At 43.4% G+C, this 141,169-nt stretch overlaps 10 protein-coding genes and 1 long non-coding RNA gene across 19 annotated transcripts in view; 4 read left to right on the top strand and 7 right to left on the bottom strand.

Moving 5' to 3' along the window:
• Window positions 1-5,069, bottom strand: part of rap1gap2a (RAP1 GTPase activating protein 2a) — an 87,065-nt gene extending 81,996 nt beyond the window's left edge. The window contains exon 1 of the mRNA XM_030337129.1: window positions 4,940-5,069. Within this exon, the coding sequence (XP_030192989.1) occupies window positions 4,940-4,980 (41 nt within the window). The 5' untranslated portion in view covers window positions 4,981-5,069. The remainder of the gene's footprint in view (window positions 1-4,939) is intronic.
• Window positions 5,070-12,796: 7,727 nt separating this feature from the next.
• On the bottom strand, window positions 12,797-25,789 carry LOC115561422 (von Willebrand factor A domain-containing protein 5A). 2 transcript variants are annotated; one of them, XM_030381461.1, is made up of 19 exons: window positions 25,538-25,789; window positions 22,918-22,978; window positions 22,317-22,519; window positions 21,946-22,168; window positions 21,510-21,691; window positions 21,287-21,401; window positions 21,014-21,189; window positions 20,819-20,907; window positions 20,585-20,729; window positions 19,923-20,002; window positions 19,366-19,480; window positions 19,081-19,239; window positions 18,889-18,992; window positions 17,669-17,892; window positions 15,998-16,099; window positions 14,369-14,422; window positions 13,785-14,002; window positions 13,464-13,587; window positions 12,797-13,353 (listed from the first exon to the last, which is right to left on the bottom strand). In XM_030381461.1, exons 1-19 carry the CDS (start codon window positions 25,583-25,585, stop codon window positions 13,274-13,276), a joined length of 2,502 nt encoding a protein of 833 aa, XP_030237321.1. In that variant the 5' UTR covers window positions 25,586-25,789; the 3' UTR covers window positions 12,797-13,273. The 2 variants fall into 2 exon arrangements, with proteins under 2 accessions (XP_030237321.1, XP_030237322.1); XM_030381462.1 differs by having other exon boundaries at window positions 22,918-22,965; window positions 25,538-25,788.
• Window positions 25,790-36,089: 10,300 nt separating this feature from the next.
• Window positions 36,090-45,593, top strand: vwa7 (von Willebrand factor A domain containing 7). Of its 3 annotated transcripts, none has more exons than XM_030381711.1 (17): window positions 36,095-36,540; window positions 37,281-37,532; window positions 37,778-38,011; window positions 38,577-38,673; window positions 39,067-39,201; window positions 39,396-39,591; window positions 39,851-40,023; window positions 40,176-40,288; window positions 40,495-40,611; window positions 41,036-41,245; window positions 41,942-42,074; window positions 42,416-42,568; window positions 42,880-42,972; window positions 43,426-43,727; window positions 43,883-44,019; window positions 44,445-44,604; window positions 45,039-45,593. In XM_030381711.1, exons 2-17 carry the CDS (start codon window positions 37,287-37,289, stop codon window positions 45,561-45,563), a joined length of 3,024 nt encoding a protein of 1,007 aa, XP_030237571.1. In that variant the 5' UTR covers window positions 36,095-36,540; window positions 37,281-37,286; the 3' UTR covers window positions 45,564-45,593. The 3 variants fall into 3 exon arrangements, with proteins under 3 accessions (XP_030237573.1, XP_030237571.1, XP_030237572.1); XM_030381712.1 differs by having other exon boundaries at window positions 37,281-37,526; XM_030381713.1 differs by lacking the exons at window positions 44,445-44,604; window positions 45,039-45,593 and adding an exon at window positions 44,101-44,409 and having other exon boundaries at window positions 36,090-36,540.
• A 1,569-nt stretch (window positions 45,594-47,162) lies between these two features.
• LOC115561568 (sodium- and chloride-dependent GABA transporter 2) lies at window positions 47,163-56,667 on the top strand. The gene is made up of 14 exons (XM_030381714.1): window positions 47,163-47,491; window positions 47,595-47,729; window positions 50,849-50,989; window positions 51,251-51,338; window positions 51,411-51,543; window positions 52,878-53,012; window positions 53,458-53,561; window positions 53,684-53,808; window positions 53,970-54,082; window positions 54,208-54,345; window positions 54,988-55,090; window positions 55,209-55,309; window positions 55,527-55,697; window positions 55,821-56,667. The coding sequence occupies exons 1-14, from the start codon at window positions 47,359-47,361 to the stop codon at window positions 56,106-56,108; spliced, it is 1,908 nt and encodes a 635-aa protein (XP_030237574.1). The 5' UTR covers window positions 47,163-47,358; the 3' UTR covers window positions 56,109-56,667.
• An 11,956-nt stretch (window positions 56,668-68,623) lies between these two features.
• On the bottom strand, window positions 68,624-73,241 carry LOC115561678 (uncharacterized protein DKFZp434B061). The gene is made up of 4 exons (XM_030381863.1): window positions 72,885-73,241; window positions 71,463-71,615; window positions 70,745-70,995; window positions 68,624-70,426 (listed from the first exon to the last, which is right to left on the bottom strand). Exons 2-4 carry the CDS (start codon window positions 71,605-71,607, stop codon window positions 69,626-69,628), a joined length of 1,197 nt encoding a protein of 398 aa, XP_030237723.1. The 5' UTR covers window positions 71,608-71,615; window positions 72,885-73,241; the 3' UTR covers window positions 68,624-69,625.
• Window positions 73,242-73,254: 13 nt separating this feature from the next.
• Window positions 73,255-74,102, top strand: LOC115561679 (uncharacterized). The gene is made up of 2 exons (XR_003979956.1): window positions 73,255-73,347; window positions 73,788-74,102. It is a non-coding gene; the product is annotated as an uncharacterized LOC115561679 (long non-coding RNA).
• Window positions 74,103-74,572: 470 nt separating this feature from the next.
• ccnp (cyclin P) lies at window positions 74,573-78,198 on the bottom strand. The gene is made up of 9 exons (XM_030380032.1): window positions 77,980-78,198; window positions 77,594-77,716; window positions 77,437-77,509; window positions 77,132-77,265; window positions 76,852-76,950; window positions 76,496-76,651; window positions 75,850-76,008; window positions 75,572-75,750; window positions 74,573-75,099 (listed from the first exon to the last, which is right to left on the bottom strand). The coding sequence occupies exons 1-9, from the start codon at window positions 78,118-78,120 to the stop codon at window positions 74,841-74,843; spliced, it is 1,323 nt and encodes a 440-aa protein (XP_030235892.1). The 5' UTR covers window positions 78,121-78,198; the 3' UTR covers window positions 74,573-74,840.
• Window positions 78,199-78,710: 512 nt separating this feature from the next.
• On the bottom strand, window positions 78,711-89,918 carry akt2 (v-akt murine thymoma viral oncogene homolog 2). 2 transcript variants are annotated; one of them, XM_030380419.1, is made up of 14 exons: window positions 89,517-89,918; window positions 87,542-87,704; window positions 87,127-87,258; window positions 86,916-87,027; window positions 86,040-86,193; window positions 85,674-85,805; window positions 85,492-85,557; window positions 85,313-85,381; window positions 85,041-85,163; window positions 84,706-84,834; window positions 83,317-83,531; window positions 82,320-82,407; window positions 82,118-82,220; window positions 78,711-81,823 (listed from the first exon to the last, which is right to left on the bottom strand). In XM_030380419.1, the coding sequence occupies exons 2-14, from the start codon at window positions 87,585-87,587 to the stop codon at window positions 81,744-81,746; spliced, it is 1,449 nt and encodes a 482-aa protein (XP_030236279.1). In that variant the 5' UTR covers window positions 87,588-87,704; window positions 89,517-89,918; the 3' UTR covers window positions 78,711-81,743. The 2 variants fall into 2 exon arrangements, with proteins under 2 accessions (XP_030236279.1, XP_030236280.1); XM_030380420.1 differs by lacking the exon at window positions 89,517-89,918 and adding an exon at window positions 87,831-87,849.
• A 122-nt stretch (window positions 89,919-90,040) lies between these two features.
• On the bottom strand, window positions 90,041-96,898 carry dhx40 (DEAH (Asp-Glu-Ala-His) box polypeptide 40). The gene is made up of 17 exons (XM_030380412.1): window positions 96,524-96,898; window positions 96,261-96,406; window positions 96,051-96,170; window positions 95,614-95,850; window positions 95,452-95,518; window positions 95,234-95,365; window positions 94,550-94,649; window positions 94,318-94,404; window positions 94,019-94,201; window positions 93,800-93,880; window positions 93,193-93,350; window positions 91,496-91,610; window positions 91,250-91,358; window positions 90,972-91,066; window positions 90,804-90,873; window positions 90,467-90,692; window positions 90,041-90,323 (listed from the first exon to the last, which is right to left on the bottom strand). Exons 1-17 carry the CDS (start codon window positions 96,720-96,722, stop codon window positions 90,208-90,210), a joined length of 2,241 nt encoding a protein of 746 aa, XP_030236272.1. The 5' UTR covers window positions 96,723-96,898; the 3' UTR covers window positions 90,041-90,207.
• A 3,021-nt stretch (window positions 96,899-99,919) lies between these two features.
• On the bottom strand, window positions 99,920-103,431 carry LOC115560828 (uncharacterized). 5 transcript variants are annotated; one of them, XM_030380415.1, is made up of 9 exons: window positions 103,284-103,431; window positions 102,510-102,836; window positions 102,244-102,333; window positions 101,887-101,934; window positions 101,443-101,643; window positions 101,245-101,286; window positions 101,074-101,133; window positions 100,958-100,987; window positions 99,920-100,353 (listed from the first exon to the last, which is right to left on the bottom strand). In XM_030380415.1, the coding sequence occupies exons 1-9, from the start codon at window positions 103,402-103,404 to the stop codon at window positions 100,301-100,303; spliced, it is 972 nt and encodes a 323-aa protein (XP_030236275.1). In that variant the 5' UTR covers window positions 103,405-103,431; the 3' UTR covers window positions 99,920-100,300. The 5 variants fall into 5 exon arrangements, with proteins under 5 accessions (XP_030236275.1, XP_030236276.1, XP_030236274.1 ...); XM_030380416.1 differs by having other exon boundaries at window positions 100,958-100,984; window positions 102,244-102,336; XM_030380414.1 differs by having other exon boundaries at window positions 102,244-102,336.
• Window positions 103,432-120,283: 16,852 nt separating this feature from the next.
• Window positions 120,284-130,148, top strand: itgae.2 (integrin, alpha E, tandem duplicate 2). The gene is made up of 31 exons (XM_030381618.1): window positions 120,284-120,433; window positions 120,515-120,626; window positions 120,716-120,801; window positions 120,899-120,975; window positions 122,376-122,484; window positions 122,591-122,683; window positions 122,817-122,938; window positions 123,448-123,602; window positions 123,721-123,877; window positions 123,998-124,145; window positions 125,211-125,281; window positions 125,446-125,569; window positions 125,842-125,993; window positions 126,107-126,247; window positions 126,385-126,603; window positions 126,691-126,824; window positions 127,008-127,141; window positions 127,227-127,375; window positions 127,465-127,584; window positions 127,666-127,733; window positions 127,908-128,043; window positions 128,132-128,242; window positions 128,349-128,428; window positions 128,528-128,608; window positions 128,686-128,755; window positions 128,853-128,954; window positions 129,041-129,064; window positions 129,197-129,277; window positions 129,405-129,491; window positions 129,573-129,683; window positions 129,789-130,148. The coding sequence occupies exons 1-31, from the start codon at window positions 120,403-120,405 to the stop codon at window positions 129,822-129,824; spliced, it is 3,321 nt and encodes a 1,106-aa protein (XP_030237478.1). The 5' UTR covers window positions 120,284-120,402; the 3' UTR covers window positions 129,825-130,148.
• The last annotated feature ends 11,021 nt before the right edge of the window (window positions 130,149-141,169 follow it).

Raw genomic sequence — 141,169 nt, forward strand, 5'->3', positions numbered from 1 at the left:
CGTAATAAATCGTAATGTTCTTCTAGAATACAGACTGGTAGACCAGTAGTTAGGGTCCCCCTGTGTCAGTCCACTGAGAGCAAACGATGATGAATTATTAGCCCCAAAGCTGCTCTAGCTGGTAGCTCAGAGAGGCGGGATGGTTCTGTAGTTATTGCTTACAATACATCATTGTCCTCCTGGCCTATCCCCCCGGGTTCCTCCAGTATGATGGCCTTCTAGCGCCACCCAGTGGTCTGGCTGTTCAGAAGCCCTGGAGGGTGTACAGTTCACTTCCACACGCACATCACTCGGCTTAATCATCTATGGATTAAGCTGAATGAGTCAGCCACTTAGCCTGCTCTATTTTTGTCCCAACATTAAGCCGACACTCACATAGAGCTTACTTACACAATGTACACAAACTAGAAACCACATTTATAAAGAACTAAAGGTTAACTTCAATTCTACCAAGTTTGCCCAGCTTGCATAACCAAATCTCACTACATAATTACGTAGTCTAGAAAACCCAGTCGGATTCTGCTAGCAACACGGTTGCCCAGATGGATTCTTCTTCAAATATTTCCTTGACGTTTTCCATCGAGGTCAAGGAAAAGTGGTTTCGGAAAGAGCACAGGATGTTTTTTTTATTCTTCAGCCATAAGCCCGATACTGCTCTATGCAAGTATCTCTATAATTAGGAGGCTGGCTTTACACAGATAGATAATACCCAGTCATTAGGGCTTCAACGCTAGACACAAGTAATTGTGACCCAAACAGATGGATGACACAAAGTGTTTCGTACTTAATCCTACTCGTTCTTGTCGGTGACAATGGACATGTAAAATGACACAGTCTCATGATAATTGAATTAATGTTAGAAGATGAATGGTTGCGCTGAAGGATATTAAGATACCCGTGTCAAGTGGATGTCAAGTCGTGGTGTGTACCTTTCCCACCCTCTTTTGTTGATTCTCCTAAATGCTGTTTATTTTTATTTCCTTACTTGATTCTCAAATTTCAATTATTTTTTCCCCCTGCTACTTCCATCTCATTCCTCATGCTGCGGATCCTCTCTCTCTCTATAATCAAAGTGTTTATTCATCTGACGGCTACCCTAGGGGGGTGAGGAACTTGCAGATGGAGGTGATGCATCTTACCAACGAGTCACCCTCCACACACACATCCACGGCACACACACCCTCTGCGCACACACACACACACACACACACACACACACGCACACACACACCTTCTTCACAAACACAGCCACAAATCCCTTCCAAAGCGCTAGTGAGAATTTGAGGAGAGGCGAGGATGTGGATATCTAGACAGAGCTGCATCATTAGCTCCTCTGTCTCCCTAACCGCCTCCTCATCTGTCTAACTTTTTACAACCCAAAAACTAAAATTGAAAAGAAAAGCACGAATCGCAAACTCTACTGCTACACTCCAGCTATTAACCTGTGAAATATTTGCAGGGTTATTTTGTTCGTTATATTTATATTTGCGTGCATTGGTATGTGTAGATGGGCACGTGTATGTGTACCAGTGTGGCAGTGTGTGTGTACGTGTGTGGATGCTTTGGTCTCGGCATGATGGTGGTTGCATGTCTAACGCTATGGCAGTGCGTGCGTGGGTGTGCGTATGCGTGTGTGTGTGTGCTTTCACATGCCTGCAGTGATTCCACAACGAGGATGTGTTTGTGATTTCTGTCCTTCCACATGGAGCTGAGCAGGGGGGCCGGGGGGAGGGGTGATCCCCTACAGTCTCATCTCCCCCTTCCCCCCTCCATGCTCACCAACTGTCTCACACTCACAAGCAGGGTAGCATCATCTTTACATCTTTGCTCACACACACACACAGGCCCACATTTGAAGTTGCGCACACACACACACACATCCCCATACTGTTATGCGTATAGACACACACACACACACACACACACACACAACACCAAAACACCAAAAGACACACAAACACGCACCAAAGGACACACAGGGCTCTTCATCCTCCCACACAATCTCCATAGTGCCTTGAGCCCCTCTTCTTTTCCCATGTTCACTCTTCCAGACAAGATTGAACAGAGGGGGTTGGGGGAAGAGAGAGAGAGAGAGAGAGAGAGAGAGAGAGAGAGAGAGAGAGAGAGAGAGAGAGAGAGAGAGAGAGAGAGAGAGAGAGAGAGAGAGAGAGAGAGAGAGAGAGAGAGAGAGAGAGACGGCATCCATTTAATTCACACATCCCCTGACTGCTAGTGCACCAGACTTTAGGGACAGGCACAAGCAAAGGAACCCCAACAAAATAATGATAAAACAACACTTCCTCAAGCTCTTTAGCACACACACACACAGCTAAAGAGTTATGATGCCAGTGACATAGCGGTGGCCAGAAACAAATCAAAAAGATAGATGGGCTGAGTATGAGATTGGTAAATATCAAGGCCAAATAATAAACCTGTGAAGGAAGGGGAAGGGAGTGGGAAATTAAAAGGAAAAGAGTGATGCAAGGATGTTAATGAAATGACTGGGATTGAGAGGTGATAGGAAAGGAGAGAAGAGGGAGGAGGGAGGAAAGCAGAGAGGAAAATACAGGAGAGAGGAGGAGAGAGGAAAGCGAAGGACAGGATAGATGCGATGTGAGAGAGGAAAGCAGAGGAGATGAGAGAAGAGAATGGAGGAAAAAAGAGGCGAGGACAGAGGATGGGAGATGACAGAGAAGATAAGAAGAGAGAAGAAGATATAGGAAATGAGAGGGGAGGAGAGGGAAGGTAGAATATTGCCTCTCTCCTGATGGATTATTGTGACTGAACCGAGACTGGTATCAACAAAGGAAATAGAGCAGATGGTGTAAGCGCCACAGAAAAAAACCTCAAATAAAATTAACACATCAAAAACAGCACAACCCCTGACTATGAATCACTACAGCATGTGAGTTTGATGTTTGCAAAAAAACAACAATGTGTCTCTTTGGAGAACACACCTTTCATAACAAGCTGCTCTGTGAGTCAGCTCAGACATCCTCCCCCCCCCACCCTCACTTTCACCCTTGTAGCGGCAGCATCTAGCTACTGGTCTGGGCCAATCAGGACCTGAGGCCGGATGACAGCGGCCATCCTCCTGTAGCTGGGATTCGTCAAGCCCCTTAGCCTCATGGGCTCTCACAGCCATCTAAACTGTTTGTGGCTTTAATAGCATTAAGGAAGTGTGGCCGCTGTATGTGTGTGTGTGTGTGTGTGTGTGTGTGTGTGTGTGTGTGTGTGTGTGTGTGTGTGTGTGTGTGTGTGTGTGTGTGTGTGTGTGTGTGTGTGTGTGTGTGTGTGTGTGTCGGTGTGTCGGTGTCGGTGTGTGTGTGTGGGTGTGTATTTATGGTGTGTGTACATAAATTCAGCCAGGTCTGCATTATGGATACATCAGCAGAAGATGGTTGACCATGGAGCATAGCTTGCAATTGGCTACGCTTCAGGCCTGACTCGACACCCACAGAAGAATAAGAGGAATACAAATAACACACAAAAACAAAGGAGATCACAGTGAGGGGCTGCTGAGAACATAACCAGCTAACACTCCAATGCTCCTATTGCGGTTCATGCGATGGGAAGTCTTGATGTACAAGCCCTATGATTCAATTCAATTCAATTTTATTTGGATAGCCCGTGATCACCATTAAGTCTCGGGCATAATAGGCCAAATATGTATGACTATAGGGGGCAATTTGAATTGTGTATGTTGCAAAGCATATCTCTAACAAACAGGGTCAGAAAGGTTAACTACTTGTATCGATGGCCATTGGTGGGGTTTCATTCAGGCATAAACACACACACACACACACACACCCACACACACAAACACACACAAACACAATCCGGCTTGTGTGTTGTGTGGGTCCATCTATATAGCAAACACAAACAAACACACACACAATCAAACTTGTCTATCTTGAGGAAATTTAAGTCGTAAGTATGGAAGCAAATCACTGCAATAAGGTTTTGAATTTTTAAAAGCCATATGATTATGTATATTGAAATGTAAACAACTTTGAATTCATTACATATTACTCTTTGAAAACATGGTCAACTGAATTAATTAGTTTTGAATTCACGTCTTTGGAATTCAATTAAAAGTTTAGCCATTTAAAAAAGATTAAAATATATTTTATTCAAGATTCACATATTCACGTACAAATTCAAGTTGCATGTATTTAAATTAAGACATTCACATGACTCATATTGTGGTCAAAATACGGATCTGAATTAGTGAACATTTGATTATAATAAATATACTTCAAATGCCATATTTGAATTTCAAAGAAGTGATTTTTAACTGATTTACCATAGACTTTAACCCAGGTTAAACAGATTTAAACCAGACTGTATAATACAGGTTAATCGTACCTTACATATACTGTATGTAAAACAGGTTAAACTAACGTAACATAGACTGAATAATACAGGTTAAAGTGACTTAACATAGACTGTATATAAAGCAGGTTGACTGTATGTAATACAGGTTTAAGTGACTGAACATAGACTGCATAATACAGGTTAAACCAACTTAACATAGGCTGTATATAAAGCAGGTTGAACTGACTTTACATAAGACTGTATATAATCCAGGTTAAACTGACCTAATCTAGACTGTATATAAAGCAGCTTAAACTAACATAACAGACATAACCGATATACAATTTGCATAATAGTACCAATGTACACACTGTACATTGGTGGAAACCATCGCGGAAACACTAAAGGCTACAAAACGGTGTATTCATTTAGAGCTTTTCGGTATTTCTTGCATCCTTAATATACACACGCACACAGACACACACACACAGACACACACACACATCTGTGTTTGAAATGAGTCACTCCTGAACACAACTACAACTGTTGATCATACACACACACACACACACACCACGCCACCTCTGTGGTCCTCCTCCTCCTCTCTCCTGTTAACACTTACCTCGGGTCCCCCGCGGCTCCTCTACCTGCTGGGGAGAACATCTCTAGGACACCCTGCACTCTGCAGCATCAGCCGGGGACACAGCGACGGAGTGAAGGACTGTGCGAGCCCGAGTACTGCGATGGAGCGAGAGAGAGAGAGAGAGAGAGAGAGAGAGAGAGAGAGAGAGAGAGAGAGAGAGAGAGAGAGAGAGAGAGAGAGAGAGAGAGAGAGTGTGGGAGAGAGAGAGAGAGAGAGAGAGAGAGAGAGAGAGAGAGAGAGAGAGAGAGAGAGAGAGAGAGAGAGAGAGAGAGAGCGAGAGAGAGAGAGAGAGAGAGAGAGAGAGGTCCTAAGTGGGGATAGAGACAGAGCAGGGAAATCGTGTGCCTGCGAGTGCAAGAATGCAGGGATCTGGTGTTGCCATGGAGAGGGATACGCCTAACGTCATTTAGGCGAGGAGAAAGCGACAAGATGAGGGAGGAGAGATCAAAAGGAAAGCCAATGAGAGGAGGAGGAAATGGAGGTGGGGGGAAAAAGGGAGAAAATAAGGAAACGCGTAGTCCTCAGTTCAAACGTCAAGAAAGCTTCTGTAAGAGAGAGAGAGAGAGAGAGAGAGAGAGAGAGAGAGAGAGAGAGAGAGAGAGAGAGAGAGAGAGAGAGAGAGAGAGAGAGAGAGAGAGAGAGAAAGAGGAAGCAAGAGAGAGAGAGCGATAGAGAGAGAGAGAGTCTTAAAGCTAGGGTATGCAACATTTTATTTGTTTTTATATATATTTGTTGAAATTCACTTTACATCCTGGAGGAAATTAATTCATTAAATGCTCTTAAAAATAAGATAGGCCGGTCATGAGCCCATCCAGTAAATTAATTTGACCCGAATGAAATGCTTGGATGGCTTACCTGTCTACCTTGGCTCACTAGACGGGCGCCCATTGCGCATGACCGGCGGCCAGATGGATTTTTTTTTCTCCACATTGCCTACCCTAGCTTTCATTTTCCCTAGCCTCTATAGGTCTCCATGTATTTTTGTGTCTTTGCGTGTGTGGAAGAACTCATGACCTCAATGGAAGTGGAGAGTGGATGAGGGTCCTAGCACGCTCACTGTTCACACTGCTTTCATCATCCTTATCATCAGCTGCCGCCCTCACTTTACCTTAAGTAGTCTCACCTTGACTCCATGGTAACACAAATACAGAAGAACGCTCATACAAACACATATGGACTCTACCTCTGCTCAAATAACATTCATTGATATACAACCAGCTATGGGGGGGGGGAGGAAGAGAGAGAGAGAGAGAGAGAGAGAGAGAGAGAGAGAGAGAGAGAGAGAGAGAGAGAGAGAGAGAGAGAGAGAGAGAGAGAGAGAGAGAGAGAGAGAGAGAGAGAGAGAGAGAGAGAGAGAGATTCATGCATTGTGTGTCCAAGGATGCTCTCTTCTTTTCCTCATCTCTAATCTCTGGGCAGTTTTAGTGTTTGGAAAGCCTTTGTCAGTTCTAATTGGTTCTTTCTGGTTGGGGTTGCCTTGGAAACCCCCTAAGAAAGTGTTTATATATAACAGGCTGTAGCCAACTCTATATTGTTGACCATACCTACCAAATATAGGCTCACCTTGGCTAAGCTGCGTCAAGTTCAAGTTATGTTAAGAACCATTGAACCAAAAACATTGGCTCAATTGTGGATCCCCCTCTCCAACTGTGAATGTCATTTGTATATCGTATTTCGAGAGGCTTGGACAAATCAAGAACTTAATAATACAATTTATTTATTTCTCTTCCAAACATAAGTCCCGTCAGGTGACATGAGTAGATGGAGGAGCAGAGGAGCACAGCTTGTCCAGCATTAGCAGCTTGGCTTGATGGACGATAATGGGAATTGCGTTGGTTTGCATTTCACTGCAATCACAACTAGTTCCACGCAGTCCTAAACTGTTCCTGGGGTATCGGGTGATACATTTCTGCCCACTGGCCTTGTCAGCATGCACAGCCATGCGCTTCCGCTGCACAGAAATCTTGTTTGATAAAAGTCAATATTAAATGTGTGTTAACAGAGCAACAACAACATACTGATTAATTGAACAATTATTGTTGCCGTCCATGTGATTTAAAGGGGAATACATACACACATACACACACACACACACACACACACAGTGTTGTGCCAGAACGCGTTCATTGAACGATAGTTCATGAACTCGTTCATATTTTGGGTCAACGTAAACTGAACGTACTGTATTACTGCCTGATGAACGTTACTGTTAACTCGTTCATTCTGGTGTCTGTGAACGGCACGCTCACTCGGTTTGACTTTGTTCAATAGTTGGATGAACAAAGATTATTTGTTCATCAACATACGGATGAGCGCGCAGTATGATCGCTGAAAGAACATTTGTTTGACCGGTTGCCATGGTTATCTCTGTGTGGTTAATTTGGAGTGGCGGTGTTGTCAGCTTACTTATGGACGTTTTTATATTTATAATTCGAAATTCGTCCAAGCCTTTATACCACAGATACTCTAGGGCAGTGGTTCTCAACCTTTTTTTTTTGCTGTGTTACGGTGTGACTGTGTTAATTTTGGCAGCTAGATTGTCTTGGGCTGCACAGGGTTCTGTTTATGAGAGCCCTAACACCCGGGACCCCCACCATCATTGCAAGTAAATAATAAAGGCACCTGACGAACTGCTCACCCATTTCCGGATCAGGGAGGGGTTGTCACGTTGGGATGACCCCTGCGTCGCCCGAGGGCTCTGAACTGTGATCCCGAGTGCCCTCTGGGGGCGAATCCTATCCACGTGCTATTTGTATGCTGTATTACGTGACAGTTTTACATTTTATTTGGTTGATTAAATGGAGTTAGCTCCGACTACGAAACGGTTAGCCTACCAGTCGTACGATGAACCGCGGGGAAAGTTTTACCGTGTCGAATTAAATTATCGTGAAACTGGTGCATCCCTCATCCACATCATGCAGTCAGCTGCAATGTCCGGGACGCAGGTGCGCAGGCGCAAGATCCATCGTGATTTTATTTAGCATTCAATGAAATACCTGAACTGCAGACAGAGCTGCCGAGAGACTTTCCTAGAAAGATAAGTTTCTCTACTTTTAGTCCAACATACAAAATTGTTAGCTACACGAAAGACAATTCAATGTAACACAAATATTAATTCCATCTGTCCAAATTGTATCACTTTGTGAATAAAAAGACGAACTTGAGGCAAAAACCTATCAAGAGCAAACTTCACTTTTTCTTTATGCAACCAAAGAATATGTCTTACCTTTGTTGTTTTAGGCATCTAATTGGTGTATGATCTTATAAAACACCATAAACAGATAATCCAGTGTATACGATTTTGCAACTAAACGTCTTCTCAGAGAGGGTTTCAGAGAAAATAGTGTCCTTCAATTAGAATAAAGGTTATTCCGCGCCATCTGGTGGCTCTATGGTGCAATTGCGATTGTCTGGCCTGTAGTCAAAATGTACGTTGCATACTCAAAATATCTAACGGTTGGTGTTTCATCGTGTTGATGTTGTCAATGGGCATTGGATTTATTGATTTATTTGAAGATTTGGCCTAAACCTACCTCTCCTAAAACCTCTCTGTCTTTGCTTTAGCCCTATGGCCCTATAGTATAATAGGGCTGGATAATGCTTTAGGTGGAATTAAATCAAAAACATGACATTTATTTCAGGCAGAAATTAAATCTTTCACTTATGCAGTGCTCTTTTTTCACTCTAACCAAGTAGTATCCACATTTATTATTTCACTTGCACAACAATCTCACAGGTGTTACAGCTTGCTTGTGGTACCAATTTTACCTTTAGCCTTTATAGTTGTGGAGATATATTTATTTACAAATATTATCAGAAAAAAAGGCCCTAATGAAGAGGTTAATACACGTTTCATGTTTACATGATAATTAAAAAATGTACAGCATTAATTAAATTTTATGAAGACAAGGGCCTAGTGCTGCTTTTTGTGGTTTTCAATATAAAACAGTGTAACACGCACTGATTTCATCGTGTGTTTCAGTAGCCTAACGTTTAAAAAAATTCAGCAGATTCTAACAATAAAGCAATGATACTGATAATTTGGTCTATAATCCTGATAAATTGGTAACGATCATCGTGATAGGTAGGCCTAATCTTCATACTGTTAGCTCCGCCGAAAACCCATAGTCTCCGTAATTCGACCCAGCTCCATTTCGTGAATATGAGAATCAATCGCGCAATCACTGATTTAATAAAGGTAAAAAAAAAAAACGTGGCCTACCTTACAGATGCAGACGTTTAGGAAAAACATCTGCACATAATCAACATTCTTGTACATGTAATGCATGATTTGCAGCCAAATCTGTTCCAGCAGTCAAATAATGTAAATTTGACTGTCAATGTAACAATAACCATTAAATTAACCGAGCAGGCACCTTCCTCTGTATATATAATATTTGTATGGGGGACTTGAAAGCCTATTGCCATTTCAACTCTGACAACATAGACTAGTACATTGTACCTGGTTGCATTCGTGCTTGCTTGTTTTTTTTAAATGTATCATGGATTGGCCTGCTTCTCAAATAACAAACACTTTGCCAGTGAAGGGGTCAGTTGTTTTGTATTCTATGGTGAGTATTCCAGAAATATACGTGGCTGCTTTATCCAAATATAGCCTGTTTAAAATAAAACTGTACAGCGATTCGGGAGGATTACCAATGATCCCAGCTGTTTCGTCATATTGTGGAGCCTCAGCTGTTGTTATATACTCGCTCTAAGGCTCTGGTAATGGTGCGAGAGATGGGAGACTGTAGGGCAGATCTGTTGTGAAACCCAGTTATTTCAATCTGTTTTCCGATTGGCCTAAACCACTGCGAATTTGCCTATATACACATCATGTAACACGCTTGTTTTGTGTGCAATATGTATGTACGTGATGATTAAAAAAATGAGCCCCATAAAAACCAAAACATTAACAACAAAAATGTAAAAAGCAGATCTTATGACCACACACAGGTCAGGTCTTAAAGGCCCACTATGCAACTTCGGGCATTCCTTGGCTGTTTTCTTGATTTTGGCACGCACATTTCTCTACACAGCGCCCCCTACAGCTTCGTAGTAGATATTTCACAACACTGTCGTAACAACTCGTTGACGACCCTTCCCCATGCACTTCTACGCGAGCCATGTGCATTTGTTTTCAAAGAAGCCGGCGAATGCGTGGAGCCATGTCCGAAGTAGATGTTCATAAAGTGTAGGCAAGGTTATACATTTTTAAAATGGTGTATTTGTATTGCAATAAACATAAATCCATCCTTTTTTATAGTTGACGGGGAGAATTTATATCCTAGATTATAATTGTTATATCTTAGGTTGAACAGAACAATCAGTGTAAGAGGTTTGGCCAACATAATCTAAATAAACAAGAACCTGGATTCGGGGATTCAGTCTGTATCTGGGGGACGAGACGGACGAACAGCAAAACACCCATGGAAACAAAGGTGTTTATATGGTTGCAACCAAGCAAGCTAGAAACATACAGGGCTCACAACAAAACGGTCGAGAAAACAATTTTTACAGGGCTCACAACAAAATGGTTGAGCAAACACATTTGTACAGAGACTATCAACATCAAGAATACCACGAAGACAAAGTTCACCCAAGGGTACTTTCAATTTCAAAAGCAACACGGCCGAGTCGGCGTCTGATTTGCAGTCTTCTTTTTCTTTCAGTTCACGCTATTCCTGAAAAGCTTGCCCAAGTTTACTCGTGTCTGGCCTCTCTGTCGGTCAGTCTCCCTTTTCTCTTCTTCTGTTCCTCCGACATTGGGTTTCTCTGTCTCTTTTTAGTCGGCTGATCTATGATGAATATAACAATCCCTTAGTTGTTTGTGTTTATATCGAGCCGGTTCCGTGTTTCGGGGTCTGTGCCGTAAAGCACCAACGCCCGGAGTTCAGAACTTTCAACGCGTGACGCTTAGCGACGATAGCCAATCAGCGTGGAGCTTGACCCGACGTCACTGACAGAGTAGCGACCCTTGCACAGAAGGATACGGCCGACATCTTTCTTTATTCTGGGTGGAAATAGTAACATAGTTACGCCATTAAATGCGTTTATGGAAACATTTTTAGCGAGAAATGTGCATTTTACTTTCATAATGTTCGCTCGGTAAATGTGAAGGATGTTTGGTTCGATAGTTATGACGAAGAGTGAACGCTCCGTTCACTTGCATGGACAGCGTCTCTGGTTGATAAGCAACCTCAACGTCTTGGCGGACTATTTCTCTGCTGATCAACACTACGAATGCTGGAAACACACCAGACACACCATGTGAAGTTATTTAACCCGATTATCGTTATTTATGAGTCTTTAGCCCAAGTGCAGGAGTTCAAGTACCTCGGGGTCTTGTTCGCGAGTGAGGGTACTATGGAGCGTGTGATTGGCCGGAGAATCGGAGCAGCGGGGGCGGTATTGCGTTCGCTTTACCGCACCGTTGTTACGAGACTCTGTCCATGCAAGTGAACGGAGCGTTCACTCTTCCTCCATTGGGAGGTGTTTCAGGCACGTCCAGTGGGGAGGAGACCTCGGGGAAGACCCTGGACTAGGTGGAGACCTCGGGGAAGACCCTGGACTAGGTGGATAGATTATATCTCAACACTGGCCTAGGAATGCCTCGGGATCCCCCCGTCAGAGCTGGTCAATGTGGCCCGGGAAAGGGAAGTCTGGAGCCCCCTGCTTGAGCTGCTCCCCCCGCGACCCGACCCCGGATAAACAGATGACGATGAGATGAGATCGTTATTTATATCCGAGATTATTTAATCTAACCCGATCTAAACTCTATCATGCACCCAAACACGGCGGCGTTTGGGTTTCCTACCTCGGACTCTAGCGCAGCCACATGCGCGTTGGGCGCGTTGAACCATTTTTGTGACACACAATGATCAAGCGTCAGGTTAGGCGCGTTAGCGTTATCCAACGCGAGTAACGCGGTTGGTGTGGCCGTACCATTAGTCGATTGATCCATGATGAATGCAACAATTGCCTCGCAACTGGCTGTTTATATCTAGCCGGTGCCATGTTTGGGTGTGTCTGTGCCGTAAAGCATTTTCGAAACTACAATCTGACTACATTTTCGAGGATACTTCCGTTGCGTCACATCCGGATTGTGTCGGTCCGAACAGAGCAAGTTGCATATGCGCTTTTTCACTGGAGAGGCGACATGGGTAAATGACACACCCACCAATCGACCCAGAAATGGATGCAGAACCATCAGCATAACTCTCAACCTGCATACTTAATGTAATTTTGGCTAAAAAAGTTGCATAGTGGGCCTTTAACAGAAAAACACTGAACGTGATATAACATAGCTGTCGAGTTGATTGGCGAGTAAGTTCCTCTGGTGACCTGGAGTAGAGCTCCCAATTTTGGTATGAAGTTAGTGTTGCAACTTGGTGTTTGGTCAGAGAGTGTTCTCTTCCTGTGTTTTTGAGGTGTTTAAACTTCAGTGACATGCATATAGTTCACTTTAAACTGTAAAGCTCTGTCTTCTTTGGCCTTATTGCTATGAATGCATCACCTTATATCGTCCCACAGTCGAATGGTACATTTGTGCCGATTTTGCAGCTTTTACCAGTTTCGGCACCAAATCTTTTTTGAGTGTGGGTGTTTGGTCTAGTTGTGTGGTCAAGTTGTGGTCAAGTTTTGTGGTTATAGTGGTAATGGCAGCCTGTTGAAGTGCTGAGTTCTACAAGTCTGCCATTTTTTTTTAAGAACTTTTGGAGCCAAAAAGTCAGGAAAGTACTAATACTAATGATTACAATAGGGTTCCTATGTTCACTACAATAGAAAAAACACTCATATTCTAAAATGATAGTCTTACTTTTATGGTAACACACACACTTTTATGGTAGAGTTTATTATATCACCATGACTATTTGTAATGAAAACAAATGAGGACGGAAGCCATTTGTCTTGTATTAAAGCAAAATATAAAATAAAAATAACAGTTGATACCAATTACAGCACATTTTGTTAGCATTTGTTTCAGGCACCAAATTACAGATAACTCGGGCAAAAAACACAGGTTTGGTAGCCTGCTTAACACAGGTAGGCTGCTACATGCCACACGCTGGAAAATGTAAGATAAAATGAATAATGTAATCAAATATTATTATCTTTAAAGCACGCATTGTGGATTGGGTTACATGGCTTATCCTGGAAGAATACCTCCAGTGCAGATAATCACAAAGGCAAAAATAATCAAAGGCCATTAGGACAAGCAACAGCTCTGGGAAGGACCTGAAAAGTGTACCATCCCCCAGCTGACGGTGAACCACAGAACAGGCGCACTGCCCTGCTGACACCCTGAACCACTCACATTCCCATGGAAGACTCCTGCACCTGGCATCCCAGCAGGACATTCCCTGCTTCTACGCACTCTGTCATGCAGGGCACTGAACAGGGAAACAGACAAACCATCAGCTAGAATTACTAATTATTAATTAGTGTTCCAATGAAATCCATGTGAGAAAAAAAGAATCTGAAAACTAGCATTTCCTTTGACCTTTTTCCCCATGCAGCCATGACACGGCCTTCATTGCCAGAAACTCCCACTCCTCCTGAGCATCATTGTTGAAGCCATGGAGCCAGATCACAGCCAGAACTGTAGCCCACACTTCTGGGCTCACCTAAAAAGAACACAACGATGCATGATGATGAGAGAAGACAGGAGAGGAGATAGATCTAAAATGATCTCCTAATTTACATGAATCACTCTTTACTGATTCTTCTTCTTTTATTCTTTCTCTTTTGATGAAAGAAAAACAAAAATCTAGTCAATCCAACAGATGTTTTATGTACCAAACCATATGAGAAAACAACACACCGACACAGGCGTTGCACCCTCCACATCCTTGAGGGTCCTTCCAAATACGGCAGCCAGAGCGGACTCCAGTAGCCAGGAGCCAGAGGCCCTCTGGAGGGAGATCAGCTGTAGCATGGGGTCCCTTGGAGCCGGGATAGCCAGATCTTGTGGATCCTCATAATCAGCGGAATCCATTTCTACCATTCCCGCACAAAGACTGTGCGCCATGATATTTGAACCTTAAGTAAAAAGAAAGTACAATTCATACATTTTCTGAATAATACCAATAATAATGCACTTTGCCTTTTGTGCGTTTTCCTAGTTGCCCAGATGTTGTTTTTGCTCATTTATTATTTTCTGTTGATTTATTTATGTGGATGGTTCTCGACGATTAGATTGTTGATCAAACTTCAAGTGAAATCTGTAGGATTTTGCATCCGTGGCAGTATCAGTAGAGCCAATGGTAATGTAACTGTTGTCTGTAAAGCGATGCATAGCTCAGCTTTTCTTGGTTGGCTGAGCACTAGTCATCAACAACAACAAAATCAATACAAAATGATAAGTGAAACGCTAACCTGCCAAGAACATATTCTAAGAAAATTTACCTGCGAGAACTTTTTTCTTCTTACAAAACAGACCTTTACTGGGCATCGGTACACCTATAAAAGAAATATAAAAAAATGGAATATACCGCTGATTTTTACTTGAGGAATGGTTATAGATAATAATATCTCTGATGTTTTCCGAAAAGTGCTTCTGTTGTCCCTTCCACCCAAACGCAGTTTAGGTCAGCTGGTTATCACTCATGGATGTATAATAAGAGGTTAGCATTAAGATGTTAACCTAGTAGCCAAGCGGATGCAATATGGGCACGGGCCCTAAGATGCTTAGTGATACTTAATATATACTTTAGTCAAAAAGTAAACAGTTTTCCTTTTCCACCCTTAACCAAGTTAAACCATGCCAACTGACAAGCGTTTTCAGTTTGAACACACAAGTTTTGCCGAGTCGCAGCAGAGATGGACCATCCTGGGAGCACAAACCGCCTCCAAGACGGGCAGCGGTGATGTCAGCCATACTTGCTGTTTGGAGCGAGAAGTTGTCTCACAAATTGTAGGAATATATGCCTATAAAAATACAATAACTGCGTTCTTGATGAGATGCACAGTAATGAGTACTCAACGGCTTGATTTGTTATTTTTAGTTTGTTCCTTTAACTATATAAGTCTAATTAAAAAGGGGAGTCAGGATAAATAGAAGATAACCGTGGGGCCTGACAATATTTGCTTGTTAAACAAATTGGCTTTCTGAGATAGGACAGATTTCTTTGAAAGAAATTGGTGGGGGACCTTCACCAAGATCCCCCCCCCCCCCCCCCCCCCCCAATGGGCAGCAGCTAATTTGTATTAAAGCTACATGCACCTGAAACAGCGCATTCTGAAGGGACTGAAACAGAGGGGAACAGCGGTAGGCGAGATTTTTTCTTTCCTAAAAGCTATTTCCATTAAACAGCTTTAATAACTTGTTTTCTGAAACTCATATACTATGTTTACTTGTTGGGAAAACACCATAATATGGCTCCTTTAAAACACAATTATTTTCCTTATAACAAGGACATCGTGTGGCACTCTGAAAAATATTTGTGAAACATTGTCCAATGTGTAAACAGGACTATTCTGAAATAAATCAGCCTTCAGTGAGCTATTGAGATTAGGAAGCAAAGAGGGGGAATGATGAATGTCAAACAGAATTCATCATCGGGTATATCATTGAGTGTGTTCTGTCTGTCTGATACGTACCAATCAGGTACGTATCGATGTTGCCTCATCGAACCAAGACAAGCGCATTGTCATTTAAAGTACACAATACAACATTTCTTTGAGGAATACAAAGCAAGACAAAATTAACTGATACAAACTAAAATTTCTTATATGGATTATTCTACAGAATTACTTAAAATGTGGGGGTTGGAACATAAAATGCAAGTTAAAATCTCCCTAAAAGACTTTCTTCAAGGTGTGCATTGGAGGGCTTTATAGATTACTTTATTTTTTACTGTTTACTACCAATGGCCGAGAACTAATAGGAAGCGAAACAAAGTGAAGTACCCCGTTCACCCAGATTTGAGCTTGCATGCCATCATACTTTAGATATCAATCTAAATGTATCCATACCTTCTAAATTAATATTAATTTTTACGTTTTATGTTATGGCAAGTTGGATTGTTTACTTACGGTTTGCAGAAAGAGCCATGTCTGGAGCCATGGCTGAGCTACATCCTATTATTGGCATTGCCATTTGCGCCATTCGCCCCGAAATCCTGCCCATCTTCATCCCTTGTGAGAGGAAAGAGGAATTGGGTTAGTCTGTTGTGGAAGGAGACTAAGTTATTCAGATGCCATTGTCGATCTACTTCGATGTGACCCAGAGCTGGATGAGCCAAATGCTCTCTACTCCTCTGGTCTCTGGTTATGAAAAACCACCCTCTCTCCCCTCTCTAAAACCTCTAAAATGTTATGTTTTAGATTGAATACCACCTAGCGCATTATCATTTGGTAGCTCTACAATACTGTAAGGCCATAGAACAACATTTTTTATTATTAGATATCACAAGTAGTATATCCCAATTGCATGCATACTATGTGCAAAAGTACTTTGCAAGTAAAAATAAAATAAAATATTTGGAATGCAGCTCATGTTTAGTTGTCATGGTGCCCAGAGACTATCCGTTCATGATGGTCTAATTCAATCAAACAAAACAAAAGGTAAGGCATAAAAAAAATAAGTTAAGATTGTTCTTGATTGTTTTTTGCCTATAGATTGGCGAGATTAGCTTTAAACTGTTCAGTGGAGTCTCAGCTTCCTTTTTGATATTTGTGATTTCTGTTTGTTTAGATCAAATATTGTTATAATAATGTTAATTCTGTAAATGTACACATTTATGAAATACATAACTACTTTTGTATCCGTCTTGTTCTTATTAACTAAAATGAAATCATAATAATTAAATTATAATTAGTGTAGCTATCATCTGTCATGATAGCCTAAAACTTGAGATTCTAATCCTTCTTGGAGTAAATCCGGGTTTACCAAGACTGCTTTCTCATGTGTTAAAATGCCCTTAAAACGTCTTTGCAATTGAGGGGAGGGGCATTACCCAGATACGGGCCATTTTGGGATGAGGAGGTTAAACGCTTTAAAGGGACACTGTGTAATATTTTAAGTCATTTATTGCCTCAAATCAACGTATTCATTCATAAATAAGTACTCATTGGTGTAAAATTATCTCTGCCAAAAATCTCACTTATCCTCCTGAGCGAAGAATAATTAATATGTAGTTACATAGGACGGGTAAGCTTCATGGAGGCTTCCATGTTCTTCCAGTCTATGAACGGCCGAGAGGGACAAAAAGCACTACGTGGTACAGGAAATGCAAACGCGTTTTCCCTCTGAGCCAGCGTGAATGATGACTGAAATATTTCACTATCTTGCTCGAGGAGTAATTACTCATACATCATTAGCTTACACTAATGATTCAATGCAGTTTGAAATTTGTTTGAAATAACGAACCTCATCATCACTCGAATGACTCGATGAGGTAGTATTGGATGTCATGACACAGCTTCTTGGCACATACTGCCCACCATAGTTTTTGAACAAGCGAGCACTTTTAGTTTGAATGCAATATACAATTGTACCACTAGATGGGAGTAATTTCTACACAGTGTCCCTTTAAAGACGGCCTGCATCTTGCTAGCTTCTAGGATCATACTCCTATTACACATCTATTATAATGCTTGCGTTATCTGTTCCTCTTGTGAATGCAGTACAGAGGTTAGAGTGCCACCATAGTGAAAGAAAGACAGAGCGAGCGGGGAGACAGGCAGATGTATGGATAGACGTACTCGGTGCCGGCACATTTCTGCGCAGAAGAGGCCCTTGTAAAGCCTCCCCGTTGCCCTTGTTCACGGCGATGAAGGCGGTAAGGGAGCTGCTCACTCCTGATTGGACACTGACTTCGACCACCTTTTCCTTTGCCTTGACTTGGTCGCTAAGGACACCGGGTTCGTTTGCCTCCACCTCCAGAGAGCGAATCAGGGTCCGAGCCCCCAGTCGGTGGGCAGTCAACCTGTAAAGTAGAGCTGTGTTGAAAAAAACGATTTTCCGATTTTTAATCGATTCGCATATTAATGACCGATTATCGATTTGTACGTCCAAAGATCGATTTTTTTTATTAAAAAAAAAAAAAAAAAAAATACAATTTCGAATTTTATAAGTTACAAATTTATATTTTATATATTCATGGGAAATATACATGGGATTCCCCTGAACACTTAGGGTGCTGCATATTCTTGAAAACAAATCTTGAGTGTGGTTTTAGAACAGATTTGAACATGCTCATATAGACGCCATTCAGTGCTTTTACAGTTTAAAATGTTCTGTTCTTATGTTCGCACTTTAAAGAGAAGTGCTCAACGTTTACATTTTATACTTCCAGTTTCAGTACTTCTCAGTTTATTAAGTGTGAGCAGTTTTAAAATAAAAATGCTTTTGGTAGCAACCGCTTTTGGGTGAATTCTTAATTATTTTCAAGCATAATAATAATGCACTGGTTAGTGTCCCAGTAGGAATCCACTGTTGCAGATATAGTCACCTCAATGATGTCCTCCATTTATTGTCCTGAATTATCTTTCTTGAAGGTAGATTGACCCTTAACCTTTTCATCAGTCTTCCAGCCATCAGTAACTACCAATACCAATACTATTTTTAATATGTCGCTTCTCTACACAGTCATGAAGTGAAGGAAACGGTTCAAATACATTTTTCATTTTTAATAACATTAACCCCCGGATCGAATCGAAATCGGATCGAATCGGAAATCAGATCAAAATCGGATCGAATCGGATGGAATCTGAGAAAATCGGAAAAAATCGTTTCTGAAACTTAAAAATCGGAATCGAATCGATTCTTGAAATTTGAATCGAAACCCAGCTCTACTGTAAAGAGCGAGAGAGAGAGAGAGAGAGAGAGAAGCCATGTTTGCCCCACGTATTGCTATAGTGATGATATAGTTAGAGACACTCCTTGGTCATTCTTTTGAGCCAATGAGGGACCGTTGGCTTACCCTGTGTCCTCTGTCGGCTTGAGGCTGAAATTCAGCTGATTCTGAGTAGGATGTTCTGCCAGGCTATATTTCACAGTCACACAGCCCTCTGCATCCCCAGAGCCCTGCGGGAGCACAACATATTTAATATATAGATATATTAACAAAACATATTAGTATGTAGGTGAATTTATTCTTTGACACACATTATACCTCTCCAGTGAGCTGGGCATAGATCAATGACCTCTGACCCTGGAAGAGGTTTGTGATGGGCGGAGTAAGTGTAGTGACTGACACACCGGCAGGTACATCCCATGTGACAGAGATGTCCACCACAGCCGGTTGCAGAGCAAAGCGCAGTGACTGCATCACCTTGTGGGCGGTGAGAAGGAGGAGATTGTAGTATCACAGTTAAGCCCAGCAGCTTCATACAGAGAAAAAAGTATTTATTTTGACTCCCTTCCGTTGTCTCTATCTGCACCCGGGTCCTTGTCTTACTTTGGACTGCATTCTGTCAGCACCGGCGATGAACTGGGCGTGGCCCCGTCCTTCTTTGGCCAACCCGTTGATGAGGGCCGTACTGGCTCCCCCGCCAATACCAAAAGAGAAACACCTGAGGGACAGTATATCAAGACACGTGTTAAAGGGAACTGAAGCTTTGCTACTAATACCTATTTAATCTATCAGCTAAACCCAATGCAGGACAGACAAGAGTAAATTTACTTTGAAGTCAACCTTCAACCTTCATTTGATCAAGCATTTTATTTAAATTTGCTTACACTATATGATATGTTTTTTTCACGAGTCCTTGATAATAAAGAATAACTGGATGATAAGGGATGACGGCGGTCAGGCGGACTATGGATGTATAGAGAGCTGTCATGCACGGATGTGTGCACATACTCAAACAAAGACTAAAACCACAAATATAATTATTTCAAGCAATGTGTAAATAATTTAGGTTTAGCAATGTTTTCATTATACAGATTATACTGACCAACACACACACAAACACAAATTCAACTAATGTGACCCTTGTGCACTGCACGCCCAACCTGTGAGAACCAGAATTCCTCTTCACCACATCTATCACTGCCTTGGTGTTAGACACCTCGCCGTCAGTAAAGACAAACAGCTACGGAGAAAAGACAACATGAGATTAGTCCTGCCCAACATAGTTCTACAGAAGGGCATGAATGGCTCATCCATCAAGCATAACTGTACTACATTCAGCTAGAGGTGCAGCAGGTTTAAAACCTAATACATTCAGCTAGAGGTGCAGCAGGTTTTAACCAGGGAGAGTGAGAACCCACAGGCCTAAAATGGCCATGAGTCAGAGTTCACACATAACCGCTGCTATATGTACTGGTGGCCCACTGTGCCTTGAGTTAGTTTTAAATCAATACAGAAACACCAGCTGGATTTGTATCCGCACACAGCTGGTGATGGTAATATGCAAAATAATAAACCACATTATTCAGAATTTTTTATTGTTGACAACTAGTTAAAAACATATACACACAGTGTATACACTAAGTAAGTAAGTAAGTAAGTAAGTAAGTAAGTAAGTAAGTAAGTATATAAGTGTGTGTGTGTGTGTGTGTGTGTGTGTGTGTGTGTGTGTGTGTGTGTGTGTGTGTGTGTGTGTGTGTGTGTGTGTGTGTGTGTGTGTGTGTGTGTGTGTGTGTGTGTGTGTGTGTGTGTGTGTCAGTCATACTTGTCTTGGCTGACTTGGGATGCAGGGCTGCTTGAAGATATGCTTAAGTGGTTCAAGAATTTCTGTTCCTCCCATGTCGGCCCGCAGGTCCTCAATCACCTTCAGAGCTTCATCCATTGTCTGCTGGCTGTAAACTACACTCTGCCTGCACACATAGACACAGACACACACACATAAGCAAAATGATCAAAACAATTGATGTAAATGACTGACTCGATGGCAAACATGGCTTACGGGAAGATGTGGGTATAACTGGAACCAAAGCTGTAGATGTTGAAATAGCAGCCAATCGGAAGGCTCTTCAACAGGAGAAGCAGTGTTTCCTAAAGTTTGGTAACGCATACCAATGAGTAGGTGCTGAAAAGCCATCATCTAACAAAATAGGTCAAAAGGGAATTCAACCCTGAATAGAGAACAGCTGCTACATGCCTTGGCACTATCAATGCGAATCTGACTGCTATCTGCATTACTCATGGGCGAACTCATGCTTCCAGAACGATCGATCACAAACAGGAACTCCCCAGACTTGGTCATTAATGACATCACCGCCGGCGGGAACTCGGGGTAGAGGCTGACCATGACCACCGGGTCGCCCATCAGAGAACCTGCGGGGCAGGACACCAGAACCCATGTCAGATCCTGCTTCGGGACAACTGTTGAATGGCAGTATTTGATGACATTGAAAGAGGTTTTATTGCACACCAGGCTTAGCAGACGCACAGCCCGCCTCCACCACAGCCGTAGGCAGGTGGGAGTCTTTGTAATACAACAGCAGCTCTACATCCCGGTCAAACTTATGACCCGCAGCCAGCTTTACCTGACAACAGCAGAGAGTACACAGTTACAACAGTTCTTCTAAATGCTCCACACACTGTGGACTACAGGTGTGTGGAGATACTGAGATACTAGGCACAAAGACACATACTGCGGCCTGGGTCTGCTGTTGGTTGAGGTACTGCACCGGGTCCAGGGAGCAGTTGGATTCTACTTTAGTGATGGGCCGTGGAGAACAGACACTGGCACAGAGAGACAGACTGTAGGGCACCAGACTGGCTGGTACAGAGGTGCCAGGGCCGAAGCTGATGGTCCCAGCACCGCCATCACTGCCTGTTGAACAATCATATGATATGTTGAATAACCATATTGAAAAATCATATGAGAAGTTGAATTACCAAGTTGAATGATCATATGGGATGTTGAAAGGCCATGTTGACTAATAATGTTGAACAATCACGTATGTTGAGAAAACATCTTCAATAATCATAAATGCTGAATAATCATGAGATGCTGAGTAATCATGTTGATTACTCATATGCTACTTGGAATAATCAGGTTGAACCATGGTTATGGCTCCTCCTCACCCAAAGGCTGATAGCGTGGGTTTAGCACGGCTGGCAGGCAGAATCTCAGGCCGTCGTCAGCCTGGACTGCGAGCTCAGTGACGTACTCCAGCCTGATGGAGGCGCTCTCCCCTGGAGGCAGACTGCCCACGCTCAGGGAGAACACGTCCGGGCTCTTCTCGCTCTCCTCCAATAGGAAGGCCTGCTGGCCCCTGGTGAGCGCGTCGTCATACTCCTCGCGAGCCTGCCGGAATGGGGATGGGTTAGGGTGGTTGGAAACGTGTTATTATTCACAGTCGAGGACAAAATAAGTCTTCAAATGAATGCTGACACAGAGAAACAAATGTGTCCTTTGGAAACCGTGAAACCTGTCTAGCGAGTTCCTCCCTAACCTTCTGCTTCTCCCGCACTTCGGCGACCACCTCCGACTGGCCGATCTTGGCGCTGAAATGGCAGACGGCGGCATCGCCGGGCAACGGGAAGACGAAGACGGCCTCGATGGGGCTCTGCTCTTTGTTCTCATACAGCAGGGTGGCGGCGACCGTCGCCACGTGATCTCGCACCGTGACCTCCACATCCACGCTCTTCAGAGGAACTGCTCAACACAGAGCCTAGAAAGTCTCAAAGCCCGTACCGTACAAAACACAATCTAGAAGAGCCACGCACTGACCCTATTTCTTGTTGATAATGTTATTCTATTTTTTTGGATTTAACCATCAAAAAATACCGCCTGACACATTATATTTTGGTGGATGGATGGAGCATCAGCACATTCACTTCTGCTCACGTGTGATACGCTCACATGGGCCAATGAGCTAAATTCCCCTTAATGAGCAGGGGAATGGGGGTTTCCCCCCCAAATAAATAGGACAGAAGAATCAGACTAAACCACTTTCTGTATGAATATGTTGCCTTTGCCTTTAATTTCACTGCAGGTTTGCAGGCACATTTACTGAGAAAACAATCCAACAATTGTGTTCAGTGGAACTTTACCTGGTTCCTTGGTGGCAGTAAGCAGACCACAGCAGTTCACCATGATGCCTGTGGAAATCACCTGAAGTTAAAGGTTGTATAGGTGATTTGCTTTTTTGGCCATTTTTGCAAAATTACTTGAAATCCTTATCATAACCCGCTTACAGCCACTGAGTTAGAAGTACTGACATGAAAATTAAACAAGTCAATCATCTGTGGAACGGCCAGGGCTCGAAAAACTCCAGCCAATCATTTCCATTGCCACCGAGTTGCATTGGACAGTAAGTACGTCAATCAAACGGTCGTACTGCACTCCCCCTCCCCCGCGCCCCGCGCGCGACCCCTTCGTGCAGTACTCGTGACCCAGAGCAAGCTCCTGTTTGTTGTTATCCTGCGGTAGCTACTGGAACTAGTTAATCCACATTTGGACCTAGCAGTAGAAGACAATTTCCATGGCAGACAAGACGCCACCATCCCCACCACCACCACCACCACCAGCAAAGAGAAGGAAAAATCTTTTTCAGAGAGTAATTGATAATAAAAACGCTGAAAGAGAAAAACTGAAATCAAGAATAATCCTAGGCGCTGCTTTCGAACGTTGGCGGCAACTGAAGGACGAGAAGGGTCTAAAAACCGATGCTTGTGTGGCGGTTGACCTAGTTTCAAAGTTTATACCGTTTATACTCGGTAATACCGGTGTGGAGACGAGTGTATTACTCGGTGTGAAAATGTCCACACCGCGGCAACCCTAGTGAAAACCAGGACTTCCAATACAATTATATGAAACAAACATACATTTTCTAAAAATAGTAATGATTTATGTGACCGTTTAATGTTTATAACATCTGGTCCAACCATTGCAGCGAGAACGTATTCTCAGCAGGGGGTGCTGGGAAAAAAAAAAACTCAGCCTGCACTAGACTCGCAACTCGTTACATTGATAAAAAAAGATGTATAGCAGCGCAGCTCAATTACACCAGTGCATGCGCGGACAGTTGAAAATCGATCGTTCACATCCAGCTGCTCACAGAACAAGTTTAGCGCACCACCGCTACCCTCACACTTTTTCATATAACCTTTTTTCAGCACTAGGTCATATGAGCATTAAATAAATGCTGCGTCTCAAAATGCCTTGGACAGCAGCGAGGATGACTCGCTTTGCCACGGGCCGAAACAGTTCGGAGCGACCACAGCCAGAGCGAACACAGCGGGGCAGAGGAGTGTCAGGAATAGTCTTTGGTGTACACATCAGTACGGCCTATTTGCACTACTGTTTAGTGGCAATGCAGTGTTTTATTCGATGCCTTTTTATTTTCGTATATTATTTCAATGAATACAATTTATTTATTCATAAAAAACGGATCTGGTCTTCAAATCTTTTTTCCAAATATAGGTTGTCTTACAATGGGGTTTGTGTTTATATTCGGACCAATACGGTACAGCGGGCGCTCACATGACGTTAAGCATTTCCTGGTGCATAATGTGACGCTTCAGAACCTAAAATCCCGTTTCTCCCCGTTGACACAACAACACATAACCGGCGTTTTCAGAAATCTCCACTTTGGCCGGAGTTTTTAGAAATGATCGTTTTCTGTGATAAGACAGGGCCTCGGACAGGGGGTGTTGCAGCACCCCCAGCACTCCTACTTCCGGCGGTACTGGGTGCAACTTACAGCTGAATGTAGTGCCATGTTGTTAAACGAAAACCTAAGCTAGCCTGGCTCGCTCTCGCGCATCTCTGTTCGCGCTCGTGCATGATTGCGCGTCCAGGTACTTGGAATGGGTGGAGTCAGAGTCAGCGTTGAAGGAGAGGGGGTAGGACCATTTGAGTTGTGTATTTTCAAAATCTGCTGGCGTTTCGCAAATCACCTACCCAACCTTTGTATTCAAGGGGTGCATACGAGTAGGCCTATGTGTCAGTTATAATGGAGAAGTAATAAAGTAATGAAAGGAACCAGTGATCCTAGCCTGATAAACTATAAAAGCCTGCTGTACTTTGTTTAAGGAACCCCTAGTTTGCTACAATCCTGGTGGCTATTAATCAAAACGTATTCAAAACGTTTTATCCAGGTATAACTTGTCTACTGATTGATTATTTACTGACACACACACACACACACACACACACACACACACACACACACACACACACACACACACACACACACACACACACACACACACACACACACACACACACACACACACACGGACACACACACACACACACACTTGATTTCTTTATTTGTTTAATGTTATTTTAATGATTACGTTAATTATCGTCAATATGTCATGACAGGCAGAGGAAGGTTTGAATAAAATTTAAAATAACACCAGCCAACACTTGCAAACTAAATTGAACACGCACACAAACGCCCACGCTGGGCTGTGACGTAACTGGACTGGAATAGTTTCGCTTCTCATCATGTTGTGACATACGCGAATAAAAGTAGCTAACAGCAGATGAAGAATAATACAAATATAGTCATTATATAGAAAGGTTGTAAACCAAGGAAGGTAGGCCACAGCTCTCCAAGTTCACTGTCCAAGATATTGCAATGAAATGACAACTAGAGAATATGTCGCTTTACCATTTTTGTTACTTTTAAAGTCCATTTATTGAGCCAATTAGTCTTCTTACCTTTTCGTAGATATTTATGTTGTGTGCCGTCTCAAGTCTAGGAACCATAGATAGTATATAAAAGCTAGGAACGCACTGGGTCCTTCTTCCTGCTTGCGCAGTGCTAATACCAGGGCACGCCCAATGAGTTTGTAGTTGGGAGGTTTTACCTCCCAGGGGGTGGTAAACCGCTGGTTCTGGTCCAGACCAGGCCGGAGCCTTTAACTAATAATCCCAATAGTCTGAACAGAACTATTTAGAGAGAGAGGTTGACGACAACGGAAGTTCAAAATAATCGGTCGTCACGTGGTTATTCATTGAGACAGATAGTTCTCAGAAGTGCTTGGCGGGCCACTGGATCTAATTAATCTGCTTCTAATCAGATCCAATAGCCCGCCAAGCACTTCCGAGAACTACCTGAAGACTGAACCAACCTGTGACGATACATTATTTTGAACTTCCGTTGTCATTCAATAAATGCATTGTAAATAAATGCATTTATTGACTCTTTAGGCTACCAGAAACCCCAGGTCTGTCTCTATATTACTATTAAGAGACAGAACTGCGGTCAATAAATGTGTTGATTTACAATAGGCTATGTAGCCTATATATCATACCGAAATCGATCCAGTAACGTTAATGTTTTTTATATATTGCGTGTTGCTCTTGCTCAAAAACAGTTTGCAGACTGACAGCGTCATGATAGTGTTTACTTTGAGAGAGTTTTTGGAAATCAAATGCAAATAAATGAATGAAATTCGTATGTGGTTACAATTCTTCAGCGCCCTGTTTGACAAGTTGAAAGATGCACTAATAGTATTTCAAAAGTATAGGTAACTCCTGATTAGTTATCATTTCATAATGCGAAGGCAAGACAAGGCAACTTTATTTATATGGCACTTTTCATACACAAGGCAGATTCAGTGTCTGCATACGAAGCAAATTTAGGCTATATCGTAAAAAGTAATACTACATGGAATAATTTCATGGTCTGCGTCGAGAATGTTAAAAAAGATTGAGTCATCATTCATAGTGATTGAATAAAAAACAATTCTGTAAAATAGTAATAATCGATCAAATGTCTAAAAATGTTTACAATTTTAAAAGTGGATTATATTAGCCCATATTGTTTAGCTTATTAATGTAATATTGCTAATATGTGATCGGCTGATGGATTAGAATTGATCTGAGATCGATCGCTTTTGTCTCTGCCCAGGTACCTGCTCCTCGGTAAATGGCGGTGTCTTCCTCATAAATTGAGGAAACACAGTATCATTCACGTGATCATCACTCCCCCTTTTCAGGTATGTTAACGATCTAGTCAGGAATGTCGATACTTGTTTGCATTTGTTTGTGAACTGGACTGTATTTATATGTGGATTTCTGAGACTCTCCTGACGTCGCTAGATTCACAAATGCATTTTTTTCAACAAGGAACTCTCTGTAGCCAATCAGATGCCTCCCTCGTTTTCAGCAGTCATGTGATTGGGTGCTATATCTAAATAATATAGATATCTATATCATATAATACATATTATCACGGCCAAACGCTGTGTGCGCTTTCAGACGATATTATGAATCACAAACGACTTTGTTCTGCGACCTCTCTGGCTGCCGGGCGATGGAGCCTCGCGGCAACCGGCCGCATGTCGCAGTTCATGTACTTCAGCGAGTCAAAGCCAAAGTTCCTTTCCCCCAATTCCTTCTCAACCATGTCTCAGATAACCCCCATTACAGTCTCGTTGGATAAATACAAGAGACGTCGAGGAACCGACAAGAAACACTTGCGTTACAGTGTGTGTATTCACACATACACGTGGCGCTCGCACGGTCGTGTCTCATTGGCGGGCCAACGTCTCTGGGCGGGCCAGGCAGAGTAAGGGGAGGAGCTTTTATGCGTTGTGACGACATACCTAAAGACATTCCAAATCAGCGCGCTTGAGCCTCCGTTTTTTTAAAGGCGAGCAGAACAGCTAGTGCTCGTTTTACACCAAACACAAGTTTTAGTCACTGGGGGACCATAAGCAGGCTAGGGGGACTCATATTTATGTTAGAAAACCTCATAAAGTGAGATTTTCATGTCATGGGACCCTTAAACTTTATTATCTCTGAATGGGAAATGCAATATTTTAGGACCGATTCACCATTAAACGTTTTTCTAATGACATTTCTGTAAAGTTATGTAATTATAAATAAACCACTTTGGATATTTCTAAGTAGGTGTCTTTATTTTACCAGCCTTCATGGTTCTCCGTTACACTTGTTCTGTCGTTCTCAAGTCTAGCTCCATCTGATCTAGTAATCAACACTGCCACCTAGTGGTCATAACATATAACATATATACAGAACATGCATATCATTACATCCTCCTTTCTCTGAGGTTAAAAGTCAAATAATAGTAGGCCCAAGGCTATATCAAGACTAGACCTGGAAGTTACACCTAAACCCATTAAACACAGTAAGGGCTACCACACCTAAAGCTTTTCTTACAGGTAAACAAGGTAAACAATTAATCCCTTCTTTCAGATAACAGGTTTTAGAAAGTAACCTTAATTGACTGTACTGTGTAAATTAATTGTACTATTTCTCTTTCAGGTAACAGTGGTAATGAACAGTAAAACCTCTTCTTTCAGGTAACACCAGTAAGTAACGGTAGGTAATAAAGTAAGTAACAGATATGCAACAGTAGCAATAAACAGGATATCCTCTTATTTCAGGAAACCAAGGTAATAAACAGTATATATATTTTTTTAATGCTACCATAACCTTTACTTTAAGACTATTCTCAGGTTAAGCAGCACTAACATATGTAAACCACAAATACTCTCACAAGTCCATCATCACTCTTGATCTTCTAGCTCTGCTAGACTTATGGCAGACAGGTGCCCCTGTCTCTGATGTTGGTGTCTGATGCTACGTGGGCTGCACATCCTGGTGTGCGTCAGGAGGGTTTGTCACTTCTGCGTGTGACTGCTTTCTAAATGTCTCTTGAGTCCTGAGCAGGCATCTGCGGTTCCTCCGGAATACATGTCCACTGCATTGACTGGCCGCACAGTCTCATCTGCATTGACTGGCTGTCCAGTCTCCTCTATTTCACTGCCCCCCTCAGTAACCATGTACACAAATTCTGGATCATTCTGCGAATCACCGTCATCTGTTTCATTCACTACATGGACTTTTCGTTCCTTCTCCCTTGAAAGACACATTCTAGCATAGTGATTTTGTCCATGACACCTGGAGCAGGTTTTTCCGAAATCCTGGGCACTGTCTGGCCTTGTGCTGCCTCCACATCGTTTGCAGGTAAATTCCATGTCTCTGAATTCTTTGTCACTGCTCCTCTCTGTTCCTTCTTTGCACCTAGTGTCTCCATCTCGGTCCTTCCCGCGCCACTTTCCTTTGAAAGAAATTGTGTCTACGTCACCATGCACAGAACGACGTAGCGCAGCTCAATAAATAGCAATAATAAAAAATAAAAAAATATTTAAAAATTGAGATAAGGACAAATTGCATGTTGTGCATTGCATTTCAGAGAGCACCACAGTAGATAGTGATTTAAAATTAAAAATTAAAAATTACAAAATATATATACATATTGAATTAAATTTAATTCAGCAGTGCAACCATACTGTATAACCACATGTAGCAGCGTTATTGCACGTAGGAAGTGGGGGTAGGGTGGTGAGTATATATTTAAATAAATAAATAAAATAAATAAATAAAATACAATATTGCATATTGTATTTTTTCAGATGTTCTCTGTTAATGCCATCAGTCGCACTGTTGCAGGGAAGAAGCTATTTAAGAATCTTGTTGTGTGTGTGATGACACTGTCCGCTCTACTGTGTCTGAGTCTGTATTTGCAATGTTTGTTATTGAGTAGAGGGTGAGCTGGGTGGACCCAGCTCACCCTCTACTCAATAACAAACATTGCAAATACAGACTCAGACACAGTAGAGCGGACAGTGTCATCACACAGGAGTCTCTAATGATTCTCACTGCCCTTTTCCGACAGCGCTGACTGTAAATAAAGTCCATGGAGGGAAGTGTGGTCCCAGTAATCCTTTCAGCAGTCTTTATGACCCTTTGGAGTGCCCTCCTCTCTGCCTGTGTGGTATTCCCGTACCAGACAGTGATACCTGAAGTGAGAATGCTCTCTACTAGTCCACTGTAGGCCAGGGTGAGAGGATGCTGGTTTAGTCCCGATTTCCTGAGCAGTCTGATGAAATACAGCCGCTGCTGGGCTTTTTTCACTGTGGCAGCAGTGTTTAGAGACCAGCTCAGGTCGGACATCACCTGCAGTCCCAGGAATCGGTGGTTGTCCGCCCTCTCCACCTCAGTCCCTTGGGCAATACGTAACTATCGTTTCAGCCATTTACTGTACAATTCAGAATTGAATGAGAGGAGGGCTGAGGAGGGCTGTCAATCAAATATCGCGCTTCAGAAACGGCCAATCATAGGAAAGCCCGCCCTGCCTTGGTTCCCTCCCCCATAGTGCCAGAGGTAATTTGCGCGCGCGAGAGGCTGTTTTGCGCGCGCGAGAGGCTGTTTTGCGCGTGCAGAGATCATTTGCGCGCTCGCAGTTAATATCTACGCGTGGGGAATAATATAATACGCCCGAATGCATCTTTTATCACATTAGTGAATTATGGCACTAATGTGTCGCCATAGTCTACCACCAACAGAAGTAAACAAACTAAATTCAACAGTGATAATTGCGTAACCCTAACCCTAACCACCAGGGGCGTTGCTAGACCTAGAGTTTTACTGGGGCACAGGCCCCCAACTGCCAACATTTTTTTTTTTACGTGTGCACAATATGAAATAGATGGATACAGAAGGTTATGTACGAGCTTCAAAATCATTGTCACTGTCATACTGTAGGCTATATTAAAGGCCCACTATGCAACTTCGGGCATTCCTTGGCTGTTTTCTTGATTTTGGCACGCACATTTCTCTACACAGCGCCCCCTACAGCTTCGTAGTAGATATTTCACAACACTGTCGTAACAACTCGTTGACGACCCTTCCCCATGCACTTCTACGCGAGCCATGTGCATTTGTTTTCAAAGAAGCCGGCGAATGCGTGGAGCCATGTCCGAAGTAGATGTTCATAAAGTGTAGGCAAGGTTATACATTTTTAAAATGGTGTATTTGTATTGCAATAAACATAAATCCATCCTTTTTTATAGTTGACGGGGAGAATTTATATCCTAGATTATAATTGTTATATCTTAGGTTGAACAGAACAATCAGTGTAAGAGGTTTGGCCAACATAATCTAAATAAACAAGAACCTGGATTCGGGGATTCAGTCTGTATCTGGGGGACGAGACGGACGAACAGCAAAACACCCATGGAAACAAAGGTGTTTATATGGTTGCAACCAAGCAAGCTAGAAACATACAGGGCTCACAACAAAACGGTCGAGAAAACAATTTTTACAGGGCTCACAACAAAATGGTTGAGCAAACACATTTGTACAGAGACTATCAACATCAAGAATACCACGAAGACAAAGTTCACCCAAGGGTACTTTCAATTTCAAAAGCAACACGGCCGAGTCGGCGTCTGATTTGCAGTCTTCTTTTTCTTTCAGTTCACGCTATTCCTGAAAAGCTTGCCCAAGTTTACTCGTGTCTGGCCTCTCTGTCGGTCAGTCTCCCTTTTCTCTTCTTCTGTTCCTCCGACATTGGGTTTCTCTGTCTCTTTTTAGTCGGCTGATCTATGATGAATATAACAATCCCTTAGTTGTTTGTGTTTATATCGAGCCGGTTCCGTGTTTCGGGGTCTGTGCCGTAAAGCACCAACGCCCGGAGTTCAGAACTTTCAACGCGTGACGCTTAGCGACGATAGCCAATCAGCGTGGAGCTTGACCCGACGTCACTGACAGAGTAGCGACCCTTGCACAGAAGGATACGGCCGACATCTTTCTTTATTCTGGGTGGAAATAGTAACATAGTTACGCCATTAAATGCGTTTATGGAAACATTTTTAGCGAGAAATGTGCATTTTACTTTCATAATGTTCGCTCGGTAAATGTGAAGGATGTTTGGTTCGATAGTTATGACGAAGAGTGAACGCTCCGTTCACTTGCATGGACAGCGTCTCTGGTTGATAAGCAACCTCAACGTCTTGGCGGACTATTTCTCTGCTGATCAACACTACGAATGCTGGAAACACACCAGACACACCATGTGAAGTTATTTAACCCGATTATCGTTATTTATGAGTCTTTAGCCCAAGTGCAGGAGTTCAAGTACCTCGGGGTCTTGTTCGCGAGTGAGGGTACTATGGAGCGTGTGATTGGCCGGAGAATCGGAGCAGCGGGGGCGGTATTGCGTTCGCTTTACCGCACCGTTGTTACGAGACTCTGTCCATGCAAGTGAACGGAGCGTTCACTCTTCCTCCATTGGGAGGTGTTTCAGGCACGTCCAGTGGGGAGGAGACCTCGGGGAAGACCCTGGACTAGGTGGAGACCTCGGGGAAGACCCTGGACTAGGTGGATAGATTATATCTCAACACTGGCCTAGGAATGCCTCGGGATCCCCCCGTCAGAGCTGGTCAATGTGGCCCGGGAAAGGGAAGTCTGGAGCCCCCTGCTTGAGCTGCTCCCCCCGCGACCCGACCCCGGATAAACAGATGACGATGAGATGAGATCGTTATTTATATCCGAGATTATTTAATCTAACCCGATCTAAACTCTATCATGCACCCAAACACGGCGGCGTTTGGGTTTCCTACCTCGGACTCTAGCGCAGCCACATGCGCGTTGGGCGCGTTGAACCATTTTTGTGACACACAATGATCAAGCGTCAGGTTAGGCGCGTTAGCGTTATCCAACGCGAGTAACGCGGTTGGTGTGGCCGTACCATTAGTCGATTGATCCATGATGAATGCAACAATTGCCTCGCAACTGGCTGTTTATATCTAGCCGGTGCCATGTTTGGGTGTGTCTGTGCCGTAAAGCATTTTCGAAACTACAATCTGACTACATTTTCGAGGATACTTCCGTTGCGTCACATCCGGATTGTGTCGGTCCGAACAGAGCAAGTTGCATATGCGCTTTTTCACTGGAGAGGCGACATGGGTAAATGACACACCCACCAATCGACCCAGAAATGGATGCAGAACCATCAGCATAACTCTCAACCTGCATACTTAATGTAATTTTGGCTAAAAAAGTTGCATAGTGGGCCTTTAAAGCACTGGTAAAGGTAAAGACGCAAAGATGGATTCATGAGTACCGTACAATTATATTTATTTAAACACATACACATCTCAAAGATTTACAAATAAGGTAACTGACAAATAAACAAAAAGTCTCTTTATGACCTTCACCTCTTTATCAGGAGAAGTCTACACATCTATATTTATTTAGAAGCTGTGTGGAAACAGCATAATTTTGCCAGAACGACATGTACTAAAAAGGCAAGAAACAAGGTTTAAAACTAATAGAATTTCTGACTTAAGGTGAGGTGGCTCATTGCCACCAATCAACCTGGAAAATGTTATAGAACCATCAAAGCTCTTAAATTAAACTAAATAAGGCCATACACTACTGCATAGAGCCTTTTTAAATGATAATTTTTTCACTATTAAGCTGTATCGCCGCGCCTTCATGGTGGCAAAGCGGTCAATAACGTGGCTTTGACTCACTTTGCATAGTTGCTCCTTTTCAATTGACAAAAGAGAAAGTTGGTGAAGCCTTCCTTGCCCCATGGTTGACCTAAGCCAGGTGTGGACACACTCGACACACTGAAAGATCGCTCACAACTACAACTGTTTACAGGAATTGTGAGTGCAATGATCTGAATTATCTGTGTCAGTGTTGGGAACATTGTTGGATCCAGTATGTTAAAAACACCCTGTATATCCATAATTTCCTTTTTTGTGTTAAGGAAGTTTTTGTTCACTAAAACTTCAAGTTTTGAATACCGACAATTTTTCATTCATTATTCATTTTCCGCGTGTGTGCGTGCACGCATGGTGTGTGTGTGTGTGTGTGTGTGTGTGTGTGTGTGTGTGTGTGTGTGTGTGTGTGTGTGTGTGTGTGTGTGTGTGTGTGTGTGTGTGTGTGTGTGTGTGTGTGCTATAAAACTACAGGCTACAGACGCTCAGTATTGAAAAACTGGTGCTAATTATATGGGCAACATTCTTTAGCAGCAATCAAGTTGTCATTGTTTGTGTCAAACAAGTTGTGAATTTGTTGTAACGTTAAAAAAGGAGATGACTTACTCTGGGCTGTTTCCAGCTCCCGTGGTTTCCAACGAAACATGATCAACAAAAAAACAAGGAATTGAAAGCTACTTACAATATGCCTAGGTTACATTAATTTCCCCTGATGGCAGCAATGTTCCACTTTCAGCTGGAATTCACAGTACATCAAAACCACACGTCTTCTTTAGATTTCAGTTCCCTTTATTTATTCACACAGTTCAGCAGCGGCATTTATTCAGAATCAGAGCCCAAATTAAAGCTGCATTTAGGGCGACTATCACTACCCAGCAGAAAAATAGATGCACTATAAATGGTTTTGTATAGCAGTCACGAACATGAGCATAGTTGTGGAAATGCTGGTGTTAGAAAACAAAGTTGACGGGAATTAAAGTGCTGCACATCGACTGTACAAATGTAGATTATTCATCACAAGAATTTTAATTCAAAAATCGAATAGGCTAATTAACTCTGAATTGTGAGATAAAATTCAGCATTCTGATAATAAAGTCAGAATACTTGGATAAAATCCGAATTCTGATAATTAAATCCAGCATTAAAAGTTCATTTAAGAAGGTTCTCCCCAGTCATTTGTCGCCTGGTCGCAGTGTCAAGTTTTTGTTTTTTAAGTAGTTCACTAGTCGTAGCGTGCAAATAAATTGCAGTGTCAGAATTCTGAGAATTTTGTCAGCATTCAGATTTCTCAGAATTCTCTTACGCTGCAAATTAAAGCGCTACTACTAGCAAACTAGTTTCAGCGTGACTGGAGAGAACTTCCTTAAATTAACCTTTAATGCTAGATTTGCATCAACGCTATTGTGTGAATTAGTATGGTTCTCTTTCATGGAAGCCGGAAGTGGGAGATTCCTTATTTTTTTTACCATTATTGTTTTATTAACAAATTTCTCCTACAGGGGATTGATAAAGTTCTATCTAGACTATTGAACAGAAAGAAACACTTGGTCATACTTTACACACTTTACCACTGAAACATTCAGAAGAGTCACGTGGACGAATCCGTAAATAACTGATTTTTTTCATTGGTTGTTGCGTTAAATCTTACCCAGATACAGTAGGGGTATTTTCTGATTGGCTTTTATGTAGCCCCTTTCGTTTTTTGATTGGCTGGTAAGAGGCAGGCTCGACTGAAGACTCCAGAGGCAGCAGGAGATGCACTTGATGAATCCTGCCGATTCCATAGCGAGAGCGGCGCTTCTGCAGATGAATTTAATAATGATCCATGGAATTTTACTGGGGCACTGGAGACTTTTACTGGGGCACGTGCCCCAGTAAAAAGGGGCTGACGACGCCTCTGCTAACCACTACTACCCTAACCCTAACCACTACTACCCTAACCCCAACCCGTATCACAGCAAAATGAAATACCCAATCAGAGGAGAGCCCTTCTAACCAATCAGAGGTGAAAAAGGCGGTGCTTTCCCCTACCATCCTGAAAAAGAAAATAAGGCCCGCCAAGCACTTCGAAGAACTATCTGAAGACTCCATGAACCACCACGTGATGATCTATTATTTAGAACTACCGTTGTCGTTCCATAAATGCCTTGTTAATCAATTCATTTATTGACACGTAGTTACAAGAAACCGCAGTTCTGTCTCTATGTTATAAAGAGACAGAACTGCGGTTGAGTCAATAAATGCATGATTTTGGTGGACTATCACTGTTTGGCACTACACCTGCAAGTAAGAGGGATTTACAGACGCAAGGACTATGGGCTTAACTGAGATAACTTGATTGATTTTGTGTCATCTGCGATGGAGTTGGGATGGAGGAGTACTTACCACCTGAACTGGAGTGTGTAGGCTGTCTGTTCAGAATTTCTGTGTGGTTGAATGTTTGTCTATCTCTCCGTCTGACTTTTTCCAAAGTAACGCAGGAATTAGAGGATTACGACATTCAACGAAATAAGAAAACAACCATGCAGAAGTCGATCCACAACATTTTATGGCAGCTGAAAATGTCAGGTTCCTATAAACTCAAAGTTCTGGGCCCCTTCCATCTCCAGGCACAATGCATACAAAAAGTGCAACGCCAACCTTAGCGTTGGTTAGCAACTTATGCCCCTCCTGCAATGTTGTCTGACGGAAGGTTAATAGGGGAAGGGTGTGTGTCTTTGTGTGTGTGTGTCTGTGTGTGTGTGTGTGTGTGTGTGTGTGTGTGTGTGTGTGTGTGTGTGTGTGTGTGTGTGTGTGTGTGTGTGTGTAGGTTTGAGTGTGGTGGTGGGGGGGGGGGGGGGGGGGGGGGCCTTCAAGTTTCTTTTTTTTGTTTGGTGAGAAAAGAGGGGAGAATGGAGGGCAGAGGGCTGGGGGTTGGGGGACCGAACACCAGGGCTAGTAATGTATGCAGGCCTATTGTGATGGCTCATTGCAGCGTGTGATAATCGGGGAGAGGAGAGGCACAGGCTTGGGGGAGAGGACTTGGGCCTGGGGTGGGATGTCTTTAGCCCAACGTTTGTCCTTTTCCACACACAAACGCACACGCACGCACAAACACGCAGGACTACGCCGCGTCTGTCTGTCCACCATGAAATGGTTGTTTCTTACTTTAATTTATAACTTTTGATCGTCAGAGATCTTCAGACTCAGCCATCATAACTAATGATTGCATCACTGCTACTATAAATACGACTTCTAAGAATACGGAGTGGAATGTTTCCGGCATGCATCTCTATGGACATTAGAATTGCATAAATTCCCTATGCAGACACCTTTCTGTAACATGTCTGGTTTTGGAGGAGAGGTCTGATGAGCTCTTAAGAAGAACGAGAGCATCGAACAGCCAAGGGAACTGAGGTGAGGAAGCATTTTGTAGTACCAAAGTATTGAAACACAACTTGTACTTTCTGTGTGAGTATTTCCACTGGGCAGAATACATGCTTCACATTGGGCAGTTACTTTTTGTTATACTGTACATTAAGAATGTCATGTACACTAGCCTTTGGGCGTGGCACAGCCTTAATGATGCTTACGCAAAAGCGATAATAATGTTAAAAGTTAAAAACAGCAAATAATAATGCCAAAAAATTACTCCTGTTTCACCGTTAAATGTTGTATGGACTATGATGGATTGCCTGGGAACTGAATGAAGAAGAGCGAGTCGATCAAGTGAAGGAGGTTTGCTCAATGCAGGATGACATAATAGAAGAAAATACATCATGGATGTTTTTTGTTAAAGACCTCATGCAGTCTTTGTTTCTTGTCAATGTCTTAATTTGGCGGAGGCCATGGGAACAGAAGCAGTGTATTGTCTGTGCATCTAGCTGTCTCAAAACAATAGGAGGTGCTGGACAGACAAGGCTGCACTGACATAGAAGTGAAGGAGAGTGTGTTCGTGTGTGTGGGAGGATAAACCTGTCAATTTCAATGTGTTTAGGGAGTGACTTTACTCTTAAACATTTATATCTCTGCCTCGCTCTTTTTACAGTTTTCCTCTTTCAATTTTTTGACCGTGACAATCTTTGGTAAGTGGCTCGTCTTTATCTGTCGTTTTATTCAACTCTACTCCGCTGTGATGCCAACCGTCCCCTTGTTAGGAGGTGATGGGCCGCCCGGTGGGGCTGGGATGGCACAGGAGGAGGTTACACTGGTTGGCTGCTGCTTACCTGCTCATCGCCTGGCCCTGCGCCGGCTTCCTCCCAGACTTCTGGTCCCGCGCCTTGACGCTGGCCTGGGACTCGCACACCCACCAGTACATCACGGAGAGGGCCATCCTCAACGTCACCATGGAGACGCTCGCAGGGATCAGCAGACACCAGCGCGGTCATGACACGCAGGAACAGGTAAAAGTCAGTATTTTTCATATGTATATATATAATATGTAGCTAGGTAGAAAGATAGATACAGGCGGAATTGTAATACGCAGAATAAAATACTGATATCTAGATAAATAATATAGCAATACAATATGAAAATAAAAATAAATATAAAGAAAGTTATAATCTAATATACTATTACATCAGTATGATCAATTGCTAATGGTCATGGCCTTTGTGATGACATTGTGATGACCTGTCATTGGGACTTCTTCCAGACCGGACTGGGCCGTGCGTTCTGGAGCGCGGTCGGGGAGGTGGTCAAGTCCAACGCGGCCATGGACTTCCTGAGCACCACCCGCTCCGACCCGGTGTTCCACTTTGACTCGGAGCGCGTGGACGGGGCCACGGCCGTGCTCCGCCAGGCCTGGTCCCAGACCCTGCTCTCGGTCCGGGCCACGCAGCACCAGAGCGCCCGGCGGAGCCTGGGACAGCTCTTCCACTCCCTGCAGGTATACCAGAGACCCAGGAGACCCTGGAGGAGACCCAGGAGAACCAGCCGGTTCTTCTTTCTTTCAATTTGAAGACCCAAGTTTATGTTTTTCAGAATTTAGGAAAAGGTTTATTAATGAACCATTAATTAACCTTAGCTAATGAAGTAATAAGCTTTAACTAAAAGTTCATGAACTGTTAACTTATGGTTTACCAATTTACTCATGATGTTCAATTGTTAACTAAGGTATTCATTCAACAGGGCTAGGCCGGGTGAGGTCTCAGTTCTTGTTAGACACATTTACTCTGGTTGGATTGGCACACCATCTCCAATTCTTTAATAAATGAACACACACATTTTTCTGTTCCCTTACCCCTACGCTGATGGTTCACGATTATGCCTATTACTGCATAAACAAATGTAAATGAATGGTTAATAAATATATAATTATGTAAAGTGTTAGCACTAGTATTAGTTAGAATAGTATTATTAATTTGCACTTAAATAAAAAAAGACCATGAAAACCTACAAAGCAGCATAACGCTGTTCTTCTTCTCTCTGGTCCTCTCTATCCATCCCGGCAGGACTTCTACAGTCATAGCAACTGGGTGGAGATGGGCCAACGCGACATTTACCATCACCTACTGCAGCCCGAGGAGACTGCGGTCCCGGTCGCTCAGGGTAACAGATGTGTCTGATGTCTAAACATGATCAAAACGTCAAAACCTTGATAACTTTTGTATTGGAAAACATTTTACACTACAACACTTATATTCATACTTTGTTCCCCACTGAGTGCGAGTTACCCAACCTGGTACCTGTCGATTGGTAGATCGGTACCTGTCGATTGGTAGTCATCCATGTCTTTGTGAACGCCAAAAACACATCCAGACTCACATGACTCTCCTATCAATATAATTACAAAGCTGCCCAGTATCTTCCTGATCCAGATGCCTATGAGCCAATGATTAACTTCAAAATCCATCTCTACCTAACAGAATGACCATTCTACTGAACAGGAGCTTTCATTGGCTGCATTACTTATAACCCTATCATTTCCTGTATGTGCTGCAGAGGCCACTTTGACCTGCATGGAATGTTTCAGTGCTACCTGCCGAGGTAACCTGATGCCCAGGCTCACTCAGAGACAGCCTCACCTGGGACTGCTCACCACCGGCTACTTCAGTGACAACCCTTCCAAACCAGAGGGTGGGTCACAGCTGATGCTCAAAACCACCTTATGTCTTATCTGTAGAAAGACCACAGCAGACACTGGGGGGGGGCCGATTTCAATGTCTTAAAATCAATATTCTGTATTTCAAAATTCACATTCAAACTTTGGTTAGCTTTTTATTTTGTAGCAATAGCATCCCATAATCACACAGGCCGTTTCTGCTGTACAGGGAAATGTAGTCACGGCGGGATCCTGGACAGCAGTCGTCGAATGGGCGCCAAGGGGGGCATCAATAAGGACAGCACCTCGCCCCTCTTCTCCCCCCACCATTACCTGCATCTGGAGGCTGCGCGGCTGGCCTCAGAGGCCACTATGGCCGTGCTGAAGGACCTGCGGGACACCGTGGGCCACGCCCCCTTCCTCAGGTGAGTCTGCTCACCCTCTCCTGGTCACAGAGTGACCAGAGCCTTCAAGTGGCCAAGTTAACAAAAGTAGCACAAAATCGAACGAAGAATAAGTGCGATGTTTCAAACAACGCACACAGTATATCATCAAGTCTCCTTTTAGGTCTTTCCCCCCTCCTCCCCCCACCGCAATGTACAATCCAAACTGTTCTCCTGCCAAGGAGTAGACCTGTAGGGTCCAAAGCATGATGCCTCTCTGTCCTGGGCCTGCTCTGGCCAGGCTGTTCAGCGTGCAGCAGCCCCCGGCGCTGGTGTTTGTCATCGACACCACCGGCAGCATGTTCGAGGAGATCAACGCGGCGCGACTGCGGGCCCTCGCCATCATCCAGGGACGCGCAGAGTCCAGCGCTGGGCAGCCCGGCACCTACCTGCTGGTTCCCTTCCACGACCCCGGTGAGGACTGCCTCTCCACCACAGCCATCCTACACCACTTTGAGGGTGCACTTCCTTAGAGGTTTTTTTGCAGAGCCCGTTGAACAGAGCTGTATGAAGGAATGAGTGGTTGGCGTTAGGGTGAGCATGCTTTATTCTGAGCCGTGTTGCAGAGGTGGGCCCGGTGTATGAGACAGATGATCCGGAGCAGTTCATGGGCTACCTGGAGGACCTGATGGCCCTGGGGGGAGGAGATGAGCCGGAGATGAGCCTCTCTGCCATTCAGGTTAGTGGGAAAAGAGCCCAACACTGTCGAAGAACACCGTCTCAGACATTAGTGTTTGGTGCCGGTGTGTATGTGTGTGTGTGTGCGCACCTACGTGTGTGCGTGTACGTGTTTGTGCATGTACCGTACGTCTGTGTGCACATGCAGAAGTGTCTATGTCGAACCTAACCGAGTGTGTGTTTGTGTATTTGTGTGTGTGTCCGCAGCTTGCTCTTACGCACAGTCCACCACTCTCTGAGATCTTTGTGTTCACCGATGCGTCGCCAAAAGACGCACACCTGTTCAGCTCAGTGAAGGCCCTGACGCTTGAGAAGCAATGCAAGGTAGACCGTCTAGGTCGTTTCGCTACTCAACTGAATTCCAGTATTTCCAGTAGTAAGCTATCAGTGATTTTGTGCCTTTCGCTGAGAAAAAAGTCAAAAATTACAGGACATAACACAAGATACACAAGAAGATTATTGTATGTTGTACGTCCTGGCACTTAAAAATAGTACTTAACATTGTGTAGCTTCTTATCCTAGCTATCTTTGTTGTATGCGGGGATCGGTTAACCTAGCAATTGTAAAAGCTTGGCACATCCTTACTGTACCGACAGCAATATATTGTTTTTCTCTTTCTGACAAATGTACTTATTGTAAGTCGCTTTGGATAAAAGCAATCTGCTAAATGCCCCAAATGTAAATGTAAAAGATATGTTGCATCATAGTTTCATTAGAGTGTAAGTAAGAGTAAGAGCTCCCCTCCCAGGTGACCTTCCTGCTGACGGAGGACCCCAGTCACAAGAGGGCGGCGGCCAGAAGGAGAAGGAGTAAGAGGAGCAGGGAGCACCTGTCCCCTGACCGCTTCTCCCTGTACTCCGCCCTGTCCGCTGCGTCCGGGGGACTGACTGTGTTCACAACCAACGCCCAGATCCACAAGGTCTCGGCCATAGTGGAAGACATCACGGTGGCCGACAAGGTACTTGACGTACACCATTTTCTGTTTCTAGATATGTCTTCGAGAGTCTGACACAAAGACTATATAGTAGCTCTGTAACGGGGGAGGTTAGGCAGAACCCAAGTGCACAGGCCGACAATGGTGACAGGGCAGCTCAAAGGTTTATTGATTGCACCGATGATCAGGATCGGGCAGGCAGAGTAAACGGGGACCGACAAGAGTTCGGGGACCGGCAGGCAATCAGGTAGACTGGGGGGTACCCTACCGTAAACGGTGGGTAGTCGGACAGGTGGGGACTCGACAACAGGCGGGTGGTCAGACAGGCGAGGGTTCGGTAACAGGCAGGATCAGCGTTGGAGAAACAGTTCTGGAGATGCGGGAAAGCTCTGTGAGTAACGAGAGACGATCTGGCAGAGACTGAGTAGAGAGAGAGGATTGATATAGAGGGAACACAGGTGAAGGTGGTTGAGCTAATGAGGAGAGATCAGCGTGGCAGGCAGGTGAACGGGAAAATCAGAAGCGGACCACGACAAGCTCCTTATAAGGAGAGGGCGACGCTCTTCACTATACTGCGTTCAGTTGTCAATGGGGTTTAAAATATCTGTGGGGAAGCAGCTGTGCAACAAGATGGCATACATTGTCTGACCGAATAATGGGGTCACACAGCAGGCCGAAACCACTGCTTAAACATGTTAACTTAACACTCCCCCCTAACAGGTGACACTACTCCATGTGGAGAGTGACAGTGGCGTGGACGTCCATCATCCCTTCAGAGTAGACAGGGCCATGAACAGAGTCATCCTGCACCTCACTGGCACCCTCAGAGACTGTAACCTCACAGATCCCTCGGGTGAGTCCCCACACAATCACCCACAGGGCCTGCACTCTACACACTATATTCCTGGTCGAAATACAGGCATTCAACTTCATCACCATTCTCCTCTTTGTTATGCTCGAAGCCATTAACTCTGGCTACTGAATAAACTGGTGACATTTAAAACTTTTTCCTCAAACTCAGGAACTTTATCGAGGAACTCAAACGAGAAGTTGTATTAGGAGGACGATGAAATAAATATACATGGCTACATGGATGCATGATAAAAGTGTCCACAACCGTTGTTGTTTACTTCTCTAATGGTTATGGTCTCTATTGAGGGATTCACCTCTGAGGTTTGTCTCTTCCTGACATAGGCGTTAGCCAGTCTCTGTTGGCAGAGGACGGGCCCCTGGCAGAGTGCCAGAGCTTTGAAGGCCTCGGCCGCGTGCGCCTGCTGCCTCCTGTGGAGCCAGGACAGTGGCACCTTCACGCCCGGACCTACGGACCCTTCACATTCAATATCATCGGTAAGAAGAGTGAGGGGTATAATCACACCAACAAAGACTCTTGCTATTGATACTGACACATAGAACCATCAGACTAGCAGCTGCATTTGAGGTGATGAAAAACAGGACCCAAAAACAAAAAATCCAGTACACACCTACAGCTCGTCAAGAATTGTCATTACATTAATTGACATCTCCAAGTCAGCTTATAAAATTAATGTACACAGTGATCATTTCTTTTTTTCCATCACTTTAAGTTCTGTCACACAGATTATTATTTCTGTGACGTAATGGAACAAAAAAAAATAATAATAATAATAAATTCCTCAAAGGTGACAGCAGTGTGGATTTCCTGTACTACTTTGCCACGGTGGCCAATGAGACTCACCCTGGGTTGTCAAGGGTGGAGGGCAGTCCAATAGCAGGTGAGTGGGGCTGTGGGACTCTATTGGTTCACTGTGTGTTGACTCTATTGGTTCACTGTACCTTACCTCTCTTAGCACATAGCGCCACACTCGGTTCTTTCGTAATTTCAATACTTGGAACAAGGTGAAATATTATACCACCAGGTGTGAGTGTGATTAGCCGTGACAAGCCTTTGTGGGAAATCTGACATCACAAGTGGGCATGTCCACCTAGATATATGCTGCCTAGATCAGTTTGCCAGCCTACCCATTGGACAGAAGCAAACGTTGCTCATCTATCCGTCATACATCTAGGTGGACATGCCCACTTGTGATGTCAGAAGAGGCTTAGTTTCAAAACGGCTTGCCACACCTGGTGGTATATTATGTCACCTTTAATAGCCATGTGTTATACTATGATTTTAGTCAGCATTCAATTTTACTTTTGATACATCTGAAACTGTTGTTTTGCAGGTGTCCCCACCTTTCTGGTGCTGACCGTGAAGGGACTCGCCTCCAATGCGGAGGCCTATTTCAGTCATGTGACGCTGTTGGCAGCCAATGGAGAAAGCTTACAGAAGGTGTGGCTCAACTCCTCGTCTTCCTCGTCCTCGTCCCTGTCCGTCCACTCCTATGTGGGGGAGGAGCTGGTTGGCGTGGTGGACTTGGTACCCAGAGTGCCCTTCTGTGTTCGCCTGTCCGGACGCGATGTGAGCGGCAACAAGCTGGAAAGGGTGTCCACGGAGATGATCGAACCCACCCATGTTCAGATACGGGTAGGTGGTGGTGGTGGTGGAGTGGGAAACTACAAATGCTAGCGCAGATAAATATAAATATATATAATGTAAAGAAAAGAACATGGTTGCACTGTAAAGCATCCAGCCCTGAAAAAGTGTATATGTTTTCACTTTCTCTTGAAAACCTTCTCTAGCTTGTGTCTGTGCCCCGCCTGGTGCCGGGTCACAGCACCACGGTCCACTTTGACGTCCTCAACCACGGCCCTGCACGCCTCTTCAACCTCACCGCCGCCGACGACCGCGGCTATATGCATCCGAGCGGCCCTCATAGGTACGACACCACAACACAACAGCACAACAACTCATCAACACAACAACACACCGCTGAGACCATGCACTCTATTCCCAACAGCTGTGACTATCAATGGCTCGGCACTGGTCTGGTGTTCACAAAATGGAATTCAACTACAATTATGACACAACTGAAGTATTTCATGTGGACTCGTCTTTTAAAGTACACAGCTGCCTTGTCCTCTTTTCAACTTCTGCTCCCGTCCCCCAATCCTCCTTCCTTAAACTTAAGGACCACATTGGCAATCAGTGTTCCACTTTTTGGCTTCATCCTTGAGGTTTCTGTATGGATGTGTTTGTTTGGCTGCCAATACAATACACGTTTAAAACGATGAAATAAAATCAATCCATCAATCAATGACTGAATGTTCCACATTATTCCGTCTTCTTAAACCTGCTCGTTAGCTTCCCCGTGGCTGAGAAGGGGTCTATCCGTGGTCAGGTGGACCTCCGCACCCCCCCTACGGCCGAGGCCGGCGCCCCCCTCACCCTGACTCTCAGCGTGTGCGCCCTGGACTCAATGGACTCAAACTACGCCGTGGCCTACCTCACAGTGGTTCCTCCCGTAGGTTCCTGGACCGTTGATGCACCAAGTCACAATGAATAGGGCGGATTGTTGTCCCAAACCCATCATTTAAAACATTGAAAAACACCTATAGAAGAAATCCCAAACCATGTGTTATGTTGGCCACTCATATTGTTAATATTCTAGGTATGTCTTCAAGGAAAGGAATCGTTTTTTAACACCATGAATCTCAAAAGAAACACATTTACATTTTCCTACCTTTCATTTGACTATACAATTCCGCCGAATTATCAAATTCAGATGATTATATATTGGCTTTGAGTGCACTTGTGTGCATTGGTTTGTGCCAAAATTATTACCGTGGAGCGAAAAGTGAACTAAACTAGAGCCGGTGTATTGAAGACTGTTTTTGAATTATCCTAATGGATAATTCACTGACGATTCACTGACCTCCCATCCTCTTCTTCCCTAAGGATCCCGATATGTCTCCTCCATCGTGTTCCACCCTACGCTTGGAGAGACCCTGCCCTTCTCTCTGCACAAACTCCAGCTGGACTGTCTCCCTGGCCGTATCGGACAGGGGCCGCTCTGGTTTGGCCTCCCTGCAACTGCTCCGGGGTGAGGGGTTCCTCACCCTCCTCCCCCATGCCCCCACACCTCCTGGGGAAGGCCAGGCTGGGACCCAACAACAGCCAGACCAGGAGAAGCTGATACTTAAAAAGGGAGAGCACCCTATGAACGTTTCCGAGTGGGTTGGGGACTCATCTCAGGCCCTGTGGGTGAGGTACAACGCTGGCTGCTGTGCCCCACATGCTGAGCTCCTGGTGTGGGACAGGGCTGGAAACTTAAGGCGCTGTCATCTGTCCTCCGGCCAGCAGGGGGGGCTAAGGGCCAAGGACTCTGAGACTAATGGAAGTGGGAAGACGACTATATTCAGCTGCTCCACAGGTGTGCTGCTGCTTTGGGCCTGTGGACTCATCTGGTTTTGTTCTTTGTAACTGAAAATAAATGTTACGGATTGTAAACTAGCTGCTTGTATTCTGAATCAAGCCACAACAGTCAAAGCATTCTAGCATCACATGACAAGGCAAAACCGGTATCCAATGTTGGTAATTCACAAACATGTGCAATGCCGTGTAGGAAAATGTAAGCAATCGATGAAAACTTTTTGTGTGACTTCAAACATTTCAAACTGAGAGGTGTACACGGAACATGAATTACAGTTTGTCCTATCAATTTCTATAGGTCTTCAATGGCCCCGAAAACAAAATAATGTCATTGTTTTTTTCTTTTATGGTTTTACAAAAGCTGTCTATACCAACAATTTAATGTTAACTTTCTTTGGACATCTATATTGAGAATTGCAAGGTCACCTTACAAACATCAGCTGTAAATTGATCAAAAGTATCCACAAACAATATGTCTTGATTGTAATTTCACCAAAAAAATTATAACCAAGTCCAGGAGCCATAATACAAACAAAAACACAATAAATACACATGCTAATTTCTGGTAGTTAGTGCCACAAACAATCATTTATCAATACGATCACAGCAAAATTGATAGAAAAATTGAGACTGAGGCCCCGTCCACACGAAGCCGGCGAATCCGCTGACCGAAACCGTAAACTTCTGAAACCACCCTCGGAGGTGGTTTCAAATCTACCCGGTTTCGTTTTGGATTCGTGTGGACCCCATAGCCACTCTGGTGTGGACGCCTGAAACCGACTGAAACCGTAAACCATGACGTCATCGCCCCACCCCTCGACCCTCTAGCCAATGACTGTTAAGCCCGCGGAGTCTCAGAACTCACAACAACAAAGAAGATGACTACAGCCTTGTAATCGTTCTGCAGCAAATCATGTCCCTTGTTGGGTTGCTAACCCATTATTTATTGAGACGGTGTTCGGGTGGTTCGCGGCATAGGTTCGCGGTGTTTTTTTTTTTTTGCGCATGCTCGCCTTTTCTTCTTATTTGTTGTTCTTCTGGATTTCTGTAGCAGAAGCAGCGCCCCTTATGGGCCTGGCATGTGTACTATAGCGTTTCTACAGATGTACCCGGTTTCGCTTGACTCCGTCTTTACGGAGATACTCCGAAACCGGATAGATCGAAACCGGAACGGTTTCGCCCGTGGGAGCTTCCGTTTCGGTGGACGGGGCCTGAGACAGACATGTGTCAGATGTAAAATAGATTTTCAGATTTAAAGGTGACATATTATACCACCAGATGTGATTAGCTGTTACAAGCTGTTTTGAAGGTGGACTTGTGATCAGTCAGAAGGGGCAGATTTTCAAAACGCCTTGTAACGGCTAATCACACTCACACCTGGTGGTATAATACGTCACCTTTAATAATCCCTGTTCAATAATGTACCACAATTGTCAGTCTAATCTTTAAAATTATATATAGCTTTAAGGTAATGGAAAAGGAAAAAAATCTAGCAAGGGCACATTTTCCAAGTGTAAATGTGGTGTTTATTAATAGTAAATGGGACAGTAAGGTGTTTCTAGATTAAGGAATATTTCAAAACTACCTGAGCTGCTATGGTTTTTTTCAAATGGCTTTAGAGATTCATCGCCTTCAGTCAATCAGTAGCATACAGCTTTAGTTCCCAATGAAGCCATACTGGGAAACAGATGACTAACTGGGTCTTCCAACCGCCAGAGCAGGTGAGAAGGGGAACACAAAGAAGATCTGTTCTGACAGCTTTGGCTGAAATCAGGACTAAACTCCAGGAGGAAAGAAGATCTGTTCTGACAGCTTTGGCTCAGGAATAAACTGCACGAGGTACAAGATGGGGGAAGTGAAGATTGAAGAGAGAGGACAATGGGCCAGTAAGACAGAGTTCCTCCTGGCGGTCGCAGGGAACGTGGTGGGCCTGGGAAACGTCTGGCGGTTTCCCTACCTCTGCTACAAAAATGGAGGGGGTATAATAATCATTCAAACATTTTTTAATCTCATCTTCGGATAAAGAGTTTTGCGTCTCAGTACTCCCCACCTTTGTTGAGCCGTGTCTGCCTGTGGTTCCAGGTGCGTTCTTGGTGCCGTACATGGTGTTTGTGGTGACGTGTGGGGTGCCCCTGTTCCTGTTGGAGACGTCGATGGGTCAGTACACCCAGGAAGGAGCAATCACTGTGTGGAGGAAGCTTTGCCCTCTGGCAGAAGGTAACGACTTGTGCTTTGGTGTGACCCGCTTAGAAATGGTGCAAAATGAAAATAAATACCCTTGAAGTAAATTAAAGCTTTGGCACAAAGCTCAGTTTCAGAATCAAAAATGTGTCCAAATTATTAATACATTTAGACTGAGACTGTGTCAATGAGGTAGATCCGGGAGACTAATAGAAGTAAGAGTGTTTGGGGTTTTCTCGTAAACTCATTTTATAATTTGTATTGATGTATTGATGATTTTAGCCAAATAGTCAGTGGGAACGAGATCGTTTATTGGCCTGTGGCATGTCATGTGCCACCGAGACCACTGACAAACCATGGCATATGCCGTTCTGAAACGGCACATGCCGTTCTGAAAGGGTAACTGCCGTTCTGAAACGGTAACTGCCATTCAGGTGGAACGGCATATGCCGTTCTGGAACGGTAAGTGCCGTTCCCAACAATGATATGTGACAGAAGCACGGCCCGCCTCCTCCGTCTAATTTCAAGATAAGCATTGCCTTAAATGTAAAGTTATATATATTTGGTATTTATTGACCCTATATCACAACATAACGCCGTAAATAAAGGGATTTATACGTTTCTCTCGTCCGATCTGTTGTTAGGATATTTGCGATCTGTTTGATGTTGCTTTTGAAATGACAGATGCTTTTGATAACATCCGGACTTGCTCCGGTGACGGTATTTAGCCTAGCTAGCCTATAGCTATAGACTATAGCTCTATAGCCACCTAAACAGACCTGTTTAGGTTGTTATAGAGCTATAGTCTATTGCTAGATGGTATACTGAAAACAGTCAAACCGCGGTGTGTGGATTGATGTACACTTTTCGTACTCTACGGCAGCCATCTTAGCTACGTAGCGGAAGAGCAGGAATTTCTCACGTGAAACCTCATTCACCGCTTAAAACATCAATGCATAACCAAGGACTGAGGTTTCACTTGGATTACATTAAATAACTTACTTTGACACAACAATGGCCATGTTGCATTAATAAATGAGTTACTTTCTTCTTGTCCCACTTTTGACACGTTACATTTAATTTACCTTTTTATATGTATATTATTTTTCCCCTTTGACATGAATATGAATATCGATTCTAACTCACTCAGAAAAAATATGTATGAACAAAAATAAATTCAAACACAATGAGGCTGTTGCGTGTAAGTGTGTTAACACAGTAAAACCGAATGGCTTTAGTGTCAACACAAGTGCCACGTGTCTTTAATGTTTGACAAGGCTCTGAAATGCTCCACTGCATAGTGCCTAGTGCCAGCTGGCTAGTAATGGCTTAGCTACCATTTCTAACACATTACCACAATGATATAATGTGCCAACATATTTAAATTAGAGCTGTCAAGCGATTCAAATATTTAATCGTGATTAATCGCATTAATGTCATAGTTAACTCACGATTAATCGCAATTAATCACAAATTATTTTTCTATGCTAAATATCCCTTGATGTTTTTGTCCCATAATTCTTCTCATTTGAATTCTCTTATCAACATGGTGAAGTGCATCGGCTTGCCTTGTGCAAATAATTTTTTATTGATAACAACATTGGCATATACTGATCAAAACAGGACGATACAAAAAAAGAGCCTATAGTGCAATTAAACGACTGCTTTGAACAAATGTCATTTGAACATAGCAGTCAGGCTACTGCTTCTTTGTTTTGAGCCAAAAAAAAAAAGTTTTTTTTTTTTTATATATATATAATAATTGCGTTAATCGCGCGATAAAAAATTAAACGCCGTTAAAAGTGGTTTGCGTTAACGCCGTTAATAACGCGTTTAACTGACAGCTCTAATTTAAATGAGTTAAAAAGGTCCTTGCCATTGGTTCACTTAAATGCTTTCGAATCATCTCTATGAGCATCAGCGCATATCATAACCCAATAGTATTTTCACTTGCTTACCTTTTAATAAACAGGACCTTATTGATTAAAGTGTTACACCTTTCCTGTTTCTTGGCTCTCAGACCGTAGTCCGGGAGCACAGGGGAGACGTTCCCTCCAGGGCCGATGTCCTTTCGGGGGTAACACCCTTCACTATAACCGGCAGTCAGGGCCGGATTAACAATTTTCTGTGCCCTGGGCAACAAGGCTCAAGGGCCCCCCCCCCCCCCCCCGCCGCCGCCAAACAATCGTAAAGTCGCTATCATCAGAACTTGGTGGCTTGATGAGTACTTAGTGAATGTTTCAATTGTCTTGACAGCAAACAGCTAGGTAGGCCTTAACTTAACTTAATAGGCCTCACCTCCATTACCACTGTTAATGGCTGTTAGGGCCGGCTGCCCGGGAGGGGGGGGTTCATCAGGGGGGATAAGGTGCTTCGGGTGTGACCTCTATCGCGTTGGGGGTCGGAGATGCCGGAGGAAAGCATCTGGCCACACACACACACACACACACACACACACACACACACACACACACACACACACACACACACACACACACACACACACACACACACACACACACACACACACACACACACACACACACACACACTCACTCTCTCCCTCTCACAAACACCTCCCCAAACCCTCTCGTAATCTGTCCTTGTCCCCGTATAATTCTTTATGTTTTGGTATATGTTACATGTCTGTCACACGTATCTGGGTTTTGTCGTGTTATGTGGTGTCTGTAGATGTATGTTTGCACTTTGGGAAAAAAAAAAAAAACGTTGTCAAGGGCCCCTTTGATGTCACGGGCCCTGGGCAAGTGCCCAGTTGCCCTAATGGTTAATCCGGCCTTGCCGGCAGTTGGTCTGTTTATAGGTCGGAAGACACGGGCACGGATTCTCTGCGTTTGGTACTTTATTCAACAGCACACGTAACTCGGAAACACAACCGGTCTTGTTTAATTCCTCCTAGACTGACGCTCGCTCAATCGCTCGTTCACTCATTCGTCGACTCATTCGCTGACGTCACTCACACACACACACACAGACATTCTCGCGCACACACATACGCCACTCTCGTAACAAAAGGGTATAATATGTAATATTTCCAAATTAAAATATCTAAAAATGACCTGTGTCATGTATTTTGATGAGTTGTTCATTATTTTGAGGGCTTCCCATTTACAGAAATTCCCCATGTTATCCTGCAGGTATAGGCTATGGGGGCCAGGTGGTTCTGCTGTACAGCTGCATAACCTACCCCGTCATATTGACCTGGGCCCTGTTCTACTTGATCTTTTCCTTCAGCTATGAGCTCCCTTGGGCCAGCTGCACCAACTACTGGAACACAGGTATTAGTAACACTCCTTATAATTCACCTTATGTACAAAGCTCCTTTCATTTAGGAGGAATGGGACAGGACACCGGACCCAATTTAGTGTTTGCATTGGGTGTTGTCTTTATGAAGCACCACGCCATTATTTGAATAAAGCAGTAAACCTTTGTTGAGATGGTTGAAAACCTTGTACGTTGTTAAACTGGGACATTTGGTGACTTGCAGACTTGCTTTCGTTTAATTGTGGGTTAAAAAAAAAAACGTTCAACCCTATCAGACAAATGCGTATCATTTTCCCTGGGAAACGGGGCCGTCGGATGGAACAACCAGACCAACTCTACCTCCGCATCCACAGAGTTTTGGGAGTAAGTATATGTCTGAGGTCTTTGAAAAATCTTTGAACACTATTAATTGGTTGTTGTTTTTGTTTTGAGCAGACAGCGAGCGTTGTCCATCTCAGGTGGGATTGAAGAAGTTGGCAGCATCCGATGGGAATTGGTGCTCTGTGCCCTTGTAGTGTGGGTCGCTTGTTACTTTTGCATCTGGAAAGGAGTCCGCTCAACAGGCAAGGTATTTGCCAACTATTCGAAGGCCCTGTTTGTCTTTTTTCATATTTTCTATTTAATTTGTTAAATATACATTTGTTAAACGTCCCATGGCATGCTACTTTATGGATGCTTTAATATATATATTAGTGGACCCCTAACACAGTATTTGAAGATGTTCCCGAAATTCAGCCGTGGTGCAGAATTACAGCCACTCGCACATTGAGCTTTCCCCAAACGCGCTTTAATGCAAATGAGGAGGAGAGAGGCAGGTGAAGGAGGAGGATGGGGGTGTGTGGCCATGGTACCATGCGCTCTGTTTACAGTGGATGTATCGCAATGGCGAGGCGCGCACAGCCTTTAGCCGTGTTCTGTAAATATTCTAGAACCCTACGGGTGCTCCGGCGGGATTCCCGGAGCTCTATATCTCAATATAATAAATATTATAATCTTTAATATTATAAATAGATACCTATATCATATAATATATATTATCACAGCAAAAAGCTGTGTGCGCCTCCAGACGATACTATGAATCTCAAACGTCTGCGTCGGGTTCTCCGACGTCTCTGGTTCTTCCACTTCCACATCAATCTGAAGTAGACTGGACCGCGACAGGGAAGAGAAAGAGATTGTTGCCCGCAATTGTCTCTCGCCGGAGCCCAGCTGTCGAGGGCCGAGGCATCATCGCCTCGGCGCTGCCCCCTGCCCGCTGCCCACCGCCTCGGCAGCGGGCAGCACCGAGGCGGGGGTGACTCACTGCGGTGGTGCCCCATGGCGGTGGTGCCTCGCGGCAGCGGGCGGCGGGCAGCGGGGCTCTTGCGGGAGACAATTGCGGGCAACAATCCCTTTCTCCTCCATATCACGGTTCATGTACTTCAGGGAGTCAAAGCCAAAGTTCCTTTCTCCTAATTCCTTCTCAACCATGGCTGAGGTAACCCCCACTACAGTCTCATTGTGGAAATACCAGAGACGTCAGAGAACCGACATGTTAAGCGCCATAAAACCAACAGCAGAATGGTTATCAAAATAACAAAGAAGTGTACAACACTTGCGTTACAGTGTGTGTAATCACACACACACACATGTGGCGCTCGCACTGTAGCTCATTGTCTCATGGGTGGGCCAAATTCTCTGGGCGGGCAAGGCAGAGAAAGGGGAGGTAGCTTGGCCCCTTCTGAAGACATATGGGGCCACATTCCATATCAGCGCACCTGAGCTTCCATTTTTTCCAAAGGCGAGGAGTATACCTAGCGCTCGTTTTACACCGAACTCATATCAATGTTAGAAAACCTCATAAAGTGAGATTTTCATGGCATGGGACCTTTAAAAGTACATAAAGGCAATGTTTTTTTCCAGGTGGTGTATGTCACTGCAACCTTTCCCTACTTAATGTTGCTCATTTTGCTGATCCGTGGACTCACTCTGCCGGGGGCTATGAACGGAGTGGTGTACTATCTTTACCCAGAGCCGTCACATCTATTGGACCCACAGGTAGTTAAGGCCTCACCCCCCTTCACACCCACACTTCAGGATGAATAGGGAAGACTGTCTGGGCTAGATGTTATTAAGTGTTCCTTTAAAATTTAGAGTTATAATATATTGTGTTATAAAAATAAAAAGGTGTTTGTGGATCCAGATTCTGACTCCATGCCGGTTGGTGTCCGTACTGCCCCATAACCTTGAGCATAAGGAACGGGGCGTGCGACTAGTCGTGTGACTATGTTTGCGATTTGAATAACGCATGCACGCTTTATTAAAGATTATACAAAAATACATCCATGACAACTTTACTATGTCGTAGAACTACATCTGTTTTTTTGATTGAATGACCCTTAGCGGCAGAATATACATATCATACCTTTAATTAACGTTGTTCGTTCCTCAGTGTGTAATCAGCCATGAGCCATGAGAATAGATACCCTTACCTTGTGTACAGGTATGGATGGAGGCTGGTGCACAGATCTTTTTCTCCTACAGCATAGGAGTGGGATCCTTGACCGTGCTAGGGAGCTATAACCCTTACTACAACAACTGCTACAGGTGACCCTGAAACAAATCACAGTTCCATGGTTAGGCCGCTCACCAAAGCCCTTGAGATTTGTGGAAGTCAATTGCTTTCAATGATGAAGCTGAGTAAAGTGTTTTCTTATGATATGTTACAGAGACTGTCTGTGGTTGTGCTTGCTGAACAGCTGCACCAGTGTGGTAGCAGGGTTCGCTGTGTTCTCAGTACTCGGATTCATGGCAGAGATGCAGAACACGCCCATTGATCAAGTGGCAGAGTCAGGTACTGCATGAAGCTGCATGCACAGAGAAAGAAATCCCTGATTGTTCATATACTTTTTTAAATTAGTAAAAATAAATGCAGAAAACGTGTTTTCAGTAAATAAGTAAAAGTCAAGAAAAATTCACACAAACAGATTGTGTATCTAATACAATGATCCTCAGGCCCAGGGCTGGCGTTCGTTGCATATCCTCAGGCGATAGCCATGATGCCGCTGCCTCAGCTGTGGGCCGTGTGTTTCTTCATTATGATCATTCTCTTGGGCCTGGACACTCAGGTAAGAATGGAGAAAAGTAAAACAAACACAACAACAACAATACAAATACAGATATAATAGTCTTCGCCGTACACATAACACACACGTGATCCATCTTCTGTTCCTGCTCTTATTTTCCCTTGAAGTTTGTTGCATTGGAGGTGGTGATGACATCGGTCATAGATCTGTTCCCCAAAGTGCTCCGCAAGGCCGGCCGCCGGGAACTCCTGCTCCTCCTGTTCTGCTTTGTCTGCTTCTGTTCGCAGCTCGTCATGGTCACGGAGGTCAGTGCAAATAAAGGTCAATAACAGTACAGTTAGGACTCTTTGTTTTGCTTAAAGAACCGATGGAAATGACAACAACAGGTATTAAGGATAACCATGAGACGTGATAGTAAGCTAATCAATGGTGTCATGGATGTCTGGATGGATGAGGTTTGGGCTGTTGTGTGTGCATAAAACCAGAACATACCAACAAAATACAGAAGGGGGATAACCGTGTTGTCAGAAAGAGGAAGCAGGCAGGCAGGCTGCTCTCTTACCGCTGGTCTGCATCAGGTGCGTGTGGTTCAACTAACGACCCACTGAACCAGCCCTGAGAAAGAAACCCCTCAGAAGCACATTGACCCTACAAGGCAGGACGGGGTTAGGTCACAGCTACTCCAGCACCAGTGGAACAACTCAGAGAGATGGTTACAGCTCTAATGCAGAGTTCTCTTTTTTACAAATGCTCCCAAATATTATATTACATTGTTACATTATCAAAATATTTTATTTGATCTGGTGGTCTCCTCTGGAGTTCCTTAGTATTTTTGTATCTTATTCTTGTGTATGACCATATTGTTATACATCCTTACAACTAGCAACTGTGTTCACCCGATAAACTATAAATTAAACTCATCAATAAACTCATCTCTCCTCCATCAGGGAGGAATGTTTGTGTTCCAGCTGTTTGATTACTATGCATGTAATGGAGCATGCATTCTCTGCCTTTGTGTGTTTGAAGCATTTGCACTTGGCTGGATATTTGGTAAGCAATCCTACTTTAATATCCCAAAAATGATTTGGGTAAACCACAGAGTTAAACAGAATTGTCTTTGAATAATGAAACATATCCTGTCATCCTCTCTCTCTCTTCTCTCCACCAGGGGCTGAGCGGATGTATGACATCATTGAGGATATGACAGGTGTGCGGCCCAACTGGTTCTTTAAGCAATGCTGGCGTTACCTCACACCCCTGGTCTCACTGGTAAGAGAGCAGAACAGCCTTTTGGTTTACCTCTTCAAATGTACATACAGTACCTTACCAGAGGACTGGGTTTCAACCCAAATTATATTCCCACCCTCACCCTTAAAACTTTCATCAAACTAAGAAAGTATTTATTTAAGCATTAAGGCAGCCTGGAATGCGGTGTCCACAATGTCCTCAACCTTCCTGGTTAATTAAATGTTTGACCCTTTTACAGGTCTCTTTTATATACTCTATGGTTGATTACCAGCCACTCACCTTCAACCGCTGGTACGTGTATCCGACCTGGGCATACACGTTGGGCTGGCTGATGGCCTTGTCCTCCATGATTCTGGTCCCAGGAGTGACGCTGATAAAACTGGCCACTGTGCCTGGAACTCTGCCTCAGGTAAAGGGGAGGTTCTGTCGTGTCTTTTATACCACATGTACTCAACACAAATCACAATCTAAACCAGTTTGTAACATGCCCTAACCCTAACCCTTGACAATGTATTTTCTTTCCCGCTGTTAGCGATTGCGTCGTCTGTGTCAACCTGCCGCCAAATACCCGCTGGCCCTGGACAAGGAGGGGGAGCCAATGGCCTGGGACAGGGGGGGGGAGCCACTCAGGGAGGTGGAGCCTCTCAGGGAGGTGGAGCCACTAAGGGAGGTGGAGCAAATCAGGGAGGTGGAGCCACTGGCCCTGGACAGGGAGGTGGAGCCACTGCCTGAGGACAGGAAGGTGGAGCCGCTGCCCAAGGACAGGGAGGTGGAGCCACTGGCCCATGTCAGGGAGGTGGAGCCGCTCAGGGAGGTGTAGCCGTGGTCTATATATTACCTCAATAGACCACATGATATTAACGCTGACATTAGTACATCATTGGACCACACCTTGGTATTGTCAACACCAATTCTCACTAGTTTGTTCCTCTATACATTGGGGCCAAAACAACACCATATAAAGACAATATGCAGAATCTTAACACTCATACGAATTTACACCATCGGCTCTTTTTTGCCAGCATGCCTCCCTAGCCTAATTATGTGCAACTGTTTTGCCCCTAGTTGTTACCTAATTTTTGAACGCCTCATAGGAGTTCATTATGACTATCTGAACCTCTTGAGTGAAATAGACTGCTCTTGATCTATCATACTTACCTATGAAAAGGTGAGTAAAATGACGCAATGCACTATTTAACTCTGATCGCGAGTTTCCAAAGAAAGCCTGGGTATGTTCAGCGAGGTTCATAGCATACCCCACAAGGCTTATATAAAAAAGATGGCCTTGCTTTTTCAATGGAATAATCAATGGATGTGAACTGTAATAACAAATTTGAGGTATATTAAATTTCCTTTGTGTAAGTTTCACTCAAAAATGACCATGTTTCCCCCTCCTTTTTTTATTTACACAGATACTGAAACAAATTGGTACAAAATGTACTAGATTAATAATATGAGGGACATACCACTATTTCGGGAGCAACTACGTTGTCTCACTTTCAGGGACACATACATTTTTATAAAAATTCTGATGCAAAAAAATCTTTTTCTGCTCCTTGCACCTTATCATGCTTATCATGCGAGGAGGCAGAGATAGAATCGCCTTGTGGTGAACTTTCATTTAATAGTCATCTGACAGATTATGTCAAGGTTTTAAAATTATTATTATTATTAGCTGGTCAGTTCAGTTCAGTTTAACTTTATTGTCCCATAAAGGGAAACTTGTCTTGCAGTCAGGTACACATGAAAACATAAAAACACAATATACACAAGGACACACAACAAGGAGATAGACACGGGCTTATAATTTAAAAAACTGTCATACTTATCTAGTCATCTGATTCAAATACATTTACAGGTATGTGCAAAGAATTGTGCAAATTTAGCAAACGAATTGCGCTAGGAATAAAATAGTTCTTTGACCTATTGGACACAATATACACCAAGTCCCTCTGTCATGACTTTGTACGATCCAAATTCTTGTAAAACTTCTGACCCTTGGTATTATGTTTATTTAAAATAAAATAAGTAACTTATAAAAATAAATAAATAAGACATGAAGTCCCGTCTGCCGGTCATGTTATAACACAGCTGGAAATCGTGGATTTTCTGATAAAGACTAGCAAGCCTTTTTGACAGACAAAACAGCAGAAACTATGTTAAGTTTGCTCGTGCTGCCTTTTTGGTTTTGTCAAAAAGGAGACGCTCACCCATCAATCAGAGGGTAGAGATTCCTGCAGGACGGTTGCGCTCGATTTCACTAGCCCAGTTGTGCCTGTTCATTAGTGTACAGCATCCATTCTCTCATTGCTTGTGTAAAAAAAAAAGAGTAAAATATTAGATTTGAGGACGAAATGATGGGGTGGGCTAAGGCAAGTTTTGGTCTAGCTTTGCCACTGCTTATATGACAGTAATCACCCATCAAACCTGTAGTGCCGTAATGGAATGACGCGTACACACACACACACACACACACACACACACACACACACACACACACACACACACACACACACACACACACACACACACACACACACACACACACACACAGACAGACAGACAGACAGACAGACAGACAGACAGACAGACAGACAGGTATGTGTAATTTTTTTTTTAATATGGCCTAATTCACACATGGAATATACTGAGTCCACAAATAAATTTCGGCAAAGAAAACGTATGATATGCGGTAACTGTGGTTCTATTTAATGATATACGCAATACATTATAAACATTGTTTCTTATCAGTATTGTATGCTACCCTAATATGCATGTGTCCCCGCGGTAATAGACATTGCTATGATTGTATTATGCGTTACGTGTTTAGTTTGCCCAAGTGAAGGAGTTCAAGTAGCCTACCTCGGGGTCTTGTTCGCGAGTGAGGGAACTATGGAGCGTGAGATTGGCCGGAGAATCGGAGCAGCAGGGGCGGTATTGCGTTCGCTTTACCGCACCGTTGATACGAAAAGAGAGCTGAGCCGCAAGGCAAAGCTCTCGATCTACCGGTCGATCTTCGTTCCTATCCTCACCTATGGTCATGAGGGTTGGGTGATGACCGAAAGGACGAGATCGCGGGTACAAGCGGCCGAGATGAGTTTTCTCAGAAGGGTGGCTGGCGTCTCCCTTAGGGATAGGGTGAGAAGCTCAGCCATCCGTGAGGAACTCGGATTAGAGCCGCTACTCCTTTACTTAGAAAGGAGTCAGCTGAGGTGGTTCGGGCATCTGGTAAGGATAAGAAATACCATGCAAATTAAATTTAAATGAAGTGAAATTTCGAAGTTGGAAACTGGGCGCCTTACAGAGCACACACGCGCGCCCGCATTCATTCATTCTTTTTAACACTCACTCGCGGTAAAACAATGCTTTTCACGATCAAATAGGCCTACTCATCAATCCTAAAAGTTATGGGCATGTAGGCCTACACGATGTCTGTGTCAAGAAAATATGTGTTTGCTGTACGGTGTTTGCAGATGCATTGATTTAAAAGTACAACTTATTACCGCTGCATCAGCTGTTCTTTCCCAAATAATTCACCAAGAATGTGCGGCTAGGTAGATGAGAGAAGCAAAGTGTATGCGCGAGGTGCACAAGCAATCCGTATGCATCGCATGCGCATGTATGCATGCGCCCTTAAAATAGCGTCTGAACAACGCGCCACTGACTTTAAACCAGGTATTTCCTGGTCAGTAGCGCAATGGTATTCAGAGACGGCAAAATACCGTTTGCGCCAGAACACGCCTCCTCCTTCCGCCGAACCGCCCCTTGCGGCGCATGATCAATCCCTAATTTACTGGCGAGTGGCGCTGGTGGGAAAAGAACGCCCTGCGCCAGTTGTAAACTAGCAACGGCACATGCGCCAGTGACTAAGTCACTTGCGCCGGATGCAAGATAGGGCCCTTGGAGAGTTTACTGTTCCCGAAAGGAGGTTCGACCACGTCAACGTCGACCTGGTGGGACCGCTTCCCTCCTCTCACGGGTTCACCTGCCTCTTCACCATGGTCGACAGGACGACCCGCTGGCCTGAAGCTGTTCCCCTCTCCTCGACGTCGGCTTCTGGCGTGGCGCGCGCGTTCATCGGCACATGGGTCGCACGCTTTGGGACTCCTTCAGACCTCTCCTCGGACCGGGGCTCGCAGTTCACCTCGGAACTCTGGAACGCGGTGGCTGAGGGGTTGGGGGTCAAGCTGCACCGCACTACCGCCTATCATCCCCAGGCGAACGACTTGTGTGAACGTTTCCACCGTTCCATGAAGGCAGCCCTACGGGCCAGCTTGAAGGACGGCAACTGGGTAGATAGGCTGCCATGGGTGATGCTCGGCCTCAGGTGCGCCCCTATGGAGGACCTGCGGTCCTCTTCGGTGGAGCTGGTCTACGGGCAGGTCCTACGAGTGCCAGGCGATTTTATTCCTGACGCCTCGGTTCCCTGGTCGGCGGCCAGACAACGTTCCTCCCTGCTGGAAACCGCTAAGGTTTTCGCGCCTGTTCCCACGTCGCAACACGGCACTCCCACTTTCCGCATGCCCCCCGATCTGCGCACGGTGGACTATGTTTTCATTCGCCACCGTGGTCCCCTACGCCCTCCTTATGATGGCCCGTTCAGGGTTTTGAGCCACGGAGACAAGTGCCTGGTGGTGGACGTCGGGGGTAGGCCTGAGACCGTTTCCTGGGATAGGGTTAAGCCGGCAAACGTGGACAGAGACGGGGTCGGGTCGTCGCCCCTTCCCGTCATGAGGACTTTGACTATGGGTGAATTCTGGGGGGGCTTGTGTGGTGGTTAACACAATTCACCCACGGAACTATGGGTGCGGGGCGTGTTTAGCACGGACCCTTTTAGTGGACGGAACGACCGTCCAGTTCAGTCCGGTTTGACTTTATGTGTGTCGAATGTGTGTTTTATTGTGTTGTGTTCATTAAAACTTTGTGCTGGATACTCCGCCTCCGACTCCCGTCTCTCGGCACTACAATATGCCCAATTATTTGGTGAAACTTTTGAGAAAGCCAGTGTTTGAGGAAACATATTTAGGTCAAGGTCAAGGTAAGAATTAACAAATTTTGTCCGTAAATGCGAAATTTTGCCAGGTGGTGGCGCTACAGAAAATCTCTTTGGGTTACCAAAATCCGTGTGGTTGGTCCTGTACCTGTCATGAATGTTCACAGAAAATGTGACATGATTCCCATTAAAACTGTTTGAGTTATCGAGGTCACAAGGCAAGCCCACGTTATCGATGATCTGCCTTTTAGTTTGGAACCTTTCAATTAAGTTGTTACACTGGTTGAGATATATAATAGGGAAACCATTTGCTTGCCTTTTTAAGAAATAATAATGATAAGTTAACACCATGGTCTACTTGAATACTACATACAAAATCTAACTGTTATGCCCCATCTTGGGGTTGGAGGACACAACTTAAAATAAGTTATTTTCCCATTCCGCAGTCCACAAATCAAAAAGCAAACGGAGAAGTATGTGTCAAAGTATTTACTTTACAAAACAGTGAACAATATATTTACAGCTAAATTAAGCTGTGCTGATTCACCACTACTGTTTCTACTAAGCTACTGTCTAGCAGGACAACGAACAGTCTCCAGAACAGGAGCACAGTGCAGTGCACTTGAGTGCAGCTTTGGCACACTTGCATCGTCCAGTGCATCCTTTCTGGCACCGACAGCAGATTCATTTGTGACATGACTTAGATGCTTCAGGAAGGGTGGTCCAAAGCGGCTCCCACCCAATGGTTTCCTTTGTCAAGCCCCAGTCAGATGGGTCTGGCATCTCAGGATTCAGGACCAATGCCTGGTTCCAACAGTTGGCCTGGTAGCAAGTGCGTTTAATGTGCTGCTTGAGTGCTGCCTGTGTTGGAGGAATGTTCTCTAGATTTCTAGACTTCTGTGTGAAGAGCCTTTTCCTAGCGTCATTGACTTCCATGCACTCGCTAGTTCGGTCGTACATCAGCACTACAAATCGTTCTAGGTGTTTAATTGATTTTCGACTAACCTCACTTTGCATACTGATCAATTCAGTGAAAGCATCATTCACCTCAGGGAAAGATTTCCAAGTTTCCCAGGCCGTTTTCTTCCCTCTACCTGCAAAAGCGGATACAGTGTCACATCCGGTGAAAGCATGGAATACTGGAAGAGTCAGACACTGGGTTGGATTCATTGTGTTGACAATTTCAGGAACGGCTATGTAGCGAAAGCTTGATCCAACCCCGAAGGCCACCCACAGCTCATCAGGAGCTATCTTTCTGAATGAAGCCACAGCCAGTACCACAACGTCAGTATCTACTGTGCGCATGGTCACCTACTTACATCCCTTTTGAACAGCATCTGACACATGCAGAAGTAGGCGGGTGTCTGCCTCCTCTTGTGAACATGGGGCTAGGTAGGCAGAGTCTGACTCAGCAGGAGAGCAGAGGACTCCACTTCCATCTGTTGCATATACTTCCTTGCCTTCTGCTAGAGGAAGATTAATCACTTCATGTGTGAGGAATGTGAACAATTCACTTTTGTTCTCATCACATCGAAGGAAGTCCCTCCAGTTCTTTGGCATGACAGTAGAAGGAGCCACCCTTTTCCTTGTGCCCTTTCCCCTCTTCTGTCTGGTTGAGGCTTTCAGGCTGGCAGGTAGGTATACATCCCAGACGAGGTCGATGCGACAGCATTTTACCAGATGAGCAGAGATGTAAGGTGCAAATATTCTTTCTCCATATTCTTTAAATGTCCTTGATGTTCCAGGATTTAACATTTGAACCACAACTGCACCGTCAAAAATTGTTGCATCTGCCACAGGCACAAGCATGTCTGATTCCAGGTAGCAAAGTAAATCAGCTTTATCCCCAATGCAGAGTTTTCCTCCAGTTGACAGAGCTGGTGGGGCTGCCTGGTTTCCAAGGGTTTCAATCCTTCTCACAGTTTCAGCTACTTGGGGGTCCATGATGTCCCTAGTGTCAATGACTAGTAGGTCTTGGCTGTGTTCTAAGAATGGATTCCACATCTCTCCCAGCACATTCACAAGTGCCTTAACTTCCTTCAAGAAGGCAGCTTGTACTCCAGGTTTATGATCATGGTGATGTTGTCCAGTGCCACTAGCACCATGTTGCTGCTTTACTGTTTGCTGCTCAAATTCTGAAGTGATCCTGGCGATTTCTGGCCCGGCTATCATCCAGCGTCGGAGTGCTCCTGGATTGCCAGTCAGTCCAATAGCCCCACAAGGACCTTTCACCTTTGCATTGTTCTGCTCGTGACACTGGTCAAGTGCCATGCCAGAGAATTGGTTGCAGGTTTTGTGCACCACAAAATTTCCAGACATGAATTCTGCTAGGACATCAGGATGTTTTTTGGCAAGAGTTATCATGTCACTGATGTGTACAGAAAGCCATCTAGAGTAGTGCGTGTGACCGAGGGAGAACATCCAGGGCATGATCTGAGTCAGGGATTCCACATACAGCTGGAAGTTACCTTCTCGAAGTGATCTGATGTAACGCAGCATGAGAAGCTCCAAAGACAGGGTCTTAAGCCAGTAGTCAAAGTGAACAGTGGTCTTTGCTCGCTGTATGCAACACTCCTCAAAAGGCACACTATCAGATTGCATTTCATCAATATCATCAGATGTGCAGTCTTTGGTTTAGGCTTGTTGTAGAAGTGTATACAGGCTTGCAGCTGTGACCTGGTGTGCATGGTGGGTCTTGGTGACATGGCTGACATTTATAAAGGACTTTGAAGTTCCCAAACTTGCAATACCAGCCTGTACCAATGCATTTGTCCAGCCACTGTCTTCTAGCCAGTCTCCCAGCAACTTCAACGTAGCCATCTTAATGTGTAGAACCACCGAACATGATCACAAAGTGATCCTCTCCGTTAGCGGCTGGCCAGGTCCACTGAATTTCCTTAGCAAGTGCATACAGAGGTTGATCAGCAGCAAGGACAGGAATCTGACCAGGGTTCACATTCTGACCTGCCGCCCTGACAATGTCCATTGAGTGACGCACCATTGCCACTGAGTGTGCGTTATCAAGAAACAGAGGAAATAGTGAGTTGATTGCTGCAGGTGGAATGACTGCTTGGTGTGCGTCAGCGGGATAAGCAGACCACAATATCATGCCATCCATGGTACACTTTTCAAGAGCTGTTTAAACTTTGTTGAGCCATGCATACTCATCTTCTTTGGCAGCTGCATTAACCAGGAGGTCAGAAGGTCTCACAGGACCTTGTACAATAGGAGCATTGAAGTCTTTTGTCCTGAAGGCAGCTGGTGGCACAAAGTTGTATGCTGATGGCAGAGGAGTCACTGATTTGGTGGATGATCCACCCTGATGAATCACTAATACTGCACGATCAGTTCCTCCATGTGTGTGTGATGGATGCTGCATAAGTGAGATTCCAGTGCCATGGAAAGAATCTTTGGCTGTTGCAGAACTTGGATTGTGATCAATGTTGTCCACTGCTGCTGTTGTGAAAAGTCCATTCCGCAACTTGGGTGGGCACACTACATCTTCCACCTTAAAGCGCTGGCATACACTGTTTGCAATTTCTGATGAGACTTGCAACAGCCTGTCATAGGAAACACACAGTCCCAGATTGAATAGTGTGTCAATGAGCCCTCTACTTCTTGTAACTGCATGTATCTTAAGGGACAGATAGAGTGGGAGTGGAGTTTCTTGGCTGCGGCAGTGACGTGCTGAGCTTGGTGAATCCACATTCCGTGCATTCTTCACACTGTTAAAAACCATTAATTGTGAGATTGCTAAGGCAGGTTGTGTAGTGGTTGTATGGAACAGCTGAGTTTGATGCTTGATGTTTGCCCCAGCAAGTACCATGTTGACTAGAGCCAAAAGGGATGCTGGCACAGCCGCCTGCTGGCAGTTAGCCTGGAATGCCCCATCAAAGCAGAATTTTTAGTCAAAGATTTCTTTGCGCACAACCTGTGCTGCCGGCATTAGGTGCATAGCATCGCTGTCATGATGAGAGGCCATCATGAGTGCTGGTCCAATGTCTTTCTCAAAACTAAGAAGTATGTCTCCTCCATGTGAATGTGCTCTCAGATCAGGAAGTGCAGAAAGCAGTCGGTTTTTCAGTCTGGTAGTGTGAATCTGTGCTTCTACAGTAAGACCAAGCTGCTTCAGCCTTTCCGTGTAAAGCTCAGTAATGTCTATCATTTTAAACACAGGAGCACTATCCTCATCACTACTCATGTCTTCCAAAAATGCCACTAACTCAGCAAAGGCTATGCCATGCAGGCAGGAATGCTCTTCATCATTGGTTTTGGTTGAAGCCTGTCTAGCTCTGTTGTACAGTGAACGCAAGCAGTGTTGATGGTACTTGGCCTCAATAGCAATCATGCCTCCTGCTGCAAGCTTGGCCAACAGAGCAGTGTCTTCAAGTTTAAGGGCACACTTGCGCACATTTGTGTCAATGTTGTAAGTTGATGCATTATGTAGGTCTGGAGAACCAGCAGGCTCATTACAGAAGAAACAAGTATTCTCAATGGACTGTGGTTGGCTGTGAGCAGATCTTGTATGCACGATCAAGAAACTTTCTTGTTTTTGTGTCGAAAATTCTCGTCGACTTTGCTCTTCAAACGCCTTCTTATTTACTTTTAGCCGACATTTCTTGTGCCACTCAGCCCTGTGTGCCTTCAGAGTTGATTCTATGCCATCGCCGTCATTTAATCTATTTAGATTGAGGTCCATGGGCATGTGCTGAAGGGTGTGGAACCGGAGAAGGTCGTCTGCCGGGGATGCATAGCCACAATTATTGGGCTGTTTTGTCGATCTGAGAGGACATTGTAAATGTTCATCGGTCTCTGTTTGGCAGAGGACACACATGTGCCAGTTGGTGCTGGGTGTTGCCTTTGAGTGTTTGGCTAAAGAGGGTTGGGTAGAGTCCATTAGGATGTGACGCTTCATTATTGCGATATCAGCACTGAAAACAAAAAACAACTGTCATTATACATTGTCATAAGAAGCAGGGGAGAGCATTTAAAAGAAGTGCCACCATTTATTGAAGTCGAAGACAAGATTTTTACAATAATGTATCATACACTTTAATCAGGAAAAACTCATGATTTAGCAATATCATTTTTAGACCTCCATGACAGGTTTAGTTCACTAGCTGGCTAACTAGCTTACTATGTCAGTTAACCCTTAATCTCATACACTGTATTACATTTTTGAATACTTTTTACTTTAAACGGTATGAATGTATTAAATACATATTTTGAATCCAAACTTATGATTTAAATGCATTTTTTTTGGATAACTTACGGTACTTACCACAGGAGGAGGATTTGAACAGTTGTGTTTTCTGATGGCGGCGGTTGACGTTTGGGTGTCAGGGTTTGTTACTATGACAACTAGACAACTAACAACAAATGAAAAGCAGATCATCGATAACGTGGGCTTGCCTTGTGACCTCGATAACTCAAAAGGTTTTAATGGGAAACATGTCAAATTTTCTGTGAACATTCTTGACAGGTACAGGACCAAACACGTGGATTTGGTAACCCTAAGAGATTTGATGTAGCACCACCACCTGGCAAAAGTTCGCATTTACGGACAAAATTTGGTAAATTCTTACCTTGACTTTGACCTAAATATGTTTCCTCAAGCACTGGTGTTCTCAAAAGTGTCACCAAATGATTGGGCATATCCACTTTAGTTGGAAATGACATCTTAACTGTTTTATAACATAGCATGGTTCCAAAATTATGAGAGTTCGAACATTATACCCAGCAGAATGTCGGCCATCTTGGATTTGGCGTCTCACGGCAGTCACAGGCAAAATCGGTCTTCCCTCCACATCTTAAAATACACCTTATGCCATGTACTAACTATGTTAGAAATTTCATGCTTTTCTCAAAAAGTGCACAATCGATATGCTTATCTGCTGTACTATAACCACCGCAAGTCATCTGTCAGCCGGCATGGAGGAAGCACTGATTGAGCTGTCATGTGACCGCACTTTAAAGACAGATTTTAATTCCAAGACGCTTGCTGAGTTCTGGATTTCAGTCGAGAGGGAATATCCACATACCCGTGCGAAAAAACTTTCTCTGCACTGATATATATTAAAAATAAATACAGATCACGTCTAAATGTGGAGGATGATTTCCGTGTGGCCGTCTCCACAATTAAACCGAGAATGGACAATGTTCCGCGCATAGCGCGCATCCATCTTATTAGATGAGATTAACGCTGAAACATAGTTGCCAGCAACAATGTACATATGTTTACAACAGTTTGTGGATGTTACCCTGACTGAGATATTCTTCTTTTCAAATGTCATGAAAGTAAAGTTTCAAAGTTAAGTTTGCACATGACAGCAATACTGTGCACTCATGTTACATGGCTATTATTTTGACTGAGGTATTCTGCTTTTTATCAAACAGTAAATTTAAAATCATAACATGCTCTGTTCTTTTGTGTTGTCGTTGAAGCCCGTGTTTGTATAAGCCTAGTGCGTATGGCCTGTACTCACATTTTATTGTATTTTTTCAGTTACATCCGGGGATAGTGGGGGTCGCCAGTCTCTGACACCGTTATTTTAGGGGTTGCGGTTTGAAAAGTTTGGGAACCCCAGATCTAAGCAACAGATCTTAGACTGGAGGGGGGGCTGGGGGGGGGTTATTGGATTCTTGCGAACCAGCCCACATTTGCATGAAGTTGCTGTTGATATAATGAGGCGGTGCTAAGCGGGACAGCAGAATGCCAACCTGGCAACCGGCCACAAGCCAGTCAGTCTTTTATCCGACCGGACACACGGCGGCAGGTTTTGGACCAGATGAAAGAAGCACTGACGGAGGGGAAACGGAAATGTAAAGAAGTGAAAGACAAAGATAGGAGTTCTACATCTGTTGCATGACTCATGGTGGTTGGTTTAGTTGAAAAGAAAACGAGTTTGTGCTGTGAATGGCGACTTTTGACACGTCTTCATAAAGCCATAATGGAACCTGGCAGCCATAAGCATCTCATTATTACCAACCACCACTACCCACAAACTCAGAGAGCTGACAGGGTTGTAGAATGGTGGTGCTATGTATGTGTGCATGCGCGCGCGCGTGTGTGTGTATGTATGTGTATGATTGTGTGTATCTTGGTGTGTGTGTGTGTGTGTATGTTTGTGTGTGTATGTTTATGAAGGGCCCTTGACTAGGGAGTGGGGAGAGTGACATAAGAAAGACACTAACATTGTACTCCTGGGTAGACGGATCTCAGTCAACCTTCCCAGGACGAACACCATCGTCATCGTCATTTCAGCAGACCCTTTTCACAGAGGCGTCATCGTAGAACCAGACAGGTCGCTCATAACACTGAGAATGGCTCTGCTCCTTTTATATCTGAGGGCCACCTGGTACCATCACGGTAGACTTATCCTCAATAGTCGAGTCTACTACCCGTGGCCTGGTACATACATGTAGCAGACAGATAAGTAGTGTTAGGCAAGGACACATATGTTCGTTCTGCTGTGACCTCTCTGTGAAAAGAGTATTCAACCCCTCAGTGAAAAGAGTCTATAACCAACACATCATCCTATATTGCCAATGCCAACATCTATCTGCAAAACACAAGCTGTAAAGGAGGAAACCAAAGCTTCATAGTACACTTGATAATTGCGGATGTCATGAAGTGTAGATCGTTCTTGGCATCCTGGAACCTTAGGAGGACTTTCAAGTTCTAGTGATAGCAGTGAGCTAGCATCTGTCTGTGGCTCATTAAACAAGGTTTTACTCTGTAGTCCACATATGGTTCTGAGATAAATCAGACTTGATAGGCCTGACTTCTTTGCCATCCTGCCGATGCCATTACAGACTGACGATTTAGCGGGGTAAACCAGTTTATGTATGGGTGGGTTCTTTACCATCCCGCCCAGGCCACTATTGCCTGAAGATCGCCCTCAGTCCAGGATGAGCTGCATGAACCACCTTCCGAGTGCATGTCCATTGTGTCTCTGCATAAACCACGTATTTAACCTTTACCACTCTTTGTCCTACCTAGCCCCGGAACCACAACGCCAAAGGCTTTAAGAGTATGCTTCATCAGGGGAGTATACCATACATGCACACGGCACGTACCATTTTGGCACAGTCCTAAACGCAGCGACCCGGGTTCGAAACCTGCCCGTGGTCATTTGCTGCATGTCCTCCTAACCCCCTAACCCTATCTCCCATACCTTCCTCTCAATTTCACTCAAGATATGATTCAAAGTCAGTTGTCTGGAGAAATGGGACTATCAATGGTGCATTTGATCTATACATAAATTAATTAATTGTAGATGAGCAATTATGTTTCATTAATAAATTAAATATTATATTTATTTAGTATTGAAGGACGGTCATAATGTCACTTCACTCCAGTTTATTAAGGCTTTCATTCAGGTCATATTGATTGAGTTCCTGTATTATCAGCATTTGAAGGCATATGGTGCAAAAGTGTAGGTCATTTAGAGTAAGTAAAAAAAGGTCAGTTAAAAAAGTCTCATCTTTGTGACCACAAAATGTTATGAAAAGTAATAGTTTAGCATAGTCAATTATTTAACCAAAAAAAAAATTGGTTTGGCCACAATTACCAATACACCGAAATTTGTGTATAAATATGCAAAACCTGCTTTGCATTGTGATTAACGCAAACATCTGGACTTCACGAATACATACATTTAATTTGCATGTGCCCAAATCATAACATTTTATGGGCGACAAATAAATAAGTTAGAATTTTCAAGGCTCAGTCTTGGCATACATCGATGCAACATACAATTTACCAGAGTTTTCTGTTGCACACATTTCCTTTTCCATGACCACCTTATCAATTTGCCTTCTGAGTCATGCCTCGGAAGGCAACAAGTGTAGTATCGTCATCTCCCCTCTATAAAAATAACACCTCTGTCAACCACACGGATGACTTATTTTATGATTGCTATGGTGATTTTAAAGGCACAGTAGTCTCTGTATCTCATGTGAATTTGGGGTGCAGACAACCCTTAGGAAATCCCTTGGATTATTCAGATCATTATTCTTTTATCGGCTAACCAGCCTATCTTCAGCTTTTCTTTAAGGCATTGATATAATAAAAGTTGGCACCAAGGCCACATCTCTGCTTTGGCCAATACAAATCATTTCTCTTTCAAAAAGAGAAAGGAGCTCTAAGCCATGAGACAGAACAACAGCCATTTACGATGGCCTTTAAAGCTACTTGCTTTTAAAGCTACTGTTTTACAGTCTTACAGTCAAATTGGACCGAAATAAACATGTACAAAAATAACCAAGCCCATTTAGCCCCGGGAACATAACCTTTACCAAAGGGTTTTAGACCAATGCTCCACCCTGACGCTGAAGACTTCTTAACCCGTAGAACTGTCAGGAGGCATGAAGCTGACTTTCCCTGAGGGTTCAGAACCAGTGGTGTTCTGGCTCGGGCCGGGCGGGGGCGTGGGGGAGGATGAGGGGGAGACGGGGAGATCGCCGTCGCGACTCGGTGAGTGGGGCTCACGGTGCGGGGCCTTGAGGCTGGGGTAGCCACCTGACTGGGCCATGGCCTGGTGAAGCCTCTCCCACGGCGCGTGTCCGTCCGACACCCGGCTAGCGGCGCCCGGTTGGCCGGCCAGCTGGCTCAGCAGGCGGGTGTGCTGGCTCAGCTGGGCGATGTCGCGCTCAGAGGCCGTGCTCCGACGCATGAGCTCCTGGGTGCGCAGGGTGATGTCCAGCAGACCCGACTGCCTCAGGGCCTTCATGGTGTGGAGGAAGCGGCGGTAGCAGGCTGCGCCGGCGGGGATGGTCCCTTTGGTCGCCCGCAAGGCAGATGAGGAGGAAGGGGTACGCGGCGGGCGGGAGCTGCTGGCTGCAGATGCAGGCTCGTCTCTCTTGAGCTCGGGACACAACACCCGCTTGCTGGGATGTCTCGGGCCCGGGCTCGGTGAGTTGTTCTCCGGGGATGTCTTGCTGGGATGTGGGGCGATGCGGAGGAAGGTGGGTTTTCGCCTCCCGGCGCCCAGAACCATGCGGGTTTGGGACTTGTTGCGGTGCTTGGAGAGAGGCGGCCGGGATGGAGCCAGGCTGGTCTGCTGTACTAGCAGCACCTGGCCGGGGCTGGCGCCGCCAGACCCATCTTTGGGGTTCGTCCACATCATAGGTTTCACATCCGCCTACAAGGAAAAGCACCATTTAGCCCATTTTAAATTGTAATCAGTATTTGTTTGAAATTGAATAGTGTTTTCAACAGAAAGCCTTGATATCACCACATTACAAACCATCCATCTGAATGTGACACAACTCTTATGCACAAGACTAGTGAACAAACAAACAAGTTAATGTTTCACAAGTCTATTGATCTACAGAGCCAAAGCCTTTTTGCAGATGGTATTACATCAACTTTAGATATCTTATGATAATGTGGATGATGATGATAATAATGCAGAGTGAACATGCCCACATTGCATGCATGCAATGGGTTTGTTGAGCACCTTGTGGACTGTGGACCTCTCCTGGTGGGGCATCAGGTTCTGTATGATATAGACTGGGCTGACATGATCGCTCCCTGGTAGCATCAGAGCATCGGTCTCAGTGCGGTGTGGGGCCTGATGAGGCGGGCCCTGGCTGGGGAGTTGGACAGGACACTGCCTCGGCACTTCACTGTAACCCTTGGGGCCGGACTGGCCTGTGACGATGCTTCGTAGCAACCCTGCATCCTTGTGCTGCTGGTCAGACCCGTTGTCTGCAGAGAGGAGGAGGAGGAGGAGGAGGAGGAGGAGGAGTGAAGACAGTGGGATCTAAAAGGTCCAGTTTATAAAATATAGTAATAATCTAGCCGTGTGGATGCAGATTGTTTTCAACTGAATCTCCAAGATGCCAATAATTGCACCACTGATTGCTGAACATTATCAGTGTTTTTGTCTCTTATAAGGCAATTTGTCTGGTGAAAGGGGAGCGAGAGAGAGAATTAATATTAAATAAATACAGTCACAGAGAGAAAGACTGAGAGAGTAAGGTAGACGGTGTGTGTGTGTGTGTGTGTGTGTGTGTGTGTGTGTGTGTGTGTGTGTGTGTGTGTGTGTGTGTGTGTGTGTGTGTGTGTGTGTGTGTGTGTGTGTGTGTGTGTGTGTGTGGACTTGAGGATGGTTTGCCATCTGTGAATAAAGTGACAGATAGGACAGCATTGAGGCCGGATTTGAATCAACCAACCAGAGTAGCCCGAATCTTTCTCTGAGCTGCAGCCTCCTAAGATCCTCCCACATCCTTCTTTGTCCCAGTCACCATGTGTGGCCAGTAGGGTGGCGCTGTTGCTCTTCTCCTTGGCATTTTTGGTGGGAGGCTGACTCTTCAACATGCTGATTTCTTAAGGGTTAAAGCAAATTACCCATAAAGGTATGATACACAGAAGAACCTACCAGGGAGCGAACGCGCGCGCGCACACACACACACACACACACACACACACACACACACACACACACACACACACACACACACACACACACACACACACACACACACACACAAAACAGGGCAGTTCTATATTTAGCTAATATCACAGAATTAATCTTACAGTGGAAGGGGCAGTAGTTACATGTGGTCATAACTCCATGTTCTCTGGTTTTAAACAAGACAATTTAGGGATTAAGGAGGAATAACCGTCCATTCCCTCTTGTGTATCTGCATTCCATTAGCCTATGGTTGTTTCTGTTTGGGCGTTATTTCGTAGACCATCCAATCAGGTACAGCCCAAGACATAGCAATTAAACAGCTATGCACACAATGTTAAAGACTGGTACTGCCTGATAACGTGCTGTGCTGTCCTTAACTCACCCTGGAACTGGGCGTGTATATTGGTACAGTGCATGTGCTATGGTGACTACATCGTCCCTCCCCCCAGAAAATACACACACCAGGCAAACGAAATACTCTTTTGAAATGGCATTAAAGAATGCTAAATGTAAAGACTTTAATGGGATGACCGTATTTTGATTATGTGAATTGTTGGCACCAGTATATATATTTTTATTTGAGTTATGTAGCGATAGCGTAATTAACAATGTGTTACTAGTCAGTTAATCGGTATACCAGATGAGGATGCAGTTCATTACATATTATAAGTCTTTAGACCTACTTATAACGTAACGTTATACTTGACTAGAGAATCGCAGACACACACAACATTCTTATTTTGTTCAAACTGCTAGGATCACTTCAGCATAAAAAAACTTCGGATTGTACGTGAGACCAAATGGTTGCTGGACAGCATTACAAGGTAGGGATAATGTGTATTCAATATAAATAGTATTTAGCTATAGAGAATAAAGGTACATTGCTGTAGCTGTGATCTTATTATAAACCCTTTGTGCTGACAGGGCAGGCCTCAGACGGGCGGGGAGACAGGCTAGACGAATTGCACGACATTATGTAACAACTCAGACTGACTAGACTTCCTCTCGCAGGCTCGTCAGTCTACATATATATTATTGATATAATATAAGTTATACGCCAATACACATATGAACTCAAATGTAATGTAGGCTACTGTAAATATATATATACATGCCGATATTTTGCATATAAAAATATATATTTGATCCAACTATAGCCTGACTACAGCTTCAAACTTACCTATGAGAAAACCAACACTAGACGAAGGAGCGATTGTGGATCCTCAACGAGGTTTGGGAGAGCGAGCATTAGGAGTTTTTATGTCCATGGTCCCTGACGGGAAACTAAACTCTTTATCCAGCATTATCCAGCATAGAACCGTGGGTAAGTGGGTGTGACGGCGGGCGCTGCACCAGCTATGCGTAAGTCACCACGCCTGTGCGTAAAGTACTCCACTTTGAAATCCCTAGTTAGTTTCAAAACGTACTAGCAATTCAGCTAATTTGGCTACACCGCCGACAAGTAACGTCCTTTACTAGGAACAACTTAATGCTTAAATATAACTTAAGCAGTTCGATGTCGCTTTCAACGTGACGACAACCAAGTCACAACGAATCAACAACAAGCTGGGATGTTATCAAGGAAGTGCGCGAGGAGACCGAGGAGGATATCGGATCACGGTCGGAACTTGTGTTGCACTCATGTAGGCTACTCTCTATAAAATCTTTCATACTCATGAACTCTATAAAAAAAACAAGTTAAGAATTTAAACTGGCAGTGTTCTGTTTGGAAACAGGCTGCGGCCGGGTTGTGCGCACTGCCCGCTGTGGTCCTGTCACCAGCATGGACACTGTTTACACCTGATAGGAAGTAGAGGTCAATACAGAGCAACACGGGCTACCTTAGGGCTGCAGAAACCAGTTTTGTAGTAATGGAAACCACGAATAAGAAAAACATTTGGGTTGCAACTGGCTATCACATTAATATCTGCATTCAAGAATACAATGTGATCACTATTAAAGCGCTCTGCCAAGAACAGGACATGATTTTCCAATGCGGCCGTTGATCCGTGAAAATAAAATGCATCTTTTCGCATTTGGGACCACCCACCGGTAACCAAAACGTTCCTCATTTTAAATGAAGGAACCTGACGACATCCAAACAACCAATCAGAAAAGTCTGCACGTGTCGGGGAGAGGATGCGTTCCTGAATCCTCGGACGCCAGCCTTCCGAGTTGCACGTTGGATGTCACATCAGGTCTCGGAGCATTCATAGCATTCCTGTTCGTCTTTGTGATTGTGGCATGAAATTGGCTAGTCGTTTATTGTTAGCTACATTAGCCTCTTTAGCGAACCAGCCCGAAAACAACGCAACTTTACATTGTATTGAACGCACAGCATGACCATGCAATGTATAGGCCTAAACTGGTGACCGGAATAAATGAGCAATGTAATCAAGGTTGTAAGAGCGTTTATCGACATTAAAATGACCTACATATGGTACAAATACAAAAAAAGAAAAGATCTTCACGGGCGCAGCCATTTTGTTTAGCGTCATCACTGCTCTCGGTCTACTCTCAGATTTTCGAAAGATGAAGACAAAAAGGGGGCGTGACTTCGAGAAATGCAGCAAGAAAGCCAAGAGATCTTCGACTTTCGACTCGGAAGTCTGGCGTTCGAAGATTAAGGAACACACCAGAAGTCCATTCTACTCGTCCGTCATACATGGAGGTTTTGCTCGCCATCCACTTCATGGCATGACGCGAATTAGTACAGCCCTGATAATTCGCATGGTAGAAAATGTGTTGCGTGTGATTTTGCTAAAGCGTGGAGAGTCCTCTTCGTACCTAGGGGCCACAGATTGTATCCGATGGGATGTGTATGCAAGGAAGTGGCCTAAAGACAACCAGGGAAGGAAGTAGAACCAGTACTAGTTGCGGCAGACACTTTATTTTTCACATTAAAAATTATCAAATTATTGGACAACTTAGTCCACACAGGTAAGACCAGAAGCAACATTGCACATTATACATATATTTTTCAAAAATCATCTGCAGGAAAAGAGCATTAAAAATATACAACTACATTTAGCCATCGGTTGGCATTTCACAGGCATTACATTAGTCAACTGTTTTTGTGCAGCATTTTGGATGATCCTTCTCACCACCTCCTTGAGGAAATTGGGGCTCCACGTGTTCACAATTTAAGATCCTCATCAAGTCTTTGTGGCACCCATGCCTCAGCAATCTTTTCATGCGATGCAAGCACCACAAGCGATTCCGGCCATTTCAGGTATGCAGGCAGCAGGCACGACACGTTTTGTAGAACCGGGTGGCTGCTGACGTGCATTGTCAACGCAGAAGAGTATTTCACGAAGGTGCCCCGGTTCTCTTGGCCGTGGGCCTTGGCTGCTGCCCCCGCCAGGATGTGCATGATCCTCAGCAGAGTGGTCTCACTGAAATAAAAAAGGACGCAGCCCTCAGAATATAAACAGAGCTTTCAGGTCGACTGCCCCAGTCCTATGCCCACCCTGCCGAGATCAGCAACAGTGGTCCATAAGCATCCTCCAAAAGAACTCACCCATTTGCCCCCGCCTTTGGACCAATCTACTCCTTATTTAATTTATGTTGTAGTTCCTTGGGATTAATGAGGCATGATATTTATCAAATATATTATTAAAAAAAGAGAATAGGAAAGGATCACAGCTATGTGTTGAATAACATGTTAATATGTTTGACAGATAGTCAGAAGGAAGCCAAACACTTCACCAAGTGTACACACTCAGACACAATACTATCGAACTCCTACAAAAAAAACAATCCTCTCATTGGCATGAAGAGCTAAAATAGGCAGACATCACCAAAGTTTAACGTAGCTGCTTGGCGTCGTACTAATTCAATGCTTGTGTGTCATTATGGAAAGCACACCTGCCAATGTAGATAATGGATGCTATACACCAGGCGGCGTCTCCGTCGGGGGTGGGGGGCTCCTGCAGTACCCTGCGGGCTAGGCAGAGGACTGCACCGGCCAGCTGCATGGGCAGGTACACAACACACTCCCCCTCCAGGAGGGACAGCTCCAGGAGGTACCGGGCCATCCACACTACCTGGCGTACAAAACACACACACACACACACACACACACACACGATCTATTCCTCCCCAGAAATGCATTCTGTTGCAGTGAGCCAGCCCCATCGACCCACCTTGGCGCTGCACCGTGCGATGGAGGCGGTGAACAGCAGAAAGTCCAGCGGCGAACAGTGGCTCAGGTCAAACTGCAGTCCGGAGAGCACTCGCCGCTCCATCCGCAGGAGCTGCTTCTTTGTATAACCGTTATCCATCAGGTAGCAGAGCTCCGACACCTACAACGGGATACCACAACGGTGGTCAGGGTCATCAGTACTGCAACATAAATGTACACCTTTTTCATATGACCCCAGCGATGTGATGTTTTAAGCTGGGGGAGAGGCTGTTTTGGTGACATGCAGGGCAGAGCCTCTACAGGTTACTCTTTACCTTCATTAGGCCCACAATATTGGATTAAGTCAGTTGGAAATGGCCATCCACAATGCGATTTGTTTTTATAAATCCTGCCATCACGCCCGAGAAGAACACATCACACTTGTTGATCCATCCAAAAGTGGAGCCAATCACAGCGGACCGAGAACCCGATGCATATATATTCCCTAGTCTGGTGCTCTGAGTACAGTCTACAGTTAAAAAAATCAATCATCAGCTTCTCCGTTTCTTTTAAGAGCCGTCTCATTCATAACCCAAATAATGCAACACCGTCTCACTATTAAAAGAGGTCTCGGTCTCCTCATAGAAAATCAATCAACACTCCTGTACCTCAGGGACAAGACACTCTTCCTTCTTGGCCGCCAGAAAGAGGCAGACCACCCCAAGGAGCTGCAGGTTGACGGTGGACACCTTGATCTGCCGCAGTCCCCGGTTCATCAGGCTGATGGCCAGGTACAGAGTCTCGTCTTGGAAATGCAGCATCTCCTGGGATGGACAGACATGTGGTTCAATACATAATCAAAGTAGCCATCAACTTGGGCACCAAAATATCCTGCTGCAACCATGCTACCCTACCAAGAAATGACTGAGTAATATATAAAATGCGTTTGCGACAGTCCTTTCTAGTGACCGATGGAGTAAACGTTATGAAAAAAAAAAAAAAGCACTCCAAGCAGAGCACTCACATGAACCTGGATCAACCAGTCCACCAGGACGGCCCGCGTGGTGTCTGTGAAGGGCCTGGGCAGCTCAGCACTGGCAAAGGCGTTTCTGTACTGATTTTTCTGTCGAGGTGGAAAGACCAACATCCCAGGTCACCCTTGAGTCATTGAACATAATCAATTGAATTTTTTCTCTGCTAGAAAAATTTAGTTGTAGTCGTTTGGGTCTGATTTACTACTATACACACACACAAACACAACGTGGATTACTATGTTTCGATCTTAAAAGTTGAAAGGGTCGCACCATCATGTGTTCAAACATGTCCCAGGCACACGCCCGGTCCCAGGTGAGGTCTAGCTTCTCCATGGCCTTCTCCACCTCACGGCGCAGCAGGCTTTCCAACCCCTGGTGGTAGAGCAACTCATACGACAAGCCAACTGAAGACAGTAAAGCGCAAGGGTTAGATGAAGAAGTGTGAGAGAGCAAAATAATGGTACCGTCACACATAACCAACCACAAGACAAGTACTTGCACTGGTGCCCCTTGCAGCTACACTGACACATGTTTGCATTACACTGAAACAACCGTGGAAGTACCCAAAAAATTACCCCAAGCAGTTAGATCACTTTCATAGTAGCCAGTGATGTTGCCCTCCTTTATTGACACTGGCAGCCTCCTTTCCTGCAGATGCAAACAGCAAACCATTCATTAATGTCAGAATACAAAATAAATATACCTCACAGGACAACAGGAGGACGACTTTACCCATTTACACTCTGGCTCCACCTTCTGGCCTCTCCTGGGCTCCTCTCCTTCTGGAGGGTGTCTGCGGTCTTTGGGCTCACTTGAATTGGCCCAGGCTCGGAGGGCTGGTCGCCTCTCCTCCGCCTGTGAGAAGATTTTGCGCCAACGTTAACGTCACAGAAGGAAGGACAACATAGTTTTACGTATTACCCACCATTTGGCAGAGCTTATAATCGTTGACAATGTCTAAAATGAACAAGGCAGTAAATTACACTGCTGGCTCCTCATCACAGTTTAACGTTCAATGAACGCCTGAGCTAAGACAACGATTGAGGTCACAAAGTTGACACGAGCCCCACGAAAACGTGGCGATACGTAGAAACAAATAAACACCAGGCTACACACACCTTCTTGTGTAAGTCCAACAGTGGCTTGGAATCGCAGAACCCAGTCCTGGCCATTATTACAGCCGATGACCACGAGTTGCCTCCCCAGACCACTGCAGCTACTTTCTTCAGGAGGAGCGGTAGGAGAGAAGGGTGAAGCATTCCGCCATGCGTGCAGCAAGCCACGTTAATGAAGACAGGTGCATCGCTGATTGGGCTTAGGAGCGCCGCGCCCACTGGTCAGTAATCGGGCTTTTAATACATCTGTCGGTTTTATATACATCAGTCGTTTTTATATACATCTGTTGGTTTGATATAGAGCTGTTGGTTTTATATCGATTTGTAGATCTTTCGTGCATTATATATTTGATGGCCTAGTTTTGTCTGAGGATAAGCAATTAGCATTACAAACAAAGATGGACACAATAGATATGTGAAATACTGATTGATGTTTGCTTGAGCCCAAAATATTATAAATCTGCTTATGTACGTGCCATATGCATTGCTACAATTGGGTTAGCCTACTATGTTTGGGTTAAAAGCAATAAGCAGTTATTGATGCAGCACTATTTTGTGTTCTCATGTTGGTGTATTATGTTTTGATATTAAACAATTGGGCAAAGTTTCATGGCTATGAATTATTGGCCTAATGCATTTTTCTAAAGCCTACTTGATTTGGGAGTGACATCCACATTCTCGTCATATGAGAAAATGTGCATTGTAGGCTATAAAAAAAGACAAACACTGAATCATTCAGTAAAAACCTTTACTGGGACATAATAAGTTGCAAACGTTATAAGCTATCATAATGTAGCAGGTCTCCCCTATCACTTTGTAAAATCTTGCAGTGGGGGACTGAATCTGTCTTCAAGGACAATGTTCTCCCCGAAAGATTGCTTTTCTCATTGTCATCTGAACTTGGATAGCAACAAGCAAACAAAAATACAAAACAAAATCAAATGTGTTACATCAGCATTAAGGTGTGACATTCGTGACTGTTAAGTTAAATCACATTCAGATATAGATAAGCCGTGTAACCTATAAAGCTGCAAATGAATCACTACTAAGGCAGGCCTCCCCTTCTATTGCTGCTATTATCAAGCTTTTGCCTTTTTGGTATATACACATAGTGGTGAACCCCTGTTCATACTGGTGAATCCCTGTCCATACTGGTGAACAAGTGTGTAGCGTGCCTGTGTGCGCCTACAGGAGAAGTCAGGGGAAGGGTGTCAGCTTGCATCTTTCATTTGTAAAGCACTAATAAACAAAGCAGTTAGCAGCAAAGTGCAGTGTATGGCTTCCGAGCCAACTTTATAAAAGCTTTGTGGCATCTCCCTTTAATGATGAAGGCAAAGAGAGACAATCAGTGGCATAATCCTCAGGTCCGGCCCAGCCGTTTCAGAAGGTGGACACCAGGCTTGACTGATTGACCCTGCCTGAGCCAATGAGACGAGGTGGTGAAGTTGGAATAGTAACAACGAAAACAGCCATCGGTACAGGGAGTGACTCCGGAGCTGCAGGGACACACTCACGCTCCGTGATGACATGACCTCACAACCGTCTTCAGTTATCTACATATGTATCTCACTCACACACAAATAAAACGTGTCCTTCAGCCCTCTGCAACATCGACGGGAGACTCCACGAGAATGTCTACAAAATGGTTTACTCTTTCCACCCCTTCCTTATCTTCTCTCTCACTACAACAAAGCAACTCAACTCTAACATTGTAATTTAGGAAATGAACACTTGGCCTGTACTGATGACTTATACCTGGTACAAATCTTTTTTGGGTTGAAAGCCAATAAAAGGCCAACCAAAGCAATCTGATTTGATTCGTTCAGTTATTTTAGGAGTGGGGTGATAATGACAAGAGACAAAACGGAAAAAGCGTGGAAGTGAAACATATACTTAAAATAAAGGTGAAATGGCAGGCTGTAAAAGTGATGAGGTTGAAACAGGAACGGGGAACCTAAAAAAGGAACAGCATTTGAAAGAACTTGTTTTAATATATATTATATAATATATACTCAAGAGACGTCTCTTCCTAAGTTGAAAGAATACATGGAAAAATTAAAACAAAATGATTTTTTTTTTTTTAAACAAAACAAGGATGTTCATTTTGCAAAGTTCAGAGACATGCCTTGCTCTATACTTGCAATTATGGAATACTATATGCTTATGTTGACAAGAGTGTTTTAAATCTGCTGTCCGGAGCAAACATTCAGGATTACAAAAAAATAAAAAGATTCTTACTAGTGCCCTAGTATCTTCTGGGCAAAATAAGAAATATATCCAAGTACTCAAAAACACAGCATGAGAGAAAAAAACACAAAAGTAGAGGACCAAAACATTACACGTGGAATCATTCAAAGTGTTCAACCGCTCCGGAAATCAGTCAGTCAATTTTTGGCCTCATCACAGCGAAAACAGCAAAGATTGAACCATTTGTCATTCTTTAAATATGGGGACATTCAAATGCTTATTTTTTACGAAATAAGACAAATCATTACACTGATATAGGACATGGAACAACAAAAAACAAAACGGATGTCCGACAAAATGATTGAGGTGATATTCCGGCAGATTTAGCTGCTGCCAATGGACCCAGACATGTTCAACAGTGACGGTGAATGGTGGTGAATGGTTCTGTGCGCTCTCAAGAAATTACTGAATGAATGAGGTGACCGGATTTTTAAACTATCAACCTCTTGAGTATTCAATCACCCCATTACTGTGAAACCACTGACTGTACTCTGTAGTGTCCCCACTTTTCAATATTTATCTAACGGATTTGGTGAAAAAAATAATCTTATGAATAGACATGAATGAATGTTTTGAAAATCAAATGGTTGTTCATACATTCTCTTGCACTTTTATGAACAAACCCACACACAGACTTCGACACACTCATTCCCACATGCGCACATGCACAAACACAGTGCAAACAAAAGTGATGGCGTCCCTCGTAGAGGGGTACACCACATTCTGTCCAGCTCCTAACGATGGTACTGCCAGTGCCCCTCCCCCTCCCTCCCTGTATGAAACAGTCCCACACTATATTTGTAACAGCAAGTTCCAGAAAGAGCACTTGTAAAAATAAAAAAAAATAAATAAAAAAATTGAAGAAATATGGCTTTATATTAATTTAAAACCGTATCAATGGAAAAACAAAAATCAATTCTGTATCTCTACATTACAGTTATAATTTTCATTCTACTTAAAATAAAAAAAATCCTTTCAGGTTTTTACATGTGAATGGAGGGGTGTGTGTGTATGTTTGTGTGTATGTGTGTGTGTGTATGCGTGTGTGTGGCATTGTTTCAGCTGGTGACGAGGTGGTGAGATGCAGGCGTAACCTGGTTATAGTCCCGTGGGGAGGACCCGGTTAGGTGCTCGTTGAGGTGCCCGTTGAGGTGCCTGTTGTAGTGCAGCAGGGGGCCTGCAGACGAGGCCCGACGCAAACTCTGTTGCCCGGAGCAACAGAGGCGGACCACTAGGGGGTCCGTGCGGAACCCGACGAGGTCGCCCATCCACGGCTGGTGTTTGAGTCTTGATGGCGACCCGTGTCTTGATCTCACACTGATGTACTGGTGTGGGGGATGTGTGTGTTTGTGTGTGTCGGTGTGTGAATTTAACATGTGCCATTTGTTTTCTCGTTTTACCTCATGCCGATCTCCCCAGCAGTGCGAATGCGTGTTTTCTGAGGGTGTTGGTTTGGGTGTGTGTTTGTGTGTGTGTTGGGGGATGTGTGTGCCTGCCTTCCCGTTCTCAGCTTTACCGGGTCATTCCCGTATGCTGGCAGAGTAGGAGAACTGGGGGAAATGTGTACGCTGGTCAGCGTCCTCCGCGTCCAGGGTGTCATCTGTTGGTCAGAGAGGGGGGAGGAAGAGAGACACGACGCGTGAAAAGAGAATATTTATCACTGACATTGAAAGGTGCCGATTTCATGAGTTCAAGTTCTTGAGCCCAGAGCACAGCCGTGTGGGGGGACGAACACAAAAATGTTTAGAGAATACTCGTGTCCAAAATTGACTTTCATGAGCCTTTGCGGAAATACACCAATTAGAAATATAACCGTTGATGTCTCGGTTTAATCACAGACAGGACATTTGTCTGTCATTGAATGTGACTGCACTCAATGAAATATTCCACTTACATTTGTCTGGAGGTGTAACGGTGATGGTTTGAGCGGTGAATTCATCGTCGAAGTAACGTGTGTCCGTCTCGGAAGTCACTTGGGGTTTGAACGGGGGAATGAGCTGTGGAGTAAGACAACATGGAGATTAACCCTTGTACATTTAGTGGAGCGTCCCAGCATCTCTCAACTCGTCATCCACTACATCTTTCCAGATGCTTACCTTTTTGTCGACAACATCCTGCCAGTTGATGGTGGTAAAGAACTTGTGGTTCGTGACTTCTTTGGCGTCCTCAGCCCCACCTCCAAGCCTGAAACAAATACATACAATCCTTTTGTTGGTTCTTTTAAATGACTAAATGGAGTTACCCCTGAATACTTATGGCGCTTTTCCACCGGAAGTTGCAGGTCAGTTCAGTCTGCAAATGTACGGGTTCACGTTTCCACCGCCAAAAGTTGGCGTGATCCGGACTAAGCCGTACTCGTCTTGCAGTACTCCTCTGTTGTGGTACTTAACGGAGGGACGCCTGAAAGGGTGCGTTCAAGTTAGAGCTCCACACAGCGTCCGTTAATTGGTCGACAGAATCGTCAGTTACGTGCGACAGGGCAATAATAAAAAACAAACGCAATGCCCGCAAGGTATTTCTGTACAACGGCGAAAGCTTTGTTTATTGAAGAAAATGACGCGCAAAAGTTTGACGTCGTTCTTGGACGTGCAACATTGTTGCTCTTTTATTGCGTCGCGTTCTTTTCTTTCCTTGGATTTAATATCAGGCTACACTGTCGGGCTGCTAGGAGGCCCCGATGCTTACATAGCTTCCGCTGCCATCGCCATCCGGCTTAAATCCCGCTCTACCATAAGGGTACTGCTGGGGCATGCTGGGTCCGAAGCGTAACCGCCGGTGGAAAAGAGCCATTATACGCCTGAAGTCAGATTTGCCTTTGATGCATGCGCCTTTCAGATCTCAAAATTCCTCTGGCACTGGCCATCTCATCATTCCCAAGGTGAGAACCTTTGCCTACAGGGAGGTACCGTTCAGTACCTGCTCCATTATTCTGGGATAGTCTGCCTGACGAACTGAGGACATCAAAATCTGTCCAAAGATTTCAAGCAAGATTTAAAAGCTTCCCTTTTCTCTGATCATCTCTTAAAATCCCACTTAAATTTCTCAACCCCCCAAACTCCACTTTCAGTTTGTGAGGCGGTGTTCCAACCGCACCTCTGCTTGGGGTCCTTCTTCAGCAGGCCTGCCAGCAGGGCCTTGGCCTCGGGGGCCAGGTTCTTGGGGAAGCGGATCTCCTCCATCAGGATGAGCTCAAAGAGGCGCTCGTGGTCCTGGTTGTAGAAGGGCAGCCGACCACACATCATCTCGTACATTACCACGCCCAGGCCCCACCAGTCCACCGCCCGGCCGTAGTCGTTGTCCTCCAGGACCTGATGGAGAAGGCGGGGGAAGAAGGGGGGGTTGATGAGCACTATGCCAGACATGGGACGCTCAACTCCTCGGCAAGGTCATGCAGAGTCGCAGCATCACCAATTCATCTCGCATTTCTTCCTCCCATTATAGAACACAATTAATGAATAAAGTTGTTTTTAGTTTTACACTTTGCTTCAATGCAGAATGTGGATTGTGGGAGGAGAAAGACGAAGCGGCAGCCATGACAGCTTCTATCAGGGTAATGGGAAAATAATACTTCACCTGCAGTGTTAACTGCAACTTGTGTTTACAATTATTAGTGATGTCAGTTGGTCGGTCACAAACTACAGGTTGGTAATTGATATCTTATTGGACATTGGAAGCAGCTCATTATTGGTTATCGTGTGTTTTCTTTTTTTATAGTGCATAATTAAATGTAAATGGACTGCATTTATATAGCGCTTTTCTAACCATTGGCCACCCAAAGCGCTTTACAATATTGCCTCACATTCACCATCCTCGCACACATTCCCACACCGACGGCGGAGTCAACCATGCAAGGCGACAGCCAGCTCGTCGGGAGCAATTAGAGTTAGGTGCCTTGCTCAAGGACACCTCGACACACATTGGAGGAGCCGGGGATCGAACCAACAACCTTCAGGTTACCAGCCAACCCGCTTTACCTCCTGCTCTACTGCCGCCCTAGTATTAATCATGAAAGCACAAAGCAACGCCTTGTGACTGCGGTTATGCAGATGGGGATGCCACTATGGTGGCTTTAGAACACCTTCAACTAATCATTGACCACTTAATGGAAAAAGAAAGCTAACTAAGGTTTAGGCAAGAGGAAGAAATAACTGACAGGCAAACAACTCAGTGGAATGTGATGGAATGTCCTTGAGGAACACAACATAATGACAATCCTATTTGCTGTGCAGTGCTAACACTGTTCTGCAAATTCATCTAATTGAATGGACTTAATTAATAAATCCTATTTAGCTCACTTAAGGTCATTATTTCCTGCATTATGTTATTCCTATATGTTCAACATCCTCAAAGCTGTATTGAGAGTTTGACAATGGTACAAATTCTGATTTGATTAGCCTATTATCACAGGAAACGAAATTTGAGGGAATTGAACACAGTTCTGCTACTATTAACTGTCAATAGAACAGTGTGAATGTATGTTACCTCGGGTGCCAGGTACTCTGGGGTCCCACAGAAGGTTTTCATGGTGGCGCCATCGGTGATGCCTTCTTTACACAGACCGAAGTCTGTGATCTTGATGTGTCCGTCTTTATCCAGCATAAGGTTCTCCAGCTGAGAGAGCAACACGACAACCAGGTTAACATCTTGAGGGTGAACTGGATATGAAGCGTAACGCAGTACACACAAGTTTGTCATGGACTAAACACCACTTTGTGAAAAATGGTCCTCTTTGATTATTTCACTTGTGGAGGTGAACCATCCCAGCTTCTATGAGGCCAGGTTTAGAGAGGAGGCCAGGTTTAGTGAGGAGGCCTTACCTTCAGGTCCCGATAAACAACATTGCGTGAGTGTAGGTATTCCAGGGCAGACACAATCTCTGCACCGTAGAACCGAGCCCGGTCCTCGGTGAAGACGCGGTCCCTTGATAAGTGGAAGAAGAGCTGTTTTTGGAAGGGGGAAAAGGCAAAAGAATGAGCAACCATCCCATCACATAATATATGTTTAAAATAAGGAAAAAAAACAGGTTGAGTAATATAGAAGGTTTAGTAAGAAAAAATAAACAAGATACAAAGAAACAAACAAGACTGACCTCTCCTCCGTTTGCGTACTCCATTACAAAACATAGCCGGTCGTGTGTTTGGAAAGCATATTTCAGCGTCTGGGGGAGGGGATGCAAGAACATAAGTGAACCCAAAGTGAACCCATGAACCCACTTCATCTTGAAAACAGTGAGCCCTAAGGCCACCGACCAGTACTATGCAGCCCTACCGTTAGAAATGGATGCTTTGTATTTTGGAGAACTCTGCTCTCTGTAACTGTGTGGGCCACCTCGTCCTAATGGGAGGGAAAACACAGATAACTTCAGTCAAGAAACCCAACGAGGTATGGGGTAAAACATCTTCTGTTGTCATCCAAGTGGGTCTCGTGTTACAAAAGTGTCCACCACTAACTTTGGCGATGATGACTTCTTTGCGCAGGATTTTCATGGCGTAGTACATGCCGGTGGCCTTCTCCTTCACCAGGATGACCTTGCCGAACGTCCCCTTACCCAGCAGCTTGAGGTAATCAAAGTCGCTCATGGTCTGTGGGAGGTGAGAACGAGAACACGTCTAGATCTGGTCCTCAGCCACAACTGCTCTCCTCTAATGTGATATTTGATGCATGCACGACGTCCGCCAACAAAGAAATAATAAAACGGTCTCAAACGGAAATCAAACATCATCCATACGAGCTGAAGAAAGAGCTGAAAGAAAACAAATGTTACACTTATGCTTTCCAAACCAAAAGTATAGTGAGAGAGTAATACAAACACTGACCACTTTGTTGCGTGACTTGGACATGGCCACCTCCATCTCTTCAGTGCCGGTGCTGTCGCTGGGCGAGCCAAACTTGATCTCCATTGGCTCCTCATCCGTGTGCTGGCTCTTAAGGCCGTTGGCCACAGTCTGGATCGACCGCATCCATTCCTCCCTGAGACAACGCGATCAAAGTTACATGCTGGGTGCTTTCAGAAGACGTGAAATGCATTGCAAATAAGTTGTTCGCAAAGGGTAGAAATGGCATCAAATAAATATATTTTACCAAAGGGAAAGTAAAGTAAACACATTTTGAGGGATCAGAGTATAATCCACTGTGTTTGTTGGACTAGAGGCCCTTCTGATTGGGTGTTTAGGAGGGCTTATGTGGAAGTCTCCCTCTGAGGGTTCATTTGGGAAATGGGGCTTACACTTAGCTTTAATGCAGGATTTCATCATAACGACAGTTGGCAATGAATACTGATTGGAGTGCATGAGTGGCCGGCCAAACGGGGGCACAAGCTCTGTTCCACAATGATCTAGAAGGAAGTATGGCCCATGGGCATGACCTTCTCGGTCTGACCTTTGCTTTCCTCAAGAAGTAGTTGCTCTTTTAAAGATTAACACTGAAATAATAATATTGTGTTTACCATCACGAGTGCCTCGAGATGTGAAACACAATGTTTTACACTTCTAGAAATGTAATTGAGTCACGGTAGTTACTTTTTTTAATCCAACTTATGCAATATCTATATCTCTATAGTAGCATTATTTCTTATGAAGGGGCTTCGCAAACTCTTATCTTATCCGTTGACCTCAAAACATAAGGGTTCCAAGTGGCAAGAACCAAAGCTCTCTTACGTTAGTGCTCGACAGGTAACAGAACACAACACATACCTCTCCTCGTTGCTGTCCACGTGAAAGGTGCGTTCAATAACGGTGGTCCACTGCAGACAGCGAATGACAAACGTGTTGGGCCTGGGCCGCTCGGTCTTCATGAGCTGGCATTCTACGAAAGAGCAGAGGCGGCGTTACAAAGTGTTTCACAGAACAAGAGAGTTGAGAACATTGGAAAAGCTAGTTTGTGACCCTGTCGGGCCCAACTGACCCGCGACAGAGAAGTTGTTGAGCGGTGGTAGGTTGTGGTCGCTGGACACCTCCGGCTTCTCCTTGTAGCCAATGAAGGAGCCGTCGCTCTTGAGGATGAAATAGCGAGGGCGCCATGTTTTAATGTATTCACCTGGGGGGGGGGGGGGGGGGGGGGGGGGGGGGGGGAGACGGGTCGTAAGGATCGGCTTAGTGCAGGTTATCGACATTCCTGAGTGTATAACAGGTTACTTTAACGGGGTTAAAGTTGCATATACACCATGGTAACGACAATCGATAACTGAGCTAGGACTGCTCTGAACAGCCTTAATACTAGAGGCCACCGATCAAACTGTTAACCACAAATATCGGTCGACATGATCGGTGGCCGATTGATCGGAGCACCCTTAAATTAAGCAGGGGGCCGGGGGTCTAACCTCTTTTGTGGAGCCACCCCTCTCTGACAACACTGATGTCGTTCATGCTGGGGGCGCCTGGGGTCGAGGGTGGGGCTATAGCGGCCGCAGCGGTGGAGAAAATAAGACTTGTCCGATGTATAGATGAGGTTCAGGCAAGAGGCGAGGATTGATTTGACGGCACCTAGAGAAAATAAAACAAAGATTGGTTCATTCAGGTAAGAGGAGTGCAGGTCCTTTCCACGACCAATACAAAAACAATGATAAACTAAATCTTGTTTGCGTCAGAATTTATGGTGCTTGTAATTACGTTTCAAAACTGAGCCGTCAGTCCATTCAGATTCCTAAATGATGAATGATGGTCCTTAAGGTAGGCACACACCACATATAACAAGACCTATTTTAAGACAGATAAGACAAATGACACAAATCTCTTTTTACTACAGTACAGTTGAACTTGGCAAGCTCTCATTTGATGTCTATCATTCATTAATGATAACAGGTTAACATAGGGCCTCTCACGGTAGGCTAGAGATAGGACTATACACAAACAAGTTTACAGGTTTAATTCCATAATAAAGAACACAATAAGGACTACAAATTAGCAATGTTTACAGATGAGGATTCTGGTCGATCAGAGGCACTTTACACACAATGCTACATTTAACTTATTGCAAATTTTGTTCCTCCATAGTGGCTTATTGGACAGAAGTTTATCGTTTTGTGTACTGCTACACCACAGGATGCAGAGCTCCTCCTCACCTGACTGCATGAGGCCGTAAACCAAGGGGCCCTAATAAGGGCTACTGTATGGCTCTGTGACAGGGGCCAAGTTCTGAAGCCTTCTGTTACACAACAGCTCTGTTCAAGTTGTTTTTGCCATGATAAGGTCATACCATTAATACAGCAGCTCTTGTCAAGTCTGTTTGAGGTCAATGCCACTGACAGCTAGTTATCTATCCTGCATCTACACAACTGCTTGCACTGCATTGTCAAATATGAACTAGCCGGGCAGATATAGTTCGACAGCTCCAACCACGTGATAGCCTTTGCAGAAGAACTGCAACTAGAAAGTGAAGTCAAAACAATTACGTGAGAAAACGGGAGGTTTGTTGGCATCGCTTTGTTTACAATGATAGAGTTACTATTTATATATGACTATGATATGATGAATATGTCTGGGACAATAATCTACAATTACAGGTATACCACGTTGGCTCAAGTCGGCTGCTTTATTGCAAATATCACATATCTATTACTGTTTAGATTTGATCTGTCCCTTTACCCGTCATTCAAGAGGCAGAGCAATGGCCATGGTGGCCTGGCCAGCTGTTCAGGATGTTCCCTGGGTGACTAAACGTGGGACGTCTAAACTAAGGCAACAACATCAAGGACCCACTGCTGCGGTCCTTTTAATGAGCCGGGAGACTGGTGAGTCAGGACCATAGTAGTCGTGTGTACCAGGAGTGGTTATTCAGAACCAAATTAGTAGTGTGCACCAGGAGTGATGAGTCAGACTCAGGACCATACAAGCAAGTAGTGTTTACCAGGAGTGGTTAGTCCGGACCATAGTAGTGTATACCAGGAGTAGGGATCCAGGATCATACTAGTAGTATGTAACAGGAAGATTGGTCGGGACCACGCTAGTAGTGTCTACCAAGAATGGTGATTCAGGACCAAACTAGTGTGTACCAGGAGTGGTAGGTGAGAACCATACTAACGTTGGTGGACACCAGGAGTGGTGATTCGGGCCCGTACTAGTAGTGCTGTCAGGCCCATAATACTGATCACCAGGAGTGGTGCATCAGGCCCATACCAGTAGCATGTACCAGGAGTGTTGAGTCAGGCCCATACTTGTGTCTACCAGGACATTGACCGTGACTGCATCACGACAAAGCAAATGTAGCTTTCAAGCTAAAACACAAGCTAGCATTTTTTCCCCACACCAGGCAGCTTGCTGATGATCTGATGTGTATATAGCGCTTTTGTTACTCACCTTTCACCTCCTGGGTAATAAATCCGTGCGCGGCGGAGCTCCTTTAAAATGCCGCCCGTGTAGAGAGAAAGAGATCCAGCTCTACTCGAAGCCAGTGTGTATTGAACTCTGTCAATGATCACACGGCTTAACGCACTGCTTTCTTCTCCGCACACCGCGGCGGCGTGCTGCTGCTGGTGACTGCGGTGCGGATCAGCGCGTTCGCACGACACAAGTCGGATAAAGCCCCCCGTAGCGCGGAGCACGGATGCGCATTTCACGACGAGACTAGTGCGGTTTCTAAGATCGCTGGAACAAAAAACGCACCATGTTCAGTTGATGCTGTTATTGTTATGCGGCGGGTCGCCTCCTTATCGTGTAGGCCCTCGGTCTTAAGAGCCAGACTGACTATACCAGCCCCGCATACTCACACAAACAGGACGTGACGTGGGCGGCTGGCGAGCTACCACGTCCTGTTTGTGGGGCTCCCCGATGCCCTGTCCCACGCACTGCCCGTGGATGAAGTACAATGAATTAAGGCGTTATTTTTAAAAAAGTTTGTACGTTTTATTATACACTGTAAAACCTATCTTAAAAAGGTCCTGTTTTGAGCGTGGATGGATCATCATTTATGATTCATTAATCTTCTCTGCGGCACTGGGACTTCCACCCTGGTGTTGAAGGGCATCCTTGGTGTTGACTGCATGTTACGTCACAATTTATGTTGTCGTTCTAACTTTCTCTGCAGGTAGCGAGCGCGGGCGTCTCCGACTGATGTCTCGTCGTTTCGCTTCTCCAGTTTCTTTGCCGTGTCTTCATCCAATCCCTCTAAAAAATAAAAAAAATAAAAACATGGAGAATCTGCATTATATATGGAGCTTATTATTATGTTGCATAACCCAAGAAATCATAACACCAATCCATCTAAACTACATGACAACACACAAATCCCACAATCATTGCCAATATACCTTTTTGTCTCTTTGCCTCCTTCGATTCCAATTTGGCCAGCTCCTCCTCATTGACCTCTTCCCTTGCTATGTTGCTCAGCTCATAGGCATCAACCTCATGAAGCTTAGGCAGCAGGTCCTTCACCCAATCGTAGCGGATCGGACACACTGTCCTGAGGTACACCCGGGAGGTGACCATCATGTCATGAAAGATGACCCAGTCCAGCTCCGCCTCCTGGTCAAATAACTGGGAATTGGAATATATGGAAAAGCTCATTATGATAACGATGCAGTCTTCTTGTATAACAATAATACTCCACAGACTGTTTATTGACAAATATGTCAATAAAATATTTACCGAAGATGACGGATGAACATGAACTGCGGTTCCATGACCATCCATTGTGGAAAATATCTTTCCAATAGACCTAGGTGTTGTAGAGGGAAATTAACTGTCAAAACACGGCAAAACACAAGCAGGTGTTTTGAAAAAGAAAAAAACTCGGGTGACACGTCATGGTGGTACCTCCTAGCAACATTGGTGAAGTATCCAGTGCAGAGGCATCTTCTGAACAGTTCACTTTTGTTGCCAGCAAACGTTTCCACAGGGAAATCTTTCTTCTGGAAGGCAAGTTCACCAGTATTATCAAATCAAGGCCAACCATAGAATCTGGCATTGAGGAACTGACAGCATACAACGCAAAATACTACATAATCCACTGAGATGGGTGGACTTTAGTTGCTGTAAAAGGCTCTCAAACTTTATTTCAGAGCTCTGATTTTAATTAAAGGTCATCTAGCTACCTGTTGTAGCCGGAGCAGAATTTCCCGCAGCTGAGTCTCTATGCTGAAAGCTGACTTTAGCGCCCTCCAGTGGATCCAGTTCTCTTTACACCATGCTGACGGAGAATCGCTGTGATATGCAGCACAAAACACATGAAGTCAATTTGTGTCAAAATGTGGCATGAGTTTCCTCAGCTATGGATTTGATTTAAAAAAATCGAATGGATAACTTATATACTTTCCAGATGTTTCATATAATAACTTTACCTGGCTTTACACCACTGAAACACACTCAGTAGGGTGGCAAAGTCATTCATACCGCCCGACTGGGCAGCCATATTTCTTTGCTTCTTATCTGCTTCCTTTTGCTTCTCTGGATGCCCTGGATAATGGTACAACAGTTACTATTAGTAGACTGATGATAGTATTTTATAACACACCTCACCAATGTTGGCACAACTCAAATACATATTTTGACACAAAACATGCCTAAATCAAAATAAAACATTTACATGATATTTGGCCCAAAGTATACACTTGAGGAAGGGCCCGATGCAGACCAAACAGCTGATGAAGTGGTTGGGCTGCTAGGTCAGTCGAGTGAAACAGTTAAAGTTCAACCAAAGACAACCGAGTGGCTGCCATTGGTCAGGTGCATCCCGTCAACCTCCTTTCTCCATTCACATTGGGTTCAGCTGTTTCCAGCAGACCCGCAAAAGGCCCTCAATTGCCATTTATTACATATATTACACATGAGATTTTGAAGTGTGTACTTTATCCGAGAGGGACTGAGCAGGTCGGTCCTACTTTCATTGGTTGAGGACGTGTCGGAGGCCAGGTTCCTATTCACCACATTTGGTGCATGAGGTACTAGCTCTCCTGGACCCTTGCAGGTGAGACGTGGTGCATGTGGTTGTGAAACAGTGTTGCAGTAGAGGACTTCCTCACTATATTTCTCTACCCAAAAAAAACAAGTCTACTTCCTGCTTTTTCGCTGAAAACATTCCCCTAGCTAAAAGACAAACCTGGGAGAGCCTAAAAAGTGTTAGATAGCTTGCATTACCTGGGTGTACAAAAGATGAAATGTTCAATCTTACAGGACAGACGCAGAGACACACCTTGTATATTCTGTCATGTCATAGAGTGCCATTATAAAACATAAAAAAGCACAGAATTCACTAGAAAATGTGAGTGAGTGCTGTAGCACAAAGTGAGGTTGAAAATATTTCAACCACTTAAATCAAGTGATGGGATTTGAACAGAAGTTCAAAAGTCCAAATGGAGTAAACATGCACACCATTTAAGAAAATGTAAATGGTTGGAAACAAATAAAGTGACAGCTGAATGAAAAGCGCAAAGCATTGCTAAAAATGCAGAAATGTAAAATGAATTGAACTGAAGAATCTGAAAGGTCAAATGTATTGCGCGTGCGCGTGCGTGTGTTTTGTCTTAAGAAGTAGGAGTTTCAGAATGGGCAGACGTCTTCATTGAAAACGAAGCCAGTATGAAACTAAAACTGTGATTCTAAAGAAAGTTTAAATGATATCGAAATTACTTTTAGATATCATTGAAGATACAAGTGTGTAGATTTGTTAAATGGTTTGAACGAAGATAAACGGCTGAAAATTTATTTAGTTACGATATCTTAAGGAGTAGAGGCAGATGCTCCTCCGTCCTCAAATTGACTCCCATGTAAAAAAGATTGTATTGTAAAAGTAGAATATCTTAAAAAGTATAAAATATTTAAAAATTGTGAAAAAAGCACGCGATTCCAAGCTATATAACATTTTAAAATTTGAATGGAGTCTCTAGTTGAAAAAATTTTTTAGGAGATAGGTCCCAAAGTTTGTAGAGAATAATAAAGAGGAAAGAAAGAATAAAACTTATGAAGAACAATAGTTGAGCGCTGCATGCAGCACTCACCTAACTAGAACCTGGGCACTAGAGTTTTCATGCTGCTGTACCTGGTCTGATGAAGATGTTCTCCACCGAAAGCATGGCGGCCAAGGGGAGGAGAATGTCTTCACATCCATAGGCTGCAGCCTTCAGCAGAGCCCTGGTTAGGCCCGGATGCAGGGGGAACTCCATTATCAGTCTACCCAGCTGGGTCACCTGGCCTCTCCTAGTACCAGGACAGACGTCGTCCAGATAAAGCAAGGGTAGGAATTTTATTTTTAAATGCATTTTTTAATAAACTGTCCTCTGATGATAACAAATCAGGTATCTGTGTCTGTCATAAACCCATCGCATCATTTCATGAATGAAAATTAAAGGATTTGATTGCCAACCTGTCTACCTACCCACCTGTTGCCTATGACCGGAGTCATCCGCAAGACTAAACAAACAAATATTCCCTATTATGAGGCTAGTGAGCTAGTCACGCGTTTTGGGGGATTGGTATAGGAGCAGGGCCTGCATGGAGTGTTCGGATTTTATTGATTCGATTCTTGTTGGTTTCTCCCAAGTTGTCTACACCAGCTTCAAGCCTCAATTTCTCACTGTATCGGTCATGATGCAGATAGATGAACATAGGGGTAGAAAAGAAATGTGTTCAGGCTGTCAGCTACTAACCTGTCAATAGCATCAAACTGGTAGAGCTGCTTGAGGGCTTCCAATAGCAACCGCTCTTCTGGATGATCCAGGTAAGGGAACCTTAAACAAAACAAAATAAACCAAACAGCATGGCCCAAACAAGCAACAGCTTTGGCTATTCGAGTAAAGCCGGCATGTACAATATATGAACTAGTGATTCAAATCCCTAAAGGGAGATTGTTGGATGATTATTCAGACCTGATGACGTCGTGAACCCCGAGGCACTTCAGCGTGAGGACCACGCTGGTGAGGCTCGCCCTCTGGATTTCTGGCACCGTGTAGTCAAGCATGCACTTCTCCCAGAATTCATTGCTGTAGATGCGGAAGCACTTCCCAGCCGAAGTTCTTCCAGCACGGCCTGCTCTCTGTTGGGCCTCACTCCTGTTGACGAGAGAGAAGGCCAAGACCAGACCTAATAAGTAACGCCAGTTAAAAAGTTATCAACGTTTACGTCATGAGTCATAGCAACGGGGGGGGGATCAGCGGAAGACACGTACTTGGAAATAGGCACCACCTCCAGTATGTCCATGCCTACCCTCGAGTTATGGTTGAGCTGTTTCACAAACCCACTGTCGACAATGTACCTATTAGTAAAATAAAAAAGAAAACATTATCATTTATCACACTTTGCTCTTGGTTTCAACTTGAACATGTGTATTCATTCAGAGATCCATTCATTTGGATTAATATTTCAGCAGCAATCAACAACAAACCACCAGACAGTCTTACTTTATTCCATTGATGGTTAGAGATGTTGCTGCGATGTTGGTGGCCACCACACACTTCCTTATTCCAGAAGGGGGCGCTTGAAAGATCTGCCTTTGTTGATCTGTGAGTCAAGCATTGGGGGGGTTACAATGGACGTTTCTATTAAACTTGTTTTCATCATTGAAATCACACTATGATGCAGACATTTAACATAGCCATTGCTGGCAATCAGTTTATTTACTCTTTTCTGACCAAGACGAGAAGGCGGCAGCACCTTAATCAGCATATTGCCTTGAAGAGGTGAATTCATGTACTCAACCACATTCTGATCAGGTGCTGTACACATTGGACAAAACTACAGGGTCCAATAATGCTTTTAGACTAGTTTGTGTGTAAAATTTGGTTCTGGATTGCGAAACATGACCGTCTGTCGGTTATGTATATTCAAGTCCAATATAAAATTCCACATGCATAAAGGACATCCATCCGTATCAAATGTTTGTGGACTGGGGTGCACACAATGCGTATGGTCTTCTTCAGATAACAATTAATAAAGTCAAATAACGTCCAAAGATTAACCTTTCATTAAAGATGTGAAATCTCATTACCTGCTCATCCATGGACAAAACTAATTAAAAACATGAACAAGAACATGCATAAGAGAGAATATAGGATCCAAGAATGAAGTGATTGTTGTGTTCATACCAGTGGGCATGGATCCATATAGAGGCAGGATCAGAAGTCCCTCCACTGTTTGGTCCTGAACATCATAACGGTAGTCTATACTTTCTGCCTTCTCATACAACATGTCGCAGGCCTTTTCAATTTCGGATTGACCTGTCAGACATTAAAAAATAAAAGTTGAGGAGAACCGAATTCCTTCCATTTGTTGGGTTGAAGTCGAACATTGAGTTTGTCTTTACCCGTCAAGAAAACCAGAATGTCCCCTGCCACCTCACTGACGTGCACTTCGAGGGCTACTCTCACCACCTGTCAAACAGAAGGGCAGAACATATTATATCAAGAAATAAGAGCACAATATAAAGATGAAATATTGAAACCAAGCAAGTCTACAAACAACCAACCTCGTTCACGTATCTGGAGCTGTCGACTTCTTTGGGGCCTATGGCGTTACCAAACCGGCTGGTCACAGGGAAGGTCCTTCCAGGGATGGTGAACACGGGGCAGTGGCCGAGGAAGGTGGAGAGCTTATCCGTCTCCAACGTGGCAGACATCACCACAACGCGCAGCCGGACTGAGCCGTCCTTGGAGCCTTTATCAGCCTGAAGGAGGGTTTTCTTTAACAAACCTAAAAGAATGTCCTAGGAAAGAAATTGCAGAGGTTAATTTATATATGTGTTAACAATAATCATCAGTGAATTGTAACTTTCGCTATTTACCAATTGCTATTTAAGTATCCTTGTTTCTTTCAGTCAAGAAAAATAAGTTAGAATATAAGTTTACTACTAAAATAATAGAAGATTAAGAAGAATGGAATACACTGTTTACACAAACCACTCACAGTGTTGAGACTCCGCTCGTGGGCCTCGTCCAAAATCACAACACTGTATTGGGAAAGGCCAGGATCTGCCAGGATCTCTCTTAACAAGCAGCCGTCTGTCATGTACTTCACCACCGTAGCCTGGTTCCAACACAAATTACTTAATGATTTCACACATTTCGAATCCATTTTCAATAACACCCCCCATGGCTCCCTGCTTCGGTCTCTCACCTGGGATGTGCAGTCATCAAAGCGCACTTGATAGCCCACTTCTTTGCCCAAGGTGAAGTGCATCTCTTGAGAGACCCTCTGAGCGACTGTGATAGCCGCCACCCGCCGCGGCTGGGTGATCCCTATTATACCCCCCTTCCATAGACCTTGAAGTAAGAGTCATGTCAACGTTGGAGAACACGTTTTAGTTTTATACCCCCCCCCCCCCCCCTCTTATTTCACCAGATTAGTATTTGATACACTTGGGAATCGATTTCACGTACCTGCTTCATACAAATACTGAGGAAGTTGTGTGGTTTTCCCGCTGCCGGTTTCACCAGTCACAACAAGGAACACGTTGTCCTTCACCAGCTTTGTAAGTGTGGCTTTGTGTTGAAGGATGGGCAGGCACTGCGCTTCAACACAACGTTTACTTTCACGCTTACTTCCACGCTTACTTTCATGCTTATTTGGCTTTGACATGATGCGAAAATGTATAAAAGGTTTCCTCTTTTCGCCAAAATAGAAGTAATAAATAATATAGAATTATCTAACTTATCACGTGATGGTAAACATTAAAGCATTACTTTAACTTGGCTCTAAAAAAGCCTACCTTGGTTTTCGTTTCGAAAATGCCTACTTGAAAAGTAACTTCCGCAAAACATTTGACATCGCGCTGGTATTGGCTGAAACATGAACACGTGACACATAGTTTCCGTCAGCAGCCTTCCATGTTTATTGGTCAGGTGAACAGTTGTAAACCTTCTTTGATAGGTCCATGTTGAACACGCAGCAGGTCATTTATTTAGTAGAAGGATAAGGGGTCCAGCCGAGACTATATCAGGCAGGATTCTCTGACTTCTTGCCTGTCTTGTTTGTAGTACTCTTTCTGGTTTAGATGGAACAGCAAATGTATTGTTCGATGCATTATTACAACCTCTAAAAAGGTGAAGGATAGCTATACATTTCGAGAATAGCCTACAAAGTAGCTTAAATAAGAAATGAATGAATTTAAAGCAAAACATATAAACACTCACTATTGTCACATTGTGTGCAATCTTGTCCTTTGCATATCTCTATATTGCAGTGGAAATACACCTGTAGGAACATTTTTTTTTCAGTTGACTTGAATGCTTAAATGTATATTGTTTTCTTATGGTCACATACCAGTCTTTTCCACCCTGTGGGCACATTCACAAACGAGAAGAGCTTGGTGACAAAGCGCTTTCGAAGTGATGGATACCTCACCTCCTTGCTCGACTTAACCGGCAACAAAAGAGTCCCTTCACGGCTATACCCGCCAAAAGGACACCTGGATCATTAAAGAGCAAAGATTTAGTTTGACCTTCTCAAGTGTTTAAGGGAATAAGCAGTGATGTAAGAAGTACACAGATCTTGTACTTAAAAGAAGCAGGCCTGCGCAAGTCCTGCATTGAAAATGTTACCATACGTAAAAGTAGACCTACACGATAATAAACTCAAAGAACAAAATATAAACCTGATTCGTTAGGCAAAATGAACCATTCTTGAACCAAGAATAATATATATATATATAATTTTATTGATGCACTAATATGTACATTACTTTAATGTGGTAGCTGGTAAAAGGCAAAGCCATTTTTAAATTTTATGAATTTCCCCCTGGGGACCAATATCAACTTGTTGAAATAATAATATAATGTATCAGGCACTTATATTTTGGTTTGTTAATCTGAATCTAAAGTAACTACTATAGCTGTCAGATAAATACAGTGTAGTAAAATCTATACATTTTGACTCAGTGGATACTTGGTTACTTTCCACCACTTGCAATAAGAAGAGTGCAGAGACCGCTTAACGAGCAGGTTCCATCTCAGGGGGTGGTCCGGGTCGGGAGTGGGCGTGGCCCAGCAGTCCTCAAGCAGCAGCTCCAGCGCTCCGTCCTCACATTTGAGAAGATGCACCTCGACGTAAACAGGCTGTCCCAGTTGAATGGCTTTTGGTGGGCTGCGTGACGTGATGAAGGACCTGTAGGAAGAATCTGGAGAGATGTACAGTAGATGTGTGTATCTTACCTTATTCAATAAAGGGTTGCTATTGACCCAAAAAACTATTAAATATTAATCAATGTCTTAAACACTTGGTTGACATATTTTATATTGACATTTGACATGTTGATATTATCAATAATACTCAAATTATAATATCGGCCTACAATTGGCCATGTCAATTTGTTTTGCACATATAAACAAAAGGATTTGAGCAAAAACACAGAACAACCTTTAGCAAACCTCAGCTCTGCCGTGATGGTTCCATCACTCTTGAGTGCTGATTGATGCTCTGGCTTCTGGTCCAAGATCGTCACGTCCAGCAGAGACATGCTCGGCAAGGCAAAGCTGCACATCACCGTCTGTCTGACACAGACAAGAATTGCAACTGAATAAGTATTGAAGTGAATTAGAGAGCGACATGAACCAGATTGTTTTTAAATCTTTCTTTCTTTTCATACCGAAAGGGAACTGTTCTTATTGTAGAGCGGTGAAGGACTCTTCTTGCACCAATGTTGATCCAATAGATAATGCTGTTGTTCATCTCCTGATAAATAAAGTCGATACTTATTTTTGATGCATTGGTCTGCAGAATCTTTAAATCCAGCATAGCGTTTAAGCGATTCACATACCACAGACTGGGTACCGCATTCAGTGAAGGGAAAGCTGAAAGTGACAGAGTTGATGGATCTAGTTTTGGGTTTACACTTAACGCTCCGGTTCGAGGGGATCCAGATGGTGTCCAGATTCAAAGGGATCACTGTGGCATTCTTGTGAATAACGATGTTGAATCCATTTTTGTCACAGGGCTTGGTTAATTGTGGGGACTTTGGAAGCGCTTTGTGTTCTGTTATTTCCTCTGTTGGACACATTCTGAGATCAACAATGAGTTCCAATAGTCACTTCAAACATGATGCCACAAAATAGCGTCTGCAAGGAAGTTATTTGTACCTTTCTGTTCAGTGATGCATCTCACAAGGGTTGGCCTCCCTATATGAATCCTGCCATTGTTTGCAAATTGTATAATGAGAACATTCAAAGTTCTGAAATGTTTCTGAAAGGTCAACAGGGTTTTGGAAGGTAAGACATGATGCATATGAACATAAATTAATGTGGGTCATTGTGTGTGTTGGCTTCAAAGTACGGCTTACTTGTCTTGTCACAAAACAGCCATGGTAAGAAACCGTAAGGATGACAAAGTTATCCGTTTCTTGGAATAAGTAGTGGCATTGATGAGCAATGGCCATGGCTTCATAACTCCTGCCTTGTTCATCTACGTAGAAATGTATTAATCAGCAAAACGCCTTGGCCATAAACTCAAAAAAATTACTGAATAAGAACATATTCCTTAGCCTTACCTTGAACATAAATTGCAAAGGGGAGATTTTCGACCTGCTGTTTTGATATAAAAAAAGACATGAAGTCTTTCTGGCAAAGTAAAGTGTTGTTTTTTCCGGAATTATCCCCCATTTGGAATGGTTTTGAGGAACAACATACTTTGCATATATAAAGTAAATACAACAGGGAGCATTGGATTAATCTGCACAGAGTATTATTGTGAGTACAGGTCATAATGTTAAATTAGGTCAGCAGATTGGTCTAAACCACCAGATGTTTCTCATTTACTCTAATTATCCTAAAGCCAACACAGGATGGTATTCTCTTTTGTCCTTTATTGATCAATTTGACAAAGACAAATTCAATCAAAGGTATAACATAAACGTAATGAAATTAAAATACATGTCAGGAAAGTTTGAGTTTAGGTATTATGTTGATTATAATTATGTTTAGAAATGAGCTCAGTCGGGTAGGGGCCTGGTGGAAAAAAATGCACCATGGGATCACGCAATACAATCACATTCCTGGACAATGAAAGGAGAGTTTCAAACTTTATAAGAATCAAGAGACATAAATAAATATCAAATACTTACAATTAATAATACCATAAAACGACTATCATTAATTGTTAGTTATTCATCATTTCCAATTCAAAATAAAAAAGCCAATAATAGCAGACATTGAATTTCGTTTTTTCTAAAGATGATTGACTTGGCTGGGGCTGCTGTTGTAAATTGGGTTTTCATATCCTGAAGAAGACAGCAAAATTAGTGGCCAGCCATTAAAACAGAATAAAGACAATTTTGACCTTGATAAAACATACTTAAAGGTTGGGTATGGGATTTGCGAAACGCCAGCAGATTTTGAAAATAAACAACTCAAATGGTCCTCCCCCCTCTCCTTCAACGCTGACTCTGACTCCACCCATTCCAAGTACATGGATGCGCAATCATGCACGAGTGAACACAGATGCGCGAGAGCGAGCCATTAGCTAGTTAGCTAGCTCCAGTAGCTACCGCAGGATAACAACAAACAGAAGCTTGCTCTGGGTCACGAGCTTTGAGTACGTGCACGAAGGGGTCGCGCGGGGAGCGGGGGAGGGGGAGTGCAGTGCGACCGTTTGATGACGTACTTACTGTCCAATGCAACTCGGTGGCTCTGGAAATCATTGGCTGGAGTTTTTCGAGCCCTGCCCGTTCCACAGATGATTGACTTGTTTAATTTTCATGTCAGTACTTCTAACTCAGTGGCTGTAAGTGGGTTATGATAAGGATTTCAAGTAATTTTGCAAAAATGGCCAAAAAAGCGAATTCCATACCCAACCTTTAAGATAGGCCTACTTGGTCTACTCACTCTGTTTAGCTTTCTTTCCCCGAAGACCTGCTGCAATAACGAACAAATAACATGCGATGAAAATGTTTTCCGTTATGTTTATTTTAGTTAACTTCTGAAGCAACTGCTCCTTTTACCTCTGGGTCTTCTTTCTTTTTGAGCGGAACTCCTTTGCTGGATTATCTCATCTTGATTTACTGTAAAGTTATAAAGGCCTTAATATCAGTAAAAATATATAGTTTAAAGACATTATGTAGAAAATTATATTAATATACAGCCCACATTAAGGCATCCGAATTGCAAATTACCGTAAAAATGACGACTTGCTTGTCGTAGTCTGCTGAATATTTCTGAAAATGAAGAAAATGTTATAGATAGCCTGACACAGCCAGACCAAGTTCGCTCCACGAAAATGGAGGTCAGCTTGTAAGATTTAGGCTGGCATTGAGATGCTTGTTAAAATATGGATTTGCCACAAATATAAACCGCAAGACGTCCTCGGAAACCTCGGTTTAGCAGGGCATGCTTTCTCTCGGTACTCCTGGTACGTTCGAGCTGCGGGTGTCCTCTGACTGGCCTACAGGGGGCGACACTTTCACTCTGTTCCTCATAATCATGGATGGTTTCTGGGGGACCTTGATCCTGATTTCTGGCCAGGCGCTCGTCCTCAGATAGACCAATGTCTGCAGGCTCCTGCTCATCGTTTTCTTAGGAACAAAAATAAAAATAAAACCCCAAATCCAACAGCAATGGATGAATACTGTTGGACTACCAGCAAGAACCTAAATAAAGTCAGCATGAACTCAACCTAACCCTAACCCTCAACTTGATGATAGATGACATTTTTACAATGTAGAATGGCAGTATCTGAAACGTAGTTCTATTTGTGGGTTTACATAAGTCCTTTGATTATATTGCATTGAGTGCATGCTTAGCCCGACCTCTCATACCTTGTCTCTTACGGGTCCCTCTCTGTGACAGGGAACACCCTTTACACCCTGTCACAGAAGTAAGAATATGTCCTTAATTGCATTAAATAGATCTTTATTATTTACATTTTTCATGCACGTCCATTATCTATTATCAATTTGCTCCTATTTCCCATTTAATAAGTACATTTCTACAATTGTTGCTAGAGTCACAAATGACGGTCTACAGATTTTGTTTCATAGTAAATAATCAATGACTGTGCCAATAAATGACCCAAATGATCCAACACCCCTCTGCTTAAAACATGGACCAATCGATTAAGTCAACCGTTTTTAAATGATATGTTGTCTTACGTAGTGTGAAATGGAATAACTCACCTGAGAATGATGCTTTGTAACAGCAGAAACATACAAACAGGATGACTGTGGTCACGCCAGCGGTGATGCACAGAGGAAGCCACAGATCAACTTCTGCACGAGAAACAGCAATTTTATCTCACATACCTGCCACTTTCTGTAATTATAACAAAAATAATACAATTATATGATTATTATTATTACTATTATTATTATCAAAACAAAAACAGGTGTTCTTTTTTATAAATATCAGATAGAAAAGTATGAATAATAATCATATTTCTCACCCTCTTTTTGAACTACCACTTGGTGACATGCATCAGCTGGTCCACACTGGTAGCATCCCAGGTCCGACTCTTGAAGGCCGTCGATACGGATGGTGTAGTTCCCCCTGGAGCCCTCGTTGGGGAAGGTTTTCACCCGACCTTCCCTGGGCTCCAAGAACCAAACCTTCCCTTGAGACGACAGATTAACAAGAGGTGCTCCAGTGTTTTGGACCCACAGCATCCAGTCAGTTAGACCGAGGAAGGGAGCATGGCAGGGTAGGAGGATAGAGGACCGCAGGGAGGCACTGATCATCACAGTGTCACAGGAATCCTGGCAATGGGACTGGTCTGAAAGACATACCATATAGCTTGCATTCACAAATGTGGCATTTCCCATCTTGTCAATAAGAGATGAATGGCCATAGACGGGTGGCAGAAATAGTTTTATTTTTAATAATTAACAATTATCCAGAGGTGAATAATTGTTCTAGTATAAACTACACGTGAACACACCAAAGAAATACAAGATAACACTTTTTGCCACAATTTATTTGTTTTTATTAGCTGTTTATTTGTTTTCATTAGCGTGACGAGACGACCGTCCCACACGCAAAAATAATATCCAGAGTTTGAGATCTCAATCATGGGATATGGCCCAATATCCCGAGATAGCGAACCAATACAATTGCGCCACCTTAGGAGGTTCACGTGCAGCACACTAATACAATTTATACAATATTAATAATATTATAATAACACAAGTAGTCTGATATCAGCTTAAAAAAAACGTCTTACCGTTTAAAGATGCACATAAATTGCATAAGGCGAACCAAGCTATGCTCTTGTGCATGTCAAACATCTTGAAGGTTAAATCCAGTTTGAACAGTTGTCTTCTTGTAGCTTGAGAATACCACATGTTAGTTTCCGGAAATGTCTCACATTTGGAATTAACGTCATAGGTTGAATAGGAGAGTGGTAGGCCTTTAACACTAGAACACTTTTTATTTGTGTGTGATGTATGTGTGAACCTCAGTACGCAATGTTTTATTTTTTATATTATGTTTTTGCAACATAGATAGACTACACATCATATGTGTAAATGTAGAAAGCTTCATTTATTGGAAGGGTTTTCAAAACCATCTGTAGTCTCAAATGTCAACGCAGCGGTGCATTTCATTGGTTTCCTGTGGAACCGGATGAGGCATTATTTTTAACTCTCTGGTGTCGTAGATTCGGAGGTAGGACTTGAAGAGTGGTAAAGGTTCAACGCATGGTTTATTCAGCGATACAAGGTAAACAGACATGCACTCTTTCTCTGTTAAAAGCCTCTAATGTCTCTACTTAGATCAAAAACTGTCTATGTGGTTGACAAGGGAATACATGCAAGTTGAGAGTATAATTAACAAAGCACCTCTTTGAAACACGATGTCAAACATGGTCAAAGGAAAATATATATTTGTTCCTCATTCACATAAAATTAGTTCAAGTTTTACTAAATGAGCTGGCACATTTACTTACATCAATTTATAGGACAGTTTTCTATGTGTAGGCGTGTCCTTTGTTTTAGCTAGGTTTTTAAATAACACTTCCTGTTCCATATAGACTAAACAAAACCCACAATCATATGTGTGAGCTAATGTATAATATTTTATTGGCTGTCATTCTCCTCAGAATGCGTGTTTTCTAGGTGTCTCAAAATTGAAACATTCAGGTTCCTCAACATGTGTACAATCCTAATGTTCTGGTCATAATAAAAGCAGAATCACATTTCTAATAGCAACAACCCAATTTTATCTTTCTCTTTTTCCCATGGCGAAAGAGAGCCAACCAACCACCAGGGGCCAGCAGGTTGGGTCAGAGAAGGGTCTGCGCCAACTGTCCAGGTGAAACCGGCGGTGAACTGGTCACAGGACCCGACAGACCCAGACCAGGTCCCTCTGAAATGACATGTGTGACGTTCAAGGCAAATAACATGAATTTACATTTAGAGACCAAGCAACCCATAAGGACATCCATGAGTGACATATTACTATTATTAAGTAGTTATGCACCCAGTAACGCAGGAAACTCAAACTGCCGTTTTGAAAATCGGGCTCTTCTGACATCCCAAGTGGGTGTGTCCACCTAGATGTGTGACGGATAGATGATCAACGTTTGCTATAGTCCCCTGGGTAGGCAGGTAGACTGATCCATCCAGCGTACATCTAGGTGGACACGCACACCTGGTGGCATGTCATGGGACCTTTAAAATAAAAAATGATATTGTTTTCTAACATAGTGTGAAATGGATTTACTCACGTGAGTACGCGTAACAACAGTAGAAACATACAAACAGGATGACTGTGGTCACTCCAGCGCCGATGAACAAAGGAAGTCTCAGATGAACTTCTGCGTGAGAAACACCAGCTTTATCTCACATACCTGACCTTTCCTATAGTTCTCTTTCTCTCATAGTCAGTGGGTCAGTTATTCAGTGTGTCAGTCGCTCTGTCTGTCTGTCAGTTTGTCTTTATGCTCTCTCTTTCTATATAACACATAGGATAAGATTATTTTATTATTAATATATTATGCAACAACAATAATTATTATTATATCATATGTTATGAGTATAATAGTAATAATCATTATCATACGTCTTCTTCTTTTTTCATAATTATTATTATCAGACAGAAAAGTATGAATAATAATCACATTCCTCACCCTCATTTTGAACTACAACTTGGTGACATGCATCAGCTGGTCGACACTGGTAGCATCCCAGGTCCGACTCTCCGTCGATACGGATGGTGTAGTTCCCCCTGGAGCCCTCGTTGGGGAATGTTTTCACCCGACCTTCCCTGGGCTCCAAGAACCAAACCTTCCCTTGAGACGACAGATTAACAAGAGGTGCTCCAGTGTTTTGGACCCACAGCATCCAGTCAGTTCTACCGAGGAAGGGAGCATGGCAGGGTAGGAGGATAGAGGACCGCAGGGAGGCGCTGATCATCACAGTGACACAGGAATCCTGGCAATGGGACTGGTCTGAAACACATACCATATAGCTTGCATTCACAAATGTGGCATTTCCCATCTTGTCAATAAGAGATGAATGGCCATAGACGGGTGGCAGAAATAGTTTTATTTTTAATAATTAACAATTATCCAGAGGTGAATAATTGTTCTAGTATAAACTACACGTGAACACACCAAAGAAATACAAGATAACACTTTTTGCCACAATTTATTTGTTTTTATTAGCTGTTTATTTGTTTTCATTAGCGTGACGAGACGACCGTCCCACATGCAAAAATAATATCCAGAGTTTGAGATCTCAATCATGGGATATGGCCCAATATCCCGAGATAGCGAACCAATACAATTGCGCCATCTTAGGAGGTTCACGTGCAGCACACTAATACCATTTATACAATATTAATTATATTATAATAACACAAGCAGTCTGATATCAGCTTAATGTATTCTAAAAACGTCTTAAACGTCCGTTTAAAGATGCACATAAATTGCATAAGGCGAACCAAGCTATGCTCTTGTGCATGTCAAACATCTTGAAGGTTAAATCGAGTTGGGACAGTTGTCTTCTTGTAGCTTGAGAAAACCACATGTTAGTTTCCGGAAATGTCTCACATTTGGAATTAACGTCATAGGTTGAATAGGAGAGTGGTAGGCCTTTAACACTATCACACTTTTTATTTGTGTGTGATGTATGTGTGAACCTCAGTAGGCAATGTTTTATTTTTTATATTACGTTTTTGCAACATAGATAGACTACACATCATGTGTGTAAATGTAGAAAGCTTCATTTATTGGAAGGGTTTTCAAAACCATCTGTAGCCTCAAATGTCAACGCAGCTGTACATTTCATTGGTTTCCTGTGGAACCGGATGAGGCTCTCATAGTCAGTGGGTCAGTTATTCAGTTTGTCTTTATGCTCTCTCTTTCTATATAACACACAGGATAAGATTATTTTATTATTAATATATTATACAACAACAATAATTATTATTATATCATATGTTATGAGTATAATAGTAATAATCATTATCATATGTCTTAATTTTTCATAATTATTATCAGACAGAAAAGTATGAATAATAATCACATTCCTCACCCTCTTTTTGAACCACCACTTGGTGACATGCATCAGCTGGTCCACACTGGTAGCATCCCAGGTCCGACTCTTGAAGGCCGTCAATACGGATGGTGTCGTTCCCCCTGGAGCCCTCGTTGGGGAAGGTTTTCACCCGACCTTGCCAGGGCCAGAGTGGTAGATATAACAGAGTGGCGACACTTCCATTGGACTCCGTTGTAGCGCCTACTTCCGGGGTATGGAGCCTCGAATAGTTCCAAACAACCATTTTACGGCGTAGGAGATCATTCATTTCCATTGCTGGCCGTCGAGTAACTTCTGAGGTAAATTGATTAAATAGCTACCTCTTTCGAATTGTCAACTGTCCATATTGTATCAGAGGCCCTTTATGATGCATATACTGATATTTATTTGTAAATGCACAGCGTAATTAATATTTATCTTGGTAGACGACCGTTTGCCTGCTAGTTTGTTAGCTCAACTTCGCCATCTGTGAAGGTATCTCCAGTGGTAAATTGATTAAATAGCTACCTCTTTTGAATTGTCAACTGTCTATTGTATTAGAGGTCCTTTTATGATGCATATACTGATATTTATTTGAATATGCACGGCGTAATTATATATATATTTGTCTTGGTAGACGACCGATTGCCTGCTAGTTTGTGAGCTCGACTTCGCCATGTGAAGGTATCTACACCAACAATTACGAAGTTCAGTAGTGAATCTAACTTTTATTTAGTTAGTTATTGATGTTGGATTACTATGATCATTTAGGTTGATTTAAGGACAGGTTTTATGATGCGATAGCTAGTAGAAATAACAGTGTTTGTTTAATTATATCCTGGAAAGGGTGATGTTCAGCACATTAAGCCCTACAGATGTTGCCGCTTCAACAATGCTGATTATGATGGGCGGTGAATTTAACCAGCATGGCTTTTTCGTTTTAACTTCTTGTTGACTGAATTGTTTCTCTTTCTTGGTACCAAATGTATTCTTTTTTGTTTTACAAGAGCCCTCTCTGCTCTCCTTATTTTTCCTTTTCTAGTTGCCTTATTAGGTCCTCAATAGTCGCCCCATCAGTCCCTGGCAGTCTGGTCCCTGGAGCAGCTGCCCCTGGATCACCTGCCCCTGGATCACCTGCCCCTGGCAAAGTGGCCCACCTGATTGCTCTCGCTGTCTCCTGTCATGTCCTTTTCATCGCTCTTGAAATCCACCTCAATTTCTCCCTCAATCTCTGTAATAATTACAAGGTAATGTTGCTGTTATATGTATTTTGCCTTTGCATTTGCAACTACTGTCATCTCCAATGTAAGAAAATTAATTAAAGCGAAACATTTCTGTAATGTGAATTAAATCATCTGCCACAATCAGAAACCAATAAAATGTATAAATGGATCTACCGGCAATTTTTAATTGGGTAGAAATGTGTTGATTATCCACATTGTGTGCAAATCCTCAGAGAATCCCTGACCTCTGGTTGTTTCTTAAGCTGAATGTACAAATATGAATTATGCAATCTCATTAGGAGTGTAGTCTATCCTTGAATTACATGAAATGGGGAATATTGTTAGCTGCATGGATCATACCGAAGTTTAATTTGGTGAAATATGTGTGGTCCGTTGCACTTGGTTCTGGAGGCACCCTCACAGAAGGGGGTTTCCTCCTCTTCGGCTTAGGGCGATGAATGAAAACTGTTGGTACTGCATCGGGCCTCAGCTTCAACTTCAACATCCCTTCTCTTTTTGTGGCAGTGAATCAGTTCAAAGTGTACCTGTAGGTAGGCTTGTAGGATGTTTCCATTGCACTTCAAATATCATTGAAAAGTCATAATTCTCTACACTTAGAATTATCATGCCCTTTGAAATGCTATCAAGTGTTGTGAACATTACTTACATTACATAGTTTTTGACTGTTGCTGACCCCTGTCACTTGTACGTTTTGATGGCTGACCATTGCCATCCATTTCTTCCTGCGCTCTTGGTCCTTGGGGAAGCCATACATGTGGTAACCCTTCTCAGACCGATTGGAGCATCCAAACGCTGCACAGCCAACCATGGTATGACCATTGATCTAAACCAATTTTGAATTTGCTCAGGGCTATTATAAGTATTGTAATGGCATAAAGTATAGTATATTTGCAACGTTATATGTTAATGGTTTGCCCTAAGTATATAGTGTTCCCTGCTGTGTCCATTGTTGAATCTGTTCACACAATCGCACTCACTTGTTCGTGTCACACTAATTGTTTAATAAAAAAAAATACTATTTCATTCATCCAAGCGTAATGAGTTGTTATTCTTTAATATATTTGATAATTTGTGTAGCTCATATCTTAAAATGATCATGGTAAAACATCTTGAATACTTTGATTTCAATACAGATGTAGGGTAAAAGTTAAGGTTAAGCCAGTATGCTAACACGAACGTGAAGCTTTCCCTCAAACTTAAAAACGTATCTAAGTAATACTTATAGATAGCTTTCAGTTGTCCCCCTACCACTCTAAATGTAAAACTGACATTAACAAATATGCAATAATGCCATATCAGTCAGACAAATACTTGTATGTGTTTTTTTCATTCATATTTATCATTCAACATTGAAATCTCTGCTGTCGTCCCATAGAATAACATTGACTGCGCGGCGTGTTTGGAACTATTGAGGTTTACATGAACCACGTGACAACCACATGAACACCCTGTCGGCGAGATCATAGCGTGTCGCAACTCTCTCTCTCTATAGCTCTGGCCTAGCCTGGTTCTACCAGACTCTCGTACTTCACTTCATTTCATTTCATTTGTACAGAGAGTCTGGACCTAATCAATTGACAAACGTTAACTCAGTTGAAGGCGGGTGTCTGTTGAAGTTTAAAATGATTGGATCTGCCCAGTGCCACTCTGGATCTGCCATAACCAATCGCTAACGTTTGGTTGTGACGTATGTCATGCGCCGGGAATCACGCGCAGGTTGTACACAAACTAAACACCTTGCGCGTCTGCACGAAAATGTCAGCTGCAGGTTTTGTTCGTCGAATTTAATTTATCAGGGGAAAATTGCACATTGTAAATCAACTACCGACCTACAACAACAACTCAAACTGGCGCACGACTTTATCGTCATTGTTCTCAGACACGCCCTCTGTTCGCTGATTGGAAAATTACATACAGCAGGTCCAGACCTAGTACCAGAGAATGTCTAATATCGTAGACGGGCTCTGCTAGTACTGAAGGGAAATTCAAATTGAGCGGAAGTACTTAGGCGGGCGGAGCCAGGCTAGCTCTGGCCAGGGCCATATGGAAAACCATATGCTCTCCGCAGGCAGCACGTTTTCACAGATCGCGCTGATCTGTTTGGCGAGTTGCAGACGTCTGTGGCCTGTGGTTGCAAACCCGGTATCACGCGATTTCGTGCTCATGCGCACGAACGTTAATCTATTGAAACGTGTTCCAGAGCACGATAGTCCGACTTTTCTCGTGCTACACAGAACACTGACTGGAACTACTTAGCAGGTGTCTGTAGGGCTATATCAGGAGTTAATGCACGCACTGCAGCCAATCAGAATACGAGTATTCCCCCAGACCGTGGTCTAAACAATATTATTCACGAGTTATAATCAACCCCTACACATCAATATTAATGATAACCCTGTGGAAATTGCAATAAGTGAGAGATACAATTTCGCACGTTGAGCACACAGTTGTGCGACTCGTTTATTTAGTAAGAGAGAAACAGGAAATCAAAACGTGCTGCAAGTAAGCAAATCCCGCATGGGCTCTGACGTCATGAGACGCTCGTAATCCTTAAAGGGACAGCGATCCCTGAACCACTAAGACAGTAAACGACATGCCTAACACAATTGAAAGACCAACACATAACAAAATACTGTAGGGGAATTATGTTATAACAGAGTCACTACAACCCATTAAATACGGTATGATTTCTAGATGTCATGGCAACGTCCGCTCACGAGTCACGACACTGGACTTGCGAGGCATCGACGCGGACGTTCATTCACATAGCCAAAAACAAGAGAATAGATGGCTAGATAAAATAAACATCAAGACATACAATTCTAAAAAGAACAGATGAAGCAGCTACCCTTTTTTCCTTCGCGGTTTGCCTACAGAGCAGCGCACCTGCATTTAATATATCTGTGTATTGTCACAATTTCTCAGTATCAAAGGTGAAAGTAGAAACGGGTGGCCAAAAGCTGTCATATTGTTAGTTATCACAGACAATTTTAAGTAGAAACGGGTGGCCAAAAGCTGTCATTTGTTAGTTATCACCAGGGCTCTACAGTGCGCCCATTTCACTCGCATTTGCGAGTGAATATTTCGGCGTGCGAACGAGAAAAACAAAACAGGAGCACGCGTGCGAGTGACTTCTCCACAGCGCACTATACTGTGCGTTCACACCAAACGCGAAGGGGTGAAACGATTCCATACAAAGCAGCGATTCCATTTGCAGCGCGACACTTTTGCCCGGCACGGGCGAGCGCGTTCACGTGGATTTCAGGTGGATTTGCAGCACGCCGCTTTTGCTCGAGTTGAAATAACTTTGCCGCGACATTCGCGTGGCCACTGAGTGACGTGCGTAACGTAACAGCCAATCAGTTTTCAACCGGCCAACCATTCCCTGCAGTGCAGTCCGGGGTGCACCGCAGAATGGAGGAGAAAGTGATTGTTGCCGTTTGCGACTCCCCGAGCTCTATATAGAATAGTATATAATATAATATAATTGTATTGTATATATAATTTCACGGCCAAAAGCTCTGTGCGCCTCCGGATGGGCGTAGCGCGGGAGGCGCTACGGGAGGGTTTAGCGGGGTTTGTTTACCTACGTTGCTATGGTTACCAGTCTTGTGTGTTCCACGGTTTAATAGGTATCTAAATCGCTGTCTAATCAATACTTCATTCAATGCCTCTTCCGTGGTCATTACAATATTATGAATAGACTGCGTGGAGAAAGTTAATGCTGTTACTGTAGTCGATAAAGTCTACAAATTCAACCCCCGACTGGTTGAAGGATTTCGGGTGGCTAGTTTATGATGCTAAGAACATGAAAATGTTCTGTACATTTTGTAAGGGAGCCCCATTGGCAATGGCAAGCTCCTCTCTGTTTATAACGGGGAACCCTCATCTGAAACACGAAGCTGTGGTGAAACACATCGAGTCCACTAGGCATTCTCGCTGTCCCGATTTCTATATAAATCGAACCCAGCCCAATAACCCTGGTACGGTGGAAGCCGAAATTGGTGCTGTTTTGTGTAGCCTAAATTTAATCTTGTCTATTTATTTGTCTTAATTTTGCTTTAGTAAGTTGTTGCTGTTGGCGTGTGCAATTTCTGCACGCTAATAAATGTTCTAAACAAAAACCTATTGTGCCCCCATTTTTTTTCCCTGTGCTCCTAAATTTTTTAACTTAGGGGCACGAGTGCTCCTGAAAAAAAAAGTTAGTGTAGAGCCCTGGTTATCACGGACAATTTTCAACAATGAATGATCTGTACGGAGCTCCATAAGGGACATTAGGGAGAACGCTCCCGGACAGAACCTTAGGCCCCGTCCACACGAAGCCGAAACGGGCGAAACCGTTCCGGTTTCGATCTATCCGGTTTCAGAGTATCTCCGTAAAGACGGAGTCAAGCGAAACCGGGTAGATCTGTAGAAACGCTGTAGTACACATGCCAGGCCCATAAGGGGCGCTGCTTCTGCTACAGAAATCCAGAAGAAAATTAAATAAGAAGAAGAGGCGAGAATGCGCATAAAGGCTGCCCCCCGAACCACTAACAACACAAACAAACAGTCTCAATAAATAATGGTTTAGCAACCTAACAAGGGACATGATCTGCTGCAGAACGATTACAAGCCTGTATTCCGCCATCATCTTTGTTGTTGTGAGTTCTGAGACTCCGCAGGCTTAACAGTCATTGGCTAGAGGGTCGAGGGGTGTGGCGATGACGTCATGGTTTACGGTTTCAGTCGGTTTCAGGCGTCAACACGAATCCATAACGAAACGGGGTAGATTTGAAACCACCTCCGAGGGTGGTTTCAGAAGTTTACGGTTTCGGTCAGCGGATTCGCCGGCTTCATGTGGACGGAAGGCTGAACCGTAGAAGACCTTTGCGGTTTCGCCATGAAATCGGCCCTCGTGTGGACGGGGCCTTAGTTTGGAAGTCGTGCCAGAGCCCATCTACGAAGAGCCTGGGCACTTCCTATACGCCCCATTGTACCGATCTTGGTTGTAGTTCCATGAGTCATCCACTGGGGGTGATTGCGGGCGAGTCCAGATTGAATGGGAGTCTATGGGGCTAGACGGCTAATTATGCCTCTTTCACCAGCTTGTCGTTGAAATATCGCAAATTTTATTGTAGATTCCGCAAGTTCAATATAGATTATGGTTCAAAAGTCGAATGAGTGAGTACTTATGTCCTTTCGATTTCTTACAGTTTGGGCCGTTGTTGGCCATACACGCTAGCATTCTGCTGATGAATGCTGATTGGTCAGGGACGGACTTGCGACTGATTACGACCAGAGACCCCTCTTTACGGCATCTGAAGCTGAAGCGCAATCAGAAACGTGTTAACTTCGACTTTCCGTCAAACTCAATTTTGCGTACTGTATTTATATTTTCCTGCAGGCCCTTTTATTTTTTAGATAGTATGTATGGTGAAAGTACATGGGCATAAATGGAATTTCTTCCATTTCTTGTGTTCAATGTTCAATGTGTTATATACATGGTAGGTACGGTATGACCACCTTAAATAATACAGTCAATGTCCCGCTCAATATCATTTAATCTGTCATTGTCTATTTTTCGAAAATAAAGATAGTTTAAAAAAGAAATGCCTCGTAAATGTGCAATGATAAACTGCACTAACAGTGGAAACGGATTGTCCGTCTTTTCGTTTCCCAAAGACAGAAAAAGGTAACGTTCTTGCTTGCTCCTGTATGAATGGTCCTAGGCTACCTGAGGCTTCACCTGGTAAGGAAAGTTGCGCTGGAGCCCGGGTAATATCGCACATGGCTTATTCAAGTTGCGCGCTAGACATTCTCTAAAGTGTCGAGACTCAAGCACTTAACTTACCTTAACCGATTGTTCCATACAAATGGTTAGTTAACGATTTAACAACTTCAACATCTGCTATTACAGTCGTTATTTCTTTGTAGGACTTGGGCTAATGACCTTGCACAGAGGGAAAACCATCTACACCACTTGTCATTGATTTCTATGCATTCACTGATCTTTACAGATGGGTTTGTTTTAAGCCATTGAATATAATTGCTCTGCCCTGCAACACATTATAAGCTACACATGTTTGTTAAATGAGAAATATGGTCTGGGTCACATTGAAACAGTAACAGTTGTATAACAGTAATTATACAAACATTATATCAACATTGCAACAGGCAAGTTTATTCAAACATCACACTAACAAGAACACAATAAGAACAGTAACTAATAAAAAAAAAGAGAAATGATTTAACAACACTGAACATACTGAACAGAGGCAGGGGAAAAGGACAGAGGAAGAAGACTTGTCCGTTGTCACAGCATCAAGGTCCATCTGTAGAGATCAAGAAAGGAAGAGGCATGAGGAGGAGTACAACAGAACACTGCTCTCTAGCAGATGCAGAGAGATGCAGTCATAAAATTATGATTCTAATCCAGGTTTCTATTTTAGGAGAAAGAAATGGCTCATAATCGTTACTTAAAAAAAAGCTTTATCATCGGCACTAGTGAGGATTAGAAAAAACACTCTGTAAGTAACATACATATGTAAAACATTCGCGCATTTCTTTTTTTTACATTAGCTCACTAAAACTCTGTAACTAGGGTATTAAACAAAAAAAAGCCTTACCTCCAACACCTTTGCGGGAAAAGGGAAGTGCTTTAGAAACTGCCGTAAAGCAGTACCTCTGACAGTATGACAATGTGTGACGTCATCGCATGTTTTTAACGCCTTTTTAGAACAGATACGTGACCTTAAAAAATGCAATATTCAGCTGAGTTTATTATCTTAGACCCACCTTTTGATAGCAACTTTCAAATTACTTGACAAAAATTTACATCGTGAGAAAAGTGGATTCTGAGGATAAAACCCCGTTGGCTCCCATTCATTCTGGACTCGCCTACGAGTGCCCCGCGTGGTCAGAGATTATTACTGCAACCAGTCCAGAAAACCGGAACTAACTGAGTGCCCATTCTCCTCATATTAGACATTCTCTGGTCGTGCTTAGTGACACGACAAATAGCCTACTTCCAATTGAAATACAAAATTTAGAAAATAGGCCTACGTGCAGTGGCGATTCTAGAAAATTTTACATGGGGTGGCAGAAGGGTGGCAAGTTAAATTCAAGGGTGGCAAATCACACACACAAAGTCAAGTCAAGTCAAGTCTTTTTATTGTTGGAAACACACATGCCTGGTGTCTATATGTATTTATACCAATCGCTAATGAAAACAGTTAACATTTTTACTAGGGCTGTAACGATACACAAATTCACGATTCGGTTTGTATCACGATTTTTGACCCACGGTTCGATACATCCCACGATTCTTTTAAATTTAAAAAGCATTTTATTTAAACAACACTTAAATACCAATTATCTTAATGTAAAATTTAATAACAAATAATTTGGAACACTGAACAGATTTGAACCGAAAGAATACTATTAAAGTATAGCTAAATTATTAAAGAAATAACCAAAGATTGCAGTTGGAGGATGCTTTTTGCTGGTAGGCATAATAGGGCCCCTTTAACTGTTTGGTTGGTTTATTCAAATATCCTTATTAGCGCTTCTTATTAGGCTATGTAGCTGAAATAATGACATAATCAGGCCGTATAGAATGCAACATGTTTAATAGCCTAACTCTCAATAGATGAGGAAAAACGTGAACGTCGCAATAACGAGGCATAGTGTTACGAGTAGCATATGTGTGTGCGCGAGAATGGCAATGTGCGTATGCGTGTGTGAGTGACGTCAGCGAGTGAGTGGACGAGCGAGGAGAGCGAGCGGTAGCGCGTGTGTCTAGTGAAGAAGCGAACGAGTCCGGTAGAATAAAGTACCCATCCTGTCAATAATCGGTGGCCGCTTCATTCCGACCTATATGCAGACAAACTGCCAGTCAAATCACACAAAACAATAGAGACAGCAGACAGGATCACACAGGCATTTTTTTTCGCGCTTGGCCCACTCTGGATAAATGTCGTTCATATCGCATATGAGGATTCGACGGCTGTGGAGAAATGCAATCCTCCGTAGCCACGGAGAGCTGTGATCACAGAGAGGGTATCTCGTCACATATTTACGGCATCGATAGGAGGGGGCGCTGTCAGCAGACTATTATTTAGACAAATATTAGCAAATTTCAATGGTGAGAGTTGGCTTGTCTCCAGTTCTTTGGCTTTCAAACCGTTTCTGTCTTCATTTGAATGAAGCGGCAGATGCGCACGGTGAGAAGAGAGCAAATAGGATTCATGGACTCAACCATTTTACAGGGGAGGGGGGACATAAAGATTTTAGTTCTTAAACTTAAACAAGTTACCAATGAGATCAACAGCTTCAGTAGCAAAAAATATAATACCATTCAATAAATGTATATTGGAGACACTTCTAACAACCTGGGTGGCAAGTGGGGTGGCAAGCATTTTTTGGGGGGTGGCAGCTGCCACCCCTTGCCACCCCGGTAGTTTCGCCACTGCCTACGTGTCCCTGATCACGTTTCAATAGATTAAATAACGTGACAGTGTCACGTATTTTCGTGAGACCAGGTTCGAGCGTGTGCATGGGTTGAATTGCGTGTGTCTCACGCCGAATGCATGAGACATGAGAGCCCTGTACTTACGTGACACAAACCAGCACCGCAAACGTTCTCTCCCGCTTGAGATGACGTCTTTCTTTATAGGTTCATGGGTCTGATGCGCCGATTTCCCATGCTGATATCTCTGGAGATTCTCGGGCGTCTTGGACAATTTGGCTATAGATTGTCTCATTACACGCTAAATAATATAATTATAGCCTAATTATATATATAGCCTATGTATATATATATAGGCAATATATATAATTAGGCTATATATATATATATATATATATATATATATATATATATATATATATATATATATATATATATATATATATATATATAGCATTTGTGGTTTTGGCATAAACATAACTAGGGTGCACTGTACTATTTGAGAACACCCTTTCTGAGGCCTCTCTCTCTCTCTCTCTCTCTCTCTCTCTCTCTCTCTCTCTCTCTCTCTCTCTCTCTCTCTCTCTCTCTCTCTCTCTCTCTCTCTGTCCCTCCCTCTCTCTCTTTCTCTCTCTCGTACCGTTTTGTGGAGCACGTTAATTGTCTGAGAACACTCCCAATCAGAATGCATTGGTTTACATTTCGTTCTGTGTAGCATGAGAAAAGTCGGACTATTGTGCTCTGGAACACGCTTCAATTGATTAACGTTCGTGCACATGAGCACGCAATCGCGTGATACCGGGTTGGTGACTCGCGACCCAACTGAATAAACTGCATCTGTCACTTTTTCACACGCAGCAAGATAACTTTTATTTGTAATGCTTCCTGCACTAAGTTAACCAAAAACTGACCTTTGGTTTAATTCAACCTCGTTTATGAGCTTTTCCATTTTAGTGTTGGAGACGTTTATTTTCTTCGCTCTCTTTGCCATTATAGCTGTTAGGGGAAATACAAATTCACACGGTTGATAAAAGGATGCGCTGTGACCTCAACCTTATCTTCAAACCGCCTATCCGGGGGTTGGATCGCGAGAGAAGCAGCTCCAGAAGGGGGCCCCAGACTTCCCTTTCCTGTCTAAGGAAAGGGAAGTCTGTGAACATATATAGTTCATTGGAGGCGTTTCTGAATGCAATCGTGTTTCAAAAAGAGGTCTGAGCGCTTCACACTCAGACCTCTTTTTGAAACACGATCTCAAACATGGTCAAAGGAAAGGAAATATTTGTTCCTCATTCACATAAAATTGGTTCAAGTTTTACAAAATGAGCTGGCAGTTCTCTGTTTATAGGCACATCATTTGTGTTATCTAGGTTTTTAATAACACTGCCTGTTCCATACAGAAGATACAAAACCCACATTCATATTTGTCAGCTAACGTCTAATATTGTATTGACTGTCCTCCACAGAAAGCGTGTTTTCTAGGGGTTGCAAAGTTGCAACATCCGTGTTCATCTACATGTGTACAATCCTTATGTTTAGGTCATAATAAAAGCAGAATCACATTTCAAATAGTTACAGCCCAACTTTATCTTTCTCTTTTTCCCATGGCGAAAGAGAACCAACCGACCAGCTAGTTGGGTTGGAGAAAGGTCTGCGCCAACTGTGCAGATGAAACCGGCGGTGAACGGGCAACAGGGCCCGACAGACCCAGACCAGGTTCCTCTGAAAATCAATATACATTTACAGACCAAGCAACCTATAATGAGATCCATGAGTGAAATATTACTATTATTAAGTAGTTATGCACCCAGTAACACAGGAAACTTGAGCTGTTGTGTATTTCTGGATATATGTTTGTTAAACTTCCCAAGACATGCAAACAGGCAGGGGCGCCGCTAGGGATTTTGGGCCCCATGAAAAGAATGAAACTTAGTGTCATTATTTTTTCTGTATTATAATTTCATCATCATTAGGGGCCTCTCTGGGCCCCCCTCCATCAGGGGCCCCTAGAATCCGTCTCCTTTACCCCCCCTTTTCGGCGCCAGGTGTGAGTGTGATTAGCCGTTACAAGCCTTTTTGAAAATCGGCCTCTTCTGACAACACAAGTGGGCGTGTCAAGCTAGATGTTATAGATGAGCAACGTTTTATACAGTCCACTGGGTAGGCTGGTAGACTGATCTTTCCAGCGTACATCCAGGTGGACACGCCCGCTTGTGATGTCAGAAGAGCCATATTTTCAAAACTCTGAGCATCTTTCCTTTGGAATCGTTTTTAGGATATTTTTCTGGGATAATGGCGGACATACTTTTTATTCTGTGTGGAAAATATCATATTTCAGTATTTTTACGCCATTAAAAGTGTTTATGCAAAAAATGTTACCGAAAATGTGCATTTTACTTTCATAATCTTCGCTCTGTGAATGTGAAGGATGTTTGGTTTGATAGTTTTGACGAAGAATATATCAGGGCTCGACAGAAATATAATAATATGGTTGCTATGACGGTTGCTATCGACGCCGAAACCAGCAGCTCGCCTGCCGTTTAAATCATGGCTATAGAACCCATGGACCTATCAAAGAAGATAAAACCATTGTCTTTGCTGATTATGTCAATTTATGTAACCGTGTAATGATTTAAAAAAACTTTAAGCAGGTCTGTATCTATACCCTGGTAAAAATGATGTACGCCTCTTACTGATGTCCACAACCACTTTATTCTCTCAACAAAGTTACGGAACACTGTGAAAACTGCAGTAAAAAAAAACACATTTCACATACTTTATTTTCACAGATTGGTTTCTAATACATGGGTACATAAGTCTCAATATTGAGAAGAATTACTGTGTACGCCTTCTTGGCCAGTAGTGGACAGTCCTCTCTCGTCTCTTTCTGTTATTATATTTCTGTCGAGACCTGGAATATTCTTCGTCATTACTATCGAACCAAACATCCTCCACATTCACAGAGCGAAGATTATTAAAGTAAAATGAACATTTCTCGCTAAAATTGTTTATATAAACACTTTTAATGGCGTAAATATTCTAAAATATCATATTTTCCAACCAGAATAAAAAAGTATGCCCGCCATTTTCACAGAAAATTATCCTAAAAACGATCCTATATATATCTATAAGATGCTCAGAGAGTCTACTAGAGCCGTAGTCGGGTTAATACAGGAGTGAATGGGCTGTTGGACCACCCGCTCTGAACGTCAAACATCGACGGAGATGGCATTACATTGTAGTGAATTGAACCCCCTCTCCGTCTGCAGACGACGCTCGAGGGTACCTTTCCCGTCAGCGAACGACGCTAAAGTGCCTTTGCCAGTTGGTATTTCATGTTCTCCGAGTGAGACTGTGTTGGTATAACAGCAACATACAAACAAGATGACTGTGGTCACACCAGCACCGATGCACAAGGAAGACTCAGATCAACTTCTGCGTGAGAACCACAGCATTGTCTGACACTTTCTATAGTTCCCTTTCCCTCATACAGTCAGTCAGTGTGTCAGTCACTCTGTCTGTCTGTCTGTCTGTCAGTTTGTCTGTCAGCTCTCTCTATCTAAAGACAATAGCACGCAGGATAAGATTATTTTATAATGAATACATTATGCAACAACAATAATTATTATTATGTTATGAGTGTAATAATAATAATCGTGATCATATGTCTCCTTCTTTTGTTATAATTATTATTATCAGACAGAAAAGTATGAATAATGATCAGATTTCTGGAACCATGCCCATAGGATCTGACTCAACACAGACACATACAACTTTATAGGCTATGGTTTTGTCTTTACCACTCTTTTTAGCAGCAGCAAACTAGTAAGAACTGTATTGAGAAAATACAAAAAATCGAAATATATAATAGTCTCTACATTTGAGATCCTATTTACATTATGGGAAGGCTTCCCAAAATATTGCGTTTGAAAGTCTCTCCCTGGGGGCCTTCCCCCGTTTGCCCCCCCTGACTGCACGTGACTGGTTTCTGACGCGCAGGCAGAAATCCGTAGCTTCAATTGAAAAAATTGAAACAGGAAGTGGTCTATGTGTCGAGTATTTCTCTGTCTGGTGTGATGTGCTAAGAGAAGGATAGCATTTGATATTTTTGCTTTCTCCCATACAATACAGAGGATGGCGTGGGCACATCTATTGCTATTGACTGGTAAGTATATTAATTGATTTTAAATGTTTTATTCAATCAAATGACCAAAGGATCAAAAATAAACCCCTTTAACGGTTGTAGTTGCATGGACTAGGCCTACTGAAGGCTTTAACATCTATGAGAAACCAGTGAATACCTTTCAAGAGGATAACGATGTACTTTTTGGACAAACCGAGGCTCAGACCAAAAATGGGTAATGGGAACCCTTTTTTGCCATCCTTAGTGCGATAGCGATTGAAGTGTTTAGATTTATTGTTATTCATGATGTTACTTCAATTTTAGAGTCCTGATTCCATCTCCAAACTCCAGAGAGGTATTTGAGTGCACTTTGAATAAAGGAGATGAGGGCAAATGTGCCAAACTTACAGGTGAAATAAATAACATCACAATACATTTCTAGCAATTATTAAATATGTTATACACTCAATTTACCTTGGTCTTTTTACAATTGCGCTTAATTTACAGGTTTCACTGAGGTAGAAGGAACTAAGCCAGTTGTTTCAGTAACAAACCTCATGACTGCCGATAACGAGAAGAAAATGGTAATATGTGTTTAAATCAAATATGTGTTATAGTACAACTGACTTGTGTAAGTTAAGTATTTTTCTTCCAATTCTAAAACTAGTAAATCATTCAATATTAACATCCCATTTAAATGCAGCCTGACATATGTTTATTTGACATGTTTGAAAAGTGATGTTAAACCAGACAACTCTCAACTCAAAACCACAGTTTCCTCTCATGCAAAATTTGGTGCACTTCAAAATGCTTCCTGAATGTTCATTTCCACCCAGCAGCATTTCACACAGGCATAAACTGTAACAGCTTTTACAAAAATCTGTCTGTACGGCTCTTCCTCAATGCAGCCATTGCTGCATGAAATGAATAGGCGATTTGTACTCAATTGTTTGGTATCATTTGGAATACCTCCAACTTTGAAGCCTTAATAAAAGTATAGTAAGCTGTACTTATTAATTAATATTCGGTTTCGAATTCTAATTTAGATAGTTAGAAAAGAAATTAGGATCATTTATAAAGTGTTAATTTATGATTTAAAAAGTATTTGTAGCATGTATGTAATGCTTTTAGTGCTGTCAAGTGATTCAAATATTTAATGTCATAGTTAACTGACGATTAATCGCGAGTAATCACAAATATGTTTTCTATGCTAAATATCCCTTGCTTTCTTTGTCCCATTAATTTTTCTCATTTAAATGATCTTATCAACATGGAGAAGTGCATCGGCTTGCCTTGTGCAAATGTTTTTTTATTGATAACAACATTGGCATATACTGATCAAAACAGGACGATACAAAAAAAAAGCCTATCGTGCAATTAAACGATGAACATACAAACATACTGCCTTGAACATAGCAGTCAGGCTACTGCTTCTTTGTTTTGAGCCAAAAAAATAAATCAAAGAAAAAATCAAAGAAAAAAAATATATTAATAAATTGCGTTAATCGCGCGATAAAAAGATTAAAGCCGTTAAAATTGGTTTGCGTTAACGTCGTTAATAACGCGTTTAACTGACAGCACAAATGCTTTATAACATAATAATGCTGAAGTGCGTGTTAGTTCAGGTAATTAATAAGCTTTTATAAGTTATTTGTGGAACTCATCTAAAGTGAGGACCAGGCCTTATTGCTGCAATGGTTAATTCCAGCCATTAAATGCCATTTATAATGCCTATAAATGCAAAATACTTAAATTATTCTTTCTTAATACCAGATTTCATCAATCCAGCCTTTCCATGTTATTTATAGATGCCGTAATATTATAAGGCAATGATACCGTACTGATATTATTGTCTTTAACGTTTGCTTGCCAAGCACCACTTTCCCAGGTATTTATTTTGGTAAAATCCCCTTTGCGCCGAGGGTAAGAGGAGACAATTTAATTCAGACACTTGCATTGAATAATACTTATCTGCCATTGATAGGTCTGTCGACAGCAGAGAAAGATGGAAAAATCTATTGAATCCTTTAACGCCAAATGCATTCTTCAGTCTGCATTCGGCAAAAAGGAGGTGTTGTACCCGGCTACCCTGGGTAGGTGGTGAATCCTTAATGAACATCATAGCATTGCAAAGTATTCAATTCATCCATTCATTTTAAAAGTCAAATTATGAATATCCCTCTGTAAAAATACGTCAAGTGGTCGAGCAACTCGATAAAATCAACGGCAGCATCAACAGAAACAACAACAATAACAACAACAACAACAACAACGATGACGATGACGAAGAGGGTATGTAATAATGCAATCGACACCAATTAATGGTTAATGACATAAAGATGATCAGTGTGTGTATGTATGTTTGTGTGTGTGTGTGTGTGTCTGTGTGTGTGTTTGTGTGCGTCTGTTTGTGTGTGTTTTGCAGTTCCTGGTACGGAGATTGGATTTGTACTGGATGGTTCTGGTAGTATATCAGCACCCGATTTTGCAATAGCAAAACAATTTATTTGTGATGTGATGTCCAATGTATGGAAGAAATGCTATAACGTAAGTAATATCAACAACTGTTGATTCTACATGGATGAATCTTTGATAGACACCACAAAAACAACAACTGCGGTTGAAGTTAGGGTTGTGTAGTGAGTTGTATGCGAGTATGTTTAAAGTAGTGTTAATCCCATGAAAACAAGAACTTTGTCGCCTTAGAATGAGCCCTTGATATCTAGATAGGGAGCTGGTCTTCTTCCAGGGAGCCAGACTGCACCTCCATGTTTCTACAGTAGCCTGGACCAGAGAAACACAGTGAACAGAGACACATATTTTATTTTAATGACCATAATTGCTATCTAACATGTAGGCTATGAACTATCTTACAGGTTAGGGCAAAGCTGAAGTCCATGTAGCTTCAGAAGCTTGCAGGCCTTGATTGACACATAGGCCCCTTGCTCTTCACTGGAATATATTGAGAGGAATTTAATGTGTGGAAATCTATCCATCAAATAATTAACAATAATCATCCTCAATTGCAATTAAATGACAGTATTGTGTATTCACAGTGTGACTTCACCTTGGTTCAATATGGAAGTAGTGTCAGGTCTGAACTATCACTAAATGATAGCAAGGAGAACGGTCAAAAAGCTCTTGAGAAGGTGAAGAACATCAAACAAATCAGTAATCTTACAGTAACCGCTTCAGCAATACAGTACTTATTGTAAGTATAATCAAAAATAAATGGGGTGAATACATAGATTAGTATATTGTTTTTTACAAAAGAGTTGACTAGTGGACCTAATGGCTGTTCATTTATATTTATTTTCTTTCTTTCTAAGAGATCATAGCTTTGCTTCCGACAATGGATCGAACCCAGCAGCCAAGAAGATGATGATTGTGGTGTCAGATGGAGAAATCACTGAATTTGATAGAACAAACCTTATCCCTGCACTGAAAATGCTTAAGAAAATGAATGTCACCAGATTTGCTATTGGTGTAAGTGATATCTTAGGAATTTGCTAATGGAATAATGGTCATGCTCAATGATCAAATAATCAAGATCATCCAATTGATCAAACATTTAATCAAATATATATATTTCTACATACAATACAGGTGGGAGAAATTAGAGATAAACCTAGCGCAATGAAGGAAATGGAAGATATTGCTGGAGATGTGAAAAATCTCGAGTTTGTGGATAGCTACAATGCGCTGACATCAATCCTTGCCCAACTCGAAAATAATCTCTTAAGTAGCATTGAAGGTGGGTTTAATACATTTTGCATGCTTTTTTTTTTTTTCAATTTATCACTTTTCAAATCACTTGGCTAGTCCTTTAGAATGACTGCAGCTTTGAAGCGTTAATAAAGCAGAAGTATAGAGTGAATTCCTCATTTATCCTCATATAGTATTTTTCATAGATGACTTCTCATTGGTAAGCTATTCGTGATAAGTTATAAATTATCAAATAAGATAGTTTGATAATGGTTAATATGATCATTATGGGGCGCAAGTTAAAGGTGCAGAGTGTAGAATTGTAGTGGAATGGTATGGCAGTAATGGAGTATAATACTAAAGAGTATGTTTTAATTAGTGTATATTCCCATGAAAATAGGGTAATAATTGTGTTCATTGCCTTAGAATGAGCCATTTATTTCTCCATGGGGATTGAGTCTCTTTCCACTGAATCGCCATGTTTTTACAGTAGCTTAGAATGGACAAATGATTCTGAGACTTTGAAATAAAATGTGAACCCCAGTAGTTTCAGTTCAAACACTATGAGCTTTAAAAAAAAAAATGGGCTTAGAGTTCTAAGAAGGAGGTGTTATCCAAATTGCTACGACTCATTTTTGGACGTCGTTGTATAGGAGCAAGCGATTTAATGAATTGCACAATGTGGCATTATACTATAACTGTCATTGCAACAATCATTGCAGCCGTACAGTGTAATCATTAGTAATAAGTAGTACAAAGCAGTAAGGCATATATAGTCCTCAATTGAGCTCACAAACAATTCTTCTCGAATTGTTTAACTCCCTGGACCAAATATGAATAACTACGCTATTAAGTACATATGAAGAGTTATTAACACGTAAATAGTTTGTAAATAATCAATAATCTTAAAGGTTCATAAATTGAATTATCGTAATTGATAACTGATTATGAATTCTTTACTAATGAGTATTCATTTAGAAAAAATGCTTCATAAATACTGAATTTAGTATGAATTCCCAATTTACTATTACTGTATTGATGCTTCAAAGTTTCAGTTATTTTAAGGTACATCGATGAATCATAATTATTATGATTCTGTATTTTGTCCAACAAGGATTAAACGAAGGGGATGGCTTCAAATTTGAACTCTCCGAGGCTGGCTTCAGCAGTCACATAGCACCTGATGTAAGTCCACTGTCACAAGCATGTCGATACACCAGATCCAGAAATGGACCATGTCAAGTGCTCTAGAATGACCTCATATCAGGAGGATGGGTCCCCGACCATCTGCAAGGGATTCATAATCAGTGAGGGAACGCATGTCTGCTTTGCGGGTGTGCTTTTATTAGGAGTCCCTGCTGTTTGGAGCCGTGGGAGCCAACGACTGGAGCGGTGGCGTCATCCTCAGGCCTCCCGGGCAGCCAGTGAGCTTCTTGCAGGCAGAATCCTCAAAACAACGCTTCTCCTATCTAGGTGACGTGTAACCATTGACATGCTGCTAAACATAGGATTGTTGCAATAAAACACTCTAGAGCACTAAAGCAATGTGTAACAAGTGTGTATGTATATGTGTTTGTGCGTGTATGTGTGTGTGTGTGTGTATGTGTGTTCATGTATGTTTGTGTGTGTGTGTGTGTGTGTATGTGTTTGTGTGTATTTGTGTCTGTTTATGTGTGTGTTTTTTCATGATGCATGTCTGTGTGTGTGAGAGTGTGTGTCTGTGTGTGTGTATGTGTTTCCTACAGGCTACAGTGTGCTGTCAGCGACAGTCCCCTCTACTGCTACAGAAAAACAGTACCTCTATATCTCAGGGGCCCCTCGCTATAATCTGACTGGCGGGGTGCTTGTCTTTGATGCAGCCAATCACAAACAGCGTCAGCTACTACAGGGGGAACAGGTTTGTCAAAATCGGATAAACCATGTCTGTGATGCAGATGCCATTGTTCACATAGAAAAGCGTTCACTCATCCTCTTATGTTCCCCGGTAATATCTTTTCTCCACATGTTTAGTTGGGGTCGTACTTTGGGTCAGTGTTGTGTGCTGTGGACATTGATCAAAATGGAGAGACAGACTACCTACTTGTTGGGGCGCCGTTCCACTACCAGAAGGGAGAGGAGGGAAAAGTGTTTCTATACAAGCTGCTGGGAGAGGTGAGCCGATCCGATATCAAATAAGCACCTCAAGTTGTATGTTTTAAATCAGCCTTGCGTGTCGCCAAGAAACATTAACTTCTTTGTACGAAATGTTTTATTCCCCTCCAACCCCCCTCACCCCTCCCCGCCACCAGGGGGCGTTTCAAAAGGAGGACTTTGAATGGCGAGGCTTGGAGAAGTATGTGTTTTCCAGGTTCGGCTCGGCCATCGCCAGCGTCGGGGACCTAGATGGAAACGGATGTACTGACGTGGCCGTCGGCGCGCCTCTGGAAGAAGATGGCCAATCCGGAGGCTCCGGAAGCATCTACATCTTCAATGGCGTTTCAGACAAGCTACAGCCGCTACATTCACAGGTAGTTCCTCTGAAAAGGTCCTCTGTTTTGGATGCAAAGAGCCAGTAAGAGCCACATGTTACGATTCTAAATCTGTTCCTGCTACAGAGAATTTCCCCTGCGTCCATTGGGATGAAGCTCCGACATTTTGGCCAGTCAGTCAGTGCTTTCTCAAAGCAAGTGGACAGAAAAAGACAGCGCCACATCAGTGTTGGCAGTGAAGGCAACGTCACTGTCCTTGAGTAAGTTGCAGCCCAAAAATAAAACCTGTCCAAAACATCTTACCTTGAGTGTGACTACATCTGAACATGTTGGCCACAGTCAAACTAAACCCACAACCCTATCATTGCTACTGCCATACTCTTCTACCAAGTGAGCTTTCTGGATTATGCTAAGCTTCAAATGTCTCTTGGTTATTCCATCAGGACCCTTCCCATACTTCACATCAAACCCGTACTGGAAGTGTCACCAACAAAAATCCCGTTTAGATGGCGGGAAAAAAAAGGCGATGTCACTTTGGAAATCCAATTCAAACAACGAGACCAGGGAGAAATTGCTGGTATGTGGTAGGCACAGCCAAAACTAATCAATAAGAGGTTTTCTTATCGACTTGACCAGAATGCACTGACTAATTTCTCTCCCAGACACTGAAGAACTTCAAGTTTTGTATAACATTTCTTTGGACGTGGATCAAGACAAAAAGCGACTGACATTCGTCAACAATTCAGATAAGGTGGGAGCGTTCGACTGGAAACCATCTGTAGGCCCTCAATCTATCAGCCTGACTTTCAGCGTGAGTCACATACCTATAGTTTGTCTCTCAGCAAAAATACAATGGAAATATATGAGCATCTGATACACAGCATTTTAATTTCCCTTTAGGGCTGCAATGATTGCTACGCACCCATTGTAGTACAGCTTAACTTCACTTTGAATACTACTGCCAATCGCAAACCACACAGAGTTTTGGAATATTGGACTCCCAAGGAGGTTACTCAAAAGGTACCTTGTAAAATAAATAAAGATATAATATCCTAAATAATAGATTTGATAAGGTCTGTTTCAGTGATGATTTATTTGCAGGTGATGTTTGCCAATAACTGTGAAGGATCATGTGTTGCAAACATATCCTTGTCGGATTCAAAGCTCAAGTGAGTCCAATAGCATTCACAACATAGCAGAACATATCAAAATTAATGAAATATCATCCAATATCCCATCAGACATAAAGATCCTTGCCTTGTAACACTTGAATGAACACAGTGGAATGTTCTAATTTCACGGAAAAACTGATCCCTGACTTATATCTCATCCCTGTGCATTAGTCAGGACGTCGTTATCATTGGATCATCCAAGAGCAACTCAATATCCTTCAATCTGACCAACCATGGGGATGAAGCATACATGACAAAGCTTGTTCTTGCCTACCCTCATAATCTGCAGTACAGCCATATGACTGTGGTAATATATCATGTCAAAGTGTTTTACCAGGATATATTGTTCATCATCTTTAACTTTAACTGTGTCTAAATACCACATGTTTCCTTAGAATAATCCGGAATCCACATTAGAGGGGACCAAGTGTGATCATGAACTCAGAACGCCTCTTTCTGAGGTCAGGTGTCGCCTTCTGCATCCGCACTTCAAGAAAGGTGCACAGGTAGGTTGCTGCTAGCACAAAGAGCTTCTCAGCATCAATCAGGGTTAATCGTGTTTTACTCAAACTATTTAAAATGCAGCCATTCATTTTTTTTTCTCCCCAAAAGGCCAACTTTGTCATCCATTGGCAAATTGTGGATATGAAGGCAGAGATGCGTGATGGTCAAATCAATGCAAGTCTAACTAGGTGTGTAATACTTTACAATTCAGATCACAACAGATCTTAATCCGAAACCCAATTTCTTTATTATTTCCTTGACATTAAGTTGTTTGTTTATATATTTAGTGCAAACCAAGACAACCAAATATTGGACAAAAAAACATATATTTTTACGATGAAGAATGCTCTGACAGTGCAGATATCGGGGTAAGTCTATCTATGCAGTGACTTCAGTTATTGTAGTGAGTAGTGAATTGTATTGATTGAATACAATTTTATTATAGGACTGCCAGCCCAAATGTTATACCATTTGAGGACAGACTTAAAGAGGCGGACATCACATTCACATTTAAGGTCAGTTTTCGACCCAACCAGAAAATCATGCTTCTAGAGTTTTGATGCATGGCTACAATTTTGAATGTTTTCTTCTTCCATGTTTTCTTCTTTTCAGCTTAGTGGTGAGAACAAGTATAATGCAACTTTAACAGTTGATATCAGTTTAACGACGTTTGAACACAACACCAACATGGCTAAACCCACAGTTGAGCCAAGGGTAGGTCAGCAACTACAACATTTGAATGATGTTTCTGTTGTAATAGTGATGGTCTGTATTTTAACACTTTTCACTTTGAATTGCAGGATCATTGTAAGATAAATAAAAAAGTAAGTATACCTAATGTAGTTATTCAAGATCATTAATAAATGCATCCATATATTTATAATGGTTGGAATACTTGTTTGTTGAATTATGATTGAATAAATACATAATCATTTTTATTTTTTCTCTTTCTAAAGACTCAAGGATATTATGACATCAAGTGCCTCGTGACCGATTTGAAAGATATCAGAGTCCATACGTCAATTAGTGATGTGAAGGTTGGTAGATGTTCTCGTTATAATCAAGACAGATGACAGATTATGCAAATTATTCATTTCAAAGTGTGAGAGTGTTTGTATGGTACTTAAGTTCACTTCCTTCCACTTTTCCTCATGGGATGATTAGGAAACATCAAGCAAAATTACTGCCTCTGCAAATGTGACCATTGATGAGGACTTCGTTCTCATGGGTGTCAACACAACGTCATCAAAGGTACAGGCTTGAACAACACAATTCCTCTTTGCTCTTGGTGGAATACCGTTGTATTCCACTCCCTAACTCTTCACCTCTCAGGTGCATGTGATGATACTGAAGCAGGAAGTGATCAAATCAGAAGCAGCTATCATTGGCGGGTCTATTGGGGGTTTCTTAGTCCTGGTGCTGTTTGTGGTCCTCCTGTTCAAGGTAAAGAGATATATTGATGCATTAATGAATCAAACTAATCATGTTATTGTCTATTCATGTTATTGTCTCCTCTTCATTTGATTTTATCTATATATTTTTTTGCAGTGTGGCTTTTACAAGAAACGTAATCAGTCTACGTAGTTCTGATCAAAGAACAGTTGGAAGTTGGTGGCCCTGTTTGGTTCATGGTTGTTTTCTAAAATTTTTGTATGATTATTATTACTATTATTATTATTATTACTATTATTATTATTATTATTATTATTATTACAATTTTATGATTGACTGATGGAGCTGTAACATATTTTGCATACATATCCATTATAATAAATACCGTTTTCTGCATCTAGTGAGATTATCTGCTCATGGGTTAAATTCTATATTTAATACATATTTAATCTTTGTTTTTCATAAAATTTAGCGACGGAGTTCGCTCTTTAACAAATGTTATTATTAAAAACCCCAGAATTATGCATACCTGCCAACATTTGACTAGCAAAATCCGGGAGATTTCGGCGGCGGGGGGCGGGGCCGGTGGTGGGGAGCATGGATGACAGAGGTGGTTACAAATGTTGGTTTTAAGGGATGTTGTGCATATAAGTAGCTATTTATAGACAACATATTCATCATGTAGTCTTCAGTATATAAATAAATACACAATAACTGTATTCGTTAACAAAAAACGTATTTTCTATGTATCATTATGTATGTATTCACAATGAATTCATTGACAATCACTTATTTATTAACTAACTATTACAATAACTTATCAATTCATGACACAACAAAATCATTCTCATGAACATAACAGAAACAATTAGTGTTTCATGCACAAGTCTTAAAACTACTACTGTTTTGTTTATTAACCAACAATTTTTTTTATGTATTATTATTTATGTATTCACAATCACTTAGAGAGGTTGTTTTTGGCAAACCAATATTGCCATTTTCAGCTCAGCCTGGAGCACTTGTTCCTGCTCGTTTTGTCCCTTAGTGATGAAACCCGTTATCGCCTGAGTGCCCTTTTGTGCCCCGGCAGCACGGACATGTTTCAGGGACTTTAAATGTTGACGGACGTCATTTTTACCGCCGTGCCCTATATTAAAATCAACCCGACACGCTTTACAAAAAGCGTGACTATTGTCCAGGTGACTATTTGATATTAAATCATACTCTTTGGTCCATCCCGACTTAAAAGTACACATATATTTAACACAACTGGGTGGGGTACACCCGCTTCTGCCATTTTTATATGACCATTTACGGAGTTTGCTCCGCCATGTTTTTTTTTTAGCTCTGCGCTCTTGAGAAGTGACCATAGACGTGATCTGATTGGCTACAGCCTGTGCTGTCGTATTTGCTGCAAATGCATTTGATTGGCTGACGCTTGCGTTGCCTCTCATGCTTGCGTTTGATACATGATCTGGCAACTTTAGAACATTCGACACACATTTTGAATTGATTATAAATAAAATAAGATTGGACATCGTGAAATACGGGAGTTAACCGGGAGAAATGACAAAACGGGAGGGCGGCGGGAGATGGATCAGAAAACGGGAGAAACCCGGGAAAAATGGGAGAGTTGGCAGCTCTCATTATGATGCTAGCGACCCGGCTTCCACATCCTTGTTCTGCCGGAAAAATGACGAAGAAGATGACATGCATATGTATTGGCCCAAAATCCTTAGATACTGCTGTATTACTTTATTCAAATCAAATGCAAAAAATAAAAATAAAAACGGTATTATGTGGTTGCAAAGCAAGCCGCAGGGCCCTATTTTAACGGTCTGAAACGCAAGTGAGGAGCGCCAAGCGCAAGTAGCTTTGTGGGCGGTTCTATGGCGATGTTGCTATTTTAGCAGCGCATATATGACTCTTGCGCCCGGCGCAAATCTAAAAGGGTCTGAAGTAGCCTAATTACCCGTAGATGTGGTTTGGGTGTAACGTGCAATAAACCAATGAGAGTGTCATCTCCCAACCCCTTTAAGGGCCATGAGCGCATTTGAATCTGACAAGTTTATATTTTGACAGCGCGTTTGCAGTCTCCGATGAGACAGATGCATGACCACATCAATTTCAAATAATATGGCCAAATAATATGGCCTAATTCACACATGGAATAGCGTTTTCTTCTGCAACTTCAGAAACACTGAGTCCTCAAATAAATGTTGGCAAAGAAAACTTATCACACATATGATGCGCGGTAACTGTGTTTCTATTTCTTACCAGTATTGTATGCATTATCGTTATGGACTTGTGTTCCTAGTATGCATTTGTCCCCCCGTTAATATACTTTGCCATGGACTGTATAAGGCGTTACGTGTTTAGTTTGCGAGTGTGTAAACAGATGGACGCACACACGCGCGCCCGCTTTCATTAATTATTTTACACATACACACACGCGCACCCGCATTCATTCATTCTTTTTAACACTCACTTGCGGTAAAACAATGTTTTCTCACGATCAAATACTCATCAATCCTAAAAGATATGGGCTTGTACACGATGACTGTGTCAAGAAAATATGTGTTAGCTCTACGGTGTTTGCAGATGCATTGATTTCAAAGAACAACTTATTACCGCTGTGTCAGCTGTTCTTTCCCAAATAATTTCCCAAGAATGTGAATGCGCAAGGTGCACAAGCAACATTAAGCATTCGCCCTTAAAATAGCATCTGAACAACGCCTCACTGACTTTAAACCAGGTATTTCCTGGTTTGTGACGCAATTGTTTTCTGAAACTGCAAAATAGCACCAGGGAACGTTTGCGCCACCTCCTTTCGCCGAACCGCCCCTTTTGGCACAAGATCATTCCCTAATTTACAGGCGCGTGGCAGTGGAGGGAAAAGAAAGCTCTGCGCCAGTTGCAAACTAGCAACGACCCATGCGTCAGTGTAGAAAGTCAATTGTGCCGGATGCAAGATAGGGCCCATAATGTTATTCTGTGTCTTAATCATATTCTTCTTATTTAGCCTAATTTCAGTTAATTTTCTCCTCATTACATTTTTTAGGGATTAACATCAAATCACAACAAAAATTGTTTGGCATATATCACTGCACTGCGCAACTAATTTTAGACACCAAACATTGCATTTTTATTTTATTTTTTATAATATTATTATTTAATATTGAAAGTGGATGGGGAGAAAAGCTTAAAGGGGACATATTATGAAAACAACACTTTTCCTGGGATTTGGGGTGTTGTTTTGGGTCTCTGGTGCTTCCACACGCATACAAACTTTGAAAAAAGTCTGTACATGATTTTTTGAGTGAGATATCCATTTCCGAAAGCACCCCGCCTACAGTTACCAAACGAGAGAGTCTGTTTCGGCGCCCCCTCCTACGTAGGAAGGGGGCACAGTTACCGTAGAAGGCCGGACGGCTTCTACGGCAGCCGGACTGCCGCTGGAGCTTCGGCGGTAGTCCGGCGGCTCCGGCGCGGGTAGCTCGGCGGCAGTTCGGCATCTCAGCTCCCAGAGAACAATCCCTTTCTCCTCCATGTCGCGATTCATGGACTTCAGAGAGTCAAGGCCAAAGTTCCTTCCCCCCAATTCTTCTCAACCATGGCCGAGATATCCCCCACTACAAGGCTCTACTTGTTGTGAAAGTGCCAGAGACGTCACACGCAGTCTTTATGATTCATAATATCCTCCGAGGCACACATAGCTTTTGGCCGTGATATTAGATATTATATTATATAAATACCCATATATAATATTATTATTATTATTATTATTATTATATTATATTATATAAATGTAGAGCTTGAGGAGTCCGCAAACGGCAGCAATCCCTTCTCCTCCATGCCGTGGTTCAGTCAGCGTATTGGTCAATGGGCAGAAGCTCATTTGCATTAAAGCTACAGACACCAGAAACAGTGCATTCTGAAGGGACCTAAACAGAGGCGAATCGCGGTAGGCAAGATTTTTTTTCTTCCTAAAAGCTATTTCCAGCAAACAACTTCAAAAAAATATTTTCTGGAACTTAAATAATATGTTTGAACTTGTTGTGAAAACGCCATATTATGTCTCCTTTTAAAGAAATTAGATGGGCTCTGAGCAGCAGTCTAAGGGTCGCGAAGGCTCCCTCTGCTGCCTCCGACCACGTTACCCGGTCTGGCAGGACCATCTGGGTCAGATCATTCAGGGGTCTGGCCAGAGTGGCAAAGCCAGGGATAAACCTCTGGTAGTACCCCACCAGACCCAGAAACGATTTCACGATTTCTGGGCGGGGCTGAGGTCATCCCCCACGCGGACCACCGGTATGTCGCGCCGGGCGGCCAGAACCAGGGGAGCCAGCACCGGCGGGGAGGGCCCAGACCTCCACTGTTTCAGCAAATTGATGTGGTAGAGTTGGGTGGGTTTGCGTCTCCCGGGCTGCCGTACCCGGTAGTTCACATCCCCCACCTTGTCGACGACCTCGTAAGGCCCCTGCCACACCATGACCAGGTCTCCGGGCTGAAACATGATTAGCTGAGCACCCCTGTTGTAGACCCGGGCCTGGCCCTGCTGGGCCTCTGGGAGGTGGTCCCGGACCATGGGCCAGACCTGCACCAATGCGTTCCCTCACCTGCTCCACGTGGTCGACCATGGTGCGATGGGGGGATGGCTATGACTCTCCCACGCCTCCTTGGCGAGGTCGAGGAGTCCCCTTGGTCTTCTCCCATATAGCAACTTGGAGGGAGAAAAACCCGTAGAGGCTTGGGGTACTTTTTGGACAGCGAATAGTACGTGGGGCAGGAGCTGGTCCCAGTTCTTCCCGTCTGCGTCCATGACCTTCTTCAACATTTGCTTGAGGGTTTTGTTGACGCGTTCCACGAGACCGTTCGGTCTGGGGGTGGTACACCGAGGTTCAGAGCTGATCACGTGGAGAAGACTAAGCAGTTCCTTCATTACTCGGGACATGAAACAGGACCCCTGGTCTGTCAGGACTTCGCTGGCTATCCCTACCCGACTGAACAGCAGCATTAGCTCTTTAGCTACCGCCTTGGTGGTGGCGGCGCGGAGGGGTAGGGCTTCAGGTTACCTGGTGGCGTAATCAACCAAGACTAAGATCTATCTATGTCCCCGGCTGGTCTTCGGGAGAGGGCCGACAATGTCAAGAGCTATCCGGTCGAACGGTATCTCAATGATCGGCATGGGGATCAGAGGGTTTCGGACCGAGGGTCTCGGGGGCCGTACACTGGCATTCGGGGCATGTCTGACAATAGCGGACCACATCTCCTTTCACCTCGGGCCAATAAAACCGAGCTGTAATCCTTTCCCTGGTTTTATTCATGCCTAAGGGGGCCCCTAACAGGTGGGAGTGGGCCATGAACAGTACCTGACTAACATACGGCCGGGGTACCACCAGTTGTTCGGTCACCTTCCCCCCCTTCTCTACTACCCGATACAGCAGACCCCCCTTGGTGCTGAAGTGAGGGTGTGGCAGGCAACTCACCAACTCCCTCGCTTGGCCTTCATGGGCGAGGACGTGGCTCCAGCCGTGCTTCAGGACGTCGTCCTGTAGTTGGGCGGTGGCGAACTGGTCGGGAAAAAATCCGAAAACTCGGTGAGAGGGGAGCTCTCGGATCCTCCCTGTGGGCCGGTCTGCTCGGGTTAGGGTATCCGGAGTGTCCAGGGGTCGTCCCGCCGATTCCGCTCGGTGGGGTCCTCCCGTTGAGTGGGCTGGTGTACCCGGAGGGGTGGGTCCGTCCCCCTCGGTCCCACCGTCCCCCGCTGACAAATCCGCTTGGGTTGAGGGGGCCAGCCGAGCCCCATAAGCGGGTCGGCCAGTTCGTCCGGGCTGTCGTGGCTGGTCCTGCAGGGGTCTGGAACCCGGTTCCACAGTCGGTGGAATATGGGGCAGTCCCTGCCTATGAGTAGGGGTACGGGAAGGTGGGGCACGATCCCAGCCCATGTCACATACACCCCTCGGGGGGTCCGCACGACCACATGACAAGTCTCATACGTGCGGGTGTCCCCATGCACACAAGCGACCTCTATCGGCTCGCCCCGCCATCCCCCCTCTAGGTCTGGGCGTAGGAGGGTCACTACACTGCCAGTATCCAGGCGGGCCTCAGTGTCCTTATTCCCTATCCACACAGGGAGAGTTGGGGCCCCGGGTTTCTGATGTGCCCAACAGGTGGCCAGGAGACACGATCCAGACCGTCCCCCGTCGGCGAAGGCCGAAGGCACGGACACATCCCTGTTTCCGGTACACTGTCGGGCTAGGTGCCCGGTCCGTCCGCAGCTGTAGCACCGTCGATCCTCACGGGGTGTCGGAGAGAAGGTTGGCGGCCTCGTGGGGGTGACAGTCGCCCGGCTTTCGGGTCTCGTCGATCCCTACGTGGCTCGGCGGGCTGCGATGGGTTCCAGGTGCTGACACACAGCTGTTGACCCACCTGCCAGTTCTCGAGTTGCCGGACCAGCTCATCCACCGTGTCGGGGTGGTTGTTGGCGAGGGTACTCCGGGCATCTGGCGGGAGCTGACGGATGGTGTTATCGATCAACACCCTATCCAGGTGGCTTGGTCCTTCACCGGTCGCGAGCCATCTCCGGATCAGCCTTCCGTGTTGGGAAAAAAGGCAATACTGGCGTGGAAGCGCCAGTATTGCCTGTTTCAATGTCAGGTACTGACTGCCGCGCTCCGGCGTCAAATCCTGGCTCGCCTGCTGTGCGGGTCCGTTTAGGAAGTGGGACAGGATGTGAGCCCACTGGTCCTCCGGCCAACTCTCCTGTCGGGCCGTCCTCTCGAACACCTCCAGGTAGGCCTCCACGTCGTCATCCGGCCTGAGTTTGGTGAGGCGGCTGGTCGGCGCGGCGGTCGGGGTCTCGCGCACCGCTTGCTGGGTGAGTCGTGGCACCGCCTCCCGGAGAAGGACGAGGCTTTCGGCGGTGTCTCTCTGGGTGGCGGCGGGCAGGGCTTGGTCCTGTTGCTGACGCTGGGCGGCGGCCGCGGCTGCGACTCCTTCCGGTTTCTGCATTGGCGGGTACGGCTGGTAATCCTTTGTCGTCCGTAGCGTGGTCAAAGTGCCTTGCATTCTCCACCATATGCGGCGACCCGGCCCCAGGAATGTCTCCGTCAGGCAGGAATTACCACACGTCACTCCTCGTTCAAAGCCCAGAAGGGCATTTATTCGTGCTGAAAACAGAAAACCGCGTGGATGAGGGTCCAACACGGGGATAACGACAATCATACTATGGCTCTATGAGCCATGAAAAAGGGTCAATGTTCTGGTCTCTCCGGACCAGCCGGTCTCGTCCCGGAAGAGGGAGGTCGCTCCCATCTGGGGCTCCGATCTGCGGTGGTGATCCTTATCCGACGTGCGTCCTCCTTTGGACGTGCCGGGAACGGTTCAATGAAGGTCAAGCGTCCTCTCGTCCGTACTGGGTCCTGGGGTTTTCTGCTCCTCCCGTGTCTCCAACTTCTGCCCTTAAGAACACGAGACACAGCCTTTTAAAAGGTACCTCTTCCTCCTCGTTCTCCGCAGCAGATTAGGGTGACGTAATGGACGCCCTCTGGTTCCGTCTGCTGGATATCGGCGGTACACGCCCTCCACAACCTCTCCCCTGGGCCGCCTGGCCCGAGGGGTTGGGACCGGGTTGCCATATACAATCATATTATGATCGTATATGGAAATCACTTTGTGATTCTTTATTAGTGTAATAGTCATAGGGCCCTATCATGCACCCAACGCAATTTACTTGATACACAACCCATTTATCGGCGCTGGTTTACCCCCGGCGCAAAGCTGATTTTCCCCCACAGTATACTCGCGCCGCTAAAGTTGCGCCTTGAGTGGCGTGTCGGCGAAAGGCAGAGGTTGTTCCGGCCCAAAAGATTCATGATGGCTATCTTACAGCTCGATAAAGCAGTTGCGAAACTGACTAAATTGCTCTAAATGCACTAGCCGGATAGCGCAGTTGGTGTTGCTATTTTGACGTACCATATGGCAGGTCGGGACTGCAACATAAGCAAGCACACCAGTATTCTATACACAGCACAAACATACAAACGATATGCCTAATTGAAATATTATGATGATGAGGTGGATTGAGGGAAAAAAAAAATCGATAGGAGCTACATGAATGAACACTGTAGTGTAGTAGGCTATGCCATGCGTTAAAATACTAATAATAATTATAAAAATAATAAACTTGAGCAAAGTAGGCTATATCCCAGCCTTCTGAAACAAAATCTCGTTTCAGGGTAAATTACAACGTAAATTATAACCCTAAATTATTAAAGGGGCACTGTGTAAAAATTACTCCCATCTAGTGGTACAATTGTATATTGCATTCAAACTAATAGTGCTCGCTTGTTCAAAAACTACGGTGGGCAGTGTCAAGCTGTGTCATGACATCCAATACTACCTCATCGAGTCATTCGAGTGATGATGAGGTTCGTTATTTCAAACAAATTTTAAACTGCATTGAATCATTAGTGTAAGCTAATGATGTATGAGTAATTATTCCTCGAGCAAGATAGTAAATTATTTCAGTCATCATTCACGCTGGCTTAGAGTGAAAACGCGTTTGCATTTCCTGTACCACCTAGTGCTTTTTGTCCCTCTCGGCAGTTCATATACCGGAAGAACATGGAAGCCTCCATGAAGCTTACCCGTCCTATGTAACTACATATTAATTATTCTTCGCTCAGGAGGATAAGTGAGATTTTTGGCAGAGATAATTTTACACCAATGACTTATTTACGAATGAATACGTTGATTTGAGGTAATAAATTACTTAAAATATCACACAGTGTCCCTTTAAGGAAAGAACAGCTGATACAGCGGTAATAAGTTGTACTTTTAAATCAATGCATCTGCAAACACCGTACGGCAAACACATATTTTCTTGACACAGAAATCGTGTACAAGCCCATAACTTTTAGGACTGATGAGTATTTGATCGTGAGAAAACATCGTTTGACCGCGAGTGAGTGTTTAAAAGAATGAATGAATAGGGCCCATAGAGCTCCTCATCGGTGACCTGGCCATTTCTGACCTCTAGAGGGCGCCAAACGACCAGGATAGTAGGGATACAAATGAATACTGTCAGTTACATGGTTTGGATTTGCAGTGTTTAGTATTACATTTGCTAATAGTAATCAGTTCTATATTCAACACATTTTTTACCTGAAAAAGATTGAAAATCTGCTATCTGAGTTGTAGCTATGCATGCCGCTCATCCGCAGCAGCGGATCCTGCAGCAGCGGGGGTCACACAAATCAGGGTTCAGAGGTCAGGGAACGCCAGGAGGGCCGTTGGAGATGACCTTGGGGGTCTCTGCTCGCACTGGGTGACATGACGGGGACGTGTCAGTTTAACTTTAATGCCATAGCTGAGGAATGGCGAGGTGTTTTAAGTGGTGTTAGGAGTGAGCAGTCTGGATTTAGGACTGGCTTTCTGTGGCTTTGGTAGCAATGCATTGCTACCACATTCTCAATGCATCAAAATGTGTTTTGGTGCTAAAAAATGCCATTTAATTTCAACTTTAATTCCCCTAATTACAATTGTGTAATTCCTCTTTGCTGATGCACATGTATCATGGAAGTATGTTAGGCAGGGAAAGATATGGCCATGCAGAAATGCATTAAAAACAAAATCGCTGAAGAAGCTAAATATTTTAGCTTTTCCATTAACAAAAATCCATAATCACCTTCACAAATAAATCCTCTTCCTCTTTTAATTTGGGCTTCAAACAATAACACAAATTTGTATGCATTATTAACGGTCAGAACCACGATAATTGTGGCAGAAAGGTAGACAAGAAACAAGATAAGTTGGTGGGTTTTTTAAAAGTCAGAGGGAAGACACCATCGAGCTGAGAGCAGATGGGTTTCTGGAAGAACAGCACAGGGCCTAACAGCCATGATTCATAGGTGTGCAAAAAAGTAAACTGGCATTTAGAGCATCAATTTGAGTGTAAGCTGTATGCTGTGTGTAGGTGATAATGTATTCGCTATTAATGTATGCACTAATATATTCATGATGCCTAAACAAAGTGTCATTTTCATGGTGAATATAATTTAAGAGTAACTCTGCTAATCGTAAATATTTAAACATCAGCCTATATGGACAACAGGGCTAAACTTTAAAGGAATCAATGTGGATGGTTCATGCTGCCACTATATAAGCATGAACTAGTGTCAGCAAAAGGAAAGACTAATTCATTAATTCATGTAGGAGGAGTTGTAAGGAGTTTTCATAAAATAATTCTGGAAGAAAATTGATTTATCCCGTATCCGACCGTATCAACTCAGAACCAGAATGAAGAAACACATTTTTAAAAACATTTTGCTGGAGAGAAGTAACCTTTCACAGAAGTAGAGGAGACCTTTGATTATACAGGCCTTGTGACTTCAATCTCTCACGATTACCATCTGCCCCCTTCTTCCTCTTGGCAGCTCTGAAAGAATAAAACTGGACTGCAGTAAAATAATCATTTTTAATTTCAATATTAAAATACAAATTCAGCGAGATTTGATTTGTTTTAACATTTGAAATAGATGGGTCAATCGATCTTGTTTGTAAGTGCTAGGCATAAAACAAAATAAAATAAGTGGTAATCAGAGCATCTTAGTGTCTCTTATTATAGTAGGAGACCCTGCCCTCACAAACCGCTACGCTAGGCCACTTATAATGCCGTTTAATATATTTCAGAATGTTGCCAATTGCTGATGTAAATTCTACCAACGCAGATATTTTCCCAGACCAAATTATCCTATAGTTCACTTATGTGAATCCTCATTCTTTTACTTTTTATTTGTAAGACAATGTGACTACATTACCCATGCATTACCTACATACACATCCATTGTATCAAGGTGCCCAACCACAAGGCTCCAATTCCGGTTCAATTGTGGTTCTTTAATCTACCAAAGGAATCTGACAAGTTTTTTTTGTTTTTTTTGAATATCTATTGAAGTAGGCTTGAGCATTTTTTAGAAAATGTGCATTCTTTAATTCAACAAGTTACTACTGTTTTTAGTACTCTATGTCGAGCCTTGGAAAAAGACAAATCTGCAAGTCAGAGCAAGTCTTTTAGCAGACCTGGTGCGGCTCAGACCTGGCCAGGTACAGCCATCTAGTACGGGCCGGGTTTAAAATTGCAAATTTTTCTGTAGATGTCAGGTTATTTTATGTCGATAAAGATTGGATGTACAAAATAATTATAATTGAGAGTATTGGTAAGGGAACAGGACAAAAAGAAGGTAAATAGCAATAATATTAATAAAAATGTTAGGGGCCCCTTCCGGACCCCAGCTTGGAGAAGGAAGTGACATCTGAAATGATTTATGCCAAAAGGACGATACAATCAGGATTCACTTGGATACACAGGATAAGTGAGATAAAACAATACAGTGCGCAATATAATTAAGGGTTGCATGTGAACTTTATATACCAATTAGAAGCTACCTACCCCAATTCCTGTCTGCCATCCGGGTCTTTCACCACAGACAGCAACTGGACCCCCAGACCCGGCCCTTCTCTCTTGCCCTCCC

Source organism: Gadus morhua, chromosome 16 (genome assembly GCF_902167405.1).
Source record: "Gadus morhua chromosome 16, gadMor3.0, whole genome shotgun sequence".
In the NCBI taxonomy this organism is placed as follows: domain Eukaryota; kingdom Metazoa; phylum Chordata; class Actinopteri; order Gadiformes; family Gadidae; genus Gadus; species Gadus morhua.

Bases quoted from the DNA above. Each gene is read 5' to 3' on its own strand.
- LOC115561568 (XM_030381714.1), top strand. From the start codon at position 47,359: ATGGGGGAAGTGAAGATTGAAGAGAGAGGACAATGGGCCAGTAAGACA. The intron at 47,492-47,594 runs GTATAATAATCA...CTGTGGTTCCAG, and splicing joins CTGCTACAAAAATGGAGGGG to GTGCGTTCTTGGTGCCGTAC. The intron at 53,562-53,683 runs GTGACCCTGAAA...GATATGTTACAG, and splicing joins TACTACAACAACTGCTACAG to AGACTGTCTGTGGTTGTGCT.
- vwa7 (XM_030381711.1), top strand. From the start codon at position 37,287: ATGGGCCGCCCGGTGGGGCTGGGATGGCACAGGAGGAGGTTACACTGG. The intron at 42,075-42,415 runs GTGAGTCCCCAC...TTCCTGACATAG, and splicing joins TAACCTCACAGATCCCTCGG to GCGTTAGCCAGTCTCTGTTG. The intron at 42,569-42,879 runs GTAAGAAGAGTG...AATTCCTCAAAG, and splicing joins CTTCACATTCAATATCATCG to GTGACAGCAGTGTGGATTTC.
- akt2 (XM_030380419.1), bottom strand. From the start codon at position 87,587: ATGAACGACATCAGTGTTGTCAGAGAGGGGTGGCTCCACAAAAGAG. The intron at 85,806-86,039 runs GTCAGTGTTTGT...CACCTCCCACAG, and splicing joins CCAAGTCACGCAACAAAGTG to ACCATGAGCGACTTTGATTA. The intron at 85,382-85,491 runs GTAGGGCTGCAT...CCCCTCCCCCAG, and splicing joins CAAAGCATCCATTTCTAACG to ACGCTGAAATATGCTTTCCA.
- itgae.2 (XM_030381618.1), top strand. From the start codon at position 120,403: ATGGCGTGGGCACATCTATTGCTATTGACTG. The intron at 126,248-126,384 runs GTGAGCCGATCC...CCCCGCCACCAG, and splicing joins TATACAAGCTGCTGGGAGAG to GGGGCGTTTCAAAAGGAGGA. The intron at 128,955-129,040 runs GTAGGTCAGCAA...TTTGAATTGCAG, and splicing joins AACCCACAGTTGAGCCAAGG to GATCATTGTAAGATAAATAA.
- ccnp (XM_030380032.1), bottom strand. From the start codon at position 78,120: ATGCTTCACCCTTCTCTCCTACCGCTCCTCCTGAAGAAAGTAGCTGCA. The intron at 77,510-77,593 runs GTAAAGTCGTCC...TTGCATCTGCAG, and splicing joins TGGAGCCAGAGTGTAAATGG to GAAAGGAGGCTGCCAGTGTC. The intron at 76,652-76,851 runs GTGAGTGCTCTG...TGTCCATCCCAG, and splicing joins ACTGGTTGATCCAGGTTCAT to GAGATGCTGCATTTCCAAGA.
- LOC115560828 (XM_030380414.1), bottom strand. From the start codon at position 103,404: ATGTGGTATTCTCAAGCTACAAGAAGACAACTGTTCAAACTGGATTTA. The intron at 102,837-103,283 runs GTAAGACGTTTT...TATGTCTTTCAG, and splicing joins TTTATGTGCATCTTTAAACG to ACCAGTCCCATTGCCAGGAT. The intron at 101,287-101,442 runs GTTTCCGAGGAC...CTTCATTTTCAG, and splicing joins GCATGCCCTGCTAAACCGAG to AAATATTCAGCAGACTACGA.
- LOC115561678 (XM_030381863.1), bottom strand. From the start codon at position 71,607: ATGTTGAAGAGTCAGCCTCCCACCAAAAATGCCAAGGAGAAGAGCAAC. The intron at 70,996-71,462 runs GTTGGTTGATTC...TCCTCTCTGCAG, and splicing joins GAAAGATTCGGGCTACTCTG to ACAACGGGTCTGACCAGCAG. The intron at 70,427-70,744 runs GTGCTCAACAAA...TTTTCCTTGTAG, and splicing joins AGAGGTCCACAGTCCACAAG to GCGGATGTGAAACCTATGAT.
- dhx40 (XM_030380412.1), bottom strand. From the start codon at position 96,722: ATGTCAAAGCCAAATAAGCATGAAAGTAAGCGTGGAAGTAAGCGTGAA. The intron at 96,407-96,523 runs GTACGTGAAATC...TCTTACTTCAAG, and splicing joins TCAGTATTTGTATGAAGCAG to GTCTATGGAAGGGGGGTATA. The intron at 93,881-94,018 runs GTCTGAATAATC...GTTTTGTTTAAG, and splicing joins GGGGTTCACGACGTCATCAG to GTTCCCTTACCTGGATCATC.
- LOC115561422 (XM_030381461.1), bottom strand. From the start codon at position 25,585: ATGGTTCCTAGACTTGAGACGGCACACAACATAAATATCTACGAAAAG. The intron at 22,979-25,537 runs GTAAGAAGACTA...CTTTAACTTCAG, and splicing joins ACATAAATATCTACGAAAAG to GTGATTTCCACAGGCATCAT. The intron at 14,003-14,368 runs GTAAATTTTCTT...TTTTTACTTAAG, and splicing joins GAAGAAAAAAGTTCTCGCAG to GTTCAAATATCATGGCGCAC.